The 144,179-nt window shown below is 40.8% G+C and overlaps 3 protein-coding genes across 3 annotated transcripts; 2 read left to right on the top strand and 1 right to left on the bottom strand.

Moving 5' to 3' along the window:
- Positions 1-33,704: 33,704 nt before the first annotated feature.
- On the bottom strand, positions 33,705-36,499 carry LOC131899721 (uncharacterized). The gene is made up of 3 exons (XM_059251203.1): positions 36,395-36,499; positions 35,863-35,972; positions 33,705-34,377 (listed from the first exon to the last, which is right to left on the bottom strand). Exons 2-3 carry the CDS (start codon positions 35,889-35,891, stop codon positions 33,705-33,707), a joined length of 702 nt encoding a protein of 233 aa, XP_059107186.1. The 5' UTR covers positions 35,892-35,972; positions 36,395-36,499.
- A 61,979-nt stretch (positions 36,500-98,478) lies between these two features.
- LOC131899720 (uncharacterized) lies at positions 98,479-101,275 on the top strand. The gene is made up of 3 exons (XM_059251201.1): positions 98,479-98,583; positions 99,006-99,115; positions 100,603-101,275. Exons 2-3 carry the CDS (start codon positions 99,087-99,089, stop codon positions 101,273-101,275), a joined length of 702 nt encoding a protein of 233 aa, XP_059107184.1. The 5' UTR covers positions 98,479-98,583; positions 99,006-99,086.
- A 25,606-nt stretch (positions 101,276-126,881) lies between these two features.
- Positions 126,882-129,153, top strand: LOC131899719 (uncharacterized). Its single transcript, XM_059251200.1, has 2 exons — positions 126,882-126,993; positions 128,481-129,153. The coding sequence occupies exons 1-2, from the start codon at positions 126,965-126,967 to the stop codon at positions 129,151-129,153; spliced, it is 702 nt and encodes a 233-aa protein (XP_059107183.1). The 5' UTR covers positions 126,882-126,964.
- The last annotated feature ends 15,026 nt before the right edge of the window (positions 129,154-144,179 follow it).

The raw sequence follows: 144,179 nt of genomic DNA, 5'->3' as shown, positions 1-144,179 counted from the left end.
TCTCACCATGCAAAGGGCCTAGTCCAGTCCCATGTAGGCTCCACAGCCATTGATCCAATTTTCATGAGTTCTTTCTAGTTTGGTTGGGTTGTCCCTGCATGTTACCCCATCATGATCCTGATGCACTTGATCATAGAATCCCTCTTCTCTCTCTTTGACTGGACTCCTGGAGCTCTGTCTAGTAGTGGTTGGCTGTAGATCTCTGCATCTGCTTCCATCAATCATTGGAGAAAAGTTCTGTGATGACAGTTAGGGTGTTCATCGGTCTGATCTCTGGGACAAGCCAGTTCAGTTCAGGCACCCTCTCCACTATTTCTAGTAGCCCAGGCTGGGGAAATCCATGGGGATTCCTGGCAACTTCCTTAGCACCAGGGTTTTCGCTATACCCGTGATCTGTCACACTATCATGTATTTATTTCATTGCATTTCTCCTCCCTTCTTTTTCAAGTTCAATCATCCCATTCCCTTATGCTCTTATCCCTTATCATCCATTGCCCATCCCTCATCCCCAGTTTACTCATGGTGATCTCATCTATTTCCCCTTCCCAGAGCAGTCCATGCTTCACTCTTTAGGTCTTCCCTGTTAGTTAGCTTCTCTGGAGTTGTGTGTTGCCTGATTACCCTCTGCTTTATATCTAGTATCCACTTATGAGTGGGTTCATACCATGTTTGTCCTTCTGAGACTGGGTTACCTCACTCAGGATGATATTTTCTAGTTCTGTCCATTTGCCTGCAAATTTCATGATGTCATTGTTTTTATCTGCAGAGTGGATGAATGGATAAAGAATGGATCTAGATGCTCCTCAACTGGAAGAATATATATGTACCACATTTTTTTTATCCATTCTTCCAGTTGAGGAGCATCTAGGTTGTTTTCAGGTTCTGGCTATTACAAATAATGTTGCCATGAACATAGTTGAGCATGTGTCCTTGCAGTATTATTGAGTATTCCTTGGGTGTATGCTCAAGAGTGGTATAGTTGGGTCTTGAGGTAGAACGATTCCCAATTTTCTGAGAAACCGTCATACTGATTTCCAAAGTGGCTATACCAGGTTGCACTCCCACCAACAGTGGAGGAGTGTTCCCCTTGATCCACATCCTCTCAACATAAGCTGTCTTCAGTGTTTTTGATCTTAGACATTCTGACAGGTGTTAAGATGGTATCTCAGAGTTGTTTTGATGTGCATTTCCCTGATGACTAAGGATATTGAGCAGTTCTTTAAATGTCTTTCAGTCATTTGAGATTCTTCCTTTGTTTAGCTCTATAGCCCATTTTTAATTGTATTGATTGTTATTTTGATGTCTAGTTTCTTGAGTTCTTTATATATTTTGGAGATCAGCCCTCTGTCAGATGTGGAGTTGGTGAAAAATTTTTCCCATTCTGTAGGCTGTCATTTTGACTTACTTAGTGTGTTCATGGCCTTACAGAAGCTTCTTAGTTTCAGGAGGTCCAATTTATTAATTGTTGTTCTCAGTGTATGTGCTACTGGTGTTATATTTAGGAAGTGGTCTCCTATGAGAATGTGTTCAAAAATATTTCCTACTTTCTCTTCTATCAGGTTCAGTGTAACTGTCTTTATATTGAGGTCTTTGATCCACTTGCACTTGAGTTTTTTGCATGGTGATAGATGTGGATCTATTTGCATTCTTCTTCATGTTGGCGTTCAGTTATGCCAGCACCATTTATTGAAGATGCTTTCCTTTTTCCATTGTACAGTTTTGGCTTCTCAGCCATTTTATCATTCATATGTAGAAGGGCTAGTGATTTTTTGAGTTAATCTAGTATTCTTCCATATTACTGAAGATGTTTACCAGCTCTAGGTGTTCCCTGGTGGAATTTTTTGGGTCACTTATGTATACTATCATATCATCTGCAAATGGTGAAAGTTTGAATTCTTCCTTTTCAGTTTATATTCCCTTGATCTCCTTTTGCTGTCTCATTGCTCTAGTAGAACTTCAAGTAGCATATTAAATAAACATGGGGAGAGTGAATAGCCTTGTCTTTTTCCTGATTTTGGTGGAATCACTTTGAGTTTTTCTCCATTTAATTTGATGTTGGCAGTTGGCTTGCTGTAAATTGCCTTTAATATGTTTAGGTATGTTCTCTGTATTCCTAATCTCCCCAAGATATTTTTCCTGAAGGGTTGTTTGATTTTGGCAAAGGCCTTTTTAGCATCTAATGAAACGATCATGTGTTTTTTTTCTTTCAGTTTGTTTATATGCTGTATTACTTTGACAGACTTTCCCATGTTGAACCATTCTTGCATCTCTGGGATAAAGCCTACTTGACCATGGTAGGTAATGTTTTTGATGTGTTGTTGGAATAGATTTGCCAATATTTTATTGAGTATTTTTGCATCAATGTTCATGAGGGAAATTGGTCTGTAATTTAATATCTTTGTTGCATCTTTGTGTGGCTTGGGAATCAGAGTAACTGTAGCCTCATAAAAGGAGTTTTGTAACGTTCATTCTGTTTCTCTTCTGTGGAATAATTTTTTTTTTTTTTTTTTTTTTTTTTTTTTTTTTTTTTTTTCTTTTCGAGACAGGGTTTCTCTGTGTAGCTTTGCGCCTTTCCTAGAACTCGCTTTGGAGACCAGGCTGGCCTCGAACTCACAAAGATCCACCTGCCTCTGCCTCCCGAGTGCTGGGATTAAAGGCGTGCGCCACCACCGCCCGGCCTCTTCTGTGGAATAATTTGAAGAGTGTTGGTATTAACTCTTCTTTGAAGATCTGGTAGAATTCTGCATTGAAACCATCTGGTCCTGGGCTTTTTTTGGTTGGGAGAATTTCAATGACTGCTTCTATTTCCTTAGGTGTTATTGGTTTATTTAAATTTTTATCTGGTATTTATTTAACTTTGGTATGTGGAACCTATCCAGATAATTGTCCAATTCTTTTAGATTTTCCAATTATGTGGAGTACACGGTTTTGAAGTATGACTTGATGATTCTCTGGAATTCCTCCTTGTCAGTTATTACAACTCCCTTTTCATTTCTGATTTTGTTAATTTGGAGGCTCTCTCTCTCTCTCAATCTCTCTGCCTTTTGTTTAGTGTGGGTAAGGGCTTGTCTATCTTGTTGATTTTCTCAAAGAACCAACTCTTTGTTTCATTGATTCTCTGTATTGTTCTCTTTGTTTCTATTTTATTGATTTCAGCTATCAATTTGATTATTTCCTGGCATCTATTCCTCCTGGGAGACTTTGCTTCTTTTTGTTCTAGAGCTTTTAGGTGTGCTGTTAAGTCACTAGTGTGAGATTTCTCCAACGTCTTTATGTGGGCATTTAGTGCTATGAATTTCCCTCTTAGTACTGCTTTCATAGTGTCCCACAAGTTTGTGGATGTTGTGTCTTCATTTTCATTGAATTTTAGGAAGTTTTTAATTTATTTCTTTAATTCTTCCTCGACCCATTGGTGATTCAATTGAGCATTATTCAGTTTCCATGAGATTGTAGGCTTTCTGTAATTTTTGATGTTGTTGAAATCTAACATCAAGCCATGGTGGTCTTATGGAATATAGGTGGTTATTCCAATTTTTTTTGTGTCTGTTGAGATTTGTTTTGTGACCGAGTATCTGGTTGATTTTAGAGAAGGTTCTATGGTGTGCTGAGAAGAAGGTGTATTCTTTCGTGTTAGGTTGGAATGTTCTGTAGATATTGATTAAGTCCATTTGAGTCATAGCATCTGTTAGGTCACTTATTTCTCTTTTAAGTTTTGATCTGACAGATCTACCCCGTGATGAGAGTGAGGTGTTGAAGTCTCTCACTATTAATGTGTAGGGTTTGATGTATGATTTAAGCTTTAGTAATGTTTCTTTTACATATGTGGATGCCCTTGTATTTGGAGCATAAATGCTCAGAATTGAAACTTCATCTTGGAGGATCTTTCCTGTGATGAGTATGTAATGTTGTTCTTGATGTCTCCTGATTTATTTTAGTTTGAAGTCTATTTTATTAGATATTATGAGAGCTACACCAGCTTGCTTCTTAAGTCCATTTGATTGGAAAGACTTTTCCAACCCTTTTACTCTGAGGTACTGTCTGTGTTTAAAGTTGAGGTATGTTTCTTGTATGCAGCAGAAAGATGGGTCCTACTTTCGTATCCATTCTGTTAGCCTGTGTCTTTTTATAGGTGAATTAAGACCATTGATATTAAGGGATATTATTGACCAGTGATTGTTAATTCCTATTATTGTTTGGTGGTACTATGTGTATATTTATCTTCTTTGGGATTTACTATTGTGAGATTATCTATTGTCTGTGTTTTCATGGGTGTATCTGAATTTCCTTAGGCTGGAATTTTCCTTCTAGTGCTTTCTGTAGGGCTGGATTTGTGGATAGGTATTGTTTAAATCTGGTTTTGTGTTGGAATGTCTTGTTCACTCTGTCTATGGTGATTGAAAGTTTTGCTGGGTATATCAGTCTAGGCTGGCATCCATGGTATCTTAGTGTCTGCATTACATCTGTCAAGGACCTCTGGCTTTCAAAGTCTCCATTGAGAAGTAGATTGTTATTTTGATGAGTTTGCCTTTATAAATCACTTGGCCTTTTTCCTTTACTGCTCTTATATTTTTTTCTTTATTCTCTATGTTTAGTTGTTTAATTATTATGTGCCAAGGGGACTTTTTGGGGTGTCCAATCTGTTTGGTGTTCTATAATCTTGTATCTTCATAGGTTTTTCCTTCTTTAGGTTGGGAAATTTTCTTTCATGATTTTGTTGAATATATTTTCTATGCCTTTGAGTTATTATTCTTCTCCTTCTTCTATACCTATTATTCTTAGGTTTGGTCTTTTCATGGTGTCCTAGATTTCCTGGACATATTGTATTATGCCTTTTTTGGCTTTGGTGTTTTCTTTGACTGATAAATCTATTTCCTCTATTGTATCTTCTACATTAGAGATTTTCTCTTCCATCTTTTGTATTCTGTTGGTTATGCTTACATCTATGTTTCCTCTTTGTTTACTCAGATTTTCTATTTCCAGCATTCCCCTTGTTTGTATCTTCTTCATTGTTTCTGTTTCAAATTTCAGATCTTGAACTGTTTCCCTCACATGTTTAATTTCTTTTTCATAGTTTTCCTGGCTTTCTTTAATGGATTTATTGTTTTATTCCATTTATTTTTGTTTGTCTTTTCCTCAATTTCTTCTTTGGTTTCTTCTAATTTTTTGGTTGTCTTTTCCTCAGTTTCTTTAAGGGAATTTTTCATTTTTTCTTTAAAGACCTCTATCATCTTCATGAAGCTATTTTTCAGGTCACTTTCTTCTACTTCTTCTACATTGTGATGCTCAGGTCTTATTGTTGGAGGAGAGCTAGGTTCTGTTGATGCCATATTGCTCTTTATGTTGTTGTATGTATTTTTCCATTGACATCTGCTGATCTATTCCTCTAATAGGTGCAAGAGGTGCCTGTGTCTGAGCGAGTTGCTATTGGTCCACTCTGTGCCTGTTGTGTCGGTGTCTCAGGGAGTCCCTTTGGTTCCAATCTTATCTCTTTGTCTAAATGGAGCTGACAGGTTCTCAATCTCAGGGAGTTGCACTTGACCCAATGCAAGCTAGTTGATTCTGTGACTCAGGTAGTCGCTCTTGGTCTTATCAGGGCTTCTGGTCCAGTCAGAAATGGTGGATTCTGTGTCTCAGGAAGCCACTCTTGATCCAATGGGAGCTGGCAGATTCCTTGTCTCAGGAAGTTACAGGGGTCACAGACAGATGGGTATTGGGGCAGGGCTTGGGTATTGCAGATTGCAGGGTCCAATGGGGGATTTTTTGTGGGGGAGCCTGGCTGCGGGGAGTTTTTCCTGCTGGCCAGCATCTGGGGCAGAGTTGGCTGGGGGTTCCTGGGGACTGGCTGTGTCTCAGGGCCTGGGTCGCAGAGGCAGGACTCCCTGGGAAGGAGGGGAGTTACTCACCTCTTGATCCAATGGTAGCTGGCAGATTCCTTGTGTCAGGAAGTTACTGGGGTCACAGGCAGATGGGTATTTGCACAGGGCTTGCGTCCTCTAGATTGCAGGGTATGGTGGGGGGGGGTTGATGGGGGAGCCTGGTTGTAGGGAGTTTTATCTGCTGGCCAGCAGCTCATGGAGTCTTAGTTTTGTGTTCAGAGAAGATATTTGAGTAAGTGATGAGCAAATGATGGAAATATCCATGAATCCTCATGTTTTACACAGAGATTTTAGTTTTCTTATACTGAGAAATGAGTTCAGGGTCTTATTCATCTTAGGTAATCACTATAACACTAAGCTATATCCCCATCCCAAATAACTACATGTCTTGAAAGTCATTCTCAATCTAGCTTTAATTATGAGATTATATGTAGTTCTTGATATGTAGTTCTTATTTTTTTAAAATAGTAATTACATTTCAGAAAAGTACTAATAAGAAAGACAGTGTACACTACTCCATTGATCTACCTTGAGTTCTTTATTTGGTATGTGTCTTTTGGGTTAATATACTTTGTGAATAAATATATGCCTATATGTATACATATATGTATATGCTTGTATACACATGTGTGCACTATGAATGACATTCTCACATGATTGGATATACCATGTGAATTATAGTTTTCATTTTTTTATTTCAGCAGGCCATGTAGGTTAGTTCCTTTTTTAATAGTCATGAGAAGTTTCATCACATTATTTTAGAAGTGATAATTTATTTGAGCATTCCTTTGTTTATTACCCTCATTTACATTATTCATAATATTTCTGTATTACAACCCCCATCTCACTGTCAATTCCAAGCTCTGAAATACCTGGTCAGCAAATATGAACATTTCAGCATTTGATGGATATTATGAAATTGTTATCCAAAATATCACATAGTGGCTATTTCCACTATACTCATGAATTTCCAAGCTTTTCTTACTATTATCTACAGTGTTCAGAATAGTAATCTGCACATAGACCACTGAAGCATCTCTATGTGACAATAGGGACAAGGTATGAGAGCTCAGTGCTCTCTAAGCCACGACTCCATCTGTTTTCCTGCCTTCCCTTGTAGTCTCACTGACTCTATTCTTCTTTGATGCCTTCTTCAGATTTGCCAAAATGAAGGAGTACGTCTTCAAGTTTAGTGGCCTGATTTGCAGTACAGCAGCTTTGGTGTTCGAAATCATCCTTGCAAACAGCCAATGCTAGCGCCTGCGGGAGTTTAACAATGAGGTTGTGCAATTTGTGTCAATTGGACTCTGGGATGCTTATTACACTCAGGAATTTAACATCTCTGGGTCTATGACCAGGATGTTGGTTCACACCCCTCTCAATTCAACCTGGAACAAGTCATCAGAACTTCAGTATTTACAAGTCCTGATAGCTTGGGCCATTTTGATGAAACTCCTAGTCGTGATTTTCACTTCAGTGGCCATTAAGATCAGCTGTCTGGAAGATCCACTCATTGAGATCCAGCTGTTTTGCTACAAGATGTCTGCCATAACTTTGGCTGTGAGCAGCATTTTCACGCTTGTTACTGTGACTTTGAACCACCTGGTAGACATCTATGGGCAAATCACTCTTGACTTTTCACCTGACTTTCCTGTTAAAAAGGAGGACATTATAAAGAAACACTGCACAAATGTATTCCCAATGGGTGTCCTGATAGCCACGATGTCACTCTTTGGCGTGATTATGTTTCTCTATGAGATAATCTCTTTGAGAGTGCAGAGTCAGGTGAAGGCCCAGTGTGCTTCCAACCTGGCTGAGCAAGTGATCTGAAGTGAGGGCTCTGGCATTTGTAACATCTGCCAGGAGAATCCTTGAAGAAATTGCCCATTTTCACACAGTACTGTGTAATCTCCAACTCATTCCAAATAAAATATCAACTTGGTTTCTGAGGTGTGTCTAAATGTATATCCTCCCTCCTGTCAAATACACTCCTTTCTTTAAATGTTTTCACATTCTAACCTCTGTGGGTGATGATGTCTTTGGATACTGCCAACAAGCAGTAGCAGGTAAGAGTACTGGTGAAATGCAAGTTGCTTAAATAAACATGACATATACAAGGTGAAAGAAGGTTTGTAAGTAAGCTGACACCTCAACACACATACACAAGAACCCCACATTCCTGTGTGGAAATACTTAAGTACTCAGATCTCTGGAAGGTAGAGCTGGATGTCTCAGCCTTGGCACTGCTGGCAGCATGGGATGATATCTTGAAGTAAGAAAGCAATGCTGCACACTGAAGATGCCAGTGCCATCTGCAGCCTGTATCTACTAGAAAGCAGTAGCCATCTCCTAATTCTCTGGTTGTGAAGATCAAAAAAGGCCAGGCATCTCCAATGTGCTCTGATGGACCATGTGGTGTGCAGAAGACATGACAGCTTGTCAGAGTTGGTTTTCTTGTTTTATCATCTCTGCCACTGAGTTCAATCTCACATTATCAGGCTTGATGGCACACACTCTTACACAGTGAGCAATCTCACCAACCTCAAGTTTATTGCTATTAAGATACAATATTCTCCCCGTTGTTGCTATAAGATGAAGTTCATTTCATTATGCAAAACAAATTTATTGCATCTTTAAAACAGTCTCATGTTTCTTTGGGAGTCCAGTGTCTTTTTTGGGACTCGGCAGGTTTTCAGCAATGAGACCCTGGAAAATCATAAATCACCTCCCATACTTCTAACATAAAATGGTTCAGAATAAATATTACCATTATAAAAGGGAGGAGTGGGGACACAGTAAAGGAAGTGTGTCCTGAAGGAAGACCTAAACCCAAAAGGGAAAACTCTGAATCCAGAAGCTCTATATTATACCTGTCGTCTAGTGATATGATGGTATGTATCATTTTGGAGTGAAGGGGCTGAAGGAACCCTGGCTTTCCAGTTTTACTGGCTGTAGGACTACAACCTATCCTTCTTTCTCTCTTTCCTTTCTTCTTTCTTTCTTTCTTTCTTTCTTTCTTTCTTTCTTTCTTTCTTTCTTTCTTTCTTTCTTTCTTCCTTCCTTCCTTCCTTCTTCCTTCCTCTCTCTCTCTCTCTCTCTCTCTCTCTCTCTCTCTCTCTCTCTCCTCTCTCATTTATTGGATTTTTGAGACAGGGTTTGTCTGTGAAACAGTCATGGGTGTGCTGGAACTCACTCTGTAGAATAGGCTTGCCTCAAACATACAGAGATCCACCTGCCTCTGCCTCCTGAGACCTGGGATTAAGGGCGTGTGCCACCATTGCCTGGCTTGTAGCCTCTTTCTTGAGCTCTCTATAACATATACATGTAGTTTTCTACGGCAAGCACATCAAGGTCCTGTCTTCCCACATTCTACTGTCTCCATTGAAGCATCAAGTTCATATTCAGTTTCACGAAGGGGTCTTCTAGACTTCCTAGATGGCCTTCATGGGTCTCCAGCCATGATATACATTACATGACCTTAGGGGTTCTGAAACTGTGAATCAAGATTCTATTTACCATATAATCTTGTGTTTGTGCTTACTGAAAACTCAGTACCACAAGGAATATGCTCCCTAGCTCTTTGGCAGGTTGTGATGGAATGTGAAGGAAGCTGGCTATGCTGATTAGGTTTTTATTTTTGTCATCTTGATGCAATCTTGATTCATCTGAAAGAGTAAACTTTAGTTGAGTAAATGCCTTCAGGAAACTGGCCTTTAAGAGAGTGTGTGGAAGCTCAATGTGGTGGTACACGCCTTTGATCTCAGCACTTAGGAGGCAGAGGCAGGGAATTCTCTATGGATTCGAGGCCAGCCTATTCTACAGAGTGAGTTCCAGGACAGGCAGGGTACACAGAGAAACCCTGTCTCAAAAAGGAAAACAAAGCAAAATATAAAGTGTGTGGATCATTCTCTTGAGTAATGATTAACCTGTGAAGATCTCGTCCACTGTGTGTGATACAGGTGTTTGTGAGTTGCATAAGAAAGCAAGCTGAGGTAGCCATGGAGAGCAAGGCAGTGTTCCTTCATGGTCTGTGCATCAGTTCCTTGTCTCCAAGTTTCTGCATTGATTCCTGACCTATGTGTTCTGTCAGTGATGGACTGTGAAGCTCTTGCTCTGGCTTTCTCTAAGGTGAACTTCCCCAAAATCAAATCCAACTGCAGTATCTCTGCCCTCAAAGGCCTAGTCACATGGATCCTTCATTTAACTGAAGCTGGTCAATTCCCTAAGAGCCAGTGCCACCCCCACACTCTAAATGAAGCCTATACATCAGCTTTGCTTGAAGAATTTCCCTGAACTTCTCCTGCCAGCACCATCTATGAAATTCCAGGCCTAAGTCCCATAATGTAGCTCCTGCACTTGCTATTTCTGTTTAGTTCCCCTACATCACAGCCTGCCTATGCCATCTATACACACCAGGCCTATCTCCTGTGCACAGATCTTGTACCAACTTTGCTTGAAAGGTCCACAGATATTCCCCTGCTTGTGCAATATTTGCCCTTTCAAGCCTGGTCTTAATCAGACAGCTCTTTCACCAAATTTCCTGGTGAGTTCCCTCAGTAGTAAGCCCAGATGTGCAATATGCCTACTAAGAGGCCTAGATAGCTAAGTATGTGTAGATCAAGTGAAGTCTTTTCTTTGAGAGAAAATCTGAGCCTCCCCTGTCAGCACTATACCCAACTCCCCAGACCTTGAACGGGTCACACTGGATATTCCCTATTGTACTCCCAGAACCAAGCTCACTCCTGCTGTCTGCACTCTCCTAGGCCTAACTCTGCATGTCTATATTGTGCACCCCCCCTTTTTCTGGTCATCTCCCCATAGCCTTCCCTGCAATCAACATCACTTCATGTCCAGGACCAGCTCTGGCCAAACAAATGCCACAACAGATTTCACTGGTGAGTTCTCTCTTGAGCAAGCCCATGTGTGAATTCTTGATTTGAACTTACAGGTCTTGCACTGACCTTACCTGGCAAAGTCCCTGGAACCTCGGCCACCAGTGACATCACCACACTCCCGTGGCTATCTCTGGTGTTATAGCTCCTGAACCATCTTTTCCTGGTTAGTTCTTCAAGAAGCATGCCAACCTGAGTGATGACCATACTCCAGGCCAAGGTCTGTATGCACCCAGATTTGGCTTTTTGAGTTCTCCAATATCTCACCTTCCACAGACATCTACTTTTTCCAATATCTACCTTGTGTCATGAAGATCTGGTAATAGTTCCTTTGATATTTATACAACAACCAAGCACTTATGCACCATCTCCAGATTGTTAAGGTATAGATCTGGTTGCATAGATCAAAGATTGTATGTGCCTGGTGGCATTCCCTGGAAGTTTGCTTAACAGAGTCATCTGCTCTCTCAGCCCTGGCTCAGGTCATGCAGCTCTTGCAACAGCTTTCTGTGTTGATGTTTTATTTGTGCTCTAATAAATAAAGCTTACATGGAGATCAGAGGAAAAAACCAGCCACTATATTAAACATAGAAGTCAGGCCTTTATGCTGTGGGATGTTCTGTATGGCAAATGTGTTGCTGATTAGTCAATAAATAAAACACTGATTGGCCAGTGGCTAGGCAGGAAGTGTAGGCGGGACAAGGAGGAGAATAAAGCTGGGAAGTGAAAGGCTGAGTCAGAGAGACACTGCCAGCTGCCGCCAGGACAAGCAGCATCATGTGAAGATGCCACGAGCCATGTGGCAAGGTATAAATTAATGGAAATGGATTAATTTAAGCTGTAAGAACAGTTAGCAAGAAGCCTGCCACGGCCATACAGTTGGTAACCAATATAAGTCTCTGTGTTTACTTGGTCGGGTCTGAGCGGCTGTGGGACTGGCAGGTGAGAGAGATTTGCCCTGACCGTGGGCCAGGCAGGAAAACTCAAGCTACAAATGGCGTCCAATGTGGTGGCAAGAGTTTCCACATAAAACCTGAGAAAAGATTCTAAAATGGAGCTAAAAACAGCTCCCTAAATGTCTCTCTCAAATGAGTGGCAGCTGCCAGTTTGAGCTACTTGTGGGTTCCTGGCATGTGCGCTCGACCTGCAGTATGGTAGAATGAGGCCTCTGCAAGTGGCACATTAAGCTGCATGGTGGATTTAGACTTTGCTAGTACAAAACAAAAAAAGAGGTTTCTGGGCTACACACTGCTTGGATAAAAGCATAGACCCATGATAGCTCCCAGAGCTCATGGTAAACTACCACCGCCATGTTGGGAAGCTGAGGTGGGCGGAGCCAGCAGCCACAGTTGCTGCAGTTTAAAGAAAAGATTCACAATAAGACAGATTCAGATGTAATAGTTTACAATGTGTGTAAAAGATACGTAAGCTTGAAAGAGACAAAAAAGGTGATATATACAGTTATAGAAACAAATACATAGTTTTAAAAAATAAAGTCTTTAAAGAGACAGTAAAATTAATATATAAAATAAGCCACATAAAGATGAATATTACACAGAGAATCTGGATTGTGTTGTCTTTAGTATTTTTAACTGCAGAAAAATATTTGATTATAAAAGCTGTTGAGTTAAACCAATATATATATTTTAAAGATACCTTGACTTCAAAATTTGGATATAAGGATATGTTGCTTTGGAAAAGAGTCTCTTTTGTTCCCACAGAAAGCCAAAGGCTATGGATTTGTTCCAGATTAAGATACATCAGGTTTGACCAACCAAGACCCCCTGAAAGGTCTCTGATGACTCCATGGCCCAGACGATCCAACATCCAGAATGGTTTGAAGGCAACTGGCTCAGACAATACACCCTCATGGACTTTTCCATAATCCTAAAATTTTCTTTGTGTCCCCATAAGATACAGCGCCCCTGTCCAGCAGGAAGTAGTAAGAGAAGCTACGCCCAAATTCCCAAATTATATGTAATTTTACTTTGTTAAGGTTAAAACCTTCCTTTTTGAAAAAAAAGGGGGAGGGTAGGAAGTGCTGTGGGATGTTCTGTATGGCAAATGTGTTGCTGATTGGTCAATAAATAAAACACTGATTGGCCATTGCCTAGGCAGGAAGTGTAGGCGGGACAAGGAGAAGAATAAACCTGGGAAGTGGAAGGCTGAGTCAGAGAGACACTGCCAGCCGCGACCAGGACAAGCAGCATCATGTGAAGATGCCACGAGCCATGTGGCAAGGTATAAGTTAATGGAAATGGATTAATTTAAGCTGTAAGAACAGTTAACAAGAAGCCTGCCACGACCATACAAAAAGCCTGCCCGTGCACCAGGGACAGATCCCAATCCACCCTTCTGGGTAACCCCCAAACAGGTTGAGCCAAACAACTTTTCTCTGTGTCTAGAGGGCCTAGTCCAGTCCCATGGGGGCTCCACAGCCACCAGTCTACAGTTCACGGGCTTCCACCATTGTGGCCAGTCATTTCTGCATGTCTTCCCATCATGATCTCAACGTCACCTGCATGCAGAATCAACCCATTCTCTTATTGATTAGATTCCCAGAGCTCAGCCATGTGCCTGTCCATGGATATCTGCATCTGCCTCCACCAGTCACTGGACAAAGGCTCTATGATGACTGTTAGGGTATTCACCAGAATAGACCAGTCCACGCACCCTCTAGACCACTGCCAGCCTCCCAAGTAGGGTCATCCTTGTGGATTCCTGAGAGCCTCCCCAGCACCCTGCCTCTTTCTATTCCCATGATGTCCTCATCTATCATGGGATCTTCCTCCATGCCCTCCCACTCTGTCCCTGTTCCAGCTTGACCCTCCCATTTCCCTATGTTCTCATCCCCCACTCCTTGCCCTCTGGCACTCCCCTATCCACTTAACTCATGTACATCTCATCCAATTCTCCTTCACAGGATCATCCATGTGTACCTCCTAGGGTCTTTTTCTTTTAGCTAGCCTCTCCAAAGTTGTGGGTTGTAGTCTGGCCGTCCCTTCCCTCACATCTATTATCCCCTTATGAGTGAGTACATACTATGTTTGTCCTTCTGAGTCTGGGTTACCTCACTCAGGATGACATTTTCTAGATCTATCAATTTGCCTGCAAATTTCATGATATCATTGTTTTTTTACTGCTGAGTAGTACTCCATTGTGTATATGTGCCATATTTTCTTTATCCATTCTTCAGTTGAAGGGCATCTAGATTGTTTCTAGGTTCTTGCTATTATGAATAATGTTGATATGAATATAGCTGAGCATGTGTTCTTGTGGTAAGATTGAGCATTCCTTGGGTATATGCCCAACAGTGCTATAACTGGGTCTTTAGGAAGACTTATTCCCAGTTTTCTGAGAAAACACCATAATGATTTCTAGAGTGGTGGCATAACCTAACTGTCATCATAGAACCTTTGTCTACTGACTGATGGAGGTAGATACCGAGATCCACGTCCAGGTACCTGCCTGAGCCACAGGAATCCAATTGATGAGAGAGAGGAGAGATACTACAGGCAAGGGACATCGAGATCATGATGGGAAGATTTTCAGAGACGACTGGCCACACTAGTCAGAAGCCCAAGAACTGTGGACTGGTGTCTGTGGAGCACCCATGGGACTGGACTAGGCCCTCTGGAAATGGAAGATGGTTGTTTGGCTCAAACTGTTTGGGGGGCACCCAGACAGGGGGATCGGGATCTGTCCCTGGTTTATGGGCAGGCTTCTGGAACCGGGTGCTGTGGTGTGACAACTTGCACAGCCTTGGTGCAATGGGAAGGGACTGGACCTGCCTAGGCTCAGTGTGCTGGGCTCTGCTGACTCTGCATAGGAGACCTCGATATTGGGGATGTGGGTATGTGAGTTTGCTTGGGAAAGAGGGCTGGGGATGTGAGGAGGGAGGAGGAGGGGTCTGTGGATAACATGTGGAGTGTGTGGAAAATTTCTTAATAAAGACAAATGAAAGAAAAGAGACCATTTGATTGGAAAGACTTTTCCTACCCTTTTATTCTGAGGTGGTATCTCACTTTGAAATTGAGGTGTGTTTCTTGTATGCAACAGAAAGATGAGTCCTGCTTTCATATCCATTACTGTCAACCTGTGTCTTTTTTATTGGTGAATTAAGACCATTGATATTAAGGGATATTAATGACCAATGATTGTTTTTGCCTGTTATCTTTTGGTGGTAGCATGTTTGTGTGTACATCTTTTCTTTGGGGTTTACTGCTGTGGTGTTATCTATTGCCTTTTTTTGTGGATGCATCTGACTTCCTTAGGTTGGAATTTTCCTTGTAGTGCTTTCTGTAGGGCTGGATTTGTAGATAGGTATGGTTTAAATCTGGCTTTGTCTTGGAATGTCTTGTTTACTCCATCTATGATGATTGAATGTTTTGCTGGGTATATTAGTCTAGGCTGGCATCCATGGTCTCTTAGTGTCTGCATTACATCTGTCCAGGTCCTTCTGGCTTTCAAAGTCTCCATTGAGAAACTGGGTGTTATTCTGATGGGTTTGCCTTTATAAGTCACTTGGCCTTTTTCCTTTGCTGCTCTTATTATTCTTTCTTTATTCTCTATGTTTAGTTGTTTAATTATTATGTGGCCAGGGGTTTTTTGGGGGGTCTATTCTGTTTGCTCTTCTATAGGCTTCTTGTATCTTCATAGGTATTTACGTCTTTAAGGTGGGAAGATATTCTTCTTTGATCTTGTTGAATATATTTTGTGTGCCTTTGAGTTGGTATTCTTCTCCTTCCTCTATCCCTATTATTCTTAGGTTTGGTCTTTTCATGGTGTCCCAGATATCTTGGACATTTTGTGTTATGTCTTTTTTGGCTTTGGTATTTTCTTTGACTGATGAATCTATTTCCTCTATTGTATCTTCTATACCAGAGATCCTCTCTTCCATCTCTTGTGTTCTGTTGGTTATGCTTGCATCTGTGTTTCCTGTTCATTTACTCAGATTTTCTATTTCCAGCATTCCCTCTGTTTGTGTCTTCTTCATTGTTTCTATTTCCCTTTTCTGGTCTTGAACTGTTTCCCTCACCTGTTTAATTGCGTTTTCATGGTTTTCTTTAAGAGATTTATTGCTTTCTTCCAATTTGTATTTGTATTTTCCTCTTTTTCTTTATAGACTTCTTCTACTTTTTTGTTTGTCTTTTCCTCAATTTCATTTTTCATTTTTTTTTCTTGAAAGACCTTTAGCATCTTCAGGATGCTATTCTTAACGTTGCTTTCTTCTGCTTCTTCTACGTTGTGATATTCAGGTCTTACTGTTGGAAGAGGGCTAGGTTCTGTTGATGCTGTATTGCTCTTTGTGTTGTTTTATGTACTTCTGCTTTGACGTCTGCCCTTCTCCTTGTCTAATAGGTATAAGAGTTGCCTGTGTCTGAGCGAGTTGCTGTTGCTCCCCTCTGTGCTTTTGTGTCTGTTTCTCAGGGGGCCCTTCTGAGCCTAATCTTAGCTCTTGGTCTAATTGGAACAGGCAGATTCTGTGTCTTAGGGAGCTGCTCTTGGGTTGACCCAAGGTAGTTGATTCTGTGATTCATGGATCCATTCTTGGTCTTATCAGAGCTCTTGGTCCAAACTGAGCCAATAGATTCTGTCTTTCAGGAAGGCTCTCTTGGTCCAATGAGAGGTGGAAGATACTACTTCTCAGAAAGCCACTCTTGGTCTAATGAGGGCTGGCAGATTCCCTGTCTCCTGAGGTTACTTTTGGTCCACTGACAGCTCTTTGACTAATGAGAGCTCTCTCACTAAGCTTTATGAGAAGTGGGGGATGGTTTCTAAGCCTCAGGAAGTGTTTGGGGTCTGGGGCAGATGGGTATGTGAGCAGAGTGTTAGATTTCAGGGTCTGCTGATGGGTCTTGGTGAATTGGGAGCCTTCCCGTAAGAGCCCTGCCTGCTGGCTGTTAACCACCCTTCACTAATCCTATATAACACAAAATTGTGAGAGGGGCACTAGCACATTTGAAGTTTGTTGACTTTATTTTTCTTATGCCAGACAGTTAGGGTTGGAGACTCTGCTGCTCAGTTGGATGAATTAAATGTAATGGGTTTTGGGCACCAGAGTAGATGGGACCAGGCGGCAATACTGAATTGCCAAAGCAAAGTGATTACATATTGTATTGGGCAGTATAGCCAAAGCAATGTTCATAACTGCCTGAACCATAATTGTGAGCAAAGGAAAGGTGAATTTTAAGGTGGCATGATTGGTCTGGACCTTTGGTGCTGGCTAGTCCATCATGGTATTTCCAGACATGATATAGATATGAAGCTACTAAATGGTTGTTTAATCTGTGGAAGCAAAAAGAAATGTATCAAATAAATGAAAGAAAGGCTCCGTCCAGGGAGCCTAAATTATAATACCATCCTGAAACTAAAAAGAGAAAGGAAAGATGTTAGAGGTGTCTTGTGTGCCATCTACCTGAATGAACCGAGATATGCCAATTAGATCCTGATATCCTAGATTTTGTCTGTGAGATGAGACTTTCTTGTGAAAAGGCTGAGCATCTTTCCCTATCACACCCCTGATTTCCTCTTCTGATTACTTCCCCAGAATGCCAAGCACACATTGATTTAAGAACTTTGAATGGATAAGATTTTGACCTATTGAGGTAAAAATGTTGCATTCCTTGAAGCATTGTAGAAGGGAAGGAAAAGTTGTCTACCTCTTGTCTGCCTCCTTTATCAATGCCTGGTCATACAGATAATCCTGTATGTAATTCTAGGCAGGAAAGTCATAAGGAAGAGATGCACTTTGAGTTCAGCCAGTTGTCACCATAATCAACATCCAGTTCCCTGTTTCTAGTACATTTTGGAGTTTTGATTTATAGAGAAGCAAATGCCTTTGGACATGGGAAATGTTAGTGAATTGTCCGATGCTAATTAATCTCAGAGAGAAGATGGCTCTGGAAATGGGAGTTGACATTCCCACTTCAGGTCCAAACATGTCTGTCACAAAATGTCCTGTAAAGTTCCTGGCATGACACTGTGACAAGGAGAGAGGAGATTTCAAAACAGTGTATGATCCTAGGAACCATGACCCTTAAAGATAGCTAAGGGAAAACTTATTGCAAATAAAAACTACTCTTGTTTATCTTCTGACATAAAATTATTCATCATTAAAAAAAGGTACTGGGATGATTATCTGTGGTGAAGGTATAGAGGGCCTTCAACCTAGAAGTTTCTCAGTCAGTAAATACAGAAGACTAATTTTAATTAGAATTATTTGTTGTTACTTTCTCCAGTAGGTTATAAGCATAGATTAAAGGAAGTTTTGCTATGTATCTGCCACATCTCTATTTTTGCTGCTCATACTCATTCAAAACCAAGCACAAGGCTAATGTACATCTTCCACTCTATAAACTGTAAAACAAAGGGAAAAGATACCAGAATTGAGCCCCCGAGGAATCTAATTGTGAAGAGTGATGGGGTTAAAAATACGACAAGCCTTACTGTGCATTCAGCTCCTTTATGGGTCTCAGAGAGGAAAAGTGTAATGTAAAAGCAGAATAGAGATTGATGATCTCAAGAGTGGATAAAAGGCCTCTTGGTGAAAGGCCCACCTCTGTTAGTCTTGAGTTACTTACTAAGGAAGGGTAGAGGAGAAAATATACCCAAGTTCTGAATAAATTCAGCCTGTACTAACATTCACTCTCCTAGACTGCCAAGCACCCGAGGGCTTTCCTTATGGTGATGGTTTCTTCAGAATCTGGAGTCCTAGATTTTCAAAACTGGTAGTCCCCTCTACCAACATCTTTTAAATAACAATAAATGTTCTCCCAGTCACTCTGAAATGGGAGCAGAGCCTTAAATTTCCTCATGTCGACTCACAAAAGTACTCACTCAGGCACCTTCCCTGCTTTGGGGCTGCCAATTCAACCTCAATTTTTGTTCATGGAATTCAAAGTACTGTGCTTGATCTTGGTTGTCCTAACACAAACAATAGGATCAACATCACAGTTGATGAGACATTTTGTCCAAGAGCTACATTTAACATCTTATTGTAGACAAAATACTGGAATGGAATTGCAACAGCAGGAAATCTGATCCTTGAAAATGTGTAACCTTGAAGCATACACATTGATTCTAGGAAAGCATTTGAATGTTTAACTTCTCCATGACATCAGTCGTGATGTGGGCATATGTTCGTCTATGGAAATTTATAGCTGACAGACAACAGGTTGGATGAAATTTCAACTTGACTTGGGAGATGAGGAGGTTTTTACCTCTTGAATCAAACCTGTGCTCTCTTCCTCATGCACATCTTGCAACAGATGAAATCCACAAGGAAATCTTCAAAGTCATCATTGATTTCTGTGAAACCTTTGGAGCAGTGGCTCTAAACCTCTAAACCTACATTCACCTTCCTAACACTATGACTCTTGAATAAACTTCTTCATATCCTGGTGACCACCATCCATAAAAATATGCCAATGCTACTTCATAACTGTCATTGTTCTACTTTTATGAATCATAACATAAATATCTGATATGCAGCACCCAAGGGGGTCACAACTCCCAGGTTGAGAACCACTGCTGTAGAGGTTTTTGGTGATTTTCTAGCCTGTATTCTTCCTCTAATGAAGATAAAACTGTTTTGTTTTGTACTCATGGGACTTCTAGTTATTCTAATGCTTCTATTATTTCTTGGTGAGAAATGTTACATAAATCAAATAATGTCCTGTCATTAAATGACTATCTAGTGCCATGGATCTATGCAAACCAGAGAATTTTACTGTATCCCGCTGGATTGTAACTAAGAACTATCCTTGGAGGGCCTTCCTTTTTCTGGTCTATGCTTAAAACTTCATCTCCTATCAGGAGGAAATACCTAGAAAAGCATCGCCCCCATAATGACACTCAATCTTCATGTCTAACAGGGATGTTATGAGAGGGTTCAGGGGAACTTGTGATGTTTAGAAAATGAGAAAGATCCCATTAATAAGGGCTGTTGCTTGCCCTTGATGTTGTTCCCCTTCCACAGGAGGCTGCCACACTCAGAAAGTGCTAGTGGATAACAAATGGGGGAAAACAGCCTCTTTGTTCTTCCAGAGGAAGGACCAACCATGGAAGAGGTGACTTCCTGAGGAGAAGCGCCTGGAGAGCCTATAAAAAGTCTTATCCAGAGCCCTAGGGCAGCCTTCAACCTCTGGGATGCCTTCCCCTCCCCTTGATGGCAGCTGTTTGTCTGTTCTTATAAAATTCGTGCTTTTGTTATTTATCTCTGTGATTACTGCTTCTTTGCTCCTATATCAATCTGTCATTTACTTTCTTCACTCTCAGCTGCCCTTAGGATCTTCCACTGTCATGTTCTGTCAGAGAGCCTTAGGATGTCCCTATTCTCTCTCCTGTGGCTGTTGTATTCCCGTTCTCAATCTCATATCTTCAACTCTGCCTGTCAATGGCCATGTCAGCCAATACCTGTCTGAGCGTGTCTTCTTCCAATATGTACAGCTTTTTGTCTGTCTCATGAAACAACTTTGGTGGTAGCTCCTGACTACTGCTCCACCAAAAAAATAACAACCAATAACAATAGTCTGTGCCCTCTTTGAGGAAGAGGCCATTAGAGGGTTCACATATGCTTTCTGTGTTCTTCACTACCTTAATGTGTGATTGTATGGCCGCTCCCTGGAAAAAGAGACTAACAAATGAAAAAATGGCTCCATAAGACTGAACTGTAAGAAAGACTGTGGGGCATTATCTTAAGTAAGGATGGATATAGAAGTGTCCAAATCATTGTGCGTAATATTACCCCTTGGGAGGTGGTCCTGGTGTGTATAATGCAGCAGGAAAAACAAGCCATGAGGCACAATCCAGTAGCAGCTTTAGTCCATGGCTTCTGTTTCTGCTGCTACCTCTAGGTTTCTGCCCTTCTTGAGTTCCTGCTCAGATTTCCAACAGTGATAGACTGTTAGCCAGACATGTAATATCAAACAAATCCTGTAATCTCAAAGTTTCTTTTGTTTATGGTTTTATATCATTACGGAAATTGATATTCAAACAAAGACAGGAAATGGTACCAGAACACTGTATTGCTGAGGTAGACCACACTGTTTCTATTTGGGAAGACTATGGTGACCTTTGAATTTGGTGCTGAAAAGGTGTTCAATGCTAAGAGTTCAGTGGGCTGTTTTATGGGATCTTGGAAGATTATCTTGGTAAGAGCCACACAGATAATGGAGGCCTGGCCTTTGAAGTTTAGCCAGGAAGGAAAGATTCTAACAGGACAATTTGAACAATTTTTGAGTTAGCATTCTGTTTCTACTTGGCTGGGGCTAAGTAAACATCTGTAATTGAAAGAGATCAGCATCTCTGAAGGAAAATCTCCTGGGAAGTGTTTTCTGAGGATAATCACACATATGCTATGTTCAAGAGGGGGGCATCGTTATACCTTGTGCTGGCAAACAAAGTTAAACATATATCTTATCCTCCTAGAATGTGCTGTTTTGGAAAGCATGAAGGGGACATGTATAGCATCAGAGGCTTAAGACTGTGAGGAGCATAAGAATCCTTTGTTGAATGTGCAGCCTTAATGGAGGTACAAATTCCAGGATTAAATGGGTATTAAGAAGATGGCAATCTAGCCATAGTCTGACAATGTGAAAGTCTCTGAAAAGAGTACAAGAGAGGCTATTGGTAAAAGTGCAGCCCACTTGCATTGGAGACCTCAAATTAGTGGACATGCCACTACCATGGTATGACCAGCAAATACAAAAACAGGTGTGCAGTAGAGCCAGCCTGAGCCTACTAGATATACGGTGCATGCTATGGACTGTAAATCTGGAGAACAGGAACTTACTAGGAGGTCCTTTGGAGCCCAGGAGTTCCTGGATGAATACCAGATGCAGGGCATTCAGCTATTTGTTTGGCTTTGATTTTATTGTAACTGTATCCTAATGCCCTCCCTCCATTTGGGAAAAGAAAGTATTCAACTTACTTTTATTTTTTTTTTAATTTTACAGAAACCCATAGTTATGAGACATTGAATATTTTATAAAGATTATGAACAAAGATTTTGGATGTTTTCTAGAGCCTATTGTTAATTAGAGAGAATCTAGTCTTTCCATATCAAGTGTCAACAATCATGAAGTTCTAGTCTATCAGTGTCCATTGGAGGATCTTTATTAGAGCCCTGACTTGCTTCCTGGGAACTTCAGTTCCAATTCTTCCACATGGTCAGATTCTATGTGTATGATTTCACATGGATATTTTTCTCTCAGTGTACCTTACTCTTCCACCCTCATAACCAAGATCCACCATGTTAGATACTTGACACATCTCTGGGACAAAAGTCCTGACATAAGCAACTCAGGAAGGACAGATTTATTTTGGCTGTCAGTGTGAGGGAACATGCTATCGTGCCCCAGATGTCATGAGGATAAGAGCACGAAGTTGCTTGTAGTAAGTATTATATCAGCAGTTAGGAAGCAGCGAGCAATGACTGCTGGTGCTCAGCTTTCTTCTTTATATGCAGTCTGGGTTCATAGTCCATGGAATAATGCCATCTACATTTAGGGCTGATCTTCTGACACCGAATCAAGAAAATTTTTGACATTAACCAGAAGCACTTATCCTCTTCTTGATTCTAGATCTTGTCTTTTCATCATTCAGTATTAACTGTCTTAAGCCCACTTCTTGCCATTTTCACTTCATAATATTACAACATTACATTCATTTACTCGTATGCAAGTGTTTGGAGTGTTTATGTGTTATTTTCTAAGATGAGACCATATGCAACTGCATACATATGGAGGTCAAGAGTCAAGTTTTAGATCTTGCCCTGGATGTCCCTTCTGGAGCACAGGTGAGTGCCCTAGCTGGGCCCAGACCCCATCCCTGGGCACCAGCCACTCTGGGGAAGACCTGATCAACTTGGCCACAGGTTCTGGCCACCGGGCAGGTTCCCTTCTAGCCCCACCATGAAGGATCCCCTTCTCCAAGACCGCTGGCAGACCCTGCAGTCTCCATGCCCTGCCCCCATGCCCATCCGCCCAAGCCCCAGCCTCTTTCTGAGACTTAGAGGCCGGTCCCCAGCTCCCATCCTGCCCCGGACGTCCCTTCTGGAGCACAGGTGAGTGCCCTATCTTGCCCCAGACCCCATCCCAGGGCACCATCCACTCAGGGGAAAACCTGCCCAACTTGGCCCCAGGTTCTGGCCACCAGGCACGTTCCCTTCTAGCCCCATGGGGAAAGATCCCCTTCTCCAAGACCCCTGGTGAACCCTGTAGTCTCCACGCCCTGCTCCCACACCCATCCACCCAGACCACAGCCACTTCCTGAGACTTAGAGGCAGGCCCCCAGCTCCCATCCTGCCTGGACTTCCCTTCTGGAGCACAGAGAGAGAGAGAGAGAGAGAGAGAGAGAGAGAGAGAGAGAGAGAGAGAAGAGCTCCCATCCTGCCCTATACTTCCCATTTGGACAAGAGAGCTCCCATCTGGACAAGAGAGAGAGACTTCCTGAATCTGTCAGCTCTGTCTGAACCAATTCTGTGGATAAGGCCAAGAACGAACCAAAAGGAGATGGGCAGATGTCAAGGCAGAAACATATACAACAAAATGAATAGAAATACAGCATCACCAGGCCCTAGCGCTTCTCCAACACCTAGACCTGAACATCAAAAATTGGAAGAAGCAGAAGAAAACAGCCTTATGAATGACATCATGAAGAAGCTAGAGGCATGTGTAGAGGAAAAGACAAAAAAATGGGAAGAACGCTGTAAACAACTAGAGGAAAGGGCAAACAAATTAGAAGAAATCAATAAAGTCCTGGAAGAAAACAATAAAGTACTGAAAGAAAATCAAGAAAAATCAATGGAACAAATAAAGGAAACAGTCCAAGACCTGAAAATCGAAACAGAAAAAATGAAGAAGACACAAACAGAGGGAATGCTGGAAATAGAAAATCTGAGAAAACGATTGGGAAATTCAGATGCAAGTATAATCAACAGAATGCAAGAGATAGAAGAGAGGACCTCTAGCATTGAAGATACAGTAGAAGAAATAGATTCATCAGTCAAAGAAAACAATAAAGCCAACAAAGTCATGAACCAAAATGTCCAATAAACTTGGGACACCATGAAAAGAACAAACCTATGAATAATAGGGGTAGAAGAAAGAGAAGAATACCAACTAAAGGGCACAGAAAATATACTCAACAAGATCATAGAAAAAAACTTTCCCAACTTAAAGAAGGAAAAGACTATGAAGATACAAGAAGCCTATAGAACACCAAAAAGACTAGACCCCCAAAAAAGTCCCCTCTCCACATAATAATTAAACAACTAAACGTACAGAATAAAGAAAGAATATTAAGAGCAGCAAAGGAAAAATGCAAAGTGACATATAAAGGCAAACCCATCAGAATAACAACCAATTTCACAATGGAGACTTTGAAAGCCAGAAGGACCTGAACAGATGTAATGCAGACACTAAGAGACCATGGATGTCAGCCTAGACTAATATACCCAGCAAAACTTTCAATCCTCATAGATGGAGTGAACAAGACATTCTATGACAAAGCCAGATTTAAACAATACTTATCCACAAACCCAGCCCTACAGAAAGCACTAGAAGGAAAATTCCAACCTAAGTAAGTCAGATACACCCTCAAAAACACAGACAATAGATAAAGCCACAGCAGTAAACCCCAAAGAATATAAGTACACACACATCACCACCAAAAAAATAACAGGAATGAACAATCACTGGTCCTTAATATCCCTCAATATCAATGGACTTAATTCACCTATAAAAAGACATAAGGTTACAGAATGGATACGAAAGCAGGACCCATCTTTCTGCTGCATACAGGAAACACATCGCAAATTCAAAGATAGACACTACCTAAAAATAAAAGGCTGGGAAAAGATTTTCCAATCAAACAGTCTTAAGAAACAAGCGGGTGTAGCCATCCTGATATCCAGCAAAATAGACTTCAAACTAAAATCAATCAAAAGAGATCAAGAAGGGCATTACATACTCATCACAGGAAAGATCCACCAAGATGAAGTCTCAATTCTGAACATTTGTGCTCCAAACACAAGGGCACCCACATATGTAAAGGAAACATTACTAAAGCTTAAATCACATATAAAACCCCACACATTAATAGTGGGAGACCTCAACACCCCACTTTCACCACTGGACAGATCTCCCAAATTGAAACTTAACAGAGAGATAAAGGACTTAACTGATGTCATGACTCAAATGGACTTATTTGATATCTACAGAACATTCCATGCTAACAAAAAAGAATATACCTTCTTCTCAGCACCCCATGAAACCTTCTCTAAAATCGACCATATACCTGGCCACAAAACAAATCTAAACAGATACAAAACAATTGGAATAACTTCCTGTGTTCTATCAGACCACCATGGTCTATAGTTGGATTTCAACAACAACAAAAACTACAGAAAACCTACAATCTCTTGGAAACTGAATAATACCCAACTGAATCACCAATGGATTAAGGAAGAAATAAAGAAAGAAATCAAAGTCTTCCCAGAGATCAACGAAAATGAAGACACCACATATCCAAACCTATGGGACACTATGAAAGCAGTACTAAGAGGGAAAGTCATAGCACTAAATGCCCACATAAATAAGTTGGAGAAATCTCACACTAGTGACTTAACAGCACACCTGAAAGCTCTAGAACAAGAACAAGCAAAGTCTCCCAGGAAAAACAGACGCCAGGAAATTATCAAAGTGAGAGCTGAAATCAATAAAATAGAAACAAAGAGAACAATACAAAAAATTAATGAAAGAAAGAGTTAGTTCTTTGAGAAAATCAACAAGATAGACAAGCCCTTATCCAAACTAACCAAAAGACAGAGAGAGAGCATGCAAATCAACAAAAACAGAAATGAAAAGGGGGACATAACAACAGACACTGAGGAAATCCAGAGAATCATCAGGTCATACTTCAAAAAACTCTATTCCACAAAACTGGAAAACCTAAAAGAAATGGATAACTTTCTGTATAGGTACATAGGTACCACATACCTAAGTTAAATCAAGACCAGATGAACTATTTAAATAGTCCAATAACCCCTAACGAAATAGAAACAGTCATTAAAAGTCTCCCAACCAAAAAAAGCCCAGGACCAGATGGTTTCAGCATAGAGTTCTACCAGATCATCAAAGAAGAGTTAATACCAATACTCTTTAAATTGTTCCACACAATAGAAACAGAAGGAACATTACCATACTCCTTCTATGAGGCTACAATTACCCTGATTCCTAAACCAAACAAGGATACAACAAAGAAAGACAACTACAGACCGATCTCCCTCATGAACATTGATGCAAAAATACTCAATAAAATACTGGCAAACAGACTCCAAGAACACATCAAAACAATTATCCACCATGATCAAGTAGGATTCATTCCAGGGATGCAAGGGTGGTTCAACATACCAAAGTCCATCAATGTAATACACAATATAAACAAACGCAAAGAAAAAAACCACATGATCATCTCACTAGATGCTGAAAAGGCATTTGACAAAGTCCAACACCCCTTCATGATAAAGGTCTTGGAGTGATCAGGAATACAGGGAACATACCTAAACATAATAAAGGCAATTTACAGCAAGCCAACAGCCAACATCAAATTAAATGGAGAGAAACTCAAAGCAATTCCACTAAAATCAGGAACGAGGCAAGGCTGTCCGCTCTCCCCATACTTATTCAATATAGTACTTAATGTTCTAGCCAGAGCAATAAGACAACATAAGGAGATTAAGGGGATACAAATTGGAAAGGAAGAAGTCAAGCTTTCCCTATTTGTAGATGACATGATAGTATACTTGAGCGACCCCAAAGATTCCACCCAGGAACTGATACAGCTTACAAACACCTTCAGCAACATAGCAGGATACAAGATCAACTCAAAAAAATCAGTAGCCCTCCTATATACAATGGAAAAAGAAGCAGAGAAGAAAATCAGAGATACATCACCCTTCACTATAGCCACAAATGACATAAAATACCTTGCGGTAACACTAACCAAGCAAGTGAAGGACCTATATGACAAGAACTTTAAGTCCCTGAAAAAAGAAATTGAAGAAGATGTCAGAAAATGGAAAGATCTCCCATGCTTATGGAGAGGCAGGACTAACATAGTAAAAATGGCAATCTTACCAAAAGCAATCTACATATTCATTGCAATCCCCATCAAAATACCAACACAATTCTTCACAGACCTGGAAAGAATAATACTCAACTTCATATGGAAAAACAAAAAACCCAGGATAGCCAAAAGAATCCTGTACAATAACACAACCTCTGGAGGCATCACGATCCCTGACTTCAAGCTGTACTATAGAGCTACAGTAATAAAAACAGCTTGGTACTGGCATGAAAACCGACATGTGGACCAATGGAATCGAATTGAAGACCCTGACATGAATCCGCACACCTATGATCATATAATTTTTGACAAAGAAGCCAAAAGTGCACAATGGAAAAATGAAAGCATCTTCAACAATTGTGCTGGCAAAACTGGATATCAACATGTAGAAGGCTGCAAATAGATCCATATCTATCACCGTGCACAAATTCTAAGTCCAAGTGGATCAAGGACCTCAACATAAATCCAGCTACTCTGAACCTGCTAGAAGAGAAAGTAGGAAGTAGTCTTGAATGCATTGGCATAGGAGACCACTTCCTAAATAGAACACCAGTAGCACAGACACTGAGAGAAACAATCAATCAATGGGACCTCTTGAAACTGAGAAGCTTTTGTAGAGGAAAGGATACGGTCAACAAGGCAAAGCGACAGCCTACAGAATGGGAAAAGATCTTCACCAACCCCACAACTGACAGAGGACTGATATCCAGAATATATAAGGAACTCAAGAAATTAGACATCAAAATGCCCAACAGTCCAATTAAGAAATGGGCTATAGAACTAAAAAGAAAATTCTCAACAGAGGAAACTCAAATGGCTGAAAGACATTTAAGGAATTGCTCAACATCCCTAATCATCAGGGAAATGCAAATCAAAACAACTCTGAGATAGCACCTTATGCCTGTCAGAATGGCCAAGATAAAAAAAAAAACTGAAGACACCTTATGCTGGAGAGGATGTGGAGCTAGGGGAACTCTCCTCCATTGCTGGTGGGAATGCAAGCTTGTACAACCACTTTGGAAATCAATATGGCACTTTCTTAGAAAATTGGGAATCGATCTCCCCCAAGATCCAGCTATACCACTCTTGGGCATATACCCAAGGAATGCTCAACCACACCACAAGAGCACTTGTTCAGCTATGTTCATATCAGCATTGTTTGTAATAGCCAGAACATGGAAACAACCTAGATGCCCTTCAACTGAAGAATGGATAAACAAAATGTGGTACATATACACAATGGAATACTACTCAGCAGAGAAAAACAATGACATCATGAGGTTTGCAGACAAATGGATGGATCTAGAAAAAATCATCCTGAGTGAGGTAACCCAGACGCAGAAAGACAAACATGGTATGTACTCACTCATAGCAGGATACTAGATGTAGAACAAGGATGACTGGACTGCTACTCACATCACCAGGAAGGCTACCTGGAAAACAGGACCCCAAGAAAGACACAGGGATCACCCAATGACAGAGACATGAAATGAGATCTACATGAACAGCCTGGACATGAGTGGGGGTAGTGAAGGGTGGGGGTCAAGGGAAAGAGAGCTTGGGGGAGCGGGAGATCCCAGCTGGATCAACAACAGAGAGGGAGAACAAGGAATAGGAGACCATGGTAAATGAAGAGCACATGAGAATAGGAAGAAGCAAAGTGCTAGAGAGGCCCACAGAAATCCACAAAGATACCCCCACAACAGACTGCTGGCAATGGTTGAGAGACAGCCCAAACTGACCTACTCTGGTGATGGGATGGCCAAACACCCTAACTGTCGTGCTAGAAACCTCATCCAACTACTGAGGGATCTGGATGCAGAGATCCATGGCTAGGCTCCGGTTGGATCTCTGGGAGTCCAATTAGCGAGAATGAGGAGGGTTTATATGAGCGAGAATTGTTGAGACCAAGGTTGGATAAAGCACAGGGACAAATAGCCAAACGAATGGAAACACATGAACTATGAACCAATGGCTGAGGTGTCACCAACTGGATCAGGCCCTCTGAAAGGGTGAGACAATTGATTGGCTTGATTTGTTTGGGAGGCATCCAGGCAGTGGGACCGGGTCCTGTGCTCATTGGATGAGTTGGCTGTTTGAAACCTGGGGCCTATGTAGGATGGCTTGGCTCGGCCAGGGAGGAGGGGACTGGGCCTGCCTGGACAGAGTTTACCAGGTTGATCTCAGTCCCTGGGGGAAGCTTTGCCCTGGAGGAGATGGGAATAGGGGGTGGGCTGGGGATAAGGTGAGGGGGGAGAGGGGGGAGAACAAGGGAATCTGTGGCTGATATGTAGAACTGAATTTTATTGCAAAATAAAAAAAAAAGAGTCAAGTCTTAGGTGTGTTACATGGGTCTTGAGTGAGGGGTCAAAACTTGAAGGTATCATCCAGTTTCATTTGGGTTAAGAACTTAGGTCCTGGAATGAAAACTCAGAAAGACAGGAAAGGGAAATAACAATTGAGTAGAGAAGGGTACTAGACAGAGCAGGACGATTCCAGACCTGAGGTAGGAAAAGCATGCAGTAGCTGCCTGCCGAAAGTGACACTGACAGAGATGTGAAGGCTTCTGATAGAAATTAAAAGGTATGGATTTGAGAAAGACACAAAAACAACTCCCCACAGGAGTGAACAATTGTGAGAGTCCCTAACAGTCGCAAATTGACAGAGAAACAGATAGTCTCTGGGCACAGGGAAAGAAAAAGAAGCAAAACCACATAAACTTTATTAAAACCGTCACACAGTATCCTATAGACTAGGGATTCTCAACCTTTCTAATGCTGCAACCATCTAATAGAGTTCCTCATGTTGTAGTGTCCCCTAACTGTAGCTAGAGTTTTCCTGCCTGGCCCACAGTCAGGACAAATCTCTATCACTCACCAGTCCCACAGCCGCTCAGACCCAACCAAGTAAACACAGAGACTTGTAATGCTTACAAACTGTATGGACCTACCAGGCTTCTTGCTAACTGTTCTTATATCTTAAATTAATCCATTTCTATAAATCTATACCTTGCCAGTGGCTCATGGCTTACCAGGATCTTCACATGCAGTTTGTCATGGCAGCGGCTGGCAGTGTCTCTGAATCAGCCTTCCACTTCCCAGAATTCTTCTCCTCTTTGTCCTGCCTATACTTCCTCCTGCCTGACTACTGGCCAATCAGTGTTTTATTTACTAACCAATCAGAGCAACACATTTGCAATAGAGAACATCCCACAGCACATAACCATAAAATTTTTCATGGCTACTTCATCACTGTAATATTGTTAATTTAATGAATTGTATTGTAAATATTTTTGGAGATAGAGGGTTGTCAAACGGGTCTCAAAACACAGGTTGTGAACTAGTGCACAAGGGGATGGGAGGTGCACTCTAGATGGGAATCTGCTCTGAACCTGAGGTCAGATTGTTTTGACAGGCAATGCCACCTCCTGAGTCCCTCTCCTTCAAGATTGGTCCTAAGGAAGTGTTCCTTGAACAGTTTCTGTTGTCTCTGGTTCCTGCCTGTTAGCAGATTTTATCAGTTCCAATCTCCTGGTTGGTGTGAGAAATGAGCATCCTTTCTTAAAGAAGACAGGCGTAATTTTTTAGTATAAAAAATTTCCCTCGCCTTCCCTCCATTGCCCTTTCTCAGAGATTAACATTGGATGGCACCAGACTGTGTGCAAATGGAGTTCTGGCTAATTCTTGCTGAGAAGACATGATGTTTCCAGGTATTGACCAGAAAGAAGGGAGCCCTTGGTTGGAAAGTAGACTCTTCATGCCAGTCAAGAAGGTTGCATTAGGACACACTTGTCTGTGTAAATATAGGATCTGGAACAGCCAGTTGATAACTGTGTTGTGCTGGTGAGGTACCATCTATCATAGAGTGAATCTTTGAAAATAATTACAACCCCAAGTGATCATGTGATTTAAGAAAAATCATAAAAGCCACATTGTGATAGTTTTGAGCTTTGTACTTATGAGAGGAGGAATACAGGCAAGAAACACCCCAAACCCCTCTGCAGGCATTAGAGTAACCATAAATGAGGGTAATGAGTTCCTTGTAGATTTTCTTTATGGCAGCTTCTGTGTGCTGACCACAGGGAGGTAAATCCCTAGGTGGGTGAATTCCAGCTGCAAAGAACTTTTCAAACAGGGTTTCAATTAGGACTCTTTGTTTTCTAATGACTGTGGTTTTAGTCCTAATTGCTGATTTTTTTATATTATAAACCTGTGTAAGTATCCTGATCATTTCCTGTGCCACAACCTGAAGGCAATCATGCTTTGTAATGTCCTCCACAGGACAAATTATTCTACAAATTTAAGTTCAACCATATTCAGGTTTTCAAGACACAGGTAAAAATGCAGCCAGCTTTGTGCCAGCATAGAACATGAATGAAAACCGGCCCCTTTCACCTTATAGTCCTTGATCCTCTTTGAATACTCATGAGCAGTTTCCAACTCTCCACATCCTTCTAGAATTGCACACTCCCCATGGAATGGCCAATTAAACTCTTTTATAAAATATCTGAGTGCATTTGTAAGGCATAGGTCCAAATATTTCCACATTACCCAAGTACTGATTCCAAAAGATTAATAAGTTCGTGGTTACGTTTATAAAATTAACTTGAACAATTCTATTCCAAGGACCACTATTCTACAATACTTACCTGTCTTATTGTTGTGAAAATATCTGACATGATGACAGAAAGGAAAGAGTGGATATTTGAACATTATTTTCTCACAGTTTGAGGGCACTGTAACAGCAGAGAGTGTATAGTGTAGGAATTATAATGCTTCTGGTCACTCTGTGCCTGTCACCAGGGAACAGAGAGCTATGAATGTTTCTCATCTTCTAGATGTCTTCTTTTTTATGCAGTCTGAGTCCACTGCTCATGGAATGATGCCACCCATATTTATCATATATCATCCACCTCACTTATCTTAGCCTAAATAATCTCACATACATGTTTAGAAGTCTTTTTGTTCTATGATTCTATATGTTGTATTCAGCCACACATTGCTCATAATCAAAACAGTTCCTGACATCAGTTCTTTCTTCTGTGCTCAATTGAGTCTGGGTATATTGAGTTTATAATAGTTACTTTCTGTCAGGAACACTCATATCTCTGTTAGTTTCAATCCCAGTGGCTTCCAGTTTAAAATTCCTTGACACAGATCTATATTTGTGAATCTACCATCTTCACCCATCACTCTACTTTCTGTCCTGTGTGGGTTTAATTTCCAGCACACACATTATTTGTCCACTTGAATTAATGAGATTTATATACCCCTAGATGGCTACAGCTTACCAAATCCCCTATAAGGTCACCACAAGCCATGGAACAAAGTTTCCTGTACAACACACACATACACACACAACAACAACAACAAAAAATCATGTAATAAAAATGATATAGTTGGACCATAAATTGTCAAGAAGTGGATTAGGAATGGTTAATATTGAATGTTGAGTGAACAGTATCTAAAATCAAGAAATACAGAAGCCTATGGTAATGTCTCAAAGAGATTAAGATGAGGTTAATTGGGCTCAGAAGAACCATCTGAAATTGAGTAGCATCATTCCTTGGAATGAGGATCCTGGCTGCATAACATGCAGAGAGATAGGTGAGCATCTGCAGTGCACTAACTACACTCCCTGCTCTCTTACTACTAATGCAATGTAGCAAGCATCTTGGGACTCTTACCCCCATGATCTCTCAGTCATGATGTGTATTTTCTCAAATTAAGAGCCAATATAAACTTATCTTCCTTTACTTGCCCATGTTATGTATTTTGTCAGAGAAATGAATCAGGTATATGATATGGTGGGTGGTGGTGATGGAGAAGGAAGATCTAGGTCAGTTGTTCTCAAACTTCCTTATGCTGTGACTCTCTAATACACTTCCCAAGTTGGAGTGACCCCCAACCATAAAATTATTTTCATTACTACTTTATAACTGCAATTTTCTATTGTTATTAATCATTATATAAATATCTGTGTTTTCCAATGGTCTTATGCAATCCTGGAGAAAGGGTCACTTAACTCCGAAAAGGGGCCACAGTCTACAGGTTGAGAACCACTGATCTAGATCCACTGAGAGAAAGTATTCACACAGTATAACACACACTCAGAAAGCTGACCTGATAAAGAATAGGGACTAATGTTCCCAGAAAGAAAACTAGGATTTTTTTACGGTCCTGAGGGAGGGCTGATAGATTAGAATGACCATGTACTACCCACCACATGGACCATCAGAGCACACTGGAAATGCCTGGGCATTTGTGGCATTTATTCACAACTGGGGAAATAGGTTTGGCTACTGCCTTCTAATAGCGACAGAAGAGAGATGACACTAGCATACTCAGTGAACAGCATTGCCTTCTTTCTCCAAGAGAGCATCCTACTCTACCAGCAGTGCCAAGGCTAAAACATCCTGCTCTACGTGTCAGAGATATGAATACTTAAGTGTCTCCACACAAGAATGGGGTTTCTTTTTTGGTGTTGAGGTGTCTGCTTTCTTGCAAACCACATTTCTCATGGGATTCACTAGGTTTACTTAGGAAACATGCCTTTATACTGTACTGTTTCTTGCTATTGCTTGATGGCAGTATCAAATGAGATCATGACCTACAGTTTAGTATGTGAAAACATTTAAAGGATGGAATGCATTTGACAGAAAGGAAGGAATAAAACTTAGACACACTCCCAGAAATCAAGTTGATATTTAATACAGAATAAATTGGTGATTACACAGTACTGTGTACAAATGGGCAATTTCTTCAAGGATTCTCCTGGCAGATGTTAAAATGCCAGAGCCCTCACTTCAGATCACTTGCTCAGCCAGGTTGGAAGCACACTGGGACTTCACCTGACTCTGCACTCTCAAAGAGATCATCTCATAGAGAAACATAATCACGCCAAAGAGTGACATCGTGGCTATCAGGACACCCATTGGGAACACATTTGTGCAGTGTTTCTTTATAATGTCCTCCTTTTTAACGGGAAAGTCAGGTGAAAAGTCAAGAGTGATTTGCCCATAGATATCTACCAGGTGGTTCAAGGTCACAGTAACAAGCGTGAAAAGGCTGCTCACAGCCAAAGTTATGGCAGACATCTTGTAGCAAAACAGCTGGATCTCAATGAGTGGATCTTCCAGACAGCTGATCTTAATGGCCACTGAAGTGAAAATCACGACTAGGAGTTTCATCAAAATGGCCCAAGCTATCAGGACTTGTAAATACTGAAATTCCGATGACTTGTTCCAGGTTGAATTGAGAGGGGTGTGAACCAACATCCTGGTCATAGACCCAGAGATGTTAAATTCCTGAGCGTAATAAGCTTTCCAGAGTCCAATTGACACAAATTGCACACCCTCGTTGTTAAACTCCCACAGGCGCCAGCATTGGCTGTTTGCAAGAATGATTTCGAACACCAAAGCTGCTGTACTGCAAATCAGGCCACTGAACTTGAAGATGAACTCCTTCATTTTGGCAAATCTGAAGAAGGCATCAAAGAAGAATAGAGTCAGTGAGACTACAAGGGAAGGCAGGAAAACAGAGGGAGTCATGGCTTATACAGCACTGAGCTCTCATACCTTGTCCCTGTTGTCACACAGAGATGTTTCAGTGGTCTATGTACAGATTATTATTCTTCACAGAGTAAATAATAATATTTGTTGACTAGGAATTTCAGTGCTTAGAACTGACAATGAGAAGAGAGTTTGCAATATCATATGTAATGACATGCTTATTTTACCTGTATTTGCAATTTGTAAATATTTTAATACCATAAAGAGAGGAAAAAGCAGAGGAATGCTCAAATTAATTGTCATTTCTAAAATATAGTACTATAACATTTCATGACTGTTACAAACTGAAATCATCTATGAAAGAAAATGAAAATAATTCACATAGTAAACTCATTTATGTAAAAATAATAACACACTTGACATAAATTTTTGTATATATATATATGTGTATACAAATTGATCTGTACATAATGATACACCTCATAAATGATAGTGTGCAATGCTGTTCCTCCTTGTGAATTTTACAGAAATGTACACTTCTCTAAAGAAGGCTATACCTATTTTATAATTGAAACCAGAAGAGTATGCTCATCAACGTCTATCTGTAATATAGCTGGGGATAGAGCTCAGTGGTAAAGTGATTATCTAACACGCACAAAACCCTGAATTCTTCTTTGGTATCTGTAAACCAAAATCTATGTGTAAAATTGTCCAGAGAGTGAGTCAGAGGAATAGGGGAAATGGATAATTAACACATAAATTCATTTAAATCTATAAAAGTGGATATTTCCAATTATAGCCCATCTCTTACTTAAAATTTCATCTTTAGATAATTAGCTTCATTTCAGTGAAACAAAAAGAATCCTGACATATTTTTTTTGAGCCAATATCTTCTTTCACAGACAATTTACACTCTGTATTATAACTTTGATCTAACTTCTTTGCACCCTTTCTCAATTCCAATCTTAGGATGAAGGAAGGAGGTGAGTCATTTACTCACTAGGCATTTGGATAATGTCACTGCTAACTGTGCATACAGAAGGTTGAAGGGGCCTACACACTGGATCTCCTTGCCAGGAAACCTTCCCTAAACAGCTACCCCCTGCTCTAAAGTCTCTGTAGAATGTGCTTCCTGACTGAAAGAAGGCAGGAGCTTTTCTACTAGGGAGGTTTCATCAGCAAGATGAGTTCACAATTCATGGTGGCTTGGGTAACACCCTGCCCACATCATCTTCCTTTCCAAGGTAGGCCCGAGGCAATGGACTACAAGAACAGTATGCTGTGAGGCAGTACTGAAAACACAATGAAGATTGCTGTTGTTCCAGAAAAAAAAAAAAACAAGCTAGCTTGGTAGTATCTGTTTCTTCCTGTGTTTGAAACACATGGAGTAGATGCATTTGATTCATAAGACCATATTTGAAAGCTCCCATATATAACATAAAGTTTTTAATACCTTTGTGTATTATGGATAAGAAGATTCATTTAGAAGGTGGCAGGATCACAGACGTTCTTCCTATTAACAGTAAATGCCCATATCTCCAGTCAGAAGAAGAGTGGGAAAACCTTCAGGAAAAGAAATTCTATTAGGCAGACATTTCAGCTCAGAGCAGTGTCTCTCCAACCCCTAGATCCCACAATCCTTTCCATTCACTCTTGTCCTTGGCTTAAGAAGAACCTCATTTAAACACTTCAGGAGTATTCATACATCTGACTATCTAAGGACATCCATCTAGTCATTTCCCAAATTTTGTAGGTAAGGATACAACAGAGAGAGGTTAATTCATAAACTCAACATCAGGGACCTACACAATTAAAACCTGCAGGGCAGCTCAATGATTACCTGCAGTCCCACGTGGGGCTTCTAGCCACGATATTCAGTAGCGTTTACATACACTTACCCACATGTCAATGGCCCTTTCTGGCATTCTTTGTCCTGTGAAAAAGAATGTGATTAATAAAAACACCCGGGAATGTAAAATACTTGCCTCTTTTTCCCTTGTAGTAAGACCAAATGTTAGTGACTGGCAGTAGACAGAGTATTAACTCACTTTAAAAATTCTTGTTTCCATGGCTACTAAGGCTGAATGGTGGATTATGAGCAAAGAATACAACTTCCTAGCTATATTTGGCCATAAAGGACCAGTGTGCATAACTTCCTTTTGTATGTGAATAGTCTTCAAAAGAGGAATTTACTTTTTGAAATCATGCATCAGATAAGTAATACAATGCCTGATGGGCATAGCAGATATAGTTATTTGAAAAAAAATAAGCTCTCATTCCCCATTCCTTGCCCTTCAGGGTGTGTGTATTGGAAGAATAGACATTTCACTTTGAGCAAAGTGTCTTCATTGGAGACTTTGTGACCATCTTACCTTCTAGAAACATCTTAGATAGAGACACAAAGTAAATATTGTCAGTAATAACAGATTATATGTAAATAAAATCATGGGGTATTTTGTTTGGAATAGAAAAATGTCCTCCTTTTCTCTTTCTGTGTTTTACCTCAAACTCTGTTACTTTGATGATACTAGTTAGGGTTTCTATTGTTGTGATAAAAGCAACATGACCAAATTCAACTTGGAGAGGAAATGGTTCATGTGGCTCACGTTGCCACATCATAGTGCATCATCTCAATAGACTAGGGCAGGCACTCAAGGAAGAAACCAAAGACAGAAAATGAATCAAGCAGGAGCCATGGAAAAACACAGCTTACTGAGTTGACCCCCATAGCTTGTTCAATGTGCATTTTTATATCATCCATTACCAGAGGCCCAGGTTTTGTACTGCCCACCTTCTGCCAGGACATCCTACATAAGATACTAATCAAGAAAATTACTAACCAAGAAAATGTCCTATAGACTTGACTATAGGCAATTTGATGGAGAGGATCCCGTAATTGAGCTTCTTCTTTCCAGGTAACTCTTAAGTTCTTACAAACTGATATAAAGCTACGTAAATTTACACAATGTTATTTCTTACTGTGGTCACATCTTGAGAACATACCATACTGTAAGCATATAGTTAAAAATAGCCACAGTGTGTAAATGAGTGGTAAAAAGAGAAGGAAAGTTTGACTTTCTTTTTAAACCTTATCTCTTTGTACTTCATAATGTATCTGTGGTATAATAAGCAATGAAGAAAACCTACACTTTCTGCTACATGGCAGCTTCCAGAGCACACTGATATCAAAATCAGGGTGAATTTCTTAGAGTGAGCTGTGGAGATCAATGGGAAGTGCATAAACATCCTGTTACAGGAAACGGGAAAACAAGAATATTTCATAAAAAGCATGGTGTAGCCCTACTGTATAAAAGTGCATGTTGTTGTTTTCATGTGACCAACATGGAAGATTCCACAGCCTGCCTTCTTAGACAGAAGAATTCAAACAGCATTTGTTAGCAAGTGATAAACCCCAGATTCTGCTGGAAATAAATATGGCCTGAAAAGCATCATCCAGGTGCTCAAGAGCTTGGCAAAAATGTCAGCTGATCATCTGGGTGTGGTGAACCATAACTTTAATCTCAGCAATGGGAGGGAGAGGCAGCCCGATCTCTGTGAGTTCTAGGTGTGACTTGTCTACATAGTGAGCTCCCAGAAAGCCAGAGGTACTCTGAAACCAGGTCTCATGAAAATAAAGAAAAGAAGAATTTTGCTGACATGCACAACATGCCTTTGTTTGAGACCTCTGCTACAAACCCCATTTGGTGATTGTGCTCTCTACTCTTGATCAACTTGAAACATAGTAGAGTTTCTTTGAAAAATGGAAGCTCAAATGAGGGATTACCTCCAACAGACTGGATTAATGATTGATGTGATATAGACCAGCCTTGCATGACAGTTTCCTTTAACAGAACCCTTTGTTCTGATAGGTTGACCTTCTGAACTCTAATTGTCACTGCTTTATACTCCCATGGACTTTTGCTACCAGTGGCTCTCAATACCAGGGAGTGTAAAAAATATACTACTTAGAACACACTTGCTGTTAGGTAAGTCAGAGCTGAAGGTGAAGGTAATACTTAATGTGGTGTCTTATATTTACTGTGTTATCATTAAGGACTAAACTAATAGAAAAAAATCCATGAATTGAAATTGGAAGAATTTATTTTAACTAGGACTTTTATTTTAAATATGTGATGTTTTAGAAAAATTTTAGAGACTACTGAAGGAAACTACTCCCCAGTCTGAACCAGTTATTAAGCATATGTTCCTACTATCCCTAGTTTTCTCCTCATTCCCAGTCATATTTTAGACTCAATGTTACATTAAATCTGCACCCACGTGGCTTAAAGCTCTGAAGGCATGCCTCACCCTCACAATGTTGAAAGATTACATGGATATCTGTAATGCCATTATTTAGCCATTTTTTTCAAATGCTTGGATTTTATTGCCACCACAGACTATTCTTTTTCAGGAGGAAAGATAACTAAAGTGTATAAAACCATCTTATCTGCTCCTTCTTGAAGAAAGGAATATTTTTTAAATTACCCAAAATATGTCATCATGAATTTCAAAATTTCCATAAAGAAAATAGCACCCTTTCATATGAAGTTAATTACAGAATTGGAATGTAAGCCATGTTCTTCAGCTAAAGTGTCCATATTGACCATTACCTACAGCTAACAATCCTTGGCAGGCATAAAGGAAAACAATCCAAAAGACATTTTATGTAAATATTTTCAGAATGTGGGAAACAAGTGTAATCTAACTCAAATTAGCATTATTGCTACTGAGGGAAATTAATCTGTTTTTCTTCCTCTTAAACTAAAGAATAAATTGTTTTGTTACTGTTTTATAGTAAACACATGACTGTAGTTGGATGGTTTGTTTGTTTTGTTGGGTGGTTGGTTGGTTAGTTTGAATCATAGTCTCATAGTATAACTTTGGACTGAACATTACTATGCATATGAGATTGGCCTCAAACTCACAGATATCGGCATGCTTCTTGAGTGTGGAGATTAAACGCATGTATTACTATGCCTCTCGAGTGTAACAGTTTCTCAAAGAATGGAATTTGCCATTTTTCAAAGCTTTCTACAACGTGGGAAATTAATACCTGCCAAGCACAAGTATTTTTTCACTGCTATTATTAACTTTTTTCAAAAGCAATGGAAACATTTATTGTTTTGGTTTTATTGGATTGTTTGTTTTGTTTTGGCGAGTTTTTATTTGTTTGTTTTTTTGTTCTCCTTTCTCTATTCTCTGAGTTACGTTTATTCCTCTCGGGTTTTTTTTTGTAAGAGATTTTCTATTCATTTTACATACCAACCACCGATTCCCCTCTCCTCCCTCCTCACACCAACCCGTTTTCCTCTCTCCCCCATTCCTTCTTCCTCCCATGGGAGGCAATGTCTCCCATGGGGAGAAGGCAGTGCCTGGTATATTCAGTTGAGGCAGGTCCAAACCCCTTCTCCCTGCACCAATGCTGTGCAAAGTGTCTCACCATAGGCCCTAGACTCTACATACAAAGCCTGCTCATGCACTAGGGACAGGTCCCGATCCCACTGCCTGGGGGCGCCCTAAACAGTTCAATCTAAACCACTGTCTCGATTACCCAGAGGGACTAGTCCAGTACCATGGGGGCTCCTCAGCTATTGGTCCACAGTTCATGTGTTTCCACTAGTTTGGCTAATTGTCTCTGTACATTTTCTAATCATGATCTCAATATCTCTTGCTCATAGCATCCCTCCTCTCTCTCTCTCTGATTAGAATCCTGGAGCTGCACCTGGGATGTGGCCGTGGATCTCTCCATCTGCTTCCATCAGTCACTGGATGAGGGTTCTATCAAGACAGTTAGGATATTCAGGCATCCGATCACCAGAGTAGGTCAGCTCAGGCACCCTCTCCACTATTGCCAGTAGTCTATGGTGGAGTCCTGGGAATTACTGGAAATCTCACTAGCACTCTGCTTCTCCCAATTCGCATGGTGTCTTCAATTATCATGGAATCTCTTTCCTTGCTCTCCCACTCTGTTCCCATTCCAGGTTGAACCTCTCTATCCCCTAAGCTCTCATTTCCCATCCCTTGTCCTCCATTACCTCTCCTCATCCCATTTGCTCATGTAGATCTCATCCATTTCTTCATTGCTGGTTTTTCCATACTTCCTTCCTAGGGTCATCCATACTATCTAGCCTCCCTGGAGCTGTGGGTTGCAGTCTGGTTATCCTTTGCTTTACACCTAGTATCCACTTATGAGTGAGTACATACCATGTTTGTCTTTCTGAGTCTGGGTTACCTCACTCACGATGACATTTTCTAGTTCCCTTCATTTGCCTGCAAACCTCATGATGTCATGTTTTTCTCTGCTGTGAAGTACTCCATTGTGATGTGTACCACATTTTCTTTATCCATTCTTCGGTTGAGTGGCACATAGGTAGAAAAGGCTTGCCTCAGACTTACAGAGATCCACCTGCCTCTTCCCCCTGAAGCTGGCATTAAAGGCGTGTGCCACCACTGCCCGGCTTGTAGCCTCTTTCTTGAGCTCTCTACAAAATATACATGTAGATTTCTATGGCAAGCACATCAAGGTCCTGTCTTCCCACATTCTACTGTCTCCATTGAAGCATCAAGTTCATATTCAGTTTCACGAAGGGGTCTTCTAGACTTTCTAGAAGGAATTCATGGGTCTCAGGCATGATATATATTACATGATCTTAAGGGATTTGAAACTGTGAATCAAGATTCTATTTACCGTATAATCTTGTGTTTGTGCTTACTGAAAATTCAGTACCACATGGAATATGCTCCCCAGATCTTTGGCAGGTTGTGATGGAATGTGATGGAACCTGGCTATGCCAGATAGGTTTTTTTTTTTTCTGTCATCTTGATGCAATCTTGATTCATCTGAAAGAGTAAACTTTATTGAGTAAATGCCTTCAGGAAACTGGCCTTTAAGAGAGTGTGTGGAAGCTCAATGTGGTGGTGCATGCCTTTGATCTCAGCACTTAGAAGGCAGAGGCAGGTGGTTCTCTCTGGATTCAAGTCCAGCTTGTTCTACAGAGTGCGTTCCAGGGCAGGCAGGGTACACAGAGAAAACCTGTCTCAAAAAGCAAAACAAAGCAAAATAGAAAGTGTGTGGATCATTCTCTTGAGTAATGATTAACCTGCAAGCATCTAGTCCACTGTGTGTGACACAGGTGTTTGTGAGTTGCACAAGGAATCAAGCTGAGGTAGCCATGGAGAGCAAGGCAGTGTTCCTTCATGGTCTGTGCTTCAGTTCCTTGTCTCCAAGTTTCTGCCTTGATTCCTTACCTATGTGTTCTGTCAGTGATGGACTGTGAAGCTCTTGCTCTGGCTTTCTCTAAGGTGAACTTCCCCAGAATCAAATCCAACTGCAGTATCTCTGCCCTCAAATGCCTAGTCACATGGATCCTTCATTTAACTGTAGCTGGAGAATTCCCTAAGAGCCAGTGCCACCCCCACACTCTAGATGAAGCCTATACATCAGCTTTGCTTGAAGAATTTCCCTGAACTTCTCCTGCCAGCACCATCTATGAAATCCCAGGCCTAAGTCCCATAATGTAGCTCCTGCACTTGCTATTTTTGTTTAGTTCCCCTACATCCCAGCCTGCCTATGCCATCTATCCACACCAGGCCTATCTCCTGTGCACAGATCTTGTACCAACTTTGCTTGAAAGGTCCACAGATATTCCCCTGCTTGTGCAATGTTTACCCTTTAAGCCTGGTCCTAATCAGACAGCTCTTTCACCAAATTTCCTGGTGAGTTCCCCCAGTAGTAAGCCCAGATGTGCAATATGCCTACTAAGAGGCCTAGATAGCTAAGTATGTGTAGATCAAGCGAAGTCTTTCCTTTGAGAGAAAATCTGAGCCTCCCCTGTCAGCAGTATACCCAACTCCCCTGACCTTGAACAGGTCACACTGGATATTCCCTCTTCTACTCCCAGAACCAAGCTCACTCCTACTGTCTGCACTCTCCTAGGCCTAACTCTGCATGTCTACACTGTGCATCCCCCCATCCCCAGTTTGCTCATGTAGATCTCATCCATTTCTTCATCGCTGGTTGATCTATACTTCCTACCTAGGGTCACCCATACTAGCTAGCCTCCCTGGAGCTGTGGTTTACAGTCTGGTTATCCTTTGCTTTACATCTAGTATCCACTTATGAGTGAGTACATACCATGTTTGTCTTTCTGAGTCTGAGTTACCTCACTCACAATGATATTTTCTAGTTCCCTTCATTTGCCTGCAAACCTCGTGATGTCATGTTTTTCTCTGCTGTGTACTACTCCATTGTGTATGTGTACCACACTTTCTTTATCCATTCTTTGGTTGAAGTGCACCTAGGTTGTTTCCAGGTTCTGGCTATTACATATAATGCTGCTGTGAACATAGATGAGCAAGTATCCCTCTGGTAAGACTGAGCATCCTTTGGGTAAATGCTCAAAAGTGGTATCACTGAGTCTTGAGGTAGATTGATTCCCAATGTTCTGAGAAAGATTGCAAATAGATCCATATCTGTCACCATGCACAAAGCTTAAGTCCAAGTGGATCAAAGACCTCAATGTAAATCCAGTTACTCTGAACCTGATAGAAGAGAAAGTAGGAAGTAGTCTTGAACACATTCGCACCGGAGACCACTTCCTAAATATAACGCAAGTAACACAGACACTGTGAGGAACAGTTAATAAATGGGACCTCTTGAAACTGTGAAGCTTTTGTAGGGCAAAAGACACGGTCAATAAGACAAAATGACAGCCTACAGAATGAGAAAAGATCTACACCAACCCCATATCTGACAGAGAGCTGGTATCCAGAATATATAAAGAACTCAAGAAATTAGACATCAAAATACCTAACAGTCCAATTAAAAAAAGGGCTCTAAAGCTAAACAGACAGTCCTCAAAGGAAAAATTTCAAATGGCTGAAAGACATGTAAGGAATTGCTCAGCATCTTTAGTCATCAGGGAGATGCAAATCAAAACGACTCTGAGATACCACCTTATACCTGTCACAATGGCTAATATCAAAAACACTGAATACAGCTTATGTTGGAAAAGATATGGAGAAAGAGGAACACCCCTACACTGTTGGTGGGAATGCAAACTTGTACAGCCACTTTGGAAATCAGTATGGTGCATTTCTCAAAAAATTGGGAAACAACCTCTCTCAAGACCCAGCTATACCACTCTTGGGCATATACCCAAGGAATGCTCAATCATACCACAAGGACACATACTCAATTATGTTCATAGTAGCATTATTTGGAACCATTTATTGTTATAAGGAGTTAATAGTATCCTTTACAGTCCTGTGAAAAGTCTTACATTTTAATTCAGTATTTATTAATTTTTAAATATTTCTGTTTATTTGTAACAATTTGCCATTTTAGTGTTTAGTATGTTTTTCACTTTTTAAAATGATACATATTGGCTGAGTGAAAATAAGGCTTTTAGATATATTTAAAAGCATTTGTAAAATACTTCATTGACTGTTGATATCACTTCCTTATTTGTGAGTTCCCCTAGAACCCTCTTCACCTGTGCTATCTTGACATTCCTAAGAATAGCTTTAAATATGTAATTATTGATTAGATTTGCATGACGATGCTTCCCAGATGTTGGCTTGCCAGTGCTCCTCCAATGTCATTCATGGTTTGTTGCCCCAAAACCTACTGTTCTTTTGCCAGATATTCCTGGAGAGTTCCACAGAAAATCACCTTACAGAGCCCTTTCCATAGCCCTAGGCCTAAGTTGAGTGTGAAAGCTCCTCCTCCAGCTTTCCCTGCTGACTTCCTTCACATTCAAGTAGTCCTGCCACACCTCCACACTCCAAAGCCTAGCTCTGGGAGCAAAGATGAATCACTGGTTGTCTGGATGATACTCACCAAACCTTAGCCATCAGCACCATTTCTATACCTATCCAGCATATCTCCTCTCACATAGTGTCTGCACTGGCTTTTCCAGATGTATACAGTGTAAGCAATGATGTACCTGATATCTCCCCAGTTCCAGGGCTAGCTAGCTATTTGCAGAATTTATATCCCCTCTCCCTGGTGCAGTCCTCAGAACATCACACACTTAGTGCCATCACTGTACTCCAAATCCCAGCTCATGTTTTCAAGCACCTGTATTGGCTTTTTGGATGTTCCTCCAGAATAAGCTGGTGCCTGATATCTCCACACTCACAGTCCTAATCCAGAAAACACAATTCATTAAAAATTTGCATAATGAGCTCCCCAGAACTTTAGACTGCTGTGGATATCATTCTGTATGCTCTGAATGTGTTGCTCTGATTTGGTTGATAAATTAAACACTGATTGGCCAGTAGCCAGGCCGGAAGTATAGTATAGGTGAGATAAGCAGAGAAGAGAATTCTGCGAAGAGGAAGGCTGAGTCAGGAGTCACCAGCCAGCACAAAGGAAGCAAGATGTGAAAGTACTTGTAAGCCACAAGCCACGTGGCAACTTATAAATTAATAGAAATGGGTTAATTTAAGATATAAGAACTAGATATCAAGAAGCCTGCAATGGCCATACAGTTTATAAGTAATATAAGTCTCTGTGTGTTTACTTGGGTCTGAGCAGCTGCAGGAGCTGGGTGCACACAGGAAAACTTCAGCTACATATGGCGCCAGAACGTGGGGCAAGTGTTTCCACCCAAAACCTGAGAAAGCTTAAAAAATAGCTTCCTAGTTGTCTTTCTCAATTTAGCAGCAGCCTGCATGCTTGAGCTACTTTATGGCATGTTTGTGGCATGCAGGCTTAACCTGCAGCATTGCAGATTCCAAGCCATGCAGTATGCTGCATGGTCGATATCGCTTTTGCTAGTACAAAAAAAAAAAGATTTCTGGGCTAAATGCTGCTTTGATAGACGCACAGACTCATTGCCTCCCAGAGTCTGGCGGTATGCATGATTCCCCTAAATCTGGTGGTAAAGATAGTTCCACCATGTTGGAAAGCTGAGGTGGGCCAAGAATGCCACAGTTTAAAGCAATAGATCCACAATAAGACAGATTCAGATGGGATAAAACTCTAAATGGTTTACAAAGTGTATAAAAATGTATGTAGGCTTGGAAGAGAGAAAAAAAGTAATATATACAGTTATATAAAGAAATAGTTTTAAAAAATAAAATCTTTAAAGAGAAAGTAAAAGTAATATAAAAAGCAAGTCACATAAAGAGGAATATCACACAGACAATCTGGATTGTGTTGTCTTCAGGACTTTTAACTGCAGAAAGACATTTGATTGTAAAGGCTGCTCAAATAAACCAATATATATATTTTAAAGGTACCTTGACTTCAAAATTTGGATCTAAGTATATGTTGCTTTGGAAAGGAGGCTCTGCTTTTGCTTCCACAGAAAGCAAGAGGCTATGGATTTGTTCCAGATTAAGATACATCAGGTTTACCAGCTAAGATCCTCTGAAAGGTCTGCAATGACATCTTGGCCCAGATCATCCAACATCCAGAATGGTTTCAAGGCAACTGGCTCAGACAATATGGCCTCACGGACTACTCCATAATACTAAAATTTTCTTTATCTCCCCATAAGAATACAGTGTCATCTTCCAACAGGAAGTAGTATGAGAAGATACACAAAAATTCCCAAATATACCAAGCTGGCTTTGGAGATGGAATTGGCTCACTCCTTCTCTAAACCCAAGCATTTTGCTAAAACAAAAGTTTGAGAGATTCTTCTGTCCCATATCAAAAGAGCCCTCTGGTGTGGGACCGAGAAAAACCAATATTTTTATTTAAAGAAGGTTGATTATAAATGCAATCTCTTTCTAAAGAAAAAAGAGGATAATATATATATATATATATATATATATATATATATATATATATATATATATATATTATATATATATATATATTAGGATGAAAGTGTGCATTAATGAATCAACTTTTAAAGAGCAACAACTTGTTTAGAAATATTTTATATTGCTATGTATTTAGTTTATTGATACAAGTTTAAACTTAATTTTGTTATACTGTATATATATTTCTACTCTCATTTGAGGTATTATGTTTATGTAACTCATTTAGATTGTAATGGATAATTAAAAAATACAGGCTAATAATTAGTCTTCTATGATAGTCCAACTTATAGTCATGTTAACTTTTCTAGGTATACATAGATATAATTCAATTAGGTAGGTAATCTTCAAACACTTCAAAGACCTACAGAACATTGCATTTAAAATGTTTTAAAAATTTCCACTTTCTGGACAGTAAGACATGGCTGCTTCTGGCAGCACTGATTTGCTTCAGAGAGAATGGGCACTCTATATGGAGTTTATCTTCTTCTTGGCAAAAATAGTCATTTGGGCAAGAAACTGTTCTTGCCTAGACTGCTTGATCGACTGGACATGCAGGACACATAGGAAGGGGACCACTGAACTTTGCTTGGCAAAATGGTCCTTCAGGTCCTGCTTTGCAGAGGAAACTGCCAGACATCCTACAGGACATAGAGAGAAGTGACTGAGAAACTCTAGGCCTGTGGGCTGAAGACAGAGGTTCCAAATTTACAGAGGAAATTTGGATGACTCTCAAGGCTGCCAGCTGTCTCTGTCTACTCTTATAAGACTCCTGAAAAGCTGGGCGGTGGTGGCGCACGCCTTTAATCCCAGCACTCGGGAGGCAGAGCCAGGAGGATCTCTGTGAGTTCGAGGCCAGCCTGGACTACCAAGTGAGTTCCAGGAAAGGCGCAAAACTACACAGAGAAACCCTGTCTCGAAAAAAAAAAAAGACTCCTGAAAGTTGTTTGCATCCTTCTCCCATTTCTCAGGTAATAGTATATCCTTCTGTGGTCTTTGATGTAGTGGAAGACTAGATAGTTATAATGTCCTTAGTTATGATAAAAGATAAGTTAGATATAAAACCTTAGACTCACAAATATAGGACGGATAGGATATCTTCTTTAATTTTGCCAAATAAAAATAGACCAGATATTTTAAATAGGCTTGATATTGTAACTGTAATTCTGGCTTGCTAACAGTTTTGTTATATGTATTTTTACTATGTTAAAGTTAAAACCTTCCTTTTGGAAAAAAAGAAAAGGGGAGTCACTGTTGATATCGCTCTGTATGCTGTGAATGTGTTGCTCTGATTTGGTTGATAAATAAAACACTTATTGGTGAATAGCAAGGCATAAAGTATAGTACAGATGGGATAAACAGAGAAGACAATTCTGGGAAGAGGAAGGCTGAGTCAGGAGTGGCTAGCCATCACAGAGGAAGCAAGACGTAACAGTACCAATAAGCCAAAAGCCATGTGGCAACTTATAGATAAATAGAAATGGGTTGATTTAAGATATAAGAACTAGCCTGCCCAACTCTGCCCCAGTTGCTGGCCAGCACGCAGGGCTCCTGCAGGAAGGCCACCCCTTACCAAGACACCCCAGCAGACTCTGCAATCTACATTAATCCAAATGCTCTGCCCACATACCCATCCACCTGAGAACCCAGCCACTTCCTGAAGCTTAGAAATGAACCTCAAGCTCTCAGTGGACCTAGAGCTGAGTGACTTGGTTCATATCAGTGAGTCCTGCCTCTAGGACCCATGCCTGGGAAACAACTGTTCACCCAGGACTTCTGCCCAACTTTGCCTCAGTTGCCGGTAAGGAGGCAGGGCTCCTGTGGGAAAGCCACCCCTTACCAAGATCCCCCAATGGACCCAGCAATCTACATGCTCTGGCCCCATACCCATCTGCTTTAGACCCCAGCCACTTCCTGAGGCTCAGAAACCAAACTGCCAGCTCTAATTGGACAAAGAGTTGTCATTGGACCAAGAGTGACCTCAGGAGACAGAGAATGTGCCAGCCCTCATTAGACCAAGAGTGGCTTTCTGAGAAGTAGAATCTGCCACCTCTCATTGGACAAAGAGAGGTTTCCTGAAACACAGAATCTATCAGCTCTGACTGGATAAAGAGCACTGATAAGACCAAGAGCAGTTATGTGAGTCAAAGAATCAACTAACTTGGGCTGACACAAGAGAAGCTCCCTGAGACACAGAATCTGCTTGCTCCAATTAGACCAAGAGCTAAGATTGGACCCAGAGGGGAAGCCTGAGACACAGAAAGAAGAAGCACAGATTAGACCCACAGAAACTCACTCAGACACAGGCACCTCTTATGCCTATTAGAGGAGGACATGGGCAGATGACAAGGCAAAAGAACATACAACAACACAAAGAGCAATATGGCATCACCAAAACTTAGCACTCCTCCAACACCAAGACCTGAACATCACAAGGTAGAAGAAGCAGAATAAAGCAACCTTAAGAATAGCATCATAAAGATGCTGGAGGCCTCTCAAGAAAAAATGAAAAATGAAACTGAGGAAAAGACAAACAAAAAAGTGGAAGAAATCAATAAAGAAATTGTTAAAAAGACATACAAAAATAGAAGAAATATATAAAGAAATAGAGGAAAGGACAAAAAAATTGGAAGAAATCAATAAACCCCTTAAAGAAACTCATGACAAAGCAATTAAACAGGTGAGGGAAACAGTGCAAGACCTGAAAAAGGAAATAGAAGCAATGAAGAAGATACAAACAGAAGGAATGCTGGAAATAGAAAATCTGAGTAAATGAACAGGAAACACAGATGCAAGCATAACCAACAGAATACAAGAGATGGAAGAGAGGATCTCTGGTGTAGAGGATACAATAGAGGAAATGGATTGTCAGTCATAGAAAATACCGAAGCCAAAAGAGTCATAACACAAAATGTCCAAAAACTCTGGGACACCATGAAAAGACCAAACCTAAGAATAATAGGGATTGAGGAAGGAGATACTAACTCAAAGACACAGAAAATATATTCAACAAAATCATAGAAGAAAACTTTCACTACTTAAAGAAGGAAATACCTATGAAGATCAAAAAGCCTATAGAACACCAAACAGAATAGACCCCCCAAAAAATTTCCTTCACCACGTAATAATTAAACTACTAAACCTACAGAATAAAGAAAGAATATTAAGAGCAGCAAAGGAAAAAGGCCACGTGACTTATAAAGGCAAACCCATCAGAGTAACACCTGATTGTCAATGCAGACTTTGAAAGCCAGAAGTACCTGGACAGATGTATGCAGACACTAAGAGACCATGGATGCCAGCCTAGATTGATACACCCAGCAAAACTTTCAATCACCATAGATGGAGTGAAGAAGACATTCCAAGACAAAATCAGATTAAAAAAAAACTATCCACAAATCCAGCCCTACAGAAAGCACTAGAAGGAAAATTACAACCTATAGAAGTCAGATACACCAACTAAAACACAGGCAATAGATAACACCACAGCAGTAAACCCCAAAGAAGAGAAGCACACACACACACACTTATGGTGGTATTTTACTTGTACTGAAATGTGATTTTGAGGTGACTAACATCAACTGAAGTCTCCAGGAAGAAGATGGGGTCCCACAACAACAATAATTCCAAGCGGACAATAATAATATCACTAAGCTGACAAACATCATCTACAGATCAGGTTTGAATTACAAGGTGCTCAGAGCAATTTTGAGATGACTAGCTGAGATAATCCAGTCTCAAAGACTACTTGAATAAGGACTTGAGATAAAACCTGAACTTTGGCATTATACACAGACTGGATAATGAAGGATATAGTTACCTTTCCTAGAATTTGACAATTAACCTAAAATTTTTCTTTCAGGATAAAGATAACTTAGCCCATACCAAGCAGGAAGCAATTTTAAGAATATGATGCCCACATTCCCAAAGAGGTGGTGTGGGGCGAGTTGTTTTTTGGTCTTTATAATGGGTTTTGGGTCTGGGATAATTTTCATTGTTTAGGGGGGTTGGTTACAAGTTGTTGTCAAGTGTTAGGAAAAAGGCTAAGCAAAGGAGATTAGATTTAAGGTTCTTGTTTAAAAAAGAGAAAGAAAGAAAAGAAAAGTAAAGAAGAAAAAGACAATTACTAGTTTTAAATACTTTACATTGGATTGGATTGTTTTATATTGTATACAAATTATATATATTGAAATTGATATTGTTAGAAAATTCTATATGTATATTTCTAATTGTACTAATACTGTTCATTTAACAATGCAATTTTCTGATCCTTGAATGTTATTATTACCAACTATTAGGATATAAAGAAATGAAAGTTAGTAGTTAGACATTACAATAGAACTTGTAGTCATATTAGATATGTTTTAAAAATTGAGCAGATAGTCCCCCATCTTTCCCCGGACTTCCCTTCTGAAGCACAGGTGAGTGACCTAGCTTGCCCCCGACCCCATCTCTGGGCACAGGCCACCCCGGGAAAGACCTGCCCAACTTGGCCCCAGGTTCTGGTCACCGGGCAGGTTCCCTTCTAGCCCCACCGGGAAGGATCCCCTTCTCCAAGACCCCTGGCAGACCCTGCAGTCTCCACGCCCTGCCCCCATGCCCATCTGTCTGAGCCCCAAGCCTCTTCTTGAGACTTAGAGGCTGGCCCCCAGCTCCCATCTTGTCCCGGATTTCCCATTTGGAGGAGAGAGAGAGAGAGAGAGAGAGAGAGAGAGAGAGAGAGAGAGAGAGAGAGGAGAGCACCCATCCTCCCCCGGACTTCCCTTCTGAACAAGAGCTCCCATCCTGCCCCGGACTTCCAATTTGGACAAGAGAGCTCCCATCTGGACAAGAGAGAGAGACTTCCTGAATCTGTCAGCTCTGTCTGAACCAAGTGGGTGGATAAGGCCAGGAATGAACCACAAGGAGATGGGCAGACGTCAAGGCAGAAACACATACAACAAAATGAATAGCAATACACCATCACCAGGCCCTAGCCCTCCTCCAACACCTAGACCTGAACATCAGAAATTGGAAGAAGCAGAAGAAAATAGCCTTATGAATGTCATCATGAAGAAGCTAGAGGCTCATGTAGAGGAAAAGACAAAAAAATTTGAAGAACGCTGTAAACAACTAGAGGAAAGGGCAAACAAATTAGAAGAAATCAAAAAAGTCCTGGAAGAGAACAATAAAATACTGAAAGAAAATCAAGAAAAATCAATGAAACAAATGAAGGAAACAGTCCAAGACCTGAAAAGGGAAATAGAAAAAATGAAGAAGACACAAACAGAGGGAATGCTGGAAATAGAAAATCTGAGAAAACGATTGGGAACTTCAGATGCAAGTATAATCAACAGAATGCAAGAGATGGAAGAGAGGATCTCTAGCATTGAAGATACAATAGAAGAAATAGATTCATCAGTCAAAGAAAACACTAAAGTCAACAAAGTCATGAACCAAAATGTCCAAGAAATTTGGGACACCATGAAAAGACCAAACCTACGAATAATAGGGGTAGAAGAAGGAGAAGAATACCAACTCAAGGGCACAGAAAATATATTCAACAACATCATAGAAGAAAACTTTCCCAACTTAAAGAAGGAAATGCCTATGAAGATACAGGAAGCCTATAGAACACCAAACAGACTAGACCCCCAAAAAAAGTCCCCTTGCCACATAATAATTAAACAATTAAACGTACAGAATAAAGAAAGAATATTAAGAGCAGCAAAGGAAAAAGGCCAAGTGACATATAAAGGCAAACCTATCAGAATAACACCCGATTTCTCAATGGAGACTTTGAAAGCCAGAAGGTCCTGGACAGATGTAATGCAGACATTAAGAGACCATGGATGTCAGCCTAGACTAATATACCCAGCAAAACTTTCAATCCTCATAGATGGAGTGAACAAGACATTACATGACAAAGCCAGATTTAAACAATATTTATCCACAAACCCAGGCCTACAGAAAGCACTAGAAGGAAAATTCCAACCTAAGGAAGTCAGATACAACCTCGAAAACACAGGCAATAGATAAAGCCACAGCAGTAGACCCCAACGAAGAAAAGTACACACACATCACCACCAAAAAATAACAGGAATGAACAATCACTGGTCATTAATATCCCTCAATATCAATGGACTTAATTCACCTATAAAAAGACATAGGCTTACAGAATGGATACGAAAGCAGGACCCATCTTTCTGCTGCATACAAGAAACACATCTCAAATTCAAAGATAGACACTACCTAAAAATAAAAGGCTGGGAAAAGACTTTCCAATCAAACGGTCTTAAGAAACAAGCAGGTGTAGCCATCCTGATATCCAGCAAAATAGACTTCAAACTAAAATCAATCAAAAGAGATCAAGAAGGGCATTACATACTCATCACAGGAAAGATCCACCAAGATGAAGTCTCAATTCTGAACACTTATGCCCCAAACACAAGGGCACCCACATATGTAAAAGAAACATTATTAAAGCTTAAATCACATATAAAACCCCACACATTAATAGTGGGAGACCTCAACACCCCACTTTCACCACTGGACAGATCCCCCAAATCAAAACTTAACAGAGAAATAAAGGACTTAATTGATGTCATGACTCAAATGGACTTAATCGACATCTACAGAACATTCCATCCTAACAAAAAAGAATATACCTTCTTCTCAGCACCCCATGGAACCTTCTCTAAAATCGACCACATACTTGGTCACAAAACAAATCTAAACAGATACAAAACAATTGGAATAACCTCCTGTGTTCTATCAGACCACCATGGTCTATAGTTGGATTTCAACAACAACAAAAACTACAGAAAACCTACAATCTCATGGAAACTGAACAATACCCAACTGAATCACCAATGGGTTAAGGAAGAAATAAAGAAAGAAATTAAAGACTTCCTAGAGATCAACAAAAATGAAGACACCACATATCCAAACCTATGGGACACTATGAAAGCAGTACTAAGAGGGAAATTCATAGCACTAAACGCCCACATAAATAAGCTGGAGAAATCTCAGACTAGTGACTTAATAGCACACCTGAAAGTTCTAGAACAGGAAGAAGCAAAGACTCCCAGGAAAAATAGATGCCAGGAAATTATCAAAGTGAGAGCTGAAATCAATAAAATAGAAACAGAGAATAATACAAAAAATTAATGAAACAAAGAGTTGGTTCTTTGAGAAAATCAACAAGATAGACAAGCCCTTATCCAAACTAACCAAAAGACAGAGAGAGAGCATCCAAATCAACAAAATCAGAAATGAAAAGGGGGACATAACAACAGACATTGAGGAAATCCAGAGAATCATCAGGTCATACTTCAAAAACCTCTATTCCACAAAACTGGAAAACCTAAAAGAAATGGATAATTTTCTGGATAGGTACCACTTACCTAAATTAAATCAAGACCACATAAACTATTTTAATAGTCCAATAACCCCTAACGAAACAGAAACAGTCATTAAAAGTCTCCCAACCAAAAAAAGCCCAGGACCAGATGGTTTCAGTGCAGAATTCTACCAGATCTTCAAAGAAGAGTTAATACCAATACTCTCTCAATTGTTCCATACAATAGAAACAGAAGGAACATTACCAAACTCCTTCTATGAGGCTACAATTATCCTGATTCCCAAACCAAACAAGGATACAACAAAGAAAGAGAACTACAGACCGATCTCCCTCATGAACATTGATGCAAAAATACTCAATAAAATACTGACAAACAGACTCCAAGAACACATCAAAACAATTATCCACCATGATCAAGTAGGGTTCATTCCAGGGAAGCAAGGATGGTTCAACATACGAAAGTCTGTCAATGTGATACAGTATGTAAACAAACTCAAAGAAAAAAAACACATGATCATCTCACTAGATGCTGAAAAGGCATTTGACAAAATCCAACACCCCTTCATGATAAAGGTCTTGGAGCGATCAGGAATACAGGGAACATACCTAAACATAATAAAGGCAATTTACAGCAAGCCAACAGCCAACATCAAATTCAATGGAGAGAAACTCAAAGCAATTCCACTAAAATCAGGAATGAGGCAAGGCTGTCCACTCTCCCCATACTTATTCAATATAGTACTTGAAGTTCTAGCCAGAGCAATAAGACAACATAAGGAGATTAAGGGGATACAAATTGGAAAGAAAGAAGTCAAGCTTTCCCTATTTGCAGATGACATGATAGTATACTTGAGCAACCCCAAAGATTCCACCAAGGAACTGATACAACTTATAAACACCTTCAGCAACATAGCAGGATACAAGATCAACTCAAAAAAATCAGTAGCCCACCTATATACAATGGACAAAAAAGTGGAGAAAGAAATCAGACATACATCACCCTTTACTATAGCCACAAATGACATAAAATACCTTGGGGTAACACTAACCAAGCAAGTGAAGGACCTATATGACAAGAACTTTAAGTCCCTGAAAAAAGAAATTGAAGATGTCAGAAAATGGAAAGATCTCCCATGCTCATGGATAGGCAGAACTAACATAGTAAAAATGGCAATCTTACCAAAAGCAATCTACAGATTCAATGCAATCCCCATCAAAATACCAACACAATTCTTCACAGACCTGGAAAGAATAATACTCAACTTCATATGGAAAAACAAAAAACCCAGGATAGCCAAAAGAATCCTGTACAATAAAACAACCTCTGGAGGCATCACGATTCCTGACTTCAAGCTGTACTATAGAGCTACAGTAATAAAAACAGCTTGGTACTAGCATAAAAACCGACATGTGGACCAATGGAATCGAATTGAAGACCCTGACATGAATCCGCACACCTATGAACAAATAATTTTTGACAAAGAAGCCAAAAGTGCACAATGGAAAAAAGAAAGCATCTTCAACAAATGGTGCTGGCAAAACTGGATATCAACATGTAGACGGCTGCAAATAGATCCATATCTATCACTGTGCACAAAACTTAAGTCCAAGTGGATCAAGGACCTCAACATAAATTCAGCTACTCTGAACCTGCTAGAAGAGAAAGTAGGAAGTAGTCTTGAACGCATTGGCATAGGAGATCACTTTCTAAATAGAACACCAGTAGCACAGACACTGAGAGAAACAATCAATCAATGGGACCTCTTGAAACTGAGAAGCTTTTGTAGGGCAAAGGATACAGTCAACAAAGCAAAGCGACAGCCTACAAAATGGGAAAAGATCTTCACCAATCCCACATCTGACAGAAGACTGATATCCAGAATATATAAGGAACTCAAGAAATTAGACATCAAAATGCCCAACAGTCCAATTAAGAAATGGGCTATAGAACTAAACAGAGAATTCTCAACAGAGGAAACTCAAATGGCTGAAAGACATTTAAGGAATTGCTCAACATCCCTAATCATCAGGGAAATGCAAATCAAAACAACTCTGAGATACCACCTTACGCCTGTCAGAATGGCTAAGATCAAAAACACTGAAGACACCTTATGCTGGAGAGGATGTGGAGCAAGGGGAACTATCCTCCATTGCTGGTGGGAATGCAAGCCTGTACAACCACTTTGGAAATCAATATGGCACTTTCTTAGAAAATTGAGAATCCATCTTCCCCAAGATCCAGCTATACCACTCTTGGGCATATACCCAAGGAATGCTCAACCACATCACAAGAGCACTTGTTCAGCTATGTTCATATCAGCGTTGTTTGTAATAGCCAGAACATGGAAACAACCTAGATGCCCTTCAACTGAAGAATGGATAAACAAAATGTGGTACATATACACAATGGAATACTACTCAGCAGAGAAAAACAATGACATCATGAGGTTTGCAGACAAATGGATGGATCTAGAAAAAATCATCCTGAGTGAGGTATCCCAGACTCAGAAAGACAAACACGGTATGTACTCACTCATAACAGGATACTAGATGTGGAACAAGGATGACTGGAATGCTACTCACATCACCAGGCATGCTACCTGGAAAACAGGACCCCAAGAAAGACACAGGGATTGCCCAATGACAGAGAAATGGAATGAGATCTACATGAACAGCCTGGACATGAGTGGGGGTAGTGAAGGGCGAGGGGCAAGGGAAAGAGAGCTTGGGTGAGTGGGAGATCCCAGCTGGATCAACAACAGAGAGGGAGAACAAGGAATAGGAGACCATGGTAAATGAAGACCACATGAGAATAGGAAGAAACAAAGTGCTAGAGAGGCCCACAGAAATCCACAAAGATACCCCCACAACAGACTGCTGGCAATGGTCGAGAGACAGTCCGAACTGACCTACTCTGGTGATGGGATGGCCAAACACCCTAATTGTCGTGCTAGAAACCTCATCCAACTACTGAGGGATCTGGATGCAGAGATCCATGACTAGGCCCCAGGTGGATCTCTGGGAGTCCAATTAGCGAGAATGAGGAGGGTTTATATGAGAGAGAATTGTTGAGACCAAGGTTGGATAAAGCACAGGGACAAATAGCCAAACAAACGGAAACACATGAAATATGAACCAATGGCTGAGGGGTCACCAACTGGATCAGGCCCTCTGAGTGGGTGAGACAGTTGATTGGCCTGATCTGTTTGGGAGGCATCCAGTCAGTGGCACCGGGTCCTGTGCTCATTGCATGATTCGGCTGTTTGAAGCCTGGGGCCTATGCAGGGTCCCCTGGCTCGGACTGGGAGGAGGGGACTGGACCTACCTGGACTGAGTCCACCAGGTTGATCTCATTCTGTGGGGAAGGCTTTGCCCTGGAGGAGATTGGAATGGGGGGCGGGTTGGGGGGAAGGTGAGGGGGGGAGGGGGGAGAACAAGGGAATCTGTGGCTGATATGTAGAACTGAATTGTATTGCAAAATAAAAATTAAAAAAAATTGAACAGATATATTTCAGACAGGTCATCTTCAAACCCTTCAGAGATCTACAGAATATGGCATTTAAAATGTTTTAATAACTTAGAAAATTTTTCTTTTTTGAGACATGTCGGCTCCTGGCAGTACCAATCTACTTCAGAGAAAATATGGGCATTTTAGAAACTGCATATGGAGTTAACTTTCATTGTGGCAAAAGTTAGCCACTGGATAACAAAGTGTCCTCGAATCAACAGGACCAAATGGACAGACAGGACATGAAACAAAGGACTACTGATTCTTGCCGAAACAAGTGTGGTTATGGCTTTATCAAAGGGCATCTTCTGAGGCCAGGACAATATGGCACCATCCCTGAAGTGGCCTTCGCAATTTGGAAAAGGTACAGTGCCCTTTTCTTCGAAGGCAGCTGAACAGGCAGTGGGCCGATGGCTTCTGATGTGCAATGGAACAGCAGCTGAAACAATTATTCTTGAAGAGTAACTAAGCTCATGCTTCTCAATAGTAGACTGGCATTTGATAGAGGATGTGGAGAAGAATGGGATGCTGAGATGAAGCCATATATACACAGGCAAGAAGAATGGACAGCTTAGCATATCTGTCAGATACGCTAAGCCTATAGGCTGAAGATGATGCCCCAGCACTGCGGAGAAACCTCAGGTGACTGTCCAGGCAGCTGGCTGTTTCTGTCAACTCACAAATTTTTTTGGAAATTGCTTGCATGCACTTCCTGTTTTTATTTTTGTTAGCTAATATTATTTCCTTCTTGGGTCTCTGAGGGAGTTGAAGATTAGTTAGTTATAATTAAAGGTTAGTTAGTTATAGTTGAAGACTAGTTAGGATAGAAAGTGAATTAGGTACACTTTGGACTTACCAAAATAGGATAGCTAATGGAATTATTTTCTCTGAATTTGTCAAATAAAAATGGACTAGATACTGTTTAGGTATTTATTACTTCTATATATTGTATATAGTTATTGTACTTTTATATAAAGTTTTTCTTTTGTTAGTTATAACCTTTTTCTTTTTTTCTTTTTATTAAAATAGAAAAGGGGAAATATGGTGGCATTTTACTTGTACTGAAATGTGATTTTAATTGTATGTTAATAAATAAAGTTGCCCAGGGGTCAGAGCTATTAGAGCCATTGCAAGAGCGTGGTGGTGGTGGCACACACCTTTAATCCCAGCACTTGGTAGACAGAGCTAGGTAGATCTCTGTGTGTTCAAGGATACAGCCAGCATTGAAGACACATGCCTTTAATCTCAATACCAACCATAGAAGACCTGAAAGTCTCTACAGACAGGCAGTGATGAGGCAGTCACGTGTTTGGGTTACAACCAATAAGAAGGCAGAATAGAAAGACTATATAAGACAAACACACAAGAAGTAGGTCCCCTTTCGGAGACCTCTCTTGGCTGAAGCAGGAAGGGTAAGGCTCTTAGCTCTGACCTCTTGGCTTTCTTCTCTGAATCGGCCCTGTGTTTCTTATTTAATAAGACAGTTGGTTACATCTACACACACTACCACCAAAAGATAACAGGAATGAACAATCACTGGTCATTAATATCCCTTAATATCAATGGGCTTAATTCACCTATAAAAAGACACAGGCTAACTGAATAGATACAAAAGCAGGACCCATCTTTCGGCTGCATACAAGAAACACACCTCAATTTCAAAGATAGAAACTACCACAGAATAAAAGGCTAGGAAAAATCTTTCCAATCAAATTGTCTTAAGAAGCAAGCTGGTATAGCCATCCTAATATCCAGCAAAATAGACTTTAAACTAAAATCAATCAAAAGAGATCAAAAAGGACATTACATACTCATCACAGGAAAGATCCACCAAGATGAAGTTTCAATTCTGAACATTTATGCCCCAAACACAAGGGTACACACATATGTAAAAGATACATTACTAAAGTTTAAATCACACATAAAACCCCACACATTAATAGAGGGAGACTTTAGCAGCCCACTATCGCCACTGGACAGATTTTCCAAATTGAAACTTAACAGAGAAATAAAGCACTTACCTGATGTTATGACTTAAATGGACTTAATTGATATCTACATAACATTCCATCCTAACAAAAAAGAATATACCTTCTTCTCAACACCCCATGGAACCTCCTCTAAAATTGACCACATACTCAGCCACAAAGCAAATCTCAACAGATACAAAAAAATTAGAATAACCTCCTGTTTTCTATCAGACCACTGTGGTTTAAAGTTAGATTTCAACAGCCACAAATAATATAAAATACTTTGGAGTAACTCTAACTAAGCAAACAAAAGACCTGTGTGATAAGATCTTTAAGTCTCTGAAGAAAAAATTTGAATAAGTTATCAGAAAGTGGATCTCTTATGCTCATGGACAGGTAGGATTAACATAGTAAAAATGGCAATCTTACCAAAAGCAATCTACAAATTCAGTGCAATCCCCATCAAAATCCAAACACAATTCTTCACAGACCTGGAAGAATCAATACTTCATATGGAAAGCAAAAAACACAGAATAGACAAAATATTCCTGTATAATAAAACAATTAATTGAGGCATCACGATACCTGATTTCAAGCTCTATTATAGAGCTACAGTAATAAAAACAGCTTGGTACTGGCATAAAAATCAACATGTGGACCAATGGAACCAAACTAAAGACCCTGACATTAATCCACACATAAATGAACACTTAATTTTTGACAAAGAAGCCAAAACTGTACAATGGAAAAAAGAAAGCATCTTCAACAAAGGTGCTGGCATAACTGGATGTCAACATGTATAAGGCTGTAAATAAATCCATATCTGTCAACATGCAAAAAGCTTAAGTCCAAGTGGATCAAAGATCTCAACATAAATCCAGTTACTCTGAAACTGACAAAAGAGAAAGTAGGAAGTAGTCTGGTAAACATTGACACTGGAGATCACTTCCTAAATATAACACCAGTATCACAGACACAGAGAAAAATTATTAATAAATGGGACCTCTTGAAACCGTGAAGCTTTTGTAGGGCAAAGGACATGGTCAATATGACACAATGTCAGCCTACAGAATGGGAAAATAGCTTCACCAACCCAATGTCTGACAGAGGGCTGATATCCAGAATACATAAAGAACTCAAGGAATTAGCCATCAAATTGCCCAACAGTCCAATTAAGAAATAGGCTATAGAGATAAACAGAGAATTCTCAACAGGAGAAGCTCAAATGGCTGAAAAACATTTAAGGAATTGCTCAACTTCCTTATTCATCAGGGAAATGCAAATCAAAATAACTCTGAGATACCATCTTACACCTGTCAGATGGTTAAGATCAAAAACACTGAAGACTGCTTATGTTGGAGAGGATGTGGAGCAAGGGGAACACCTCTACACTGTTGGTGGGAATGCAAACGTGTACAGCCACTTTGCAATTCAATTTGGTGCTTTCTCAAAAAATTGTGAATCAATCTTCCTCAACACCCAGCTATACCACTCTTGGGCATATACCCAAAGAATGTTCAATCATACCACAAGGACACATGATCAGCTATCAGCATCCTTATTTGTAATAGCCAGAACCTGGAAACAACCCAGATGCCCTTCAACTGAACAATGGAAAAATAAAACATGGTACATATACACAATGGAGTACTACTCAGCAGAGGAACTCAATGGCATCATGAGGTTTGCATGCAAATGAATGGAACTGGAAAATATCATTGTGAGTGAGGCAACCCAGACTCAGAAAGACAAACATGGTAGGTACTCTCTCATAAGTGGATACTAGATGCAAAGCAAAGGATAACCAGACTTCAACTCACAACTCCAGGGAGGCTACTGAGTAAAGATTATCATAAAGAAATACAAAAGGATCACTCAGTGACAGAGAAATGGATGAGATCTACATGAGAAAACTGGGGGTAAGGGGGTGAATTGGAGGGCAAGGGTTGGGGGATTGTGAATCTAGGTGAGCAGGAGTTCCTAGCTTGATCAGGAACAGAGAGGGAGAACAAGGAAAGAGATACCTGCTGTGGGATGGTCTGTATTTCAAGTGTGTTGCTGATTGGTCAATAAATAAATCACTGATTGGCCAGTGGCTAGGCAGGAAGTATAGGCGGGACAAGGAGGAGAATAAAGCTGGGAAGCGGAAGGCTGAGTCAGAGACACTGCCAGCCGCCACGATGACAAACAGCATGTGAAGATGACGGTAAGCCACGAGCCATGTGGCAAGGTATAGATTAATGGAAATGGATTAATTTAAGCTGTAAGAACAGTTAATAAGAAGACTGTCATGGCCATACAGTTTGTAACTAATATAAGTCTCTGTGTTTACTTGGTCGGGTCTGAGCAGCTGTGGGACTGGCAGGTGAGAGAGATTTGTCCTGACTGTGGGCCAGGCAGGAAAACTCTAGCTACAGATACCATGATAAATGAAGATACCATGGGAATAGGAAGAAGCAGAGTGCTAAAGAGGTCCCCAGATATCCACAAAAATGACTCCACTATAGACTACTGGCAGTAGTCGAAAGAGTGATTGAGCTGACCTACTCTGGTGATAGGATGGCCTAACACCCTAACTGTTATGATAGAACTCTGGCTCATTAACTGGTGGAAGCAGATGCAGGGATCCACAGTCATGCCCCAGGTGGAGCTCCAGGAGTCCAATCGGTTAGAGAGAGGAGAGATTATGTGAGCAAGTGATATTGAGACCATGATTGGAAAAAGCACAGGGACTAATAGCAAAACTAGCAGAAACACATGAACAGTGAATCAATAGCTGAGGTGCCCCCATGGAACTGGACTAGGCCCTCTGGATAATTGAGACAGCTGATTAGCTTGAACTGTTCAGGAGGCCCCAGGCAGTGGGACTGGGACCTGTCCTTGGTGCTTGACCCAGCATTTTGGAACCTAAGGCCTATGGTGAGATAATTTGCTCAGCCTTGGTGCAAGAAGGAGGGGATTGGATCTGCCTTACCTGAATGTACCAGGGTTTGCTGACTCCCCAAGGGGAGACCTTGCCTTGGAGGAGGTTGGAATGGGGGGTTGATTGGGGTGGGAAGTCTGGGAGGTGGGAGGAGGCAGTACAGGGCTATCTATGGCTGATATGTAATATGTCTAGAAAATCTCTCATATAAAAAAAATACAAGAACTAGATAGTCATGGCCATACAGTTTATTACAATGTAAGTCTCTGTGTGTTTACTTGGGTATGAGCAGCTGCAGCAGCCAGGTGGACACAGGAAAACTTCAGCTGCATTGGACTTTGCTATCTCCACTCTCATATTCATGGATCCTGACAAACAACTTTTACACCAGTGTTGACTACATAATTCACAAAGAAACCAATTAGGAACAAAAAATAAATGGCAAGTAGCATTTAATAATTAAAACACTAAGTGTAGAGAACCAAGAAGGACATTAAAAGCTCAAGAGAAAATCCACACATCATAGGATAAAATCCACCAAAGTAATAGATGATAGCTCATTGGAAACTTTAATAAGAAAAAGATCCTGGAGTAATGTACTTCATATTCCAAGACAGCATGAATGTCAAACCAGAAGACTTGTACCCAGAAAGACAATGTGACTATATACTGTAGTTAAAGGAGAAGATAAAATTTTACATGATATAATAATGCCAATTTTCATCATATCCACCACAACAGAAACATAAAGAAATCTGAAAGTAACAGAACTTCATTCTGTTGTCTAAAATAAACTCATCTTACTGTCAAATATAGGCAACACCTTACATGAAGCATGGATAATATGTTCTGAGCAAATGAAATGAGGAAACAAGTAGGAGTGTAAGTTCCAACAAAATAGATTTCCAATAGAGACTATCCACAAGAGATAAAGAGTGGCATTTGATTTTAATAAGGATAATAGTAAAGAAAAATATACTATAATGTTAAATACATATGCAGCAAACTCACACATACACTTAAGTTCATAAGTGCATATCACTGGACTTAAAGACACAGATAAACCCTAATCAGTAGTAGAATATAATTTCAATACCCCACTTCATCCAATAGACAGGTATATGGATATCATATATCATGGTCTCAATATCTTTTGCTCATATAATTGCTTCTTTCTCTTGCCAATTGGACTCCTGGAGCTCTACCTGGTTGTGTCTGTGGATCCCCACATCTGCTTCCACCAGTCACTGAATGAGAGTTCTATTGTAACAGTTAGGGTTTTAGGCCATCCTATCACCAGAGTAGGTCAGGTCGGTCACTCTCTCGACTATTGCCAGTAGTCTATAGTGGAGTCATCTTTGTGGATTTCTGGGAATCTCTTTAGCACTCTGCTTCTTCCTATTCCCATGGGGTCTTCATTTATCATGGTATCTCTTTCCATATCTTCCCTTTCTGTTCCTGATTCAGTTAGGAAGTCCCGCTCACCTAAGTTCTCATTCCCCCAAAACTTGCCCTCCAATACCACCCCTCACCCCCAGTTTTCTTATGTAGATCTCATCCATTTCTCTGTCACTGTGTGATCCCTTTGTATTTCTCTAGGGTCATCCTTACTAGCTAGCCTCCCGGGTATTGGTGAAATTATTCAGGCCACTCCATGTAGTTAAAAGGGAGGTTTATTTTGTGGGGTAACTCACAAATGAAGGAACAGGCTACAGGGTCTGGGGAAGACGTAGCACAGTCCGGCTATGTTCTCTGGAGAACTCTGTTTAGTCTACCTCTAGCGTCCAGGGTCCAGGAACCAAGAGAGGGTGGCACATCTGGATCTCAGATCTTCAGGGCCCTCTCTTGGCCCTGCCTTGTAGGCATGATAGTTACCGAACCCTCAATGGGGGTTGGAACTTCCAGACCAAAGCTGGAATGCCTACCCACTACATCTCCCCCTTTTGTCTAAATAAGAAAGTTCTAACTTAATACAAGATTATATACAAAGGAATGGTTATCAAATATTGTTCAGGAGTAATGAGGGATGATGACCTAGATAAGATGGAACTACAATCAATGTGAACAATATTAAGCAAGAAACACATACTAAAATCCAGAGAAGTCTAGAGCATAGGTAAATGGTATGTTACAATGATCATTCCAAAAGGTGTCCTATCCTAAAGAACCTGAATCTAATAGTATGTTCTATCTAATTATATATATATATATATATATATATATATATATATATATATATATATATATATATATATATATAAGTTGTAACTATAACTGCTAGTCTTCAATACCATCAAAGACCTGAGAAGGAATATAATGGTACCTGAGAAATGGTAGATGGATGCATGCAACTTTCGGGAATCTTGCAAGAGTAGACCGAGACATCTGGCAGCCTGGAGAGTCACCTAATGTTTCTCAGCATTGTTGGTACATTCAAATTGGCTACAGGCCTAGAGTATCTGACAGACCATTTTCAGAAGCAGAAACTCTGAAAGACCATCTTACCCTGTCTTGGCAGAGAACAGTGGTCGCATTTCTTGTGTCCTGCTTGTCCAGAAAGGACAGCATTCATACTGTCAGAGGTCAAGGCAAGGGCAGTTCTTTGCCCAGTAGTCCATTTTGTGCCAAGAAGACAATCTTCCAAATGGAAATGTCTTAGAAGCCCAACATTCTCTTGGGATCAAATTGGTGCTGCCAGGAGCAATTGTGTCTCACGTCAACAGAATTCTGAGTTATTTAAATGCCATATTCTCTAAGTCTATGAAGTGTTTGAAGATTACCTGTCCATCTGACCTATGTATCTGTAATCTGGATAACCTAACTAATGTAACTATAGAGATGACAAGCATAGGTGACTATAAATCTATAAGTCTTATCTACCAAAATAACCTAAGGACTAAGGCTTCATGTAAACAAGGTAAACAGTCTATAAGCAAATGTATGGTAAAGAATGATGACTTCAAAATTGTGACAATACACAAGATATTTATAACAGAGCTAGAAATATATAGTGCAATATGCAATATGACAATAATCTTAAATATATATCAATATACAGAATATCCTAAATAGAAGAAGAACATACATAAAGTATGACAGATATAAATTTACATTTGTATCAATATACAAATATTTCAAATAAGAGTAGAAATATATGTACATTATAAAAAATATAGTTCTGTATTTGTATCAATATACAAATTATCTTAAACAGGAATATAAAAATGTTTTACATTTGTATCAACATATAAGAATCCATAACAGTACAAATTACAGTGGAAATTATCTAAGGCTGCTACTTTACTAAATTTGTTTACTAGTATATACAATAATCTACCGTAATATCTTATACCTATCCATTCCATTTCTTCTTTTCCCTTTTTTTAGGAGAATACTGAGTTTAATGTTTTCTTCCACCTTCAACCTTGTAACCATCATCCATAACCCTGAGAAATATGGGCATCATTTTCTTAGAATTGCTTCCTGCTGTTTTGGGGTGATGGTATCTCTTTGGGTATTGTGAGAAAGCTCAGATAGTTGAATCTCAGACTAACTGTAGATTCTGCAGCAAGTCTTAGAGTAATAGGTAAAATTGTTGAAATTCCAGCAAGAAGTGTAGTATGATAATGATTACCATGGCATCATTCTGGATTGTGTAGAGTTGTTGTTGTTGGGACCCCATCTTCCTTCTGGAGACTTCAGAGATTGGTGTTGGAAAAACTTATTTTTTATCAAAATGGAAAGTTTGGATTTAAAGAGGACATAACATGTAAGAAAGGATTCCGAGAAATCAAGAGCAAGTGTGGAGAGAATTAGAATCTTGAAAATGCCAGATATTTGTTAAATTATTCCGGCCACTCCACGTAGTTAAAGTGAGGTTTATTTTGTGGGGTAACTCACAAATGAAGGGACAGGCTACAGGGTCAGGAGAAGACCTAGCGCAGTCTGGCGGTGTTTTCTGGAGAACTCTGTTCAGTCTACCTCTAGTGTCCAGGGTCCGGGAACCAAGAGAGGATGGGGCCTCTTCCTGAGACTTAGAGGCCGGCCCCCCAGCTCCCATCTTGCCCCGGACTTCCCTTCTGAAGCACAGGTGAGTGCCCTAGCTTGCCCCCAACCCCATCCCTGGGCACCAGCCACTCTGGGGAAGACCTGCCCAACTTGGCCCCAGGTTCTGGTCCCCGGGCAGGTTCCCTTCTAGCCCCACCAGGAAGGATCCCCTTCTCCAAGACCCCTGGCAGACCCTGCAGTCTCCACGCCCTGCCCCCACGCCCATCCGCCTGAGCCCCAAGCCTCTTCCTGAGACTTAGAGGCCGGCCCCCCAGCTCCCATCTTGCCCCGGACTTCCCTTCTGAAGCACAGGTGAGTGCCCTAGCTTGCCCCCGACCCCATCCCTGGGCACCAGCCACTCTGGGGAAGACCTGCCCAACTTGGCCCCAGGTTCTGGTCCCCGGGCAGGTTCCCTTCTAGCCCCACCGGGAAGGATCCCCTTCTCCAAGACCCCTGGCAGACCCTGCAGTCTCCACGCCCTGCCCATCCTCCTGAGCCCCAAGCCTCTTCCTGAGACTTAGAGGCCAGCCCCCCAGCTCCCATCTTGCCCCGGACTTCCTTTCTGAAGCACAGGTGAGTGCCCTAGCTTGCCCTGGACCCCATCCCTGGGCACCAGCCACTCAGGGGAAGACCTGCCCAACTTGGCCCCAGGTTCTGGTCCCCGGGCAGGTTCCCTTCTAGCCCCACCGGGAAGGATCCCCTTCTCCAAGACCCCTGGCAGACCCTGCAGTCTCCACGCCCTGCCCCCACGTCCATCCGCCTGAGCCCCAAGCCTCTTCTTGAGACTTAGAGGCTGGTCCCCAGCTCCCATCTTGCTTCGGATTTCCCATCTGGAGGAGAGAGAGAGAGAAAGAGAGAGAGAGAGAGAGAGAGAGAGAGAGAGAGAGAGAGAGAGAGGAGAGCACTCATCCTCCCCCGGACTTCCCTTCTGAAAAAGAGCTCCCATCCTGCCCCGGACTTCCAATTTGGACAAGAGAGCTCCCATCTGGACAAGAGAGAGAGACTTCCTGAATCTGTCAGCTCTGTCTGAACCAAGTGTGCGGATAAGGCCAAGAATGAACCACAAGGAGATGGGCAGACGTCAAGGCAGAAACACATACAACAAAATGAATAGCAATACACCATCACCAGGCCCTAGCCCTCCTCCAACACCTAGACCTGAACATCAGAAATTGGAAGAAGCAGAAGAAAATAGCCTTATGAATGTCATCATGAAGAAGCTAGAGGCTCGTGTAGAGGAAAAGACAAAAAAATGTGAAGAACGCTGTAAACAACTAGAGGAAAGGGTAAACAAATTAGAAGAAATCAAAAAAGTCCTGGAAGAGAACAATAAAATACTGAAAGAAAATCAAGAAAAATCAATGAAACAAATGAAGGAAACAGTCCAAGACCTGAAAAGGGAAATAGAAAAAATGAAGAAGACACAAACAGAGGGAATGCTGGAAATAGAAAGTCTGAGAAAACGATTGGGAACTTCAGATGCAAGTATAATCAACAGAATGCAAGAGATGGAAGAGAGAATCTCTAGCGTTGAAGATACAATAGAAGAAATAGACTCATCAGTCAAAGAAAACACTAAAGTCAACAAAGTCATGAACCAAAATGTCCAAGAAATTTGGGACACCATGAAAAGACCAAACCTACGAATAATAGGGGTAGAAGAAGGAGAAGAATACCAACTCAAGGGCACAGAAAATATATTCAACAACATCATAGAAGAAAACTTTCCCAACTAAAAGAAGGAAATGCCTATGAAGATACAGGAAGCCTATAGAACACCAAACAGACTAGACCCCCAAAAAAAGTCCCCTCGCCACATAATAATTAAACAATTAAACGTACAGAATAAAGAAAGAATATTAAGAGCAGCAAAGGAAAAAGGCCAAGTGACATATAAAGGCAAACCTATCAGAATAACACCCGATTTCTCAATGGAGACTTTGAAAGCCAGAAGGTCCTGGACAGATGTAATGCAGACATTAAGAGACCATGGATGTCAGCCTAGACTAATATACCCAGCAAAACTTTCAATCATCATAGATGGAGTGAACAAGACATTCCATGACAAAGCCAGATTTAAACAATATTTATCCACAAACCCAGGCCTACAGAAAGCACTAGAAGGAAAATTCCAACCTAAGGAAGTCAGATACAACCTCGAAAACACAGGCAATAGATAAAGCCACAGCAGTAGACCCCAACGAAGAAAAGTACACACACATCACCACCAAAAAATAACAGGAATGAACAATCACTGGACATTAATATCTCTCAATATCAATGGACTTAATTCACCTATAAAAAGACATAGGCTTACAGAATGGATACGAAAGCAGGACCCATCTTTCTGCTACATACAAGAAACACATCTCAAATTCAAAGATAGACACTACCTAAAAATAAAAGGCTGGGAAAAGACTTTCCAATCAAACGGTCTTAAGAAACAAGCAGGTGTAGCCATCCTGATATCCAGCAAAATAGACGCCAAACTAAAATCAATCAAAAGAGATCAAGAAGGGCATTTCATACTCATTACAGGAAAGAACCACCAAAATGAAGTCTCAATTCTGAACATTTATGCCCCAAACACAAGGGCACCCACATATGTAAAAGAAACATTATTAAAGCTTAAATCACATATAAAACCCCACACATTAATAGTGGGAGACCTCAGCACCCCACTTTCACCACTGGACAGATCCCTCAAATCGAAACTTAACAGAGAAATAAAGGACTTAATTGATGTCATGACTCAAATGGACTTAATCGACATCTACAGAACATTCCATCCTAACAAAAAAGAATATACCTTCTTCTCAGCACCCCATGGAACCTTCTCTAAAATCGACCACATACTTGGTCACAAAACAAATCTAAACAGATACAAAACAATTGGAATAACCTCCTGTGTTCTATCAGACCACCATGGTCTATAGTTGGATTTCAACAACAACAAAAACTACAGAAAACCTACAATCTCATGGAAACTGAACAATACCCAACTGAATCACCAATGGGTTAAGGAAGAAATAAAGAAAGAAATTAAAGACTTCCTAGAGATCAACAAAAATGAAGACACCACATATCCAAACCTATGGGACACTATGAAGGCAGTACTAAGAGGGAAATTCATAGCACTAAACGGCCACATAAATAAGCTGGAGAAATCTCAGACTAGTGACTTAACAGCACACCTGAAAGTTCTAGAACAGGAAGAAGCAAAGACTCCCAGGAAAAATAGATGCCAGGAAATTATCAAAGTGAGAGCTGAAATCAATAAAATAGAAACAAAGAGAACAATACAAAAAATTAATGAAACACAGAGTTGGTTCTTTGAGAAAATCAAAAAGATAGAAAAGCCCTTATCCAAACTAACCAAAAGACAGAGAGAGAGCATCCAAATCAACAAAATCAGAAATGAAAAGGGGGACATAACAACAGACATTGAGGAAATCCAGAGAATCATCAGGTCATACTTCAAAAACCTCTATTCCACAAAACTGGAAAACCTAAAAGAAATGGATAATTTTCTGGATAGGTACCACATACCTAAATTAAATCAAGACCACATAAACTATTTTAATAGTCCAATAACCCCTAACGAAATAGAAACAGTCATTAAAAGTCTCCCAACCAAAAAAAGCCCAGGACCAGATGGTTTCCGCGCAGAATTCTACCAGATCTTCAAAGAAGAGTTAATACCAATACTCTCTAAATTGTTCCATACAATAGAAACAGAAGGAACATTACCAAACTCCTTCTATGAGGCTACAATTACCCTGATTCCCAAACCAAACAAGGATACAACAAAGAAAGAGAACTACAGACCGATCTCCCTCATGAACATTGATGCAAAAATACTCAATAAAATACTGGCAAACAGACTCCAAGAACACATCAAAACAATTATCCACCATGATCAAGTAGGATTCATTCCAGGGATGCAAGGATGGTTCAACATACGGAAGTCTGTCAATGTGATACACCATATAAACAAACTCAAAGAAAAAAACCACATGATCATCTCACTAGATGCTGAAAAGGCATTTGACAAAATCCAACACCCCTTCATGATAAAGGTCTTGGAGAGATCAGGAATACAGGGAACATACCTAAACATAATAAAGGCAATTTACAGCAAGCCAACAGCCAACATCAAATTCAATGGAGAGAAACTCAAAGCAATTCCACTAAAATCAGGAACGAGGCAAGGCTGTCCGCTCTCCCCATACTTATTCAATATAGTACTTGATGTTCTAGCCAGAGCAATAAGACAACATAAGGAGATTAAGGGGATACAAATTGGAAAGGAAGAAGTCAAGCTTTCCCTATTTGCAGATGACATGATAGTATACTTGAGCAACCCCAAAGATTCCACCAAGGAACTGATACAACTTATAAACAACTTCAGCAACATAGCAGGATACAAGATCAACTCAAAAAAATCAGTAGCCCTCCTATATACAATGGACAAAAAAGCTGAGAAGGAAATCAGAGATACATCACCTTTTACTATAGCCACAAGTGACATAAAATACCTTGGGGTAACACTAACCAAGCAAGTGAAGGACCTATATGACAAGAACTTTAAGTCCCTGAAAAAAGAAATTGAAGAAGATGTCAGAAAATGGAAAGATCTCCCATGCTCATGGATAGGCAGAACTAACATAGTAAAAATGGCAATCTTACCAAAAGCAATCTACAGATTCAATGCAATCCCCATCAAAATACCAACACAATTCTTCACAGACCTGGAAAGAATAATACTCAACTTCATATGGAAAAACAAAAAACCCAGGATAGCCAAAAGAATCCTGTACAATAAAACAACCTCTGGAGGCATCACGATTCCTGACTTCAAGCTGTACTATAGAGCTACAGTAATAAAAACAGCTTGGTACTGGCATAAAAACCGACATGTGGACCAAAGAAATCGAATTGAAGACCCTGACATGAATCCGCACACCTATGAACAAATAATTTTTGACAAAGAAGCCAAAAGTGCACAATGGAAAAAAGAAAGCATCTTCAACAAATGGTGCTGGCAAAACTGGATATCAACATGTAGACGGCTGCAAATAGATCCATATCTATCACTGTGCACAAAACTTAAGTCCAAGTGGATCAAGGACCTCAACATAAATTCAGCTACTCTGAACCTGCTAGAAGAGAAAGTAGGAAGTAGTCTTGAACGCATTGGCATAGGAGACCACTTTCTAAATAGAACACCAGTAGCACAGACACTGAGAGAAACAATCAATCAATGGGACCTCTTGAAACTGAGAAGCTTTTGTAGGGCAAAGGATACAGTCAACAAAGCAAAGCGACAGCCTACAGAATGGGAAAAGATCTTCACCAATCCCACATCTGACAGAGTACTGATATCCAGAATATATAAGGAACTCAAGAAATTAGACATCAAAATGCCCAACAGTCCAATTAAGAAATGGGCTATAGAACTAAACAGAGAATTCTCAACTGAGGAAACTCAAATGGCTGAAAGACATTTAAGGAATTGCTCAACATCCCTAATCATCAGGGAAATGCAAATCAAAACAACTCTGAGATACCACCTTATGCCTGTCAGAATGGCTAAGATCAAAAACACTGAAGACACCTTATGCTGGAGAGGATGTGGAGCTAGGGGAACTCTCCTCCACTGCTGGTGGGAATGCAAGCTTGTACCATCACTTTGGAAATCAATATGGCGATTTCTTAGAAAATTGGGAATCCATCTCCCCCAAGATCCAGCTATACCACTCTTGGGCATATACCCAAGGAATGCTCAACCACATCACAAGAGCACTTGTTCAGCTATGTTCATATCAGCGTTGTTTGTAATAGCCAGAACATGGAAACAACGTAGATGCCCTTCAACTGAAGAATGGATAAACAAAATGTCGTACATATACACAATGGAATACTACTCAGCAGAGAAAAACAATGACATCATGAGGTTTGCAGACAAATGGATGGATCTAGAAAAAATCTTCCTGAGTGAGGTATCCCAGACTCAGAAAGACAAACATGGTATGTACTCACTCATAACAGGATACTAGATATGGAACAAGGATGACTGGAATGCTACTCACATCACCAGGCAGGCTACCTGGAAAACAGGACCCCAAGAAAGACACAGGGATCGCCCAATGACAGAGAAATGGAATGAGATCTACATGAACAGCCTGGACATGAGTGGGGGTAGTGAAGGGCGAGGGTCGAGGGAATGAGAGCTTGGGTGAGTGGGAGATCCCAGCTGGATCAACAACAGAGAGGGAGAACAAGGAATAGGAGACCATGGTAAATGAAGACCACATGAGAATAGGAAGAAACAAAGTGCTAGAGAGGCCCACAGAAATCCACAAAGATACCCCCACAACAGACTGCTGGCAATGGTCGAGAGACAGTCCAAACTGACCTACTCTGGTGATGGGATGGCCAAACACCCTAATTGTCATGCTAGAAACCTCATCCAACTACTGAGGGATCTGGATGCAGAGATCCATGACTAGGCCCCAGGTGGATCTCTGGGAGTCCAATTAACAAGAATGAGGAGGGTTTATATGAGTGAGAATTGTTGAGACCAAGGTCGGATAAAGCACAGAGACAAATAGCCAAACAAACGGAAACACATGAAATATGAACCAATGGCTGAGGGGTCACCAACTGGATCAGGCCCTCTGAGTGGGTGAGACAGTTGATTGGCCTGATCTGTTTGGGAGGCATCCAGGCAGTGGCACCGGGTCCTGTGCTCACTGCATGAGTCGGCTGTTTGAAACCTGGGGCCTATGCAGGGTCCCTTGGCTCGGCCTGGGAGGAGGGGACTGGACCTACCTGGACTGAGTCCACCAGGTTGATCTCAGTCTGTGGGGAAGGCTTTGCCCTGGAGGAGATTGGAATGGGGGGCGGGCTGGGGGGAAGGTGAGGGGGGGAGGGGGGAGAACAAGGGAATCTGTGGCTGATATGTAGAACTGAATTGTATTGCAAAATAAAAATTAAAAAAAAAAAGAGAGGACGGCGCATCTGGATCTCAGCTCTTCAGGGCCCTCTCTTGGCCCTGCCTTGTAGGTGTGATAGTTACCGAAGCCTCAATGGGGGTTGGAACTTCCAGACTAAAGCTAGAATGGCTACCCACTACACCTGGAGCTGCGGGTTGCAGTCTGGTTATTCTTTGCTTTACATCTAATATCCACTTATGATTGAGTACCTACCATGGGGTAGGGCAAGAGTCCCAAGTTGCTTACTACATTGCATTAGTAGTTAGAGAACAGGGAGAGTAGTTAGAGCACAGCAGATGCTCTCCTAGCTCTCTCCTTGTTATGCAGACAGGAACCTCAGTCCAAGGAATGATGCTACTCTACTTCAGATGGTTCTTCCCAGCCCATTTAACCTCATCTTAACCTCTTTGAGACATTACCATAGGGTTCTGTATTTCTTGATTTTAGATCCTGTTCACTCAAAATTCAATATTAACCATTCCTAATCCTCTTCTTGACAATTTATGGTCCAAATATATCATTTTTATTACATTAGTGTGTGTGTGTGTGTGTGTGTGTGTGTGTGTGTGTGTGTGTGTGTGTGTTTGTACAAGAAAATTTGTGCCATGGCTTGTGGTGATGTTATAGGGGACTTGATAAGCAGTAGCCATCTAGGGGTATATAAATTTCATTAATTCGAGAGTACAAATTATGTGTGTGCTGGAAATTAAACCAACACAGGACAGAGAGTAGAGTGACGGGTGAAGATGGTAGAGTAACATCTATAGATTTGTAGTTAGGAATTTTAAACAGAAGCCATGGGTTTGAAAGTAACAGAGATATGAGTGTTCCTGACAGAAAGTAACTATTATAAACTCAATATACCCAGACTCAATTGAGCACAGAAGCAAGATCAGATGTCAGGAACTGTTTTGATTATGAGCAATGTGTGGCTGATGACAGGATATAGAATCGTAGAACAAAAAGACTTCTAAACATGTATGTGAGAATATTTAGGCTAGGATAAGTGAGGTGGATGATTTATGATAAATATGGGTGGCATCATCCCATGAGCAGTGGACTCAGACTGCATAATAAAGAAGACATCTAGAAGATCAGAAACATTCATAGCTCTCTGCTCCCTGGTGACAGGCACAGAGTGACCGGAAGCCTTATAATTCCTACACTATACACTCTCTGCTGTTACAGTGCCCTCAAACTGTGAGGAAATAATGTTCAAATATCCACTCTTTCCTTTCTTTTATCATGTCAGATATTTGTCACAACAATGAGACAGGTAAGTAACGTAGAAAAGTGGTCCTTGGAATAGAATTGTTCAAGTTAATGTTATTAACCTAACCATGAACTTATTAAACTTTTGGAATCAGTACTTGGGTAATGTGGAAATATTTGGACCTATGCCTTAGAAATGCACTCAAATGTTCTAAAAAAGAGTTCAATTGGCCATTCCATGGGGAGTGTGCAATTCTAGAAGAATGTGGAGAGATGGAAGCTGCTCATGAGTATTCAAAGAGGATCAAGGACTGTAAGGTGAAAGGGGCCAGTGGTCATTCATGTTCTGTGTTGGCACAGAGCTGGCTGAATTGTACCTGTGTCCTGAAAAACTGAATATGGCTGAACTTAAATTTGTAGAACAATTTGTCTTGTGGAGGATATTACAAAGCAGAATCGCCTTCAGGTTGAGGCACAGGAAATGTTCAGGACTCTTATACAGGTTTATATTACAAAAAAATCAGAAATTGGGACTAAAACCACCGTCATTTGAAAACAGAGAGCACTAATTGAAACCCTGTTTGAAAAGTTCTTTGCAGCTGGGATTCACCCTCCTGGGGATGTACCTCCCTATGGTCAGCACACAGAGGCTGCCATAGAGAAAAGCTGCAAGGAACTCATTACCCTCACTTATGGTTACTCTAATGCCTGCAGAGGGGTTTGGGGTGTTTCTTGCCTGTATTCCTCCTCTCATAAGTACAAAGCTCAAAACTATCACAATGTGGCTTTTATGATTTTTCTTAAATCACATGATCACTTGGGGTTGTAATTATTTTCATAGGTTCACTCTATGGTAGATGGTACTTCATCAGCACAACACAGTTATCAATTGGCTGTTCCAGATCCTGTATTTACACAGACAAGTGTGTCCTAATGCAGCCTTCTTGACTGGCATGAAGACTCTGCTTTCCAACCAAGGGCTCCCTTCTTTCTGGTCAATACCTGGAAACATCATGTCTTCTCAGCAAGTATTAGCCAAAACTCCATTTGCACACAGTCTGGTGCTATCCAATGTTAATCTCTGAGAAAGGGCAATGGTGGGAAGGTGAGGGAAATTGTTTATTCTAAAAAATTACACCTGTCTCCTTTAAGAAAGGATGCTCATTTCTCACACCAACCAGGAGATTGGAACTGATAAAATCTGCTAACAGGCAGGAACCAGAGGCAACAGAAACTGTTCAAGGAACACTTGCTTAGGACCAATCATGAAGGAGAGGGACTCTGGAGGGGGCGTTGCCTGTCAAAACAATCTGACCTCAGCTTCAGAGCAGATTCACAGCTAGAGTGCACCTCCCATCCCCTTGCACCTGTTCACAACCTGTGGTTTGAGACCCGTTTGACGACCCTCTATCTCCAAAAATATTTACAATACAATTCATTAAATTAACAATATTACAGTGATGAAGTAGCCATGAAAAAATTTTATTGTTAGGGGTCACTACAATATGAGGAACTCTATTAGAAGGTTGCAGCATTAGAAAGGTTGAGAACCACTAGTCTACAGGATACTGTTTGATGATTTTAATCAAGTTTGTGGGGGTTTGCTTCTTTTTGATTCCCTATAACCAGAGACTATCTGTATCTCTGTCACTTTGCAAATGTTAGGGACTCTCACAATTGTTCATTCCTGTGGGGAGTTGTTTTTGTGTGTGTCTTTCTCAGATCCATACCTTTTCCTTGCTATCAGAAACCTTCACATCTCTGTCAATGTCACTTTTGGCAGGCAGCTACTGCATGCTTTTCCTACCTCAGGTCTGGAATCATGCTGCTCTGTCTAGTGCCCTTCTGTTCTCATTTTTATTTCCCTTTCCTGTCTTTCTGAGTTTTCTTTACAGGACCTAAGTTCTTAACCCCAATGAAAGTGGATGATACTTTCAAGCTTTGACCCCTCACTCAAGACCCATATAATACACCTAAAACTTGACTCTTGACCTCCATATGTATGCAGTTGCACATGGTCTCATGTTAGAAAATAACACATAAATACTCCAAACACTTGCACACAAGTAAATGAATGTAATAATGTAATATTATGAAGTGAAATTGGCAAGAAGTGGGCTTAAGACGGTTAATACTGAATGATGAAAAGCCAAGAGCTAGAGTCAAGAAGGGGATAAGAACTTCTGGTTAATGTCAAAGATTTTCTAGATTTGGTGTGAGAAGATCAGCCCTTAATGTAGATGGTAAAATTCCATGAACTATGAACCCAGACTGCATATAAAGAAGAAAGAGCCGGGCAGTGGTGGCGCACGCCTTTAATCCCAGCACTCCGGAGGCAGAGCCAGGAGGATCTCTGTGAGTTCGAGGCCAGCCTGGTCTACCAAGTGAGTTCCAGGAAAGGCGCAAAGCTACACAGAGAAACCCTGTCTCGAAAAAACCAAAAAAAAAAAAAGAAGAAGAAGAAGAAAGCTGAGCACCAGCAGTCATTGCTCGCTGCTTCCTAACTGCTGATATAATACTTACTACAAGCAACTTCGTGCTCTTATCCTCATGACATGTTCCCTCACACTGACAGCCAAAATAAATCTGTCCTTCCTGAGTTGCTTATGTCAGGACTTTTGTCCCAGAGATGTGTCAAGTATCTAACATGGTGGATATTGGTTATGAGGGTGGAAGAGCAAGATACACTGAGAGAAATATATCCATGTGAAATAATACATGTAGAAGCTGACCATGTGGAAGAATTGGAACTGAAGTTCCCAGGAAGCAAGTCAGGGCTCTAATAAAGATCCTCCAATGGACACTAATAGACTAGAATTTCATGATTGTTGACACTTGATATGGAAAGACTAGATTCTCTCTAAGTAACAAAAGGCTCTAGAAAACATCCAAAATCTTTGTTCAAAATCTTTATAAAATATTCAATGTCTCATAACTATGGGTTTCTGTAAAATTTAAAAAAAAATAAAAGTAAGTTGAATACTTTCTTTTCCCAAATGGAGGGAGGGCATTAGGATACAGTAACAATAAAATCAAAGCAAAACAAATAGCTGAATGCCCTGCATCTGGTATTCATCCAGGAACTCCTGGGCTCCAAAGGACCTAGTAAGTTCCTGTTCTCCAGATTTGCAATCCATAACATGCACCTTATATCTCGTAGGCTCAGGCTGGCTCCACTGCACACCTGTTTTTGTATTTGCTGGTCATACAATGGTAGTGGCATGTCCACTAATTTGAGGTCTCCAATGCAAGCGGGCTGCATTTTCACCAAGAGCCTCTCTTGTGCCCTTTTCAGAGACTTTCACGCTACCAGATTGTGCCTAGATTGCAATCTTCTTATTACCCATTTAATCATGGAGTTTGTACCTCCATTAAGGCTGCACATTCAACAAAGGATTCTTATGTTCCTGACAGTTCTAAGCCTCTGATGCTATACATGTCCCCTTCATGCTTTAAAAACCAGTACATTCTAGGAGGACAATATATATTTTTAGGTTTGTTTGCCAGCACAAGGTATAGCAATGCCCCCCTCTTGAACATAGCACATGTGTGGTTATCCTCAGAAAACACTTCCCAGGAGATTTTCATTCAGAGATGCTGATCTCTTTCAATTACAGATGATTACTTAGCCCCAGCCAAGTAGAAACAGAATGGTAACTCAAAAATTGTTCAAATTGTCCTGTTAGAATCTTTCCTTCCTGGCTAAACTTCAAAGGCCAGGCCTCCACTATCTGTGTGGCTCTTAGCAAGATAATCTTCCAAGATCCCATAAAACAGCCCACTGAACTCTTAGCATTGAACACCTTTTCAGCACCAAATTCAAATGTCACCATAGTCTCCCCAAATAGAAACAGTGTGGTCTACCTCAGCAACACAGTGTTCTGGTACCATTTTCTGTCTTTGTTTGGATGTCAGTTACTGTAATAATATAAAACCATAAACAAAAGAAACTTTGAGATTACAGGATTTGTTTGATATTACATGTCTGGCTAACAGTCTATCACTGTTGGAAATCTGAGCAGGAACTCAAGAAGGGCAGAAACCTAGAGGCAGCAGCAGCAGAAACAGAAGCCATGGACTAAAGCTGCTACTGGATTGTGCCTCATGGCTTGCTTATCCTGCTGCATTATACACACCAGGACCACCTGCCAAAGGGTAATATTATGCACAATGCTTTGGACACTTCTATATCCATCCTTACTTAAGATAATGCCCCATAGTCTTCCTTAGAGTTCAGTCTTATGAAGCCATTTACTCATTTGTTAGTCTCTCTTTCCAGGGAGCAGCTATACAACCACAGATTAAGGTAGTGAAGAACACAGAAAGTATATGTGAACCTTCTAATGGCCTCTTCCTCAAAAGGGGCACAGACTGTTGTTGTGGTTTTTTTTTTTTTGGAGGAGCAGTAGTCCAGAGCTACCACCAAAGTTGTTTCATGAGACAGACAAAAAACTGTACATATTGGAAGAAGACACACTCTGACAGGTATTGGCTGACATGGCCATTGACAGGCAGAGTTGAAGATATGAGATTGAGAACGGGAATACAACAGCCACAGGAGAGACAAGAGGGACATCCTAAGGCTCTCTGACAGAACATGACAGTGGAAGACCCTAAGGGCAGCTGAGAGTGAAAGTAAATGACAGATTGATATAGGAGCAAGGAAGCAGTAATCACAGAGATAAATAACAAAAGCACGAACTTTATAAGAACAGACAAACAGCTGAGAACAAGGGGATGGGAAGTCACCCCAGGGGTTGAAGGCTGCCCTAGGGTTCTGGATAAGACTTTTTATAGGCTCTCCAGGCTCTTCTCCTCAGGAAGTCACCTCCTCCATGATTGGTCTTTCCCCTGGAAGAACAAAGAGGCTGTTTTCCCCCTTTGTTATCCACTAGCACTTTCTGAGTGTGACAGCCTCCTGTGGAAGGGGAACAACAACAAGGGCAAGCAACAGCCCTTATTAATGGGATCTTTCTCATTTTCTAACCATCACAGGTTCCCCTGAACCCTCTCATAACATCCCTGTTAGAGATGAAGATTGAGTGTCATTATGGGGGCGATGCTTTTCTAGGTATTTCCTCCTGATAGGAGATGAAGTTTTAAGCATAGTCCAGAGAAAGGAAGGCCCTCCAAGGATAGTTCTTAGTTACAATCCAGAGGGATACAGTAAAATTCTCTGGTTTGCATAGATCCATGGCAGTAGATAGTCTTTTAATGACAGTGCATTATTTGATTTATGTAACAGTTCTCACCTAGAAATAGTACAAGCATTAGAATAACTATAAGTCCAGTGAGTACAAAAAACAGTTTTATCTTTTTAGAGGAAGAATACAGGCTAGAAAATCACCTAAAACCCTCTGTAACAACCTGCAAGTTGTAACACTCTTGGGGCCTGCATATCAGATATTTATGTTATGATTCATAAAAGTAGAACAATGACAGTTATGAAGTAGCAATGGCATAATTTTATGGATGGTGGTCACCAGAATATGAAGAAGTTTATTAAAGGGTCATAGTGTTAGGAAGGTGGATGTAGGTTTAGAGGTTTAGAGCCACTGCTCCAAAGGTTTCACAGAAATCAATGATGACTTTGAAGATTTCCTTGTGGATTTCATCTGTTGCAAGATGTTCATGAGGAAGACAGCACAGATTTGATTCAAGAGGTAAAAACCTCCTCATCTCCCAAGTCAAGTTGAAATTTTATTCATCCTGTTGTCTGACAGCTATAAATTTCCATAGACGAACATATGCCCACACCACGATTGATGTCATGGAGAAGTTAAACATTCAAATGCTTTCCTAGAATCAATGTGTATGCTTCAAGGATCAGATTTCCTGCAGCTGCAATTCCATTCCAGTATTTTATCTATACTAAGTTGTCAAATGTAGCTCTTTGACAAAATGTCTCATCAACTGTGGTGTTGACGCTATTGTTTATGTTAGGACAACCAAGATGAAGCACTACACTTTGAATTCCATGAACAAAAATTGAGGTTGAATTGGCAGCCCCAAAGCAGGGAAGGTACCTGAGTGAGTACTTTTGTGAGTTGATATGAAGAGATTTAAGGCTCTGCTCCCATTCCAGAGTGAATGGGAGAACATTTATGGTTATTTAAAAGATGTCGGTAGAAGGGACTACCAGTTCTGAAAATCTAGGACTCCAGATTCTGAAGAAACCATCACCATAAGGAAAGCCCTCAGTTGCTTGACAGTCTAGGAGAGTGGATGTTAGTACAGGCTGAATTTATTCAGAACTCGGGTATATTTTCTCCTCTACCCTTCCCTAGTAAGTAACTCAAGACTAACAGAAGTGGGCCTTTCACCAAGAGACCGTTTATCCACTCTTGAGATCATCAATCTGTATTCTGCTTTTACATTACACTTTTCCTCTCTGAGACCCATAAAGGAGCTGAATGGACAGTTAGACTTGTCGTATTTTTAACCCCATCACTCTTCACAATTAGATTCCTCAGGGGCTCAATTCTGGTATCTTTTCCCTTTGTTTTACAGTTTGTAGAGTGGAAGATGTACATTAGCCTGATTTTTGGTTTCGAATGAGTATGAGCAGCAAAAATAGAAATGTGGCAGATACATAGCAAAACATCCTTTAATCTATGCTTATAACCTACTGGAGAAAGTAACAACAAATAATTCTAATTAAAATTAGTCTTCTGTATTTACTGACTGAGAAACTTCTAGGTTGAAGGCCCTCTATGCCTTCTCCACAGATAATCATCCCAGTACCTTTTTTAAATGATGAATGATTTTATGTCAGAAGACAAACAAGAGTAGTTTTTATTTGCAATAAGTTATCCCTTAGCTGTCTTTAGGGGTCATGGTGTCTAGGATATTACACTGTTTGTAGTTCTCCTCTCTCTTTGTCACAGTTTCATGCCAGGAACTTTGGAGGACATTTTGAGGCAGACATGCTTGTACCTGAAGTGGGAATGTCAACTCCTATTTCTAGAGCCATCTTCTCTCTGAGATTAATTAGCATCGAACAATTCACTAAACTTTCCCATATCCAAAGGTGTTTAATTCTCTATAAATCAGAACTCCAAAATGTACTAGAAACAGGGAACTGGATATTGATTATGGTGACAACTGGCTGAACTCAAAGTGCATCTCTTCCTTATGACTTTCCTGCCTAGAATTATATACAGGTTTATCTGTATGACCAGGCATTGATAAAGGAGGCAGACAAAAGGTAGACAACTTTTCCTTCCCTTCTACAATGCTTCAAGGAATGCAACATTTTTACCTCAATAGATCAAAATCTTATCCATTCAAAGTTCTTAAATCAATGTGTGCTTGGCATTCTGGGGAAGTAATCAGATAGGGAAAGATGCTCAGCCTTTTCACAAGAAAGTCTCATCTCACAGACAAAATCTAGGACATCAGCATCTAATTGCCATATCTTGGTTCATTCAGAGTGATCCTTGAGGTAGATGGCACACAAGATACCTCTAACATCTTTCCTTTCCCTTTTTAGTTTCAGGATGGTATTATAATTTAGGCTCCCTGGGCAGAGCCTTTCTTTCATTTATTTGAGACATTTCTTTTTGCTTCTACAGATTAAACAACCATGTAGTAGCTTCATAACTATCTCATGTCTGGAAATACCATGATGGACTAGCCAGCATCAAAGGTCCAGACCAATCATGCCACCTTAAAATTCACCTTTCCTTTGCTGACAATTATGGTTCAGGCATTATGAACATTGTTTTGGCTATACTGCCCAATACAATATGTACAATCACTTTGCCTTTGGCAATTCAGTACTGCCGCCTGGTCCCATCTACTCTGGTGCCCAAAAACCCATTACATTTAATTCATCCAACTGAGCAGCAGAGTCTCCAACCCTAACTGTCTGGCATAAGCAAAATAAAGACAACAAACTTCAAATGTGCTAGTGTCCCTCTCACAATTTTGTGTTATATAGGATTAGTGAAGGGTGGTTGACAGGCAGCAGGCAGGGCTCCTGCAGGAAGGTTCCCAATTCACCAAGACCCATCAGCAGACCCTGCAATCTAACACTCTGCCCTCAAACCCATCTGCCCAAGACCCCAGCTACTTCCTGAGGCTTAGAAACCAACCCTCAGCTCTCATCGGGCTTAGTGAGTGAGCTCTCATTAGTCAAAAAGCTGTCATTGGACCAAGTGTAACATCAGGAGACAGAGAATCTGCCAGCTCTCATTAGACCAAGAGTGGCTTTCTGAGAAGTAGTATCTGCCACCTCTCATTGGACCAAAGAGGCTTCCTGAAAGACAGAATCTATTGGCTCTGACTGGACCAAGAGCCCCGATAAGACCAATAATGTATCCATGAGTCACAGAATCAGCTACCTTGGGTCAACCCAAGAGCAGCTACCTAAGACATAGAATCTGCCTGTTCCAATTAGACCAAGAGCTAAGATTAGACTCAGAAGGGCCCCCTGAGAAACAGACACAACAAGCACAAAGGGGACCAACAGCAACTCGCTCAGCCACAGGCACCTCTTATACCTATTAGACAAGAAGGGCAGACGTCAAAGCAGAAGTACATGAAACAACACAAAGAGCAATACTGCATCACCAGAACATAGCCCTACTCCAACAGCAAGACCTGAATATCACAACATAGAAGAAGCAGAAGAAAGCAACCTTAACAATAGCATCATGAAGATGCTAAAGGTCTTTCAAGGAAAAAAATGAAAAATGAAATTGAGGAAAAGACAAACAAAATGTAGAAGAAATCAATAAAGAAATTGAGAAAAACACAAACACAAATTTGGAAGAAGTCTATAAAGAAAAAGAGGAAAATACAAATAAAAAACAGGATCACTTGGCTCGGCCTGGGAGGAGGTGACTGGACCTACCTGGATTGAGTCAACCAGGTTGATCTCCATCTGCGGGGGAGGCTTTGTCCTGGAGGAGGTGAGAATGGGGGGGTGGGCTTGGGGGAAGGTGAGGGGGGCAGGAGGGGGGAGAACAAGGGAATCTGAGGCTGATATGTAGAACTGAATTGTATTGCAAAATAAAAATAAAAAAATTTAAAAAAATGGAAGAAAGCAATAAATCTCTTTTTTAAAAAAACATGAAAAAGCAATTAAACAGGTGAGGGAAACAGTTCAAGACCAGAAAAGGGAAACAGAGACAATGAAGAAGACACAAAAAGAGGGAATGCTGGAAATAGAAAATCTGAGTAAATGAACAGAAAACACCGATGCAAGCACAACCAACAGAACACAAGAGATGGAAGAGAGGATCCCTGGTGTAGAAAATACAATAGAGGAAATGGATTCATCAGTCAAAGAAAATACCAAAGCCAAAAAAGACAAAACACAAAATGTCCAAGAAATCTGGGATACCATGAAAAGACCAAACCTAAGAATAATGATAGAGGAAGGAGAAGAATACCAACTCAAAGGCACACAAAATATATTCAACAAGATCACACTAGAAAACTTTCCGAACTTAAAGAAGAAAATACCTATGAAGATACAAGAAGCCTATAGAAGAGCAAACCGAATAGACCCCCCTAAAATCCCCTGGCCACATAATAATTAAACAACTAAACATAGAGAATAAAGAAAGAATAATAAGAGCAGCAAAGGAAAAAGGTCAAGTGACTTATAAAGGCAGACCCATCAAAATAACACCCATGTTCTCAATGGAGTCTTTGAAAGCCAGAAGGACCTGGACAGATGTAATGCAGACACTAAGGGACCATGGATGCCAGCCTAGAATGATATACCCAGCAAAACTTGCAATCATCATAGATAAAGTGAACAAGACATTCCAAGACAAAGACAGATTTAAACCATACATATCTACAAATCCAGCGCTACAGAAAGCACTAGAAGGAAAATTCCAACCGAAGGAAGTCAGATGCATCCATGAAAAAACAGGCAATAGATAACACCACAGCAGTAAACCCCAAAGAAGAGAAGTATACACACACACAGTACCACCAAAAGATAACAGGAACTAACAATCATTGGTCATTAATATCCCTTAACATCAATGGTCTTAATTCACCCATAAAAAAGACACAGGCTGACAGAATGGATATGAAAGCAGGACTCATCTTTCTGCTGCATACAAGAAACACACCTCAATTTCAAAGTTAGACACTAAGTCAGAATAAAAGGGTGGGAAAAGTCTTTCCAATCAAATGGTCTTTTTTTTCTTTCATTGTTTTATTAAGAAATTTTCTATTCACTCCACATATTATCCACAGACACCTCCTCCTCCCTCCTCACATCCCCAGCCCTCTTTCACAAGCAACCTCGCATCCCCACATTCCACAAATCGAGGTCTCCTATGCAGAGTCAGCAGAGCCCAGCACATTGAGCCTAGGCAGGTCCAGGCCCTTCCCACTGCACCAAGGCTGTGCAAGGTGTCACACCACAGCACCCGGTTCCAGAAGCCTGCCCATAAACCAGGGACAGATCCCGATCCCCCTGTCTGGGTGCCTGTGGGAGCCCGTTCTCAGGTTCCTCGGGGCTTACACAGCAGGTCCGCATAGAGGATGATTAGACCATGGGCCTGAGTGCAGGTGTCTGAGATGGTCTGCCCTTGACTCTGCTGGGGGAGGAGGTCTTTTGCTCCACCCCTTGGCGTCTCTATAAAAACCCTGGGGCAGAGACAGTCGGGGCCCATTGGAAAAGGTTCCAGGCCCTCTTGAGGCTATCCTTTATTTTCTATCTGTTTATCTCAGCGATATTCTCCGCAATAAATCCTTCTATCTAATATTTCCTGCTGCTCGCACTCAAGAAAACTCTGGGGAACTGTGGGGGTGGTGGGAAAACACCCCACAGAATGGCGCCATGAACAGGGACTAAAGAAAAAAGAAAAAGGGACTAAAGAAAAAAGAAAAAGGGACCAAAGAAAAAAAGGGGGGACTAAAAAAAAGGGGGGACTAAAGACAAATGAACAGGGACTAAAGACAAAGTAATAGGGACTAAAGATAACGGAAAATAATAGTTTTATTACAGAGTTTTTGGTGAAAGTGCTGAGTTCAGCCCTGCCAGTGGATGAGGCATGCCAGTGTTATGGAAAATATATATTTTTTATATATATTGAGAGGCAGGGTTTTTATCCTCGAGAGAAAAGGAAAGCGGACTGGAAGGATGTCCGATGCTACAGTGAAATTCTCTTCTGTCAATTTTCTTTCTTCTATCCCTTTCTCAATTTCTATCTGTGAAAAATAAGTATAAGGCATAGGGTAGTAAAATATTGTAGGAAAAACTTAGAAGTGTAAGATTGTGTAGGAAAAAATAACTAAGGCAACTAGACAGAAAAACTCTTCAATTTTCTAACTTTGGGGGCTATGAACGCAAACTGGGAAAAAAATCTTTCTTTGGGCTTTATGGGTAGTAAAAAAGCTCTTTGAGCTTATGGGGAAGAAAGTTTCCTATGGAAGCTTTTGTCCTAGGGACAACTGAAATGCTAAGTCCAAGCGGTAGGAGAAGGTAACTTCTCCCTGAGGCAATAACGGGGGTGTAAAAAGCAAAAAAATTTAAAGTTGGGAAGTTTTGGGAAAAGTTGGTCTTTCTCCTGGGGGGAAAAATATCTTTCTCAAACTATAAAGCTTTTCTTGGAAAATTTGGGGGGAAAAAATCTCTCTAAAAAGCTTTAATCTTTCTCAAAAGCTCTCTTAAACTTAAAAACTAAAGCCTTTAACTTTCTCTCAAGGACAAAAATTAGAATCACCTGAAGATATTAGTATGGGGACTGAAAGGACCAAGCAGATGCCATAACAGGCTGCTCAGTCTTTTCTCAGAGATCAGGCCTCAATTTCAGTTTCCTGAGACTTGAGCAAGCAGTTTCTGGGAGGGCCATGAACAAAAGACAGTCCTTGCAGTAGCTCCCTTTCTGCACGTACTCTGACTGCTCTAAATTCAGCCAGATGTTTACTTTCTGGGGCCCCTCACCAACTTAGAGTTATGTGCAGTACATGCTTGGCCAGCCAGCCCCCATGGTGGCTCAGGGACAAAGCCTGGGACTTGTGCTGGACTGCCCCCAAAGTAATAAATTGTAACCACCAACCAGTAAATTCAAAGGTTACATACCCTCACCCAATTAAAAGAGAACAGAGATAAAAATAAACCAATCCAAGTTGCACCCGTGCAAAACTCCCCCAACCCCCCTGAAGGGCTTGTGGATTTTGCCTTTAAAAAGCTAGCCACACAAAGAAAAAGCAAGTTCCTCCTGGCCTCACTACTACGAGTGAGTGCTTTGGATCAAGCTTCCCTGCCTGTGGCTTGTAAACAAACAGAAATAAACCATGCTGTTGCATTCTGAATCTAAGGTCTGTGGTGAAGTCTTTGGGGTCCCAATCTGAGCATAACAGGGACCACCTGTGATTAGCTCTAAGGGAAAACAACAAACCTCTTAAGACAGCAAAACCTCTCTAAGTTCTCTTTCAAGCTTTAAAAATCCTCCCTGCAATGCAGGAGGCAGGGACAAGTTCTACCTCTTCTAAGCTCTGTCTCTTCAAGCTAGTAAAAGACAGTGGGTCAGAGTACCCTGAGGGAAATGCTTGGGAGAGTGTGGGTAAAGAGCTATGGAGAGCCCAAAAGGGCAGGAAACTTTACCTAAGAAAAGCAAAAAAGCCAAGCTTTTCAGTTACAGTCCAGCTGAGGCATCAAGGGTTTTGTTTCTGAGTGAGCGTCTTTGAAAAGGTGCTCCTAATCTTCCTAATGCAAAGATCCCCTGAAGCATTGTGTCCTCACTTCTGACCAAAAACCCAGAGGTGACTGGCCAGCATCTCTGAGTTGGAGTGCATTTTGGGGATACTAGGGTTCCTGCAGTTGAAACTTCCTGGAGCACAGAGCTGAGGCAGGAAGGTGCAGGACCCAGGGGAAGATTGCTAATGAACAAACAAAACTTAAGCCAGTGGGAACGACACAGTTGTCCACTTTCCTACAAGTCCCGGGTTGATAGGTCCACAGCTGAAAAAAATCTGAGAAAAAGCTTTCCTATCAGAGTAAGGACCTTTCTGGGAAAACAGTAAAGCTGAACTGTCTGAAGCAGTTGTGCTGCTGAGTCAGAACGCTGTCTGGGGAAAAAGCCCAGCCAGGGCAGGACAGAACTATCCAGGAGTAAAGCTTTCTTTTCTGTCAGAGAAAGCAGCTCTTTGAGAAAAGCTTTGTTTCAACTGACTCCCATGAGATGAGGGAGTGTAGCCCTAAGGGGTGATTGCCTCTGGCATAAGCTCTGTCCTTGAGCACCCAGACAAGCAAATGCAACCCACTGGGGGACTGGGCCAGGTGAAGGCCTGATGAAACAAAACACCTGTCCTAATGGGAGTTTAGAAATGGCAAAAACCTCCCTTGTTAGATTTTCAGTCTGTATGCAAACCACACAGACCCTGAAAACAGAAACGGACAAAAAACCCCTACCTTCAGTAGCAGGGAAAGCCACCACTGTAGTGTCGGAAACTGTTTCTGGGGTAGAAAGGATAAACTGAGACCAAACTGGGAACTGTCTGGGAAAAAGACTCTGAAGAAAGAGATGGGACATAATCCTCCCCAGAAAATATGTGACCTGAAAAAGCTGCTAGAATTTGAGGCAGATTTGGGGGGAGAAAAAAAAGTCCCTACCTCCAAGGGCAGCTAGCAGAGGAACAGAGCCGCAGATACCTGAAGCTCTGCATCTGGGGAAGGAAGGAGCAAGCAAAACGAGATAGATCAGTGGGAGAAAATCTCTCTGAAAGAGCTATGGAAAAGCTGTTGTAAATGTTTTTCACTGACTGGCTAAGGCAAACACAAACCCCAAGGAAAGTTGCTATCAGAAATTGTCCACCTCAATGCGCGCTAACGAGGCAGGTGCAGTTCTGATTTGGGGGCCAGCGTCAAAAGAAGGAGAAACACCTGTTAAAGCCAGCTAAGGAGAGACCAGAACCCTCCCAATGTCCCATAATTGAAAATGTAAAATGCTTGTTCAAATCTTCCTTGCAAAAGCAAAAACTTTGTTCAAACCTCCCGGGCAAGAATTTGTAAGCAAGTCTGGTAAAAAACAAAACAAAACAAAACAAAACAAAACAAAACAAAACAAAACAAAACAAAACAAAACAAAACAAAACAAAACAAAACAAAACAAAAAAAAAACTTAGAAGTTGACTCTCAACCCCAAAAAGAACTATGGGAAATGAAGTCCAAAAGCTAGCTTGCAATAAGGGACTGATATAAGGGAAATACATTCTGGGAAAGATAGTTTTTCTGCTAAAGACGGCGACATTGCCCTGAAACAATTTTGTCAGCTCAAAAATACGTTCATGATAAACTTAAAATATAGCTTTTAAAAGAATAAGGAGGAAAATCATCTAAGAGTTTAAGTATCAGTTCCAATGAAAAAAATTGAAAGGATATGGAACTAGGTGCTTCAGTTTGGGGCTCCATTGGTAAAATGCCTTATTTACCCTAATAGCTGTGCAAAGTTTTTACGGTAGTTGGATGACAAAAAGCTACCTTTAAGAGCAAACAAGCCACTTTAAAATCCTTAAGAAAGCAGTTTATACACTGAACGTTGTCTTAGATATGAAGAAACTTATGTGAAATTAAAAATTATTTACCTCTTGAACAAACTGCCTGCAATAAGTGATTCCTCTGCAAATCTAATTAAGGGGATAAGAAACAGGCATTCAAAAAAGAAATGACTGCTTTATAGATGGGAAACAAACTTCAGAAAATCTCGCTGTCTTACAAAAGAGTTGCTTCACCTGAAAGTTCCTTATAAAAAATCAATGCTAAATATTACAGCTGCTAATAACATCAGGAGTTAAAGCTAATGAAGTGAAAATACTAAATCCTGAAAATGCTTTTTCTCAGAGTAAGCTAATGAAGGATATGTTTCATGAAAGAACATCTATGTTCTTGACTCCTTTGAATAGTAACAGTTTTGGTGAAAATATTGAAACTAACAACAACCAAGTCAAAATGTTTCAATAAATTCAAGATGCTATTCACAAAAGAAAGCTGCCATGCTTTGTGGGCCATATTAGAGCTCACTCCAATCTTCAGGGTCCTTCATTACCCTCAGTTAGAGGGTAATGGGAAATAGAAAGATCCCTGCTCGGGATTCTGGAAGGGTCCCGATCCTGTGTTAATATGGGGTCGAGGACATGTTTGTGTTTTTTCACAAGAGGAGAATGAAGCTCAGTGGTTACGGGAGCATCTGGTAAGGAGCGTGGAACTAAGGAAGGGTCAGCTCTAATGATGTTCCTATAAAGGAACCAGAATGAAAGTGGCTCAATTAGTGTTTCTGGGGTTTTGTCACTGGTTGATGAAGGCAGTGAGGAAACAGAGTTCAGAGCTGTGCCGCTTTCGGCTTTACTAGCTCCATTAGAAAAATACTTTATATCACCTAATAGCTGTGTGGTATTTGGCAAAGACCTTACAGCAGCTAAATACGGTAATTTCACTCAGCGTGAAGTGAAGTTTTTCTGTAGAACAAACCAAAAGTTCTGCTGTAATAGAAACGTTTGTCTGAATTGAAGCACTTAGGGCAGCTATTATGAATTTGGGTGAAGGGACAGCCTCTAGTTAAAAACCGTTTACCGCTGACAGTGCATCTCTGCTGGTCCGGAACGGCCGAGAGAACTGGCAACTTTGGAGTGTGGCATCATCCTGGGAAGGTTATAGTCCCCTAGCAACAACTATCACAATTCCATAACAATAACACTCATTGAATCCCAGTGCTTTATAACAAAACTGACTGTAAACTCTAAACTTTAGAAATGATGTACGTACTTCCTGTCAAAATCTTTCTAATAGAGATAGTAATAATAATTAAGAGTAAGAAATAGAAAAAGATGAAAATAAGATATGTGAGTTTGTAAAAATTCTGTCTTGTTAGATCTATGTTAAGAAATCTTTGGGTGTTTGCTAAGTTAAATATATGCTAATGGTAGCCCTATATAAGTTTGTAAAATAGATCTATAGAGTTCCTTTAATAATATAAGCTTGCAAGAAATATCTAAGGTAGTCTTAAGACATGTAGTAATAAGCTTGTAAGAAGTGAAGATACTAGTTGTAAATGTAAGTTTAAATAAGAAATAAGATAAGAAGTATGTAAGAAGTAATAAGAAATATATTTGCTAAAGTAGTTCTATAGTTCCCTTAAAGAGTATAAATAAGTAGCTGTTAATGTTATATGTAAATTTGTAAAAAAGTGTAAATGTTAAATATGAATCTATTCCTAATGTATATGGTAAAAGAACCCAAGACACAGAAGGTTAGTGTCCCAGCAGACTGCAAAGTAGGCAGTCTGAATGGTTTCAAAATCTCCTGAAGCCGCTAAGAAGCTAAGAATGGTGGACGCGAGAACCAGCACAAGGCATCTGCAGCTGAGATCAGTGGAAAATCGACTCAACACAGAAAAACCTGAGCTAACATCAAAAACGGTGCGGTTTAGAATACTACTGTACCTAAAAAAGAGTAAGTTCAGAGACGCTTGTTTGAACAAAAATTCTTAACTGCAAAAAGTTTTGGTTGAAAAACGTCTCTTCATATTTTGAAGTGAAAGCCTGATATCAGAATTTATTTCTTGTTTGAACTTTTTGAACTTAAAATGAGATAAAAACTACAGAAAGATTTTGGTTCTGGATTTCTTCATATTTGGAAGGCTAGTACCAGAATTTATCATTTGAATTTTGGGACTTAAGAAATGAAATGAACAGTAGGGATTTCATTGCAATGGGACAATTTTGAGTTTATTCATAGTAATGACCTAGGAACTCTTTTCTGGAATTGGGTTAAAAATGGAACTGTTTAAATGGAGAAATTTATTTCTACCTAGAATCAAGATTCAATTTTGTGTATGCATATATGCTTTATTAATTGCTGATTCATGAATTGTTTTGTGGAACTGTTTATGTAAAAATGAAATTACTTACAGAACTGGTTTTGTGTTACAAATGGAACTGTTTAAATGGAAAAGTTTGGGTTTTATAACTAGGCTTGAGATTTTGCTTAAAAATTATAAAGAAAAGGGGGAGAGTTAATATTCCTTAGTCTAATTTCAAAAGTTGTTTGAGTGGATTAATGTCATGTTTTTGTTAGTAAGAAATGCAAATGGGGTATATTAAGAGACTACTTTTAAAGTGTAAAGAGTTTTATTAAGAAACTGTTTTTGGATGTTTTGCTAAGTTTTCAAAGTGTTAATGGTTAGATTGCGAAGATTACTTTTCAATATGGGTTTGTAGGAATTGTATGAGTTTGGGTTCCTCTATCTAGGTTTGAGATTTTGTTTAAAAAATTATAAAGAAAAGGAGGAGTTATGAGATTGAATTATGTTTGCAGAAACCTATTGATATTAATGCACTCTGGTTTTGTGGAGTTAAGGAAATATTTAAGTTTGATGTGAACATTGAAGTTTTTCCTATGTTCTGTTAGCAAGAAAATTCAAATGATTGAGTTAAAGTTGTAAGACGAGAAAATTATTAACTATATTTAGCACCATATATGCTAATTCAAATGGTTCTGTTAAGAGTTTGCTTTGAGTTGTAAGATTGAGAGAATTGTGACTATGTATAGCAATATTTATGTTAACCTGTTAATGGTAATGATGAAGCTAAGGGATTCTTTAAGTTAGTAGTTGCCTTAAGAGTTTTTGGTTTAGAAAGGGCTTGAGGCAGCTAAGAATGCTGTAGTCACCATGGACCTAATTCAAAAGAGAAATGCCATCTTTATCATCCTCTACTCCCATATTGGGAGGTGTAACAGCTATGGAGATTGCTGTAAGCCATTAATAGTTTTTTTATATATATATTAAGAAAGGGGGACCTGTGGGAACCCGTTCTCGGGTTCCTCGGGGCTTTACACAGCAGGTCCGCATAGAGGATGATTAGACCACGGGCCTGAGTGCAGGTGTCTAAGATGGTCTGCACTTGGCTGTGCTGGGGGAGGAGGTCTTTTGGTCCACCCCTTGGCGTCTCTATAAAAACCCTGGGGCAGAGACAGTCGGGGCCCATTGGAAAAGGTTCCAGGCCCTCTCGAGGCTATCCTTTATTTTCTATCTGTTTATCTCAGCGATATTCTCCACAATAAATCCTTCTATCTAATACCTCCTGCTGCTCACACTCAAGAAAACTCTGGGGAACTGTGGGGGTGGTTGGGTAAACACCCCACAGTGCCCCCCAAACTCTTTGAGACAAACAACCATCTTCCATTTCCAGAGGGCCTAGTCCAGTCCATGGGTGCTCCACAGACACCAGTCCACAGTTCATGGGCTTCCCACTAGTGTGGCCAGTAATCTCTGCACATCTTCCCATCATGATCTCGATGTCCCTCGCCTGTAGTATCTCTCCTCTCAAGGGAGGCCTTTGAGGGCAGAGATACTGCAGTTGGATTTGATTCTGGGGAAGTTCACCTTAGAGAAAGCCAGAGCAAGAGCTTCACAGTCCATCACTGACAGAACACATAGGTAAGGAATCAAGGCAGAAACTTGGAGACAAGGAACTGAAGCATAGACCATGAAGGAACACTGCCTTGCTCTCCATGGCTACCTCAGCTTGCTTCCTTATGCAACTCACGAACACCTGTATCACACACAGTGGACGAGATCTTCACAGGTTAATCAATTCTCAAGAGAATGATCCACACACTTTCTATTTTGCTTTGTTTTGATTTTTGAGACAGGTTTTCTCTGTGTACTCTGCCTGTCCTGGAACTCACTCTGTAGAATAGGCTGGCCTCGAATCCAGAGAGAACCATCTGCCTCTGCCTCCTAAGTGCTGAGATCAAAGGCGTGCACCACCACACTGAGCTTCCACACACTTTCTTAAAGGCCATTTTCCTGAAGGCATTTACTCAACTAAAGTTTACTCTTTCAGATGAATCAAGATTGCATCAAGATGACAAAAAAAAAAAAAAACCTATCCATCATAGCCAAGTTCCATCACATTCCATCACAACATGCCAAAGAGCTAGGGAGCATATTCCATGTGGTACTGAATTTTCAATAAGCACAAACACAAGATTATACGGTAAATAGAATCCCGATTCACAGTTTCAGAACCCTTAAGATCATGTAATGTATATCATGGCTGGAGACCCATGAAGGCCATCTAGGAAGTCTAGAAGACCCCTTCGTGAAACTGAATATGAACTTGATGCTTCAATGCAGACAGTACAAAGTGGGAAGACAGGACCTTGATGTGCTTGCCATAGAAAGCTACATGTATATATTGTAGAGAGCTCAAGAAAGAGGCTACAAGCCGGGCAGTGGTGGCACATGCTTTAATCCCAGGTCTCAGGGGGCAGAGGTAGGTGGATCTCTGTAAGTCTGAGGCAAGCCTGTTCTACCTACATGCCCCTCAACCGAAGAACGGATAAAGAAAATGTGGTACATATCACAATGGAGTACTACACAGCAGAGAAAAACATGACATCATGAGGTTTGCAGGCAAATGAAAGGAACTAGAAAATGTCATTGTGAGTGAGGTAACCCAGACTCAGAAAGACAAACATGGTATGTACTCACTCATAAGTGAATACTAGATGTAAAGCAAAGGATAACCAGACTGCAACCCATAGCTCCAGGGAGGTTAGATACTATGGATGACTCTAGGAAGGAAGTATGGATCAACCAGCAATGAAGAAATGGATGAGATCTACATGAGCACACTGGGAATGAGGAGAGATAATGGAGGACAAGGGACAGGAGATGAGAGCTTAGGGGACAGGGAGGTTCGACCTGGAATGGGAACAGAGTGGGAGAGCAAGGAAAGAGATTCCATGATAATTGAAGACACCATGCGAATTGGGAGAAGCAGAGTGCTAGTGAGATTCCCAGTAATTCCCAGGACTCCACCATAGACTACTGGCAATAGTGGAGAGGGTGCCTGAGCTGACCTACTCTGGTGATCGGATGGCTGAATATCCTAACTATCTTGATAGAACCTTCATCCAGTGACTGATGGAAGCAGATGCAGAGATCCACGGCCACGTCCCAGGTGCAGTTCCAGGATTCCAATCAGAGAGAGAGTGGAGGGTGTAGCTAGAGTTTTCCTGCCTGGCCCACAGTCAGGACAAATCTCTGACACCAGCCAGTCCCACAGCCACTCAGACCCAACCACGTAAGCACAGAGACTTATATTGGTTACAAACTGTATGGTCGTGGCAGGCTTCTTGTAAACTGTTCTTACAGCTTAAATTAATCCATTTTCAGAAATCTATACCTTGCCACATGGCTCGTGGCTTACCGGGATCTTCACATGTGGCTTGTCATGGTCGCAGCTGGCAGTGTCTCTCTGACTCAGCCTTCCACTTCCCAGCTTTATTCTCCTCCTTGTCCCGCCTATACTTCCTGCATGGCCACTGGCCAATCAGTGATTTATTTATTGACCAATCAGCATCACAATTGACATACAGACCATGCCACATGGGCGCCAGATATTAGTGAAATTATTAAGGCCACTCCACGTAGTTTAAAAGGAGATTTATTTAATGGCATAACTTACAAATGAAGGGATAGGTAGGTCACAGGGTCCGGGGAAGGTATATCGCAGTCCAGCGGTGTTCTCTGGAGCTCTGCTTGGCCCACCTTCACCGTCCAAGGTCCCGGAACCTAGTGAGTGTGGCACCCATCCAGATCTCAGGTCTCCAGGCGCCTCCCTTGGCCCTGCCTTGTAGGCATGACAGTTGCTGAAGTCTCAATGGGGGTTGGAACTTCCAGATCAAAGCTGGAATGGCTACCCACTACAGGAGGGATGCTATGAGCAAGAGATATTGAGATCATGATTACAAAATGTACAGAGACAATTAGCCAAACTAGTGGAAACACATAAACTGTGGACCAACAGCTGAGGAGCCCCCATGGTACTGGACTAGTCCCTCTGTGTAATCGAGACAGTGGTTTGGATTGAACAGTTTAGGGGGCCCCCAGGCAGTGGGATCGGGACCTGTCCCTAGTGCATGAGCAGGCTTTGTAGAGTCTAGGGCCTATGGTGAGACACTTTGCACAGCCTTGGTGCAGGGAGAAGGGGTTTGGACCTGCCTCAACTGAATATACCAGGCACTGCCTTCTCCCCATGGGAGACATTGCCTCCCATGGGAGGAAGAAGGAATGGGGGAGAGAAGAAAACCAGTTGGTGGGAGAAGGGAGGAGAGGGGAATCTGTGGTTGGTATGTAAAATGAATAGAAAATTTCTTACAAAAAAACTGAGAGGAATAAACGTAACTCAGAGAATAGAGAAAGGAGAACAAAAAAAACAAACAAATAAAGACTCCCCAAAACAAAACAAACAAACTAATAAAACCAAAACAATAAATGTTTCCATTGCTTTTGAAAAAAGTTAATAATAGCAGTGAAAAAATACTTGTGCTTGGCAGGTATTAATTTCCCACGTTGTAGAAAGCTTTGAAAAATGACAAATTCCATTCTTTGAGAAACTGTTACACTCTATAGGTATAGTAATACATGCATTTAATCTCCACACTCAAGAAGCATGCCGATATCTGTGAGTTTGAGGCCAATCTCATATACATAGTAATGTTCAGTCCAAAGTTATACTATGCGACTATGATTCAAACTAACCAACCAACCACCCAACAAACCAAACAAACGAACCATCCAACTACAGTCATGTGTTTACTATAAAACAGTAACAAAACAATTTATTCTTTAGTTTAAGAGGAAGAAAAACAGATTAATTTCCCTCAGTAGCAATAATGCTAATTTGAGTTAGATTACACTTGTTTCCCACATTCTGAAAATATTTACATAAAATGTCTTTTGGATTGATTTCCTTTAAGCCTGCCAAGGATTGTAAGCTGTAGGTAATGGTCAATATGGACACTTTAGCTGAAGAACGTGGCTTACATTCCATTTCTGTAATTAACTTCATATGAAAGGGTGCTATTTTCTTTATGGAAAATCTGAAATTCATGATGACATATTTTGGGTAATTTAAAAATATTCCTTTCTTCAAGAAGGAGCAGATAAGATGGTTTTATACACTTTACTTATCTTTCCTCTTGACAAAGAATAGCCTGTGGTGGCAATAAAATCCAAGCACTTGAAAAGAAATGGCTAAATAATGGCATTAGAGATATCCATGTAATCTTTCAACATTGTGAGGGTGAGGCATGCCTTCAGAGCTGTAATCCAAGTGGGTGCAGATTTAATGTAACATTGAGTCTAAAACATGACTGGGAATGAGGAGAAAACTAGGGACAGTAGGAACTTATGCTTAATAACTGGTTCAGACTAGGGAGTAGTTTCCTTCAGTAGTCTCTAAAATTTTTTAAAACATCACATATTTAAAATAAAAGTCCTAGTTAAAATAAATTCTTCCAATTTTCAATTCATGGACTTTTTCAATTCGTTTAGTCCTTAATGATAACACAGTAAATATAAGACACCACATTAAGTATTACCTTCACCTTCAGCTCTGACTTACCTAACAGCAAGTGTGTTCTAAGTAGTATATTTTTTACACTCCCTGGTATTGAGAGCCACTGGTAGCAAAAGTCCATGGGAGTATAAAGCAGTGACAATTAGAGTTCAGAAGGTCAACCTATCAGAACAAAGGGTTCTGTTAAAGGAAACTGTCATGCAAGGCTGGTCTATATCACATCAATCATTAATCCAGTCTGTTGGAGGTAATCCCTCATTTGAGCTTCCATCTTTCAAAGAAACTCTACTATGTTTCACGTTGATCAATAGTAGAGGGCACAATCACCAAATGGGGTTTGTAGCAGAGGTCTCAAACAAAGGCATGTTGTGCATGTCAGCAAAATTCTTCTTTTCTTTATTTTCATGAGACCTGGTTTCAGAGTACCTCTGGCTTTCTGGGAGCTCACTATGTAGACAAGTCACACCTAGAAATCACAGAGATCAGGCTGCCTCTTCCTCCCATTGCTGAGATTAAAGTTATGGTTCCCCACACCCAGATGATCAGCTGACATTTTTGCCAAGCTCTTGAGCACCTGGATGATGCTTTTCAGGGCACACTTATTTCCAGCAGAATCTGGGTTATATTACTTTGCTAGCAAATGCTGTTTGAATTCTTCTGTCTAAGATGGCACGCTGTGGAATCTTCCATGTTGGGCTCATACATAAAAACAACAACATGCACATTTATACAGTAAGGCTACACCATGCTTTTTATGAAACATTCTTGTCTTCCCATTTCCTGTAACAGGATGTTTATGCACTTCCCATTGATCTCCACAGCTCACTCTAAGAAATTCATCCTGATTTTGATATTAGTATGTTCTGGAAGCTGTCATGTAGCAGAAAGTGTAGGTTTTCTTCATTGCTTATTATACCACAGATACATGATGAAGTACAAAGAGATAAGGTTTAAAAAGAAAGTCAAACTTTCCTTCTCTTTTTTCCACTCATTTACACACTTTGGCTATTTTTAACTATATGCTTACAGTATGGTATGTTCTCAAGATGTGACCACAGTAAGAAATAACATTGTGTAAATTTACATAGCTTTATATCAGTTTGTAAGAACTTAAGAGTTACCTGGAAAGAAGTAGCTCAATTAAGGCATCCTCTCCATCAAATTGCCTATAGTCAAGTCTATAGGACATTTTCTTGGTTAGTAATTGTCTTGATTAGTATCTTATGTAGGATGTCCTGGCAGAAGGTGGGCAGTACAAAACCTGGTCCTCTGGTAAGGGATGATATAAAAATGCACATTGAACAAGCTATGGGGGACAACTCAGTAAGCAGTGTTTTTCCATGGCTCCTGCTTGATTCATTTTCTGTCTTTGGTTTCTTCCTTGAGTGCCTGCCCTAGTCTATTGAGATGATGCACTATGATGTGGCAATGTGAGCCACATGAACCATTGCCTCTCCAAGTTGAATTTGGTCATGGTGCTTTTACCACAGCAATAGAAACCCTAACTAGTATCATCAAAGTAACAGAGTTTGAGGTAAAACACAGAAAGAGAAAAGGAGGACATTTTTCTATTCCAAACAAAATACCCCATGATTTTATTTACATATAATCTGTTATTACTGACAATATTTACTTTGTGTCTCTATCTAAGATGTTTCTAGAAGGTAAGATGGTCACAAAGTCTCTCTCCAATGAAGACACTTTGCTCAAAGTGAAATGTCTATCCTTCCACCACACAGACATTGGAGGGCAAGGAATGGGGGATGAGAGCTTATTTTTTTTCAAATAACTATATCTGCTATGCCCATCAGGCATTGTAGTACTTATTTGATGCATGATTTCAATAAGTAAATCCCTCTTTTGAAGACTATTCACATACAAAAGGAAGTTAAACACACTGGTCCTTTATGGCCAAATATGGCTAGGAAGTTGTGTTCTTTGCTCATAATCCACCATTCAGCCTTAGTAGCCATGGAAACAAGAATTTTTAAAGTGAGTTAATACTCTGTCTACTGCCAGTCACTAACATTTGGTCTTACTACAAGGGAAAAAGAGGCAAGTATTTTACATTCCCGGGTGTTTTTATTAATCACATTCTTTTTCACAGGACAAAGAATGCCAGAAAGGGCCATTGACATGTGGGTAAGTGTATGTAAATGCTACTGAATATCGTGGCTAGAAGCCCCACGTGGGACTGCAGGTAATCATTGAGCTGCCCTGCAGGTTTTAATTATGTAGGTCCCTGATGTTGAGTTTATGAATTAACCTCTCTCTGTTGTATCCTTACCTACAAAATTTGGGAAATGACTAGATGGATGTCCTTAGATAGTCAGATGTATGAATACTCCTGAAGTGTTTAAATGAGGTTCTTCTTAAGCCAAGGACAAGAGTGAATGGAAAGGATTGTGGGATCTAGGGGTTGGAGAGACACTGCTCTGAGCTGAAATGTCTGCCTAATAGAATTTCTTTTCCTGAAGGTTTTCCCACTCTTCTTCTGACTGGAGATATGGGCATTTACTGTTAATAGGAAGAACGTCTGTGATCCTGCCACCTTCTAAATGAATCTTCTTATCCATAATACACAAAGGTATAAAAACTTTATGTTATATATGGGAGCTTGCAAATATGGTCTTATGAATCAAATGCATCTACTCCATGTGTTTCAAACACAGGAAGAAACAGATACTACCAAGCTAGCTCGTTTTTTTTTTTTTTTTTTTTCTGGAACAACAGCAATCTTCATTGTGTTTTCAGTACTACCTCACAGCACACTGTTCTTGTAGTCCATTGCCTCGGGCCTGCCTTGAAAGGAAGATGATGTGGGCAGGGTGTTACCCAAGCCACCATGAATTGTGAACTCATCTTGCTGATGAAACCTCCCTAGTAGAACAGCTCCTGCCTTCACTCAGTCAGGAAGCACATTCTACAGAGACTTTAGAGCAGGGGGTAGCTGTTTAGGGAAGGTTTCCTGGCAAGGAGATCCAGTGTGTAGGCCCCTTCAACCTTCTGCATGCACAGTTAGCAGTGACATTATCCAAATGCCTAGTGAGTAAATGACTCACCTCCTTCCTTCATCCTAAGATTGGAATTGAGAAAAGGTGCAAAGAAGTTAGATGAAAGTTATAATACAGAGTGTAAATTGTCTGTGAAAGAAGATATTTGCTCACAAAAAATATGTCAGGATTCTTTTTGTTTCACTGAAATGAAGCTAATTATCTAAAGATGAAATTTTAAGTAAGAGATGGGCTGTTACTGGAAATACCCACTTTTATGGATTTATATGAATTTATGTGTTAATTATCCATTTCCCCTATTCCTCTGACTCACTCTCTGGACAATTTTACACATAGATTTTGGTTTACAGATACCAAAGAAGAATTCAGGGTTTTGTGCATGTTAGATAATCACTTTACCACTGAGCTCTATCCCCAGCTATATTACAGATAGACGTTGATGAGCATACTCTTCTGGTTTCAATTATAAAATAGGTATAGCCTTCTTTAGAGAAGTGTACATTTCTGTAAAATTCACAAGGAGGAATAGCATTGCAACTATCATTTATGAGGTGTATCATTATGTATTGATCAATTTGTATACACATATATGTATACAAAAATTTATGTCAAGTGTGTTATTATTTTTACATAAGTGAGTTTACTGTGTGAATTATTTTCATTTTCTTTCATAGATGATTTCAGTTTGTAACAGTCATGAAATGTTATAGTACTATATTTTAGAAATGACAATTAATTTGAGCATTCCACTGCTTTTTCCTCTCTTTATGGTATTAAAATATTTACAAATTGCAAATACAGGTAAAATAAGCATGTCATTACATATGATATTGCAAACTCTCTTCTCATTGTCAGTTCTAAGCACTGAAATTCCTAGTCAACAAATATTATTATTTACTCTGTGAAGAATAATAATCTGTACATAGAACACTGAAACATCTCTATGTGACAACAGGGACAAGGTATGAGAGCTCAGTGCTGTACAAGCCATGACTCCCTCTGTTTTTCTCCCTTCCCTTGTAGTCTCACTGACTCTATTCTTCTTTGATGCCTTCTTCAGATTTGCCAAAATGAAGGAGTTCATCTTCAAGTTCAGTGGCCTGATTTGCAGTACAGCAGCTTTGGTGCTCGAAATCATCCTTGCAAACAGCCAATGCTGGCGCCTGTGGGAGTTTAACAACGAGGGTGTGCAATTTGTGTCAATTGGACTCTGGAAAGCTTATTATGCTCAGGAATTTAACATCTCTGGTTCTATGACCAGGATGTTGGTTCACACCCCTCTCAATTCAACCTGGAACAAGTCATCAGAACTTCAGTATTTACAAGTCCTGATAGCTTGGGCCATTTTGATGAAACTCCTAGTCGTGATTTTCACTTCAGTGGCCATTAAGATCAGCTGTCTGGAAGATCCACTCATTGAGATCCAGCTGTTTTGCTACAAGATGTCTGCCATAACTTTGGCTGTGAGCAGCATTTTCACGCTTGTTACTGTGACCTTGAACCACCTGGTAGACATCTATGGGCAAATCACTCTTGACTTTTCACCTGACTTTCCTGTTAAAAAGGAGGACATTATAAAGAAACACTGCACAAATGTGTTCCCAATGGGTGTCCTGATAGCCACGATGTCACTCTTTGGCGTGATTATGTTTCTCTATGAGATAATCTCTTTGACAGTGCAGAGTCAGGTGAAGGCCCAGTGTGCTTCCAACCTGGCTGAGCAAGTGATCTGAAGTGAGGGCTCTGGCATTTTAACATCTGCCAGGAGAATCCTTGAAGAAATTGCCCATTTGTACACAGTACTGTGTAATCACCAATTCATTCTATATAAAATATCAACTTGATTTCTGGGAGTGTGTCTAAGTTTTATTCCATCCTTGCTGTCAAATGCATTCCATTCTTTAAATGTTTTCACATACTAAACTGTAGGTCATGATCTCATTTGATACTGCCATCAAGCAATAGCAAGAAACAGTACAGTATAAAGGCATGTTTCCTAAGTAAACCTAGTGAATCCCATGAGAAATACGGTTTGCAAGAAAGCAGACACCTCAACACAAAAAAAGAAACCACATTCTTGTGTGGAGACACTTAATTATTCATATCTCTGACAGGTAGAGCAGGATGTTTTAGCCTTGGCACTGCTGGGAGAGTAGGATGCTCTCTTGGAGAAAGAAGGCAATGCTGTTCACTGAGTATGCTAGTGCCATCTGTCGTCTGTCGCTATTAGAAGGCAGTAGCCATCTCCTATTTCCCCAGTTGTGAATAAACGCCACAAATGCCCAGGCATTTCCAGTGTGCTCTGATGGTCCATGTGGTGGGTAACACAGGGCCATTCCAATCTATCAGCTCTCCCTCAGGACCTTAAAAAAATCCTAGTTTTCTTTCTGGGAACATTAGTCCCTATTCTTTATCAGGTCAGCTTTCTGAGTGTGTGTTATACTGTGTGAATACTTTCTCTCAGTGGATCTAGATCAGTGGTTCTCAACCTGTAGTCTGTGGCCCCTTTTCGGAGTTAAGTGACCCTTTCACCGGGATTGCCTAAGACCATTGGAAAACACAGATATTTATATAATGATTAATAACAATAGAAAATTGCAGTTATAAAGTAGTAATGAAAATAATTTTATGGTTGGGGGTCACTCCATCATGGGGAAGTGTATTAGAGGGTCACAGCATTGGGAAGTTTGAGAACAACTGGCCTAGATCTTCCATCTCCATCACCACCACCCATCATATCACATACCTGATTCATTTTCCTGACAAAATACATAATATGGGCAAGTAAAGGAAGATAAGTTTATATTGGCCCTTAATTTGAGGAAATATACATCATGACTGAGAGATCATGGGGGCAAGAGTCCCAAGATGCATACTATATTGCATTAGTAGTTAGAGAGCAGGGAGAGTAGTTAGTGCACTGCATATGCTCACCTAGCTCTCTGCATGTTATGCAGACAGGATCCTCATTCCAAGGAATGATGCTACTCAATTTCAGATGGTTCTTCCGAGCCCAATTAACCTCATCTTAATCTCTTTGAGACATTACCGTAGGCTTCTGTGTTTCTTGATTTTAGATACTGTTCACTCAACATTCAATATTAACCATTCCTAATCCTCTTCTTGACAATTTATGGTCCAAATATATCATTTTTATTTCATTAGTTTGTTGTTGTTGTTGTTGTTGTTTTTGTTGTTGTTGTTGGTGTGTGTGTGTGTGTGCGTGTGTGTGTGTGTGTGTGTGTGTGTGTGTGTGTGTGTGTTGTACAGGAACCTTTGTTCCATGGCTTGTGGTCACATTATAGGGGACTTGGTAAGCTGTAGCCATCTAGGGGTATATAAATCTCATTAATTCGATTGGACAATTTATGTGTATGCTGGAAATTAAACACACACAGGACAGAAAGTAGAGTGATGGGTGAAGATGGTAGATTCACAACTATAGATCTGTGACAAGGAATTTTAAACTGGAAGCCACTGGGATTGAAAGTAACAGAGATATGTGTGTTCCTGACAGAAAGTAACTATTATAAACTCAATATACCCAGACTCAACTGAGCACAGAGGAAAGAACAGATGTCAGTAACTGTTTTGATTATGAGCAATGTGTGGCTGATGACAGGATATAGAATCATAGAACAAAAAGACTTCTAAACATGTATGTGAGATTATTTAGGCTAGGATAAGTGAGGTGGATGATATATGATAAATATGGGTGGCATCATTCCATGAGCAGTGGACTCAGACTGCATAAAATAGAAGACATCTAGAAGATCAGAAACATTCATAGCTCTCTGTTCCCTGTTGACAGGCACAGAGTGACCGGAAGCCTTATAATTCCTACACTATACACTCTCTGCTGTTACAGTGCCCTCAAACTGTGAGAAAATAATGTTCAAATATCCCCTCTTTCCTTTCTTTCATCATGTCAGATATTTTCACAACAATGAGACAGGTAAGTAATGTAGAATAGTGGTCCTTGGAATAGAATTGTTCAAGTTAATGTTATAAATGTAACCATGAACTTATTAATCTTTTGGAATCAGTACTTGGGTAATGTGGAAATATTTGGACCTATGCCTTAGAAATGCACTCAGATATTCTATAAAAGAGTTTATTTGGCCATTCCATGGGGAGTGTGCAATTCTAGAAGGATGTGGAGAGTTGGAAGCTGCTCATGAGTATTCAAAGAGGATCAAGGACTGTAAGGTGAAAGGGGCCGGTTTTCATTCATGTTCTATGCTGGCACAAAGCTGGCTGCATTGTAACTGTGTCTTGAAAACCTGAATATGGCTGAGCTTAAATTTGTAGAATAATTTGTCCTGTGGAGAACATTACAAAGCAGGATTGCCTTCAGGTTGTAGCACAGGAAATGACCAGGATAATTGGGACTAAAACCACATTCATTTGAAAACAAAGATTCCTAATTGAAACCCTATTTGAAAAGTCCTTTGCAGCTGGGATTCACCCACCTAGGGATGTACCTCCCTGTGGTCAGCACACAGAAGCTGCCATAAAGAAAATCTACAAGGAACTCATTACCCTCACTTATGGTTACTCTAATGCCTGCAGAGGGGTTTGGGGTGTTTCTTGCCTGTATTCCTCCTCTCATAAGTACAAAGCTCAAAACTATCACAATGTGGCTTTTATGATTTTTCTTAAATCACATGATCACTTGGGGTTGTAATTATTTTCAAAGATTCACTCTATGATAGATGGTACCTCACCAGCACAACACAGTTATCAACTGGCTGTTCCAGATCCTATATTTACACAGACAAGTGTGTCCTAATGCAACCTTCTTGACTGGCATGAAGAGTCTACTTTCCAACCAAGGGCTCCCTTCTTTCTGGTCAATACCTGGAAACATCATGTCTTCTCAGCAAGAATTAGCCAGAACTCCATTTGCACACAGTCTGGTGCCATCCAATGTTAATCTCTGAGAAAGGGCAATGGAGGGAAGGCGAGGGAAATTTTTTATACTAAAAAATTACGCCTGTCTTCTTTAAGAAAGGATGCTCATTTCTCACACCAACCAGGAGATTGGAACTGATAAAATCTGCTAACAGGCAGGAACCAGAGACAACAGAAACTGTTCAAGAAGCACTTGATTAGGACCAATCTTGAAGGAGGTGGACTCAAGAGGGGGCGTTGCCTGTCAAAACAATCTGACCTAAGCTTCAGAGCAGATTCCCATCTAGAGTGCACCTCCCATCCCCTTGTGCACTAGTTCACAACCTGTGGTTTGAGACCCGTTTGACAACCCTCTATCTCCAAAAATATTTACAATACAATTCATTAAATTAACAGTATTACAGTGATGAAGTAGCCATGTAAAATTTTATGGTTATGTGCTGTGGGATGTTCTGTATGGCAAAAGTGTGGCTCTGATTGGTTAGTAAATAAAACACTGATTGGCCAGTAGTCAGGCAGGAGGAAGTATAGCCTGGACAAAGAGGAGAAGAATTCTGGGAAGTGGAAGGCTGATTCAGAGACACTGCCAGCCGCTGCCATGACAAACAGCATGGGAAGATCCCAGTAAGCCATGAGCCACTGGCAAGGTATAGATTTATAGAAATGGATTAATTTAAGATATAAGAACAGTTAGCAAGAATCCTGGTACAGCCATACAGTTTGTAGCAATATAAGTTTCTGTGTTTACTTGGTTGGGACTGAGCGGCTGTGGGACTGGTGAGTGATAGAGATTTGTCCTGACTGTGGGCCAGGCAGGAAAACTCTAGCTACAGTTAGGGGACACTACAACATGAGGAACTCTATTAGATGGTTGCAGTATTAGAAAGGTTGAGAACCCCTAGTCTATAGGATACTGTTTGACGGTTTTAATAAAGTTTATGGGGTTTTGCAACTTTTTCTTTTCCTATGCCCAGAGACTATCTGTTTCTCTGTCAATTTGCAACTGTTAGGGACTCTCACAATTGTTCATTCCTGTGGGGAGTTGTTTTTGTGTCTTTCTCAAATCCATACCTTTTACTTTCTATCAGAAGCCTTCACATCTCTGTCAATATCATTTTTGGCAGGCAGCTACTGCATGCTTTTCCTACCTCAGGTCTGTAATTGTCCTGCTCTGTCTAGTACCGTTCTCTAATTAATTGTTATTTCCCTTTCCTGTCTTTCTGAGTTTTCATTCCAGGACCTAAGTTCTTAACCCAAATGAAAATGGATGATACCTTCAAGCTTTGACCCCTCAATCAAGACCCATGTAACACACCTAAAACTTGACTCTTGACCTCCATATGTATGCAGGTGCACATGGTCTCATGTTAGAAAATAATATATAAACACTCCAAACACTTGCACACAAGTAAATGAATATAATGTTGCAATATTATGAAGTGAAATTGGCAAGAAGTGGGCTTAAGACGGTTAATACTGAATGATGAAAAGCCAAGAGCTAGAATCAAGAATAGGATAAGAGCTTCTGGTTAATGTCAAAGATTTTCTAGATTTGGTGTGAGAAAATCAGCCCTAGATGTAGATGGCATCATTCCATGGACTATGAACCCAGAATTCATATAAAGAAGAAGCTGAGCACCAGCAGTCACTGCTCTCTGCTTCCTAACTGCTGATATAATACTTACTACAAGCAACTTCGTGCTCTTATCCTCATGACTTCTTGGGCATGATGGCATATTCCCTCACACTGACAGCCAAAATAAACCTGTCCTTCCTGAGTGGCTTATGTCAGGACTTTTGGCCCAGAGATGTGTCAAGTATCTAACACGGTAGATCTTGGTTATGAGGGTGGAAGAGCAAGATACACTGAGAGAAAAATATCCATGTGAAATCATACACATAGAATCTGACCATGTGGAAGAATTGGAACTGAAGTTCCCAGGAAGCAAGTCAGGGCTGTAATAAAGATCCTTCAATGGACACTGATAGACTACAACTTCATGATTGTTGACACTTGATATGGAAAGACTAGATTCTCTCTAAGTAACAAAAGGCTCTAGAAAACATCCAAAATCTTTGTTCAAAATCTTTATAAAATATTCAATGTCTCATAACTATGGGTTTCTGTAAAATTAAAAAAAAATAAAAGTAAGTTGAATACTTTCTTTTCCCAAATGGAGAGAGGGCATTAGGATACAGTAACAATAAAATCAAAGCAAAACAAATAGCTGAATGCCCTGCATCTGGTATTCATCCAGGAACTCCTGGGCTCCAAAGGACCTAGTAAGTTCCTGTTCTCCAGATTTGCAATCCATAGCATGCACCTTATATCTCGTAGGCTCAGGCTGGCTCTACTGCACACCTGTTTTTGTATTTGCTGGTCATACCATGGTAGTAGCATGTCCACTAATTTGAGGTCTCCAATGCAAGTGGGCTGCACTTTTACCAATAGCCTCTCTTGTACTCTTTTCAGAGACTTTCACACTGTCAGACTATGGCTAGATTGCAATCTTCTTAATACCCATTTAATCCTGGAATTTGTACCTCCATTTAGGCTGCACATTCAACAAAGGATTCTTATTCTCCTCACAGTCTTAAGCTTCTGATGCTATACATGTCCCCTTCATGCTTTAAAAACCAGTACATTCTAGGAGGATAAAATATATTTTTAAGTTTGTTTGCCAGCACAAGGTATAGCGATGCCCCCATCTTGAAAATAGCACATGTGTGATTATCCTTAGAAAACACTTCTCAGGAGATTTTCCTTCAGAGATGCTGATCTCTTTCAATTACAGATGATTACTTAGCCCCAGCCAAGTAGAAACAGAATGCTAACTCAAAAATTGTTCAAATTGTCCTGTTAGAATCTTTCCTTCCTGGATAAACTTCAAAGGCCAGGCCTCCATTATCTGTGTGGCTCTTACCAAGCTAATCTTCCAAGATCCCATAAAACAGCCCACTGAACTCTTAGCATTGAACACCTTCTCAGCACCAAATTCAAAGGTCACCATAGTCTTCCCAAATAGAAACAGTGTGGTCTACCTCAGCAACACAGTGTGCTGGTAGCATTTCCTGTCTTTGTTTGGATATCAATTGCTGTAATGATATAAAACCATAAACAAAAGAAACTTTGAGATTACAAGATTTGGTTGATATTACATGTCTGGCTAACAGTCTATCACTGTTGGAAATCTGAGCAGGAACTCAAGAAGGGCAGAAACCTAGAGGTAGCAGCAGAAACAGAAGCCATGGACTAAAGCTGCTACTGGATTGTGCCTCATGGCTTGCTTATCCTGCTGCATTATACACACCAGGACCACCTGCCAAAGGGTAATATTATGCACAATGATTTGGACACTTCTATATCCATCCTTACTTAAGATAATGCCCCACAGTTTTCCTTAGAGTTCAGTCTTATGGAGCCATTTTCTCATTTGTTAGTCTCTCTTTCCAGGGAGAAGCCATACAACCACACATTAAGGTAGTGAAGAACACAGAGAGCGTATGTGAACCCTTTAATGGCCTCTTCCTCAAAGGGGGCACAGACAATTGTTATGGGTTTTTTTTGGAGGACCAGTAGTCCAGAGCTACCACCAAAGTTGTTTCATGAGACAGACTAAAAGCTGTACATTTTTGAAGAAGACACACTCTGACAGGTATTGGCTGACATGGCCATTGACAGGCAGAGTTGAAGATATGAGATTGAGAACAGGAATACAACAGCCACAGGAGAGACAAGAGGGACATCCTAAGGCTCTCCGACAAAACAAGACAGTGGAAGATCCTAAGGGCAGCTGAGAGTGAAAGTAAATGACAGATTGATATAGGAGCAAAGAAGCAGTAATCACAAAGATATATAACAAAAGAACAAACTTTATAAGAACAGACAAACAGCTGCAATCAAGGGGATAGGAAGTCACCCCAGGGGTTAAAGGCTGCCCTAGGGCTCTGGATAAGACTTTTTATAGGCTCTCCAGGCTCTTCTCCTCAGGAAGTCACCTCCACCATGGTTGGTCCTTCCCCTGGAAGAACAAAGAGGCTGTTTTCCCCCTTTGTTATCCACTAGCACTTTCTGAGTGTGACAGCCTCCTGTGGAAGGGGAACAACATCAAGGGCAAGCAACAGCCCTTATTAATGGGATCTTTCTCCTGTTCTAACCATCACAAGTTCCCCTGAACCCTCTCATAACATCTCTGTTAGACATGAAGACTGAATGTCATTATGGGGGCGATGCTTTCCTAGGTATTTCCTCCTGATAGGAGATGAAGTTTTAAGCATAGACCAGAGAAAGGAAGGCCCTCCAAGGATAGTTCTTAGTTACAATCCAGAGGGATACAATAAAATTCTCTGGTTTGCACAGATCCATGGCACCAGATAGTCATTTGATGACAGTGCCTTATTTGATTTATGTAACAGTTCTCACCTAGAAATAGTACAAGCATTAGAATAACTATAAGTCTCGTGATTACAAAAAAAAAAGTTTCATCTTCATTAGAGGAAGAATATAGGCTAGGAAATCATCCAAAAACCTCTACAGCAGTAGTTCTCAACCTGGGAGTTGTGAACCCTTTGGGGGCTGCATATCAGATATTTATGTTATGATTCATAAAAGTAGAACAATGACAGTTATGAAGTAGCAATGACATAATTTTATGGATGGTGGTCACCAGAATATGAAGAAGTTTATTAAAGAGTCATAGTGTTAGGAAGGTGAAAATAGGTTTAGAGGTTTAGAGCCACTGCTCCAAAGGTTTCACAGAAATCAATGATGACTTTGAAGATTTCCTTGTGGATTTCATCTGTTTCAAGATGTGCATGAGGAAGAGAGCACAGGTTTGATTCAAGAGGTAAAAACCTCCTCATCTCCCAAGTCAAGTTGAAATTTTATTCATCCTGTTGTCTGACAGCTATAAATTTCCATAGACGAACATATGCCCACACCACAATTGATGTCATGGAGAAGTTAAACATTCAAATGCTTTCCTAGAATCAATGTGTATGCTTCAAGGATCAGATTTCCTGCTGCTGCAATTCCATTCCAGTATTTTGTCTACACTAAGATGTTAAATGTAGCTCTTTGACAAAATGTCTCATCAACTGTGGTGTTGACCCTATTGTTTGTGTTAGGACAACCAAGATGAAGCAAAATACTTTGAATTCCATGAACAAAAATTCAAGTTGAATTGGCAGCCCCAAAGCAGGGAAGGTGCCTGAGTGAATACTTTTGTGAGTCGATATGAAGAAATTCAAGGCTCTGCTCCCATTCCAGAGTGACTGGGAGAACATTTATTGTTATTTAAAAGATGTTGGTAGAGCGGACTACCAGTTCTGAAAATCTAGGACTCCAGATTCTGAAGAAACCATCAACTTAAGGAAAGACCTCAGGTGCTTGGCAGTCTAGGAGAGTGGATGTTAGTACAGGCTGAATTTATTCAGAACTCGGGTATATTTTCTCCTCTACCCTTCCCTAGTAAGTAACTCAAGACTAACAGAGGTGGGCCTTTCACCAAGAGGCCTTTTATCCACTCTTGAGATCATCAATCTGTATTCTGCTTTTACATTACACTTTTCCTCTCTGAGACCCATAAAGGAGCTGAATGCACAGTTAGACTTGTCATATTTTTATCCCCATCACTCTTCACAATTAGATTCCTCGGGGGCTCAATTCTGGTATCTTTTCCCTTTGTTTTACAGTTTGTAGAGTGGAAGATGTACATTAGCCTTATGCTTGGTTTTGAATGAGTATGAGCAGCAAAAATAGAGATGTAGCAGATACATAGCAAAACCTCCTTTAATCTATGCCTATAACCTCCTGGAGAAAGTAACAACAAATAATTCTAATTAAAATTAGTCTTCTGTATTTACTGACTGAGAAACTTCTAGGTTGAAGGCCCTCTATGCCTTCACCACAGATAATCATCCCAGTACCTTTTTTTTTTTTTAAATTTTTATTTTGCAATACAATTCAGTTCTACATATCAGCCACAGATTCCCTTGTTCTCCCCCCTCCCCCCCTCACCTTCCCCCCAGCCCGCCCCCCATTCCAATCTCTTCCAGGGCAAAGCCTTCCCCACAGACTGAGATCAACCTGGTGGACTCAGTCCAGGTAGGTCCAGTCCCCTCCTCCCAGGCCGAGCCAAGGGACCCTGCATAGGCCCCAGGTTTCAAACAGCCGACTCATGCAGTGAACACAGGACCTGGTGCCACTGCCTGGATGCCTCCCAAACAGATCAGGCCAATCAACTGTCTCACCCACTCAGAGGGCCTGATCCAGTTGGTGACCCCTCAGCCATTGGTTCATATTTCATGTGTTTCCGTTTGTTTGGCTATTTGTCTCTGTGCTTTATCCAACCTTGGTCTCAACAATTTTTGCTCATATAAACCCTCCTCATTCTTGTTAATTGGACTCCCAGAGATCCACCTGGGGCCTAGTCATGGATCTCTGCATCCAGATCCCTCAGTAGTTGGATGAGGTTTCTAGCACGACAATTAGGGTGTTTGGCCATCCCATCACCAGAGTAGGTCAGTTCGGACTGTCTCTCGACCATTGCCAGCAGTCTGTTGTGGGGGTATCTTTGTGGGCCTCTCTAGCACTTTGCTTCTTCCTATTCTCATGTGGTCTTCATTTACCATGGTCTCCTATTCCTTGTTCTCCCTCTCTGTTGTTGATCCAGCTGGGATCTCCCACTCACCCAAGCTCTCTTTCTCTCGACCCTCACCCTTCACTACCCCCACTCATGTCCAGGCTGTTCATGTAGATCTCATTCCATTTCTCTGTCATTGGGCGATCCCTGTGTCTTTCTTGGGGTCCTGTTTTCCAGGTAGCCTGCCTGGTGATGTGAGTAGCAGTCCAGTCATCCTTGTTCCACATCTAGTATCCTGTTATGAGTGAGTACATACCATGTTTGTCTTTCTGAGTCTGGGATACCTCACTCAGGATGATTTTTTCTAGATCCATCCATTTGTCTGCAAACCTCATGATGTCATTCTTTTTCTCTGCTGAGTAGTATTCCATTGTGTATATGTACGACATTTTGTTTATCCATTCTTCAGTTGAAGGGCATCTAGGTTGTTTCCATGTTCTGGCTATTACAAACAATGCTGGTATGAACATAGCTGAACAAGTGCTCTTGTGGTGTGGTTGAGCATTCCTTGGGTATATGCCCAAGAGTGGTATAGCTGGATCTTGGGGGAGATGGATTCCCAATTTTCTAAGAAATCGCCATATTGATTTCCAAAGTGGTTGTACAAGCTTGCATTCCCACCAGCAGTGGAGGAGAGTTCCCCTAGCTCCACATCCTCTCCAGCATAAGGCGTCTTCAGTGTGTTTGATCTTAGCCATTCTGACAGGCATAAGGTGGTATCTCAGAGTTGTTTTGATTTGCATTTCCCTGATGATTAGGGATGTTGAGCAATTCCTTAAATGTCTTTCAGCCATTTGAGTTTCCTCTGTTGAGAATTCTCTGTTTAGTTCTATAGCCCATTTCTTAATTGGACTGTTGGGCATTTTGATGTCTAATTTCTTGAGTTCCTTATATATTCTGGATATCAGTCCTCTGTCAGATGTTGGATTGCTGAAGATCTTTTCCCATTCTGTAGGCTGTCGCTTTGCTTTGTTGACCGTATCCTTTGCCCTACAAAAGCTTCTCAGTTTCAAGAGGTACCTTTTTTAACGATGAATAATTTTATGTCAGAAGATAAACAAGAGTAGTTTTTATTTGCAATAAGTTTTCCCTTAGCTATCTATAAGGGTCATGGTGTCTAGGATCTTACACTGTTTTGAGATCTCCTCTCTCCTTGTCACAGTGTCATGCCAGGAACTTTGCAGACATTTTGAGACAGACATGTTTTGGACCTGAAGTGGGAATGTCAACTCCCATTTCCAAAGCCATCTTCTCTCTGAGAATAATTAGCATCAGACAATTCACTAACATTTCCCATGTCCAAAGGCATTTGCTTCTCTATTAATCAGAACTCCAAAATGTATTAGAAATAGGGAACTGGATGTTGATTATGGTGACAACTGGCTGAACTCAAAGTGGATCTCTTCCTTATGACGTTCCTGCCTAGAATTATATACAGGATTATCTGTATGACCAGGCATTGATAAAGGAGGCAGACAAGAGGTAGACAACTTCTCCTTCCCTTCTACAATGCTTCAAGGAATGCAACATTTTTACCTCAATAGGTCAAAATCTTATCCATTCAAAGTTCTTAAATCAATGTGTGCTTGACATTCTGGCTAAATAATCAGAAGAGGAAATCAGGGGTGTGATAGGGAAAGATTCTCAGCCTTTTCACAAGAAAGTCTCATCTCACAGACAAAATCTAGGACATCAGCATCTAACTGGCATATCTTGGTTCATTCAGAGTGATCCTTGAGGTAGATGGCATACAAGACACCTCTAACATCTTTCCTTTCCCTTTTTAGTTTCTGGATGGTATTATAATTTATGCTCCCTGGGCTTAGCCTTTCTTTCATTTATTTGAGACATTTCTTTTTGCTTCCACAGATTAAACAGCCATTTTGTAGCTTCATATCTATATCATGTCTGGAAATACCATGTTGGACTAGCCAGCACCAAAGGTCCAGACCAATCATGCGACCTTAAAATTCACCTTTCCTTTGCTGACAATTATGGTTCAGGCAGTTATGAACATTGCTTTGGCTATACTGCCCAATACAATATGTATAATCACTTTGCCTTTGGCAATTCAGTACTGCCGCCTGGTCCCATCAACTCTGGTGCCCAAAAACCCATTACATTTAATTCATCCAACTGAGCAGCAGAGTCTCCAACCCTAACTGTCTGGCATATCAAAAATAAAGACAAAAAACTTCGAATGTGCTAGTGTCCCTCTCACAATTTTGTGTTATATAGGAATAGTGAAGGGCGGTTAACAGCCAGCAGGCAGGGATCCTGCGGGAAGGATCCCAATTCACCAAGACCCATCAGCAGACCCTGCAATCTAACACTCTGCCCTCAAACCCGTCTGCCCAAGACCCCAGCTACTTCCTGAGGCTTAGAAACCAACCCTCAGCTCTCATCGGGCTTAGTGAGTGAGCTCTCATTAGTCAAAAAGCTGTCGTTGGACCAAGAGTAACCTTAGGAGATAGGGAATCTTCAAGCCTTCATTAGACCAAGAGTGGCTTTCTGAGAAGTAGTATCTGCCACCTCTCATTGGACCAAGTGTGGTTTCCTGAAGACAGAATCTATTGGCTCTGGCTAGACCAAGAGCCCTGATAAGACCAAGAATGAATCCATGAGTCACAGATTCAACTTGCTTGGGTCAATGCAAGAGCAGCTCTCTAATACATGGAATCTGCCTGTTCCAATTAGACCAAGAGCTAAGATTAGACTCAGAAGGGCCCCCTGAGAAACAAACACAACAAGCAGCAACTCACTCAGACACAGGCACGTCTTATACCTATTAGACAAGGAGAAGGGCAGACGACAAAGCAGAAGTACATAAAACAACACAAAGAGCAATACAGCATCACCAGAATATAGCCCTCCTCCAACAGCTGGACATGCATATCACAAGGTAGAAGAAGCAGAATAAAGCAATCTTAAGAATATCATCATGAAGAAGCTAAAGGCCTTTCAAGAAAAAAATGAAAAATGAAATTGAGGAAAAGACAAACAAAAAAGTGGAAGAAGTCAATAAAGGCATTGAGAAAAACACAAACAAAAACTTTGAAAGAAATCTATAAAGAAATAGAGGAAAAGACAAATAAAAATTGGAATAAAGCAATAAATCCCTGAAAGAAAACCATGAAAAAGCAATTAAACAGGTGAGGGAAACAGTTCAAGACCAGAATAGGGAAATAAAAACAATGAAGAAGACACAAACAGAGGGAAAGCTGGAAATAGATAATTTGAGTGAACGAACAGGAAACACAGATGCAAGCATAACCAACAGAATACAAGAGATGGAAGAGAGGATCTCTGGTATAGGGGACACAATAGAGGAAATTATTTCATCAGTCAAAGATAATACCAAATCCAAAAAGCATAACATAAAATGTCTAAGAAATCTGCGATACCATGAAAAGACCAAACCTAAGAATAATAAGGATAGAGGAAAGAGAAGAATACCAACTCAAAGGCACAGAAAAAATATTCAACAAAATCGTAGAAGAAAACTTTCCCAACTTAAAGAAGGAAATACCTATGAAAATACAAGAAGCCTATAGAACAGCAAACCGAATAGACCCCCCCCACAAAGAGTCCCCTGGCCACATAGTAATTAAAGTACTAAACCTACAGAATAAAGAAAGAATAATAAGAGCAACAAAGGAAAAAGGCAAAGTGAATTATAAAGGATAACCCATCAGAATAACTCCCATTTTCTCAAAGGAGTCTTTCCAAGCCAGAAGGACCTGGACAGATGTAATGCAGACACTAAGAGTCCATGGATGCCAGCCTAAACTGATACCAGGCAAAACTTTCAATCACCATAGACGGAGTAAACAAGACATTTCAAGACAAAACCAGATTTAAACCATACCTATCTACAAATCCAGCCCTACAGAAAGCACTACAAGGAAAATTCCAACCTAAGGAAGTCAGATGCATCCACAAAAAAAGGCAATAGATAACACGACAGGAGTAAACCACAAAGAAGAGAAGTACACACACACACACACACACACACACACACACACACACACACAATACAAACAAAATATAACAGCAACTAACAATCATTGGTCATTAATATCCCTTAATATCAATGGTCTTAATTCACCCATAAAAAAGACAGAGGCTGACAGAATGGATATGAAAGCAGGACTCATCTTTCTGCTGCATACAAGAAACACACCTCAATTTCAAATTTAGACACTACCTCAGAATCAAAGGGTGGGAAAAGTCTTTCCAATCAAATGGTCTCTTTTTCTTTCATTTTTCTTTATTAGGAAATTTTCTATTCACTCCACATATTATCCACAGACCCCTCCTCCTCCCTCCTCACATCCCCAGCCCTCTTTCACAAGCAACCTCACATACCCATATCCCCAAAATCGAGGTCTCCTATGCAGAGTCAGCAGAGCCCAGCACACTGAGCCTAGGCAGGTCCAGTCCCTTCCCATTGCACCAAGGCTGTGCAAGGTGTCACACCACAGCACCCGGTTCCAGAAGCCTGCCCATAAACCAGGGACAGATCCCGATCCCCCTGTCTGGGTGCCCCCCAAACAGTTTGAGCCAAACAACCATCTTCCATTTCCAGAGGGCCTAGGCCAGTCCAATGGGTGCTCCACAGACACCAGTCCATAGTTCATGGGCTTCCCACTCGTGTGGCCAGCCATCTCTGCACATCCTCCCGTCATGATCTCGATGTCCCTCGCCTGTAGTATCTCTCCTCTCTCTCATCAATTGGATTCCTGAGGCTCACCCTGGTGCCTGGATGTGGATCTCGGTATCTGACTCCATCAGGCACTAGACAAAGGCTCTATGATGACAGTTAGGTTATGCAACCACTCTGGAAATCAGTATGGTGGTTTCCCAGAAAATTGGGAATAAGTCTTCCTAAAGACCCAGTTATAGCACTCTTGAGCATATACCCAAGGAATGCTCAATTTTACCACAAAAACACATGCTCAACTATGTTCATATAAGCATTATTCATAATAGCAAGAACCTAGAAACAACCTAGATGCCCTTCAACTGAAGAATGGATAAAGAAAGTATGGCACATATACACAATGGAGTACAACTCAGCAGTAAAAAACAATAATATCATGAAATTTGCAGGCAAATTGATAGATCTACAAAATATCATCTTGAGCGAGGTAACCCAGACTCAGAAGGACAAACATAGTATGTACTCACTCATAAGGGGATACTAGATGTGAGGGAAGGAAAGGCCAGACTACAACCCACAACTCCGGAGAGGCTAGCTAAAAGAAAAAGACCCTGGGAAGGACACATGGATGATCCTGTGAAGGAGAAATGGATGAGATCTACATGAGTGAACTGGATGGGGGGTGCCAGAGGGCAAGGAGTGGGGGATGAGAACACAGGGAAATGGGAGGGTCAAGCTGGAACAGGAACAGAGTGGGAGGGCAGGGAGGAAGATTCCATGATAGATGAGGACATCATGGGAATAGGAAGAGCAGGGTGCTGGGGAGGCTCTCAGGAATCCACAAGGATGACCCTACTTGGGAGGCTGGCAGTGGTCTAGAAGGTGCGTGGACTGGTCTATTCTGGTGAATACCCTAACAGTCATCATAGAGCCTTTGTCCAGTGACTGGTGGAGGCAGATGCAGATATCCATGGACAGGCACATGGCTGAGCTCTGGGAATCTAATCAATAAGAGAAAGAAGGGATTCTGCATGCAGGTGACATTGAGATCATGATGGGAAGACATGCAGAGATGACTGGCCACACTGGTGGAAGCACATGAACTGTAGATTGGTGGCTGTGGAGCCCCCATGGGACTGGACTAGGCCCTCTAGACACAGAGGAAAGTTGTTTGGCTCAACCTGTTTGGGGGTTACCCAGAACGGGGGTTAGGATCTGTCCCTGGTGCATGGGCAGGCTTTTGGGAGCCCAGTGTCTGTGGTGTGACACCTTGCCCAGCCTTGATGCAGTGGGGCGGGGCTTGGACTTGGCTAGGCTCAGTATGCCAGGCTCTGCTGACTCCCCATGGGAGACCCTGATTTGTGGGTTGTGGGGATATAGGGTGGCTTGGGAGGAAGGGCTGGTGGTGGGAGGACGGAGGAGATGGGATCTGAGGGTGGTATGTAGAGTGAGTAGAAAATTTCTTAGTAAAGAAAAATGAAAAACTTTAATTAATACATAAAAAGTAAAATAGAAAGATAAAAAAAACCTGAATGGCCAATAGCTGAGCAGAGGAGGGATAGGCAGGGCTGGTGGAAAGAAAGAAAAAGAGACACCAGGGCTAGCCAGTGCCCAGCGAATCAGATACAGAGGAAGCAGGAAAACAGGATGGGTAGTACACAGATGAGGTAAATGAGCCTCAGGGCAGCACATAGATTAATAGAAATAGGTTAATTTAAGTTTTAAAAAAAGCTAGCTAGAAATAGGCCTAAGCTAAGGCTGCACATTCATAATTAAGAAATAATAATCTCTGTGCTATGATTTGGGGCTGGCATTGCAAGAAAGCCTCCTACAGTATATGTTCTGTACACTCAAAACAGGGCTGGGTAGTGTGCAAGATGGTACAGGAAAAACTGGTTCTAGAGGATCTCATTAGGAAAACTCTGTCCAGGAGGTATGTGTCTAGAGCCAGGCCATATGAGGTAGAATGGGGCAGATTGCTTTGCTTCTTGGAGAACTCACCTCAGAATTCCTCCATTGGCTCCTTGAAAGGGAGCAATGGCTGGGAGAAGAGAATTGTGATACATTTCAAGTTTCATTGGAATGTCGTAGGGAAAGCCAGTGTGTGGTCTCTGCATTCAGAACAAGGCCTGGGGCTGAAGGGGCACATCTATAGGGGGTTCTGGTGGCACTTGCCAGATAAAGTTGGTGCACATACTGCTTGAACACAGCTTGATTCCAGAGTGAAGTTTATATGCTGACAGCAGAACATCTTTGTAGCTCACCAGGCAAGTCTGCTATGCAAGGAGTAGAGTATGCAGGCCAAGGCACCAGATCAGTTCTCAGAGAACTCAGCAGAGAAAGCAAGTGAAGTAACTGAGTCTTAACTGGCCTTCAGAGCAAGGTCAATGTGTATATGCATAGCCCAGGCAGGAAAGGTTCTATAGAACATCACCATGTAAATGAGTGCAGGTTTGGTGCATCTAGAACTTGGTAGTGTATTAATAGCATAGACAGGCCTGGCTCCAGTTGACCAGGGAATGTTAATGCAGGAGCTCAGTTATGGGTGCTAAGCCTCCGAGTGTGCATAAGGCACTGGCATGAAAACTATGAGGAGCACACCCAGCAAAACTGCAATCAGGACATCAGGAGATGCTATGAAAATGGCACAGGCAGCCTTGATTCCCAGAATCCTTTTCAAGGAAATCCAGTGCAATGACTGTGAGACAGAAGAAGCTTGACTTAGAAGTATGGTGATGTAGAGGCCTTGCAATGTCCTGTGGTGTTTCATCAAACAAGCCAGTACATACAGAGCTATATGTGGGTCCATGATTCCAGAGTTTCCAAAGAAACTCACGAAGGTAACCCAAGCAGGAGGCAAGTATCTTGAGCCTTTAACTAGGACTAGAATGAGGGGGTAGTTCTTGTGGGTGTGTCTCTAGTGAGCTTAGCAGTCAAAACCTGTGTGCTACCTGCACACCCAGAACTAGGTTTGGGAGCGTGCAGGTGGTTCTGGCAGGCTTGGTTCAGTGGAACTCACCAGGAAATTCTTCTATAGGAGCTACTTGCTGGATAAGTGGAAATGGAGCTGGTGGGCAAATTTGTGGTCATCTGGCAAAGCTGATGTACATGTGCGCATTCAGAGTTAACACTGAATTGTGGAAATGATGCAGGTATTCTTGGTTCTGGGTGAACTCTCCAGGAAATGAAGCTTCATTAACAGTTTGACTGTGACCTGGACTAGGTCTGTGAGTATGGAGAAGGCTCTGGCCATGTGCTTTAAATTCACGTGGCAAATCTGACAAGCAATATGAACATCCAGAAATAGGTCAGGGGAATAAAGAAATGGTACAGGCCAGTTCAGTTCAGTTGGTATTCAACAGAACAGAGAAGTGAGGGAAATCTACAAAAACAGCTAGGCTAGGAACTGGATGGATGGTGCTGATGGGAGAGGTTCTTTGAACCTACCAAGGCAAAGCTGATATGAGATCTGCCCATCTGTAACTAGATCACTAAACCTGGGAGTACCAGCGTGAAGCCGGAGGAAGAGGTTCTGGGTAGCATCATCAGGCAACACTGCTGTGCAATCTGAATCCAGCTCTTGGCCTTGGATAGTAGAGATTGTGCCAGTGTTCTTGGTTCTGGGAGAACTCATTTGGGAAAGATGTTTAACATGAATTGCTAACTGGTCTTATTAATAAAAAAGCCTGTGGCCAGATAGTGGGGGAAAAACTGAGATCAGAGGAATAGTAGAAGCCACAGCCAACCTCATCTCACCAACTTCCAGAGTGAGCCAAATCCTGTTTACTCATGCCTATATCCTTTCTGTCCCTGCCATCTTACTGCCTCTCTCCACCAAGCTACATCACTTCCTCTTTCTGCCCAGCTCTGTCACTTCCTGTCTGTATAGACCTCCACAACTTTATAGCTAACAAGCTTTGGAATTTAAAGGTGTGTGCCACCATGCCTGGCTCTGCTCCTAGTGTGGCCTTGAACTCACAGAGATCTGGATGACTCTCTGCCTTCCAGATGCTAGGCTTAAAGGCCTGAATTCTATGTTTAATATAGTGGCTGGCTTTTTCCTCTGATCTCCATGTAAGCATTATTTATTAGAGCACAAATAAAACATCACCACAGAGAGCTGTTGCAAGAGCTGCATGACCTGAGCTAGGGCTGAGAGAACAGATGACTCTGTTAAGTAAGCTTCCAGGGAATGCCACCAGGCACACCCAATCTTTGATCTATGCAACCAGATCTATGCCTTAACACTCTGGAGATGGTGCATGAGAATAATTATCAGGGAAAGTTATTACCAGAGCTTCATGACACAAGGTAGATATTGGAGAAAGTAGATGTCTGTAGAAGGTGAGATATTGGAGAACTCAACAAGCCAAATCTGGGTGCATACAGACCTTGGCCAGGAGTATGGTCATCACTCAGGTTGGCATCCTTCTTGAAGAACTAACCAGGAAAAGATGGTTCAGGAGCTATAACACCAGAGATAGCCACTGGAGTGTGGTGATGTCACTGGTGGCCGAGGTTCCAGGGACTTTGCCAGGTAAGGTCAGTGCAAGACCTGTAAGTTCCAATCAAGAATTCACACATGGGCTTGCTCAAGAGAGAACTCACTAGTGAAATCTGGTATGGCATTTGTTTGGCCAGAGCTGGGCCTGGACATGAAGTGATGTTGATTGCAGGAAAGGCTATGGGGAGATGACCAGAAAAAGGAGGTGCACAGTGTAGACATGAAGAGTTAGGCCTAGGAGAGGGCAGACAGTAGGAGTGAGCTTGCTTCTGGGAGTACAATAGGGAATATCCAGTGTGACCTGTTCAAGGTCTGGGGAGTTGGGTATACTGCTGACAGGGGAGGCTCAGATTTTCAGTCAAAGGAAAGACTTTGCTTGATCTACACATACTTAGCTATCTAGGCCTTTTAGTAGGCATATTGCACATCTGGGCTTACTACTGGGGGAACTCACCAGGAAATTTGGTGAAAGAGCTGTCTGATTAGGACCAGGCTTAAAGGGTAAACATTGCACAAGCAGGGGAATATCTGTGGACCTTTCAAGCAAAGTTAGTACAAGATCTGTGCACAGGAGATAGGCCTGGTGTGTATAGATGGCATAGGCAGGCTGGGATGTAGGGGAACTAAACAAAAATAGCAAGTGCAGGAGCTACATTATGGGACTTAGGCCTGGAATTTCATAGATGGTGCTGGCAGGAGAAGTACAGGAAATTTCTACGAGCAAAGCTGATGTATAGGCTTCATCTAGAGTGTGGGGGTGGCACTGGCTCTTAGGGAATTGACCAGCTGCAGTTAAATGAAGGATCCATGTGACTAGGCCTTTGAGGGCAGAGATACTGCAGTTGGATTTGATTCTGGGGAAGTTCACCTTAGAGAAAGCCAGAGCAAGAGCTTCACAGTCCATCACTGACAGAACACATAGGTAAGGAATCAAGGCAGAAACTTGGAGACAAGGAACTGAAGCACAGACCATGAAGGAACACTGCCTTGCTCTCCATGGCTACATCAGCTTGTTTCCTTATGCAACTCACAAACACCTGTATCACACACAGTGGACTAGATCCTCGCAGGTTAATCATTACTCAAGAGAATGATCCACACACTTTCTATTTTGCTTTGTTTTGCTTTTTGAGACAGGTTTTCTCTGTGTACCCTGCCTGTTGTGGAACGCACTCTGTAGAATAAGCTGGACTTGAATCCAGAGAGAACCACCTGCCTCTGCCTTCTAAGTGCTGAGATCAAAGGCATGCACCACCACATTGAGCTTCCACACACTCTCTTAAAGGCCAGTTTCCTGAAGGCATTTACTCAACTAAAATTTACTCTTTCAGATGAATCAAGATTGCATCAAGATGACAGAAAAAAAAACCTATCTGGCATAGCCAGGTTCCATCACATTCCATCATAACCTGCCAAAGAGCTGGGGAGCATATTCCACGGGGTACTGAATTTTCAGTAAGCACAAACACAAGATTATACGGTAAATAGAATCTTGATTCACAGTTTCAAATCCCTTAAGATCATGTAATATATATAATGCCTGAGACACATGAATTCCGTCTAGGAAGTCTAGAAGACCCCTTCGTGAAACTGAATATGAACTTGATGCTTCAATGGAGACAGTAGTATGTGGGAAGACAGGACCTTGATGTGCTTGCCATAGAAAGCTACATGTATATGTTGTAGAGAGCTCAAGAAAGAGGCTACAAGCCGGGCAGTGGTGGCACATGCCTTTAATCCCAGGTTCAGGGGGCAGAGGCAGGTGGATCTCTGTAAGTCTGAGGCAAGCCTGTTCTACCTACGTGCCCCTCAACCGAAGAATGGGTAAAGAAAATGTGGTACACATCACAATGGAGTACTTCACAGCAGAGAAAAACAAGACATCATGAGGTTTGCAGGCAAATGAAGGGAACTAGAAAATGTCATCGTGAGTGAGGTAACCCAGACTCAGAAAGACAAACATGGTATGTACTCACTCATAAGTGGATACTAGATGTAAAGCAAAGGATAACCAGACTGCAAACCACAGCTCCAGGGAGGCTAGATAGTATGGATGACCCTAGGACGGAAGTATGGATCAACCAGCAATGAAGAAATGGATGAGATCTACATGAGCAAATGGGATGAGGAGAGGTAATGGAGGACAAGGGATGTTAAATGAGAGCTTAGGGGACAGAAAGGTTCAACCTGGAATGGGAACAGAGTGGGAGAGCAAGGAAAGAGATTCCATGATAATTGAAGACACCATGCGAATTGGGAGAAGCAGAGTGCTAGTGAGATTCCCAGTAATTCCCAGGACTCCACCATAGACTACTGGCAATAGTGGAGAGGGTGCCTGAGCTGACCTACTCTGGTGATCGGATGCCTGAATATCCTAACTGTCTTGATAGAACCCTCATCCAGTGACTGATGGAAGCAGATGGAGAGATCCACGGCCACGGCCCAGGTGCAGCTCCAGGGTTCCAATCAGAGAGAGAGAGAGGAGGGATGCTATGAGCAAGAGATATTGAGATCATGATTAGAAAATGTACAGAGACAATTAGCCAAACTAGTGGAAACACAAGAACTGTGGACCAATAGCTGAGGAGCCCCCATGGTACTGGACTAGTCGCTCTGGGTAATCAAGACAGTGGTTTAGATTGAACTGTTTAGGGGGCCCCCAGGCAGTGGGATCGGGACCTGTCCCTAGTGCATGAGCAGGCTTTGTAGAGTCTAGGGCCTATGGTGAGACACTTTGCACAGCCTTGGTGCAGGGAGAAGGGGTTTGGACCTGCCTCAACTGAATATACCAGGCACTGCCTTCTCCCCATGGGAGACATTGCCTCCCATGGGAGGAAGAAGGAATGGGGGAGAGAGGAAAACCGGTTGGTGGGAGGAGGGAGGAGAGGGGAATCTGTGGTTGGTATGTAAAATGAATAGAAAATTTCTTACAAAAAAAACTGAGAGGAATAAACGTAACTCAGAGAATAGAGAAAGGAGAACAAAAAAACAAACAAATAAAAACTCCCCAAAACAAAACAAACAAACCAATAAAACCAAAACAATAAATGTTTCCATTGCTTTTGAAAAAAGTTAATAATAGCAGTGAAAAAATACTTGTGCTTGGCAGGTATTAATTTCCCATGTTGTAGAAAGCTTTGAAAAATGGCAAATTCCATTCTTTGAGAAACCGTTACACTCGAGAGGCATAGTAATACATGCATTTAATCTCCACACTCAAAAAGCATGCAGATATCTGTGAGTTTGAGGCCAATCTCATATACATAGTAATGTTCAGTCCAAAGTTATACTATGAGACTATGATTCAAACTAACCAACCAACCACCCAACAAACCAAACAAACGAACCATCCAACTACAGTCATGTGTTTACTATAAAACAGTAACAAAACAATTTATTCTTTAGTTTAAGAGGAAGAAAAACAGATTAATTTCCCTCAGTAGCAATAATGCTAATTTGAGTTAGATTACACTTGTTTCCCACATTCTGAAAATATTTACATAAAATGTCTTTTGGATTGTTTTCCTTTAAGCCTGCCAAGGATTGTAAGTTGTAGGTAATGCTCAATATGGACACTTTAGCTGAAGAACATGGCTTACATTCCATTTCTGTAATTAACTTCATATGAAAGGGTGCTATTTTCTTTATGGAAAATCTGAAATTCATGATGACATATTTTGGGTAATTTAAAAATATTCCTTTCTTCAAGAAGGAGCAGATAAGATGGTTTTATACACTTTACTTATCTTTCCTCCTGAAAAAGAATAGTCTGTGGTGGCAATAAAATCCAAGCATTTGAAAAAAAAATGGCTAAATAATGGCATTACAGATATCCATGTAATCTTTCAACATTGTGAGGGTGAGGCATGCCTTCAGAGCTTTAAGCCACGTGGGTGCAGATTTAATGTAACATTGAGTCTAAAACATGACTGGGAATGAGGAGAAAACTAGGGACAGTAGGAACATATGCTTAATAACTGGTTCAGACTAGGGAGTAGTTTCCTTCAGTAGTCTCTAAAATTTTTTAAAACATCACATATTTAAAATAAAAGTCCTAGTTAAAATAAATTCTTCCAATTTTCAATTCATGGATTTTTTCAATTAGTTTAGTCCTTAATGATAACACAGTAAATATAAGACACCACATTAAGTATTACCTTCACCTTCAGCTCTGACTTACCTAACAGCAAGTGTGTTCTAAGTAGTATATTTTTTACACTCCCTGGTATTGAGAGCCACTGGTAGCAAAAGTCCATGGGAGTATAAAGCAGTGACAATTAGAGTTCAGAAGGTCAACCTATCAGAACAAAGGGTTCTGTTAAAGGAAACTGTCATGCAAGGCTGGTCTATATCACATCAATCATTAATCCAGTCTGTTGGAGGTAATCCCTCATTTGAGCTTCCATCTTTCAAAGAAACTCTACTATGTTTCAAGTTGACCAAGAGTAGAGGGCACAATCACCAAATGGGGTTTGTAGCAGAGGTCTCAAACAAAGGCATGTTGTGCATGTCAGCAAAATTCTTCTTTTCTTTATTTTCATGAGACCTGGTTTCAGAGTACCTCTGGCTTTCTGGGAGCTCACTATGTAGACAAGTCACACCTAGAACTCACAGAGATCGGGCTGCCTCTCCCTCCCATTGCTGAGATTAAAGTTATGGTTCACCACACCCAGATGATCAGCTGACATTTTTGCCAAGCTCTTGAGCACCTGGATGATGCTTTTCAGGCCACATTTATTTCCAGCAGAATCTGGGGTATATCACTTGCTAGCAAATGCTGTTTGAATTCTTCTGTCTAAGATGGCATGCTGTGGAATCTTCCATGTTGGGCACATACATAAAAACAACAACATGCACATTTATACAGTAAGGCTACACCATGCTTTTTATGAAACATTCTTGTCTTCCCATTTCCTGTAACAGGATGTTTATGCACTTCCCATTGATCTCCACAGCTCACTCTAAGAAATTCATCCTGATTTTGATATTAGTATGTTCTGGAAGCTGTCATGTAGCAGAAAGTGCAGGTTTTCTTCATTGCTTATTATACCACAGATACATTATGAAGTACAAAGAGATAAGGTTTAAAAAGAAAGTCAAACTTTCCTTCTCTTTTTTCCACTCATTTACACACTTTGGCTATTTTTAACTATATGCTTACAGTATGGTATGTTCTCAAGATGTGACCACAGTAAGAAATAACATTGTGTAAATTTACATAGCTTTATATCAGTTTGTAAGAACTTAAGAGTTACCTGGAAAGAAGAAGCTCAATGAAGGGATCCTCTCCATCAAATTGCCTATAGTCAAGTCTATAGGACATTTTCTTGGTTAGTAATTGTCTTGATTAGTATCTTATGTAGGATGTCCTGGCAGAAGGTGGGCAGTACAAAACCTGGGCCTCTGGTAAGGGATGATATAAAAATGCACATTGAACAAGCTATGGGGGTCAACTCAGTAAGCTGTGTTTTTCCATGGCTCCTGCTTGATTCATTTTCTGTCTTTGGTTTCTTCCTTGAGTGCCTGCCCTAGTCTATTGAGATGATGCACTATGATGTGGCAATGTGAGCCACATGAACCATTTCCTCTCCAAGTTGAATTTGGTCATGTTGCTTTTATCACAACAATAGAAACCCTAACTAGTATCATCAAAGTAACAGAGTTTGAGGTAAAACACAGAAAGAGAAAAGGAGGACATTTTTCTATTCCAAACAAAATACCCCATGATTTTATTTACATATAATCTGTTATTACTGACAATATTTACTTTGTGTCTCTATCTAAGATGTTTCTAGAAGGTAAGATGGTCACAAAGTCTCCAATGAAGACACTTTGCTCAAAGTGAAATGTCTATCCTTCCAATACACACACACACACACACTGAAGGGCAAGGATTGGGGGATGAGAGCTTATTTTTTTTTCAAATAACTATATCTGCTATGCCCATCAGGCATTGTAGTACTTATTTGATGCATGATTTCAATAAGTAAATTCCTCTTTTGAAGACTATTCACATACAACAGGAAGTTAAGCACACTGGTCCTTTATGGCCAAATATGGCTAGGAAGTTGTGTTCTTTGCTCATAATCCACCATTCAGCCTTAGTAGCCATGGAAACAAGAATTTTTAAAGTGAGCTAATACTCTGTCTACTGCCAGTCACTAACATTTGGTCTTACTACAAGGGAAAAAGAGGCAAGTATTTTACATTCCCGGGTGTTTTTATTAATCACATTCTTTTTCACAGGACAAAGAATGCCAGAAAGGGCCATTGACATGTGGGTAAGTGTATGTAAACGCTACTGAATATCGTGGCTAGAAGCCCCACGTGGGACTGCAGGTAATCATTGAGCTGCCCTGCAGGTTTTAATTGTGTAGGTCCCTGATGTTGAGTTTATGAATTAACCTCTCTCTGTTGTATCCTTACCTACAAAACTTGGGAAATGACTAGATGGATGTCCTTAGATAGTCAGATGTATGAATACTCCTGAAGTGTTTAAATGAGGTTCTTCTTAAGCCAAGGACAAGAGTGAATGGAAAGGATTGTGGGATCTAGGGGTTGGAGAGACACTGCTCTGAGCTGAAATGTCTGCCTAATAGAATTTCTTTTCCTGAAGGTTTTCCCACTCTTCTTCTGACTGGAGATATGGGCATTTACTGTTAATAGCAAGAACGTCTGTGATCCTGCCACCTTCTAAATGAATCTTCTTATCCATAATACACAAAGGTATAAAAACTTTATGTTATATATGGGAGCTTTCAAATATGGTCCTATGAATCAAATGCATCTACTCCATGTGTTTCAAACACAGGAAGAAACAGATACTACCAAGCTAGCTTTTTTTTTTTTTTTTTTTTTGTGGAACAACAGCAATCTTCATTGTGTTTTCAGTACTACCTCACAGCACACTGTTCTTGTAGTCCATTGCCTCGGGCCTGCCTTGGAAAGGAAGATGATGTGGGCAGGGTGTTACCCAAGCCACCATGAAATGTGAACTCATCTTTCTGATGAAACCTCCCTAGTAGAACTGTTCCTGCCTTCACTCAGTCAGGAAGCACATTCTACAGAGACTTTAGAGCAGGGGGTAGCTGTTTAGGGAAGGTTTCCTGGCAAGGAGATCCAGTGTGTAGGCCCCTTCAACCTTCTGCATGCACAGTTAGCAGTGACATTATCCAAATGCCTAGTGAGTAAATGACTCACCTCCTTCCTTCATCCTAAGATTGGAATTGAGAGAAGGTGCAAAGAAGTTAGATCAAAGTTATAATACAGAGTGTAAATTTTCTGTGAAAGAAGATATTTGCTCACAAAAAATATGTCAGGATTCTTTTTGTTTCACTGAAATGAAGCTAATTATCTAAAGATGAAATTTTAAGTAAGAGATGGGCTATAATTGGAAATATCCACTTTTATGGATTTATATGAATTTATGTGTTAATTATCCATTTCCCCTATTCCTCTGACTCACTCTCTGGACAATTTTACACATAGATTTTGCTTTACAGATACCAAAGAAGAATTCAGGGTTTTGTGCGTGTTAGATAATCACTTTACCACTGAGCTCTATCCCCGGCTATATTACAGATAGACATTGATGAGCATACTCTTCTGGTTTCAATTATAAAATAGGTATAGCCTTCTTTAGAGAAGTGTACATTTCTGTAAAATTCACAAGGAGGAATAGCATTGCACACTATCATTTATGAGGTGTATCATTATGTATTGATCAATTTGTATACACATATATGTATACAAAAATTTGTGTCAAGTGTGTTATTATTTTTACATAAATGAGTTTACTATGTGAATTATTTTCATTTTCTTTCATAGATGATTTCAGTTTGTAACAGTCATGAAATGTTATAGTACTATATTTTAGAAATGCCAATTAATTTGAGCATTCCCCTGCTTTTTCCTCTCTTTATGGTATTAAAATATTTACAAATTGCAAATACAGGTAAAATAAGCATGTCATTACATATGATATTGCAAACTCTCTTCTCATTGTCAGTTCTAAGCACTGAAATTCCTAGTCAACAAATATTATTATTTACTCTGTGAAGAATAATTATCTGTACATAGACCACTGAAACATCTCTATGTGACAACAGGGACAAGGTATGAGAGCTCAGTGCTGTACAAGCCATGACTCCCTCTGTTTTCCTGCCTTCCCTTGTAGTCCCACTGACTCTATTCTTCTTTGATGCCTTCTTCAGATTTGCCAAAATGAAGGAGTTCATCTTCAAGTTCAGTGGCCTGATTTGCAGTACAGCAGCTTTGGTGTTCGAAATCATTCTTGCAAACAGCCAATGCTGGCGCCTGTGGGAGTTTAACAACGAGGGTGTGCAATTTGTGTCAATTGGACTCTGGAAAGCTTATTACGCTCAGGAATTTAACATCTCTGGGTCTATGACCAGGATGTTGGTTCACACCCCTCTCAATTCAACCTGGAACAAGTCATCGGAATTTCAGTATTTACAAGTCCTGATAGCTTGGGCCATTTTGATGAAACTCCTAGTCGTGATTTTCACTTCAGTGGCCATTAAGATCAGCTGTCTGGAAGATCCACTCATTGAGATCCAGCTGTTTTGCTACAAGATGTCTGCCATAACTTTGGCTGTGAGCAGCCTTTTCACGCTTGTTACTGTGACCTTGAACCACCTGGTAGATATCTATGGGCAAATCACTCTTGACTTTTCACCTGACTTTCCCGTTAAAAAGGAGGACATTATAAAGAAACACTGCACAAATGTATTCCCAATGGGTGTCCTGATAGCCACAATGTCACTGTTTGGAGTGATTATGTTTCTCTATGAGATGATCTCTTTGAGAGTGCAGAGTCAGGTGAAGGCCCAGTGTGCTTCCAACCTGGCTGCGCAAATGGTCTGAAGTGAGGGCTCTGGCATTTTAACATCTGCCAGGAGAATCCTTGAAGAAATTGCCCATTTGTACACAGTACTGTGTAATCACCAATTCATTCTATATAAAATATCAACTTGATTTCTGGGAGTGTGTCTAAGTTTTATTCCTTCCTTGCTGTCAAATGCATTCCATTCTTTAAATGTTTTCACATACTAAACTGTAGGTCATGATCTCATTTGATACTGCCGTCAAGAAATAGCAAGAAACAGTACAGTATAAAGGCATGTTTCCTAAGTAAACCTAGTGAATCCCATGAGAAATACGGTTTGCAAGAAAGCAGACACCTCAACACAAAAAAAGAAACCACATTCTTGTGTGGAGACACTTAAGTATTCATATCTCCGACAGGTAGAACAGGATGTTTTAGCCTTGGCACTGCTGGGAGAGTAGGATGCTCTCTTGGAGAAAGAAGGCAATGCTGTTCACTGAGTATGCTAGTGCCATCTGTCGTCTGTTGCTATTAGAAGGCAGTAGCCATCTCCTATTTCCCCAGTTGTGAATAAACGCCACAAATGCCCAGGCATTTCCAGTGTGCTCTGATGGTCCATGTGGTGGGTAGCACAGGGCCATTCTAATCTATCAGCCCTCCCTCAGGACCGTAAAAAAATTCTAGTTTTCTTTCTGGGAACATTAGTCCCTATTCTTTATCAGGTCAGCTTTCTGAGTGTGTGTTATACTGTGTGAATACTTTCTCTCAGTGGATCTAGATCAGTGGTTCTCAACCTGTAGTCTGTGGCCCCTTTTCGGAGTTAAGTGACCCTTTCACCGGGATTGCCTAAGACCATTGGAAAACACAGATATTTATATAATGATTAATAACAATAGAAAATTGCAGTTATAAAGTAGTAATGAAAATAATTTTATGGTTGGGGGTCACTCCATCATGGGGAAGTGTATTAGAGGGTCACAGCATTGGGAAGTTTGAGAACAACTGGCCTAGATCTTCCATCTCCATCACCACCACCCACCATATCACATACCTGATTCATTTCTCTGATAAAATACATAACATGGGCAAGTAAAGGAAGAAAAGTTTATATTGGCTCTTAATTTGAGAAAATACACATCATGACTGAGAGATCATGGGGGCAAGAGTCCCAAGATGCTTGCTACATTGCATTAGTAGTTAGAGAGCAGGGAGAGTAGTTAGTGCACTGCAGATGCTCACTTAGCTCTCTGCATGTTATGCAGACAGGATCCTCATTCCAAGGAATGATGCTACTCCATTTTAGACGGTTCCTCTGAGCCAAATTAACCTCATCTTAATCTCTTTGAGACATTACCGTAGGCTTCTGTGTTTCTTGATTTTAGATACTGTTCACTCAACATTCAATATTAACCATTCCTAATCCTCTTCTTGACAATTTATGGTCCAAATATATCACTTTTATTACATTAATTAGTTGTTGTTGTTTTGTCTGTGTGTGTGTGTGTGTGTGTGTGTGTGTGTGTGTGTGTGTGTGTGCGTGTGTTGTACAGGAACCTTTGTTCCATGGCTTGTGGTCACATTATAGGGGACTTGGTAAGCTGTAGCCATCTAGGGGTATATAAATCTCATTAATTCGAAATATTTGGACCTATGCCTTGAAATGCACTCAGATATTCTATAAAAGAGTTTAATTGGCCATTCCATGGGGAGTGTGCAATTCTAGAAGGATGTGGAGAGTTGGAAGCTGCTCATGAGTATTCAAAGAGGATCAAGGACTGTAAGGTGAAAGGGGCCGGTTTTCATTCATGTTCTATGCTGGCACAAAGCTGGCTGCATTGTACCTGTGTCTTGAAAACCTGAATATGGCTGAACTTAAATTTGTAGAATAATTTGTCTTGTGGAGGACATTGCAAAGCAGGATTGCCTTCAGGTTGTGGCACAGGAAATGATCAGGATACTTACACAGGTTTATAATATAAAAAAATCAGCAATTAGGACTAAAACCACAGTCATTTGAAAACAAAGAGTCCTAATTGAAACCCTATTTGAAAAGTCCTTTGCAGCTGGGATTCACCCACCTAGGGATTTACCTCCCTGTGGTCAGCACACAGAGGCTGCCATAAAGAAAATCTACAAGGAACTCATTACCCTCACTTATGGTTACTCTAATGCCTGCAGAGGGGTTTGGGGTGTTTCTTGCCTGTATTCCTCCTCTCATAAGTACAAAGCTCAAAACTATCACAATGTGGTTTTTATGATTTTTCTTAAATCATATGATCACTTGGGGTTGTAATTATTTTCATAGATTCACTCTATGATAGATGGTACCTCACCAGCACAACACAGTTATCAACTGGCTGTTCCAGATCCTATATTTACACAGACAAGTGTGTCCTAATGCAACCTTCTTGACTGGCATGAAGACTCTGCTTTCCAACCAAGGGCTCCCTTCTTTCTGGTCAATACCTGGAAACATCATGTCTTCTCAGCAAGAATTAGCCAGAACTCCATTTGCACACAGTCTGGTGCCATCCAATGTTAATCTCTGATAAAGGGCAATGGAGGGAAGGTGAGGGAAATTGTTTATACTTCAAAATTATGCCTGTCTTCTTTAAGAAAGGATGCTCATTTCTCACACCAACCAGGAGATTGGAACTGATAAAATCTGCTAACAGGCAAGATCCAGAGACAACAGAAACTGTTCAAGGAGCACTTGATTAGGACCAATCTTGAAGGAGAGGGACTCAGGAGGTGGCGTTACCTGTCAAAACAATCTGACCTCAGCTTCAGATCAGATTCCCAGCTAGAGTGCACCTCCCATCCTCTTGTGCACTAGTTCACAACCTGTGGTTTGAGACCCCTCTGACAACCCTCTATCTCCAAAAATATTACAATACAATTCATTAAATTAACAATATTACAGTGATGAAGTAGCCATGTAAAATTTTATGGTTATGTGCTGTGGGATGTTCTGTATGGCAAAAGTGTGGCTCTGATTGGTTAGTAAATAAAACACTGATTGGCCAGTAGTCAGGCAGGAGGAAGTATAGCCTGGACAAAGAGGAGAAGAATTCTGGGAAGTGGAAGGCTGATTCAGAGACACTACCAGCCGACGCCATGACAAACAGCATGGGAAGATCCCGGTAAGCCATGAGCCACTGGCAAGGTATAGATTTATAGAAATGGATTTATTTAAGATATAAGAACAGTTAGCAAGAATCCTGGTACGGCCATACAGTTTGTAAGCAATATAAGTCTCTGTGTTTACTTGGTTGGGTCTGAGCGGCTGTGGGACTGGTGAGTGATAGAGATTTGTCCTGACTGTGGGCCAGGCAGGAAAACTCTAGCTACAGTTAGGGGTCACTACAACATAAGGAACTCTATTAGAAGGTTGCAGCATTAGAAATGTTGAGAAACACTAGTCTACAGGATACTGTTTGACGGTTTTAATAAAGTTTGTGGGGTTTTGCTTCTTTTTCTTTCCCTATGTCCAGAGACTATCTGTTTCTCTGTCAATTTGAAACTGTTAGGGACTCCACAATTGTTCACTCCTGTGGGTAGCTGTTTTTGTGTCTTTCTCAGATCCATACCTTTTACTTTCTATCAGAAACCTTCTCATCTCTGTCAGTGTCACTTTTGGTAGGCAGCTACTGCATGCTTTTCTTACCTCAGGTCTGGAATCATCCTGCTCTGTCTAGTACCCTTCTCTACTCAATTGTTATTTCCCTTTCCTGTCTTTCTGAGTTTTCTTTCCAGGTCCTAAGTTCTTAACCTCAATGAAACTGGATGATACCTTCAAGCTTTGACCCCTCACTCAAGACCCATGTAACACACCTAAAACTTGACTCTTTTTTTTTCATTTTCTTTTTTTTTTAAATTTTGCAATACAATTCAGTTCTACATATCAGCCAAGGATACCCTTGTTCTCCCACCTCTGGCCCCACTCACCTTCTCCCCAGCCCACCCCCCATTCCCATCTCCTCCAGGGCAAAGCCTCCCCCAGGGACTGAGATCAACCTGGTAAACTCTGTCCAGGCAGGCCCAGTCCCCTCCTCCCAGGCCGAGCCAAGCCATCCTGCATAGGCCCCAGGTTTCAAACAGCCAACTCATGCAATGAGCACAGGACCCGGTCCCACTGCCTGGATGCCTCCCAAACAGATCAAGCCAATCAATTGTCTCACCCATTCAGAGGGCCTGATCCAGTTGATGACACCTCAGCCATTGGTTCATAGTTCATGTGTTTCCATTCGTTTGGCTATTTGTCCCTGTGCTTTATCCAACCTTGGTCTCAACAATTCTCGCTATTATAAACCCTCCTCATTCTCGCTAATTGGACTCCCAGAGATCCAACCGGGGACTAGCCATGGATCTCTGCATCCAGATCCCTCAGTAGTTGGATGAGGTTTCTAGCACGACAATTAGGATGTTTGGCCATCCCATCACCAGAGTAGTTCAGTTCGGGCTGTCTCTCGACCACTGCCAGCAGTCTGTTGTGGGGGTACCTTTGTGGATTTCTGTGGGCCTCTCTAGCACTTTGCTTCTTCCTATTCTCATGTGGTCTTCATTTACCATGGTCTCCTATTCCTTGTTCTCCCTCTCTGTTGTTGATCCAGCTGGGATCTCCCGCTCCCCCAAGCTCTCTTTCCCTTGACCCCCGCCCTTCACTACCCCCACTCATGTCCAGGCTGTTCATGTAGATCTCATTCCATATCTCTGTCATTGGGCAATCCCTGTGTCTTTCTTGGGGTCCTGTTTTCCAGGTAGCCTCCCTGGTGATGTGAGCAGCAGTCCAGTCATCCTTGTTCTACATCTAGTATCCTGTTATGAGTGAGTACATACCATGTTTGTCTTTCTGAGTCTGGGATACCTCACTCAGGATGATTTTTTCTAGATGCATTCATTTGTCGCAAACCTCATGATGTCATTGTTTTTCTCTGCTGAGTAGTATTCCATTGTGTATATGTACCACATTTTGTTTATCCATTCTTCAGTTGAAGGGCATCTAGGTTGTTTCCATGTTCTGGCTATTATAAACAATGCTGGTATGAACATAGCTGAACAAGTGCTCTTGTGGTGTGGTTGAGCATTCCTTGGGTATATGTCCAAGAGTGGTATAGCTGGATCTTGGGAGAGATGGAGTCCCAATTTTCTAAGAAAGTGCCATATTGATTTCCAAAGTGGTTGTACAAGCTTGCATTCCCACCAGCAATGGAGGAGAGTTCCCCTAGCTCCACATCCTCTCCAGCATAAGGTGTCTTCAGTGTTTTTGATCTTAGCCATTCTGACAGGCATAAGGTGGTATCTCAGAGTTGTTTTGATTTGCATTTCCCTGATGATTAGGGATGTTGAGCAATTCCTTAAATGTCTTTCAGCCATTTGAGTTTCCTCTGTTGAGAATTCTCTGTTTAGTTCTATAGCCCATTTCTTAATTGGACTGTTGGGCATTTTGATGTCTAATTTCTTGAGTTCCTTATATATTCTGGATATCAGTCCTCTGTCAGATGTGGGGTTGGTGAAGATCTTTTCCCATTCTGTAGGCTGTCGCTTTGCCTTGTTGACCGTATCCTTTGCTCTACAAAAGCTTCTCAGTTTCAAGAGGTCCCATTGATTGATTGTTTCTCTCAGTGTCTGTGCTACTGGTGTTCTATTTAGGAAGTGGTCTCCTATGCCAATGCATTCAAGACTACTTCCTACTTTCTCTTCTAGCAGGTTCAGAGTAGCTGGATTTATGTTGAGGTCCTTGATCCACTTGGACTTAGAATTTGTGCACGGTGATAGATATGGATCTATTTGCAGCCTTCTACATGTTGATATCCAGTTTTGCCAGCACAATTGTTGAAGACGCTTTCTTTTTTCCATTGTGCACTTTTGGCTTCTTTGTCAAAAATTATATGATCATAGGTGTGCGGATTCATGTCAGGGTCTTCAATTCGATTCCATTGGTCCACATGTCGGTTTTTATGCCAGTACCAATCTGTTTTTATTACTGTAGCTCTATAGTAGAGCTTGAAGTCAGGGATCGTGATGCCTCCAGAGGTTGTGTTATTGTATCGGATTCTTTTGGCTATCCTGGGTTTTTTGTTTTTCCATATGAAGTTGAGTATTATTCTTTCCAGGTCTGTGAAGAATTGTGTTGGTATTTTGATGGGGATTGCAATGAATATGTAGATTGCTTTTGGTAAGATTGCCATTTTTACTATGTTAGTCCTGCCTCTCCATAAGCATGGGAGATCTTTCCATTTTCTGACATCTTCTTCAATTTCTTTTTTCAGGGACTTAAAGTTCTTGTCATATAGGTCCTTCACTTGCTTGGTTAGTGTTACCGCAAGGTATTTTATGTCATTTGTGGCTATAGTGAAGGGTGATGTATCTCTGATTTTCTTCTCTGCTTCTTTTTCCATTGTATATAGGAGGGCTACTGATTTTTTTGAGTTGATCTTGTATCCTGCTATGTTGCTGAAGGTGTTTGTAAGCTGTATCAGTTCCTGGGTGGAATCTTTGGGGTCGCTCAAGTATACTATCATGTCATCTACAAATAGAAAAAGCTTGACTTCTTCCTTTCCAATTTGTATCCCCTTAATCTCCTTATGTTGTCTTATTGCTCTGGCTAGAACTTCAAGTACTATATTGAATAAGTATGGGGAGAGCGGACAGCCTTGCCTCGTTCCTGATTTTAGTGGAATTGCTTTGAGTTTCTCTCCATTTAATTTCATGTTGGCTGTTGGCTTGCTGTAAATTGCCTTTATTATGTTTAGGTATGTTCCCTGTATTCCTGATCGCTCCAAGACCTTTATCATGAAGGGGTGTTGTACTTTGTCAAATGCCTTTTCTGCATCTAGTGAGATGATCATGTGGTTTTTTTCTTTGTGTTTGTTTATATTGTGTATTACATTGACGGACTTTGGTATGTTGAACCACCCTTGCATCCCTGGAATGAAGCCTACTTGATCATGGTGGATAATTGTTTTGATGTGTTCTTGGAGTCTGTTTGCCAGTATTTTATTGAGTATTTTTGCATCAATGTTCATGAGGGAGATCGGTCTGTAGTTCTCTTTCTTTGTTGTATCCTTGTATGGTTTAGGAATCAGGGTAATTGTAGCCTCATAGAAGGAGTATGGTAATGTTCCTTCTGTTTCTATTGTGTGGAACAGTTTAAAGAGTATTAGTATTAACCCTTCTTTGATGATCTGGTAGAACTCTATGCTGAAACCATCTGGTCCTGGGCTTTTTTTGGTTGGGAGACTTTTAATGACTGTTTCTATTTCGTTAGGGGTTATTGGACTATTTAAATAGTTCATCTGGTCTTGATTTAACTTAGGTATGTGGTACCTACACAGAAAGTTATCCATTTCTTTTAGGTTTTCCAGTTTTGTGGAATAGAGGTTTTTGAAGTATGACCTGATGATTCTCTGGATTTCCTCAGTGTCTGTTGTTATGTCCCCCTTTTCATTTCTGTTTTTGTTGATTTGCATGCTCTCTCTCTGTCTTTTGGTTAGTTTGGATAAGGGCTTGTCTATCTTGTTGATTTTCTCAAAGAACTAACTCTTTCTTTCATTAATTTTTTGTATTGTTCTCTTTGTTTCTATTTTATTGATTTCAGCACTCACTTTGATAATTTCCTGGCGTCTGTTTTTCCTGGGAGACGTTGCTTGTTCTTGTTCTAGAGCTTTCAGGTGTGCTGTTAAGTCACTAGTGTGAGATTTCTCCAACTTATTTATGTGGGCATTTAGTGCTATGAATTTCCCTCTTAGTACTGCTTTCATAGTATCCCATAGGTTTGGATATGTGGTGTCTTCATTTTCGTTGATCTCTAGGAAGACTTTGATTTCTTTCTTTATTTCTTCCTTAATCCATTGGTGATTCAGTTGGGTATTATTCAGTTTCCATGAGATTGTAGGTTTTCTGTAGTTTTTGTTGTTGTTGAAATCCAACTATAGACCATGGTGGTCTGATAGAACCCAGGAAGTTATTCAAATTGTTTTATATCTGTTTAGATTTGTTTTGTGGCCAGGTATATGGTCGATTTTAGAGAAGGTTTCATGGGGTGCTGAGAAGAAGGTATATTCTTTTTTGTTAGGATGGAATGTTCTGTAGATATCGATTAAGTCCATTTGAGTCATGACATCAATTAAGTCCTTTATCTCTCTGTTAAGTTTCAATTTGGGAGATCTGTCCAGTGGTGAAAGTGGGGTGTTGAGGTCTCCCACTATTAATGTGTGGGGTTTTATATGTGATTTAAGCTTTAGTAATTTTTCTTTTACATATGTGGATGCCCTTGTGTTTGGAGCATAAATGTTCAGAATTGAGACTTCATCTTGGTGGATCTTTTCTGTGATGAGTATGTAATGCCCTTCTTGATCTCTTTTGATTGATTTTAGTTTGAAGTCTATTTTGCTGGATATCAGGATGGCTACACCCGCTTGTTTCTTAAAACTGTTTGATTGGAAAATCTTTTCCCAGCCTTTTATTTTTAGGTAGTGTCTATCTTTGAATTTGGGATGTGTTTCCTGTATGCAGCAGAAAAATGGGTCCTGCTTTCGTATCCATTCTGTAAGCCTATGTCTTTTTATAGGTGAATTAAGTCCATTGATATTGAGGGATATTAAGGACCAGTGATTGTTCATTCCTGTTATTTTTTTGGTGGTGATGTGTGTGTACTTCTCTTCGTAGGGGTTTACTGCTGTGGCTTTATCTATTGTCTGTGTTTTTGAGGGTGTATCTGACTTACTTAGGTTGGAATTTTCCTTCTAGTGCTTTCTGTAGGGCTGGATTTGTGGATAAGTATTGTTTAAATCTGGCTTTGTCATGGAATGTCTTGTTCACTTCATCTGTGATGATTGAAAGTTTTGCTGGGTATATTAGTCTAGGCTGACTTCCATGGTCTCTTAGTGTCTGCATTACATCTGTTCAGGTCCTTCTGGCTTTCAAAGTCTCCATTGTGAAATTGGTTGTTATTCTGATGGTTTTGCCTTTATACGTCACTTTGCATTTTTCCTTTGCTGCTCTTAATATTCTTTCTTTATTCTGTACGTTTAGTTGTTTAATTATTATGTGGAGAGGGGACTTTTTTGGGGGTCTAGTCTGTTTGGTGTTCTATAGGCTTCTTGTATCTTCATAGTCTTTTCCTTCTTTAAGTTGGGAAAGTTTTTTTCTATGATCTTGTTGAGTATATTTTCTGTGCCCTTTAGTTGGTATTCTTCTCTTTCTTCTACCCCTATTATTTGTAGGTTTGGTCTTTTCATGGTGTCCCAAGTTTCTTGGACATTTTGGTTCATGACTTTGTTGGCTTTATTGTTTTCTTTGACTGATGAATCTATTTCTTCTACTGTATCTTCAATGCTAGAGGTCCTCTCTTCCATCTCTTGCATTCTGTTGATTATACTTGCATCTGAAGTTCCCAATTGTTTACTCAGATTTTCTATTTCTAGCATTCCCTCTGTTTGTGTCTTCTTCATTTTTTCTATTTCGATTTTCAGGTCTTGGACTGTTTCCTTCATTTGTTTCATTGATTTTTCTTGATTTTCTTTCAGTATTTTATTGTTTTCTTCCAGGACTTTATTGATTTCTTCTAATTTGTTTGCCCTTTCCTCTAGTTGTTTACAGCGTTCTTCCCATTTTTTTGTCTTTTCCTCTACACATGCCTCTAGCTTCTTCATGATGTCATTCATAAGGCTGTTTTCTTCTGCTTCTTCCAATTTTTGATGTTCAGGTCTAGGTGTTGGAGGAGGGCTAGGGCCTGGTGATGCTGTATTGCTATTCATTTTGTTGTATATGTTTCTGCCTTGATGTCTGCCCATCTCCTTTTGGTTCATTCTTGGCCTTATCCGCACACTTGGTTCAGACAGAGCTGACAGATTCAGGAAGTCTCTCTCTCTTGTCCAGATGGGAGCTCTCTTGTCCAAATGGGAAGTCTAGGGCAGGATGGGAGCTCTTCTCTCTCTCTCTCTCTCTCTCTCTCTCTCTCTCTCTCTCTCTCTCTCTCTCTCTTTGTGCTCCAGATCGGAAGTCCAGGGCAGGATGGGAGCTGGGGGTCTGCCTCTAAGTCTCAGGAAGTGGCTGTGGTCTGGGTGGATGGGTGTGGGAGCAGGGCGTGGAGACGACAGGGTCTGCCAGGGGTCTTGGAGAAGGGGATCTTTCCTGGTGGGGCTAGAAGGGAACCTGCCTGGTGGCCAGAACCTGGGGCCAAGTTGGGCAGGTCTTCCCCAGAGTGGCTGGTGCCCAGGGATGTGGTCTGGGGCAAGATAGGGCACTCACCTGTGCTCCAGAATGGAAGTCCGGGGCAGGATGGGAGCTGGGGGCCGGCCTCTAAGTCTCAGAAAGAGGCTGGGGTCTTGGGCGGATGGGCATGGGGGCAGGGCGTGGAGACTTCAGGGTCTGTCAGCGGTCTTGGAGAAGGGAATCCTTCCCGGTGGGGCTAGAAGGGAACCTGCCCGGTGGCCAGAACCTGTGGCCAAGTTGATCAGGTCTTCCCCAGAGTGGCTGGTGCCCAGGAATGGGGTCTGGGCCCAGCTAGGGCACTCACCTGTGCTCCAGAAGGGACATCCAGGGCAAGATCTAAAACTTGACTCTTGACCTCCATATGTATGCAGTTGCATATGGTCTCATCTTAGAAAATAACACATAAACACTCCAAACACTTGCACACGAGTAAATGAATGTAATGCTGTAATATTATGAAGTGAAAATGGCAAGAAGTGGGCTTAAGACAGTTAATACTGAATGATGAAAAGACAAGATCTAGAATCAAGAAGAGGATAAGTGCTTCTGGTTAATGTCAAAAATTTTCTTGATTCAGTGTCAGAAGATCAGCCCTAAATGTAGATGGCATTATTCCATGGACTATGAACCCAGACTGCATATAAAGAGGAAAGCTGAGCACCAGCAGTCATTGCTCGCTGCTTCCTAACTGCTGATATAATACTTACTACAAGCAACTTCGTGCTCTTATTCTCAAGATATCTGGGGCATGATAGCATGTTCCCTCACACTGACAGCCAAAATAAATCTGTCCTTCCTGAGTTGCTTATGTCAGGACTTTTGTCCCAGAGATGTGTCAAGTATCTAACATGGTGGATCTTGGTTATGAGGGTGGAAGAGTAAGGTACACTGAGAGAAAAATATCCATGTGAAATCATACACGTAGAATCTGACCATGTGCAAGAATTGGAACTGAAGTTCCCAGGAAGCAAGTCAGGGCTCTAATAAAGATCCTCCAATGGACACTGATAGACTAGAACTTCATGATTGTTGACACTTGATATGGAAAGACTGGATTCTCTCTAATTAACAATAGGCTCTAGAAAACATCCAAAATCTTTGTTCAAAATCTTTATAAAATATTCAGTGTCTCATAACTATGGGTTTCTGTAAAATTAAAAAAAAAAGTAAGTTGAATACTTTCTTTTCCCAAATGGAGGGAGGGCATTAGGATACAGTCACAATAAAATCAAAGCCAATCAAATAGCTGAATGCCCTGCATCTGGTATTCATCCAGGAACTTCTGGGCTCCAAAGGACCTAGTATGTTCCTGTTCTCCAGATTTGCAATCCATAGCATGCACCTTATATCTCGTAGGCTCAGGCTGGCTCTACTGCACACCTGTTTTTGTATTTGCTGGTCATACCATGGTAGTGGCATATCCACTAATTTGAGGTCTCCAATGCAAGTGGGCTGCACTTTTACCAATAGCCTCTCTTGTACTCTTTTCAGAGACTTTCACACTGTCAGACTATGGCTAGATTGCAATCTTCTTAATACCCATTTAATCCTGGAATTTGTACCTCCATTAAAGCTGCACATTCAACAAAGGATTCTTATGCTCCTCACAGTCTTAAGCCTCTGATGCTATACATGTCCCCTTCATGCTTTCCAAAACAGCACATTCTAGGAGGATAAAATATATTTTTAAGTTTCTTTGCCAGCACAAGGTATAGCAATGCCCCCCTATTGAACATAGCACATGTGTGATTATCCTCAGAAAACACTTCCCAGGAGATTTTCCTTCAGAGATGCTGATCTCTTTCAATTACAGATGATTACTTAGCCCCAGCCAAGTAGAAACAGAATGCTAACTCAAAAATTGTTCAAATTGTCCTGTTAGAATCTTTCCTTCCTGGCTAAACTTCAAAGGCCAGGCCTCCATTATCTGTGTGGCTCTTACCAAGATAATGTTCCAAGATCCCATAACACAGCCCACTGAACTCTTAGCATTGAACACCTTTTCAGCACCAAATTCAAAGGTCACCATAGTCTTCCCAAATAGAAACAGTGTGGTCTACCTCAGCAACACAGTGTGCTGGTACCATTTTCTGTCTTTGTTTGGATGTCAATTGCTGTAATAATATAAAACCATAAACAAAAGAAACTTTGAGATTACAAGATTTGGTTGATATTACATGTCTGGCTAACAGTCTATCACTGTTGGAAATCTGAGCAGGAACTCAAAAATACAGAAACCTAGAGGCAGCAGCAGAAACAGAAGCCATGGACTAAAGCTGCTACTGGATTGTGCCTCATGGCTTGCTTATCCTGCTGCATTATACACACCAGGACTACCTGCCAAGGGGTAATATTATGCACAAGGATTTGGACACTTCTATATCCATCCTTACTTAAGATAATGCCCACAGTCATCCTTACAGTTCAGTCTTATGGAGCCATTTTTTCATTTGTTAGTCTCTCTTTCCAGGGAGCATCCATACAACCACACATTAAGGTAGTGAAGAACACAGAGAGCGTATGTGAACCCTTTAATGGCCTCTTCCTCAAAGAGGGCACAGACTATTGTTATTGGTTGTTTTTTGGAGGAGCAGTAGTCAGGAGCTACCACCAAAGTTGTTTCATGAGACAGACAAAAAGATGTACATATTGGAAGAAGACACACTCAGACAGGTATTGGCTGACATGGCCATTGACAGGCAGAGTTGAAGATATGATATTGAGAACGGGAATACAACAGCCACAGGAGAGACAAGAGGGACATCCTAAGGCCCTCTGACAGAACATGACAGTGTAAGTTCCTAAGGGCAGCTGAGAGTGAAAGTAAATGACAGATTGATATAGGAGCAAGGAAGCAGTAATCACAAAGATAAATAACAAAAGCACAAACTTTATAAGAACAGACAAACAGCTGCAATCAAGGGGATAGGAAGTCACCCCAGGCATTGAAGGCTGCCCTAGGGCTCTGGATAAGACATTTTATAGGCTCTCCAGGCTCTTCTCCTCAGGAAGTCACCTCCTCCATGATTGGTCCTTCCCCTGGAAGAACAAAGAACCTGTTTTCCCCTTTTGTTATCCACTAGCACTTTCTGAGTGTGACAGCCTCCTGTGGAAGGGGAACAACATCAAGGGCAAGCAACAGCCCTTATTAATGGGATCTTTCTCCTTTTCTAACCATCACATATTCCCCTGAACTCTCTCATAACATCTCTGTTAGACATGAAGATTGAGTGTCATTATGGGGGGATGCTTTTCTAGGTATTTCGTCCTGATAGGAGATGAAGTTTTAAGCATAGACCAGAGAAAGGAAGGCCCTCCAAGAATAGTTCTTAGTTACAATCCAGATGGATACAGTAAAATTCTATGGTTTGCATAGATCCATGGCACCAGATAGTCATTTGATGACAGTGCCTTATTTGATTTATGTAACAGTTCTCACCTAGAAATAGTACAAGCATTAGAATAACTATAAGTCCCATGATTACAAAAAAAACAGTTTTATCTTCATTAGAGGAAGAATACAGGCTAGAAAATCATCCAGAAGCCTCTACAGCAGTGGTTCTCAACCTGGGAGTTGTGACCCACCCTTGGGGGCTGCATATCAGATATTTATGTTATGATTCACAAAAGTAGAAAAATGACAGTTATGAAGTAGCAATGGCATAATTTTATGGATGGTGGTCACCAGAATATGAAGAAATTTATTAAAGGGTCATAGTGTTAGGAAGGTGAAAATAGGTTTAGAGGTTTAGAGCCACTGCTCCAAAGGTTTCACAGAAATCAATGATGACTTTGAAAATTTCCTTGTGGATTTCATCTGTTGCAAGATGTGCATGAGGAAAAGAGCACAGGATTGATTCAAGAGGTAAAAACCTCCTCATCTCCCAAGTCAAGTTGAAATTTTATTCATCCTGTTGTCTGACAGCTATAAATTTCCATAGACGAACATACGCCCACACCACAATTGATGTCATGGAGAAGTTAAACATTCAAATGCTTTCCTAGAATCAATGTGTATGCTTCAAGGATCAGATTTCCTGGTGCTTCAATTCCATTCCAGTATTTTGTCTACACTAAGATGTTAAATGTAGCTCTTGGACAAAATGTCTCATCAACTGTGGTGTTGATCCTGTTGTTTGTGTTAGGACAACCAAGATCAAACACTGTACTTTGAATTCCATGAACAAAAATTGAGGTTGAATTGGCAGCCCCAAAGCGGGGAAGGTGCCTGAGTGAGTACTTTTGTGAGTCGATATGAGGAAATTTAAGGCTCTGCTCCCATTTCAGAGTGACTGGGAGAACATTTATGGTTATTTAAAAGATGCTGGTAGAGGGGACTACCAGTTCTGAAAATCTAGGACTCCAGATTCTGAAGAAAACATCACCCTAAGGAAAGCCCTCAGGTGCTTGATAGTCTAGGAGAGTGGATGTTAGTACAGGCTGAATTTATTCAGAACTTGGGTATATTTTCTCCTGTACCCTTCCCTAGTAAGTAACTCAAGACTAACAGAGGTGGGCCTTTCACCAAGAGGCCTTTTATTCACTCTTGAGATCATCAATCTGTATTCTGCTTTTACATTACACTTTTCCTCTCTGGGACCCATAAAGGAGCTGAATGCACAGTTAGACTTGTCATATTTTTACCCCCATCACTCTTCACAATTAGATTCCTCAGGGGCTCAATTCTGGTATCTTTTCCCTTTGTTTTACAGTTTGTAGAGTGGAAGATGCACATTAGCCTTGTGCTTGGTTTTGAATGAGTATGAGCAGCAAAAATAGAGATGTGACAGATACGTAGCTAAACATCCTTTAATCTATGCTTATAACCTCCTGGAGAAAGTAACAA

Source organism: Peromyscus eremicus, chromosome X (assembly GCF_949786415.1).
Source record: "Peromyscus eremicus chromosome X, PerEre_H2_v1, whole genome shotgun sequence".
In the NCBI taxonomy this organism is placed as follows: Eukaryota; Metazoa; Chordata; class Mammalia; order Rodentia; family Cricetidae; genus Peromyscus; species Peromyscus eremicus.
This window is presented reverse-complemented; position numbering and strand designations above follow the sequence as displayed.

Excerpts from the sequence above, each read along its gene's own strand:
- LOC131899721 (XM_059251203.1), bottom strand. The coding sequence starts at position 35,891 with ATGAATCTTCTTATCCATAATACACAAAG. Across the intron at positions 34,378-35,862 it reads CTTATCCATAATACACAAAG|ATTTGCCAAAATGAAGGAGT; the intron begins GTATTAAAAACT and ends TGCCTTCTTCAG.
- LOC131899720 (XM_059251201.1), top strand. The coding sequence starts at position 99,087 with ATGAATCTTCTTATCCATAATACACAAAG. Across the intron at positions 99,116-100,602 it reads CTTATCCATAATACACAAAG|ATTTGCCAAAATGAAGGAGT; the intron begins GTATAAAAACTT and ends TGCCTTCTTCAG.
- LOC131899719 (XM_059251200.1), top strand. The coding sequence starts at position 126,965 with ATGAATCTTCTTATCCATAATACACAAAG. Across the intron at positions 126,994-128,480 it reads CTTATCCATAATACACAAAG|ATTTGCCAAAATGAAGGAGT; the intron begins GTATAAAAACTT and ends TGCCTTCTTCAG.